At 43.6% G+C, this 144179-nt stretch overlaps 1 pseudogene; it reads left to right on the forward strand.

Moving 5' to 3' along the window:
- The first annotated feature begins 54214 nt into the window (after positions 1-54214).
- Positions 54215-54332, forward strand: LOC126142842 (5S ribosomal RNA; annotated as a pseudogene).
- Positions 54333-144179: the final 89847 nt, after the last annotated feature.

A 144179-nucleotide genomic window follows, 5' to 3' on the forward strand; every position in this document is an offset into this window, starting at 1 on the left:
CCTTGCTGCTGCAAACGTCGTCGAACTGTCCGTGCCGATGGTTGCTCTCTTGCAAACGTCCACATCTGTTGACTCAGGGATCGTGACGTGGCTGCACGATCCGTTACAGCCATGCGTATAAGATGCCTGTCATCTCGACTGCTAGTGATACGAGGCCGTTGGGATCCAGCACGGCGTTCCGTATTACGCTCCTGAACCCACCGATTCCATATTCTGCTAACAGTCATTGGATCTCGACCAACGTGAGCAGCAATGTCACGATACGATAAACCACAATCGTGGTAGGCTACAATCCGACCTTTATCAGAGTCGGAAACGTGAGGGTACGCATTTCTTCTCCTTACACGATGCATCACAACAACGTTTCACCAGGCAACGCCTTTCAACTGCTGTTTCAGTATGAGAAATCGGTTGGAAACTGTCAGCACGTTGTAGGTGTCGCCACCGGCGCCATAATTGTGTGAGTGCTCTGAAAAGCTAATCATTCGCATATCACAGCATCTTCTTCCTGTGGATTAAATTTCGCGTCTGTAGCACGTCATCTTTGTTGTGTAGTAATTTTAATGGCCAGTAGTGTAGAAACGTAGCTGTTTAGTTCTTTGGACATCTAGGGAATACCGCTGAAATTAATACCAGACATCAACAAATTTATCGATTGCATTAAAAATAAATATACTGATCAAGGAATTATTTGATAACAGAAACACATGGAATTACTTCATTTGTTTGTACTTGGAAACAAGGCTTAGAAAAATCTGAAACTGACTGCAACTGACAATTCATGAACAAAACTATATAAATTCTTTTCGTTAAAAGTCGTGGTTAATCTTTACAGATAACTTACTCGACTTGGTCCACACAGCTGTTTCAAGAAGTGTAATGGGGAAAAAATAGAAAAATGTCTGTTTTCTTGTGGCACTCAAATTCTAGCACTCTACGTGCTTCAAGTCCACATTTTAGAGGAACTAGTTTAAACTGACTGTCCACTTCAAAACTGTACATACATTTGTCACAGTTGTATACCACACATCAGACTCAGCAACATTAGATTTACTCCCATAACAAAGAGTGTAACACCAGTTACAGTAAACCGTTTTAGCGGAGACGGTGGTTTTCTTTGTGCTTCTGGCTGGGAAAAAGCCACTGCCTTACTGGGCACCATAAGCTTTTTTTTTTATAAAAGTACTTCTATCCGATAGCACTAAGTAAGTATTTAGCATAATATTGACCACTACTTGTGTTCTATAGCTGTGGAAGTTATTAGTTAAAAGTTATTTGACACCTAACGTTTCGGTACTGCTAATAAACGCAAAACGATTGGCAAAACGATTGTCAAATGCATGTTGATTTGCGTCTCATACTGAGGCGTGTATACAATAGGGAGACTAGTGAAGACTTGGACCTTCACTTCTTCCAATGAGCATTTGAAGCCGTATACACAAATAAAGTGTACAATACTACGAATGCTTTTAACGCTGCAGTTGTCATTGCCCTCGTAAACAGATTTTCTATATTTTCTACTTGCTTATTTTTTTTCTACGAATTTAAGTTTTGTAGAAGTGGTCACATTCGAATTAAGTACCTACTGATTACAAATGTACAGGTTTCACCACTACACAATCGTGGCATTTCTGAATGCCACTATTAGAGAAATAGGTGATGTGATGTACGAGGTAATACATTTGCTCTAAATCATAGGACTGTGGGAACAACGTGACCTGAATCAGACTACCAGTCTAAATCGTACTTTTAATCGAAAGTGCTGCCATTATTATTAAGCATGCTGTTTCGAGAGAAGATACACGTCGACGATATTCTAAAATATACTTACGAGTGATTTGTGTACGATACCTTCCAGCCCCCGTTGGTCTCTGTTAAGCCGTTGTAAATTATCATCTAAAGTATTTCCCTGAAAAATTATATCGCAGTCTGACCTCTGGAGGTTTAACCTGTGTGCGGTAAAACCCGCAGAGCGTTTACCGTACGGATGAATGTGACCGAAATAACAATAAATTTAACTCAGTTGCATTTTGTAAGTGTTTTGTTGAGAACAGCAATAATTCTGATATTGTAGTAAACCTTTCAGTGACATCGTGACTAAAATCCGTATCCTCATTTTTCAAGCATACAGTATGGAATGAATTTAACTTCCGCGCAAATGAAGAGCTCTCCACTTGTAACCTCCGCGTGACACAGTACTCGTTAAAGCCTGTACAATGGTAAGTGAGCGGGGTTCACCTTATGAGAAAGGATTTTCGTATAGTTATAGACCGTGTGTACCTGAATGGTGGCAAATCAGACTTACACCCAATCTGTAATAACAATGATCCGTCAAGTAAGTTCGAAATGCAATTACACGTCAGGATGGACCAAAATCAACCCAGAAGATGCTAACAATTTGATAATAATACGGTCGCCAGCCTAATTAGGCATTAACCGTGTTTCATCCCTGTACAAGTTGGTATATATTCATGCAAAACAACAAGTAGTAACACTGCATAATATAGTAGAATTTTAGAACCAGGAAATCTATTGAACTGATAGATTCACGTTCTGTACTGATATGGAAAAACCATGAATACATAACACTACACTATAATGTATACTACAAAACTTTATAGTGTCTATTAAAATCGGGCACAGGTTACCCTAGGAATAGCACTTTCGTGACACAAACAAAATGTCAGATTTGTTAAAGATAAAATATTGATAAATTTTGACTTTTATATTGACTTTAACTTTTGCTGGTCAGGCCAATTTAGAACACTTCAGAATTCAAATGAATAAAGGGGGGGGGGGCTGAAACTGTTATGATCACTGTATTAAAAAAGTAATTACTGAATTTATTATGCGATTTAGATTTCCAGTAGATAAGTTAACTACTCTTTTCATCTTATTTTCTGCTCATTTAAATACCTTTATATCTGTCTCGAAATAATTAAACTTGATTACTATATCAATATTAAAGTTATCTTTCAACTTCGTTAGACCTTCGTTATTCATTTACTGGTTCATTAACAAAACATTTCTTTAAACACCATTCTAACACAGCTTGTTCTGCAAATAATTATTATCAACACAAATGTTAATTTTCATTTCGGGAGACTCGGATTGCACAACATTTGCAAAGGACCCTGTCTATGTTAGTTGTGAGGATAATTAAATGATGGGGAAGTTCTGGTAAAATTTATGTTATTATTGCACAGTTCACTCTCTGATCCATACGAATACAGTACTAAAAGTTTCAACCTGCTAGTATCGATGCGGCGGTTGGCGGGCGGCGAGATGGCGAGGCACAGAGCACACATACAACCACAGCTATGGCTCTTGACGTATCGGCACTTTAATTCTTCTTAGCGTCGCAATACTTTTCCATTTTTAGTGACTATGGAATTTTGCCGTGCTGTGTGGGCGTTGGAACGGCATACCCGAGGCTCAGTGAAGCTACGTCTTCCAGGAGAGCCTCCTCGCTCCAGAAGGTGTTGCTCAGACCAGTGCCAAACTCCAACTACTACTGCTGAGCCCGTTGTGCCGTGCAGCGCCCGCGTACGTTTTCCCGCGCTCGCTTGCCATCCACCTTCTACCACTCCCTTACAGACAGGGTATTCACCCGAGGTTTAACATTCTACATATCCTAATACATTGCCTACGTATGGACCAGACGCACAGTTACAATTTTAAACATCTTACAACAGTTTCAACATTTGTTACATTTCAATTCTATTACAATATTGCTTGACATCTGACATAAACATTAATATTTACATTGAAACATATTTACAGTTTTCTTAACATAATAACATGAAACAAAAATGAAATGAAATCAGAACATCAATTACACAAGTTTATCGAAAAATCAGTAGAAAAAATATTATTTGTATGTACAATAGTACAGCGACGTTGTTGTTACACACTTTGCATGACTCTTCGTTTCCTGTTGTCTTTTCAATAAACCCTTACTTCCGTCAAGGCAGTACGTCAGAGTTGAGTGTATTTCATAGAGCTCTGGCGCTGTGTGAAGGCGGATGCTGTACCAGCGTCATTTCCTGAGCTCCTGGACAAAGCGTACCCACTATTCGTCGTCGAGTGAAGAGCTTGCCGGAGCAACTCACGTCAGCCGCCCACGTCGCTCTGGACGCCACAGCTACCAGGGAGGATGAAGAGAAGAATATGCTCCGCCGCGGCGATGAAGCCACTTGTCAGGACAAACACAAAAATTAAGAACATCCTTCGGCTAGGTGTGCGCATTCTTACTGTACGTCGTTGGCTCAACGAGGACAGATGATATGGGTGTAAGTCGGTGTTCAAATAACGCTGAAAGACCAACGTGAGGCTGCTAAACTAACCTTCGCTTGGGTGTAATGAAGGAAGCCACTGTAAAACTGCACCAATTTATATCTACGAACGGGAAAGTGCTTTCCACTGTCCAAATCAGCTATGTGGAACCTGACTCGACAGTAAATACGTCCTGCATAGGCAAAGGTGTGACCGGCCCCTGTCACAGCTTAAGACTTGATATCAGCAAATGGTTGCGACGTTTTGTGGAATCATGAGTGGCTGCGTTTATTGACAACACTACCAAATACTAGAGAACATAAAGCTTCCTTGAAGTTCGTCATAGATTTTAGTGAGTCAAAATAAACTTTGACCATTGACTTTTGCATTTGCCTTCGAAAGACACAATCCTTAATGTGATAGGACGAGTGTGGGCCATGGTGGAGAAAATTATTTGTATCAGAAAACCGATACCGACATCCAAGGCAGCACTGTCAGAGGCAGCTGATTCTGAACAGTAAGAGTTGTTACAGAGTAACCGATTCATCCTGTAACTTGTTGCCTCTTTTCCCGGCGGTTGAATGCATTTTTAGAAGAGGACGGAAGCTGGACGTGGTGCTGAATTTTGTTCTGTGATTAGAGAGAAAACGTCGTTTAAGGCACATGAATGATATCCTCACCCTGAAATACTTTCCTTCACCAGAGGCGTTACTATTGGCAAAAGGAAAACATCTCCCTTCCTGTTTGTCTTTTAATAAAATTATAATATAACCGAATCACAAATGTTAATGCAAAACTGGCTAAAGATCAAAAACGTTGTTTATTTTCGATATGCCTGCCATCATTGGCCGATGATGTGGTGCAGACGAGTAGCGAAACTGTGCTTGACCCGGTGAAGTGTCGGAACATCGATGCTGTCGATGACCTCCTGAACGGCCTGTTTCATCTCAGCAATGGTTTTGACGTTACTGCTGCACTCCTTGTCTTTAATACAGCCCCACAAAACGTAGTCGCATGTGTTGGGATACAGAGGATATCGTGGCCAATCGACGCGCATTCCAGTGGCATCTGGGTGCCCTAGAGCCAGAATACGGTGCCCAAAGTGTTCCTCCAGGACATCAAACATTCTCCTGTTTCGACGGCGTTTAGCTCCGTCTTTCATGAACCACATATTGTCCAAATCAGGGTCACTTTGGATAATGGAGATGAAATCATATTCCAAAACCATCACGTACCGTTCGGTAATCACCGTGCCATCAAGGAATAACGCACCGATTATTCCGGGACTGGACACTGCACATCACACAGTCAGCCACTGAGGGTGAAGAAATTTCTCGATCGCGAAATACGGATTTCAGTCCCCCAAATGCACCAGTTTTGCTTACTGACGGACCCATGTAAACGAAAGTGTGCTTCGACGCTAAACCAAACCACAGAGCACATACTAATTCTCATCATACCCCGCGGTAAATTGTGCAGTTTGAACGTCCGAACTCAAACCGTCCAGAAGTTCTGACGACTGTACTCCATTTAACTCAACAACTGTCACCCTGTATGTTCGGCGCAACAGAGCACTCCCACTTCCATCGTAAACACAGCCCTCCATCTGATCACCACTGTAAGAAAGTCACTTCCACATTGCCAATCCAGCACCGCACAATATCTACGTCCACCACAGGTTACACGCGCCCTCTGGTGGCCAGGTGTCTCCTCTCTTTTACCAGCAATGGACCAGAGACGAACACAGGGTATATACAATCGCTGTCACGCCAGCACAAAACGCAATTCAACTATGTGCACTGATGGGGATAAGAAATCAAATTACACACAACAGTCTGTAATGAGCCATTCGAGACCATAGGTTACTTATACTAAACTACTCAAAAATTGTTCCTGAAAATTTCGAAATATTGCTGACGAAGTTGGAGTTCAGGCTGAATAAAGGGCCAAGTTTTTTGTTATTGTGTTAAATGAATCTTATATTGCTGTGTAAGTACTGGGGAAAGGCTGGTTCCACCTAAAGTACCGTTATCCAAGATGGCGATGGATGACGTCATTCAATATGGCGGCGATGACGTCAAACAAGATGGCGGATTTTGGCAGGAAGTGTACATTTTGGCGGGAAAATGCCACGCACACTTCGCGCAGAAAAATGGCGGAAAGTTCAAATTCAGAACGGATAATGCGCCACACCCACTTACTTCTACTAAGCAAATAAAATGGCGGGAAAAGAGTACTTGTCTTTATTATTTAACCAATTTCAAGCAGTTGTGTTCTTCACTGGGGCTGGATTCCAACTGGTTTAGTACATATCCATGCCAGCAGAGGGCACCACCGTGACGTCAGATCATGACGCAAGAACTGTCATTCAAGATGGCTACACCCAGCGTATCCACCACGAACTCCAGAGCCCAACTGGCTTAGTTCATATCGGTGCCACCAGAGGGCACTCTCCTCACGTCAGATCATGTTGCAAGTACCGGTACTCAATGTGACAGCACCCACTGTGTTCACCGCGAGCTCCAGAGCACAACTTTCTTAGTTCATATCGTGGCCACCAGAGGGCGCTACCATGAAGTCGAATGATGACACAAGATCTTCTGCTATCTCACACGAGAGTTATAACAGGACATGCGGCGTTCAACAGCCCACGAGCAATCGCTCACATCACAACCTCGGCCATCATTCCATAGATGCGCTGGACATAGTTTTCTGTAACTATGCTAACTAAAGTAACACCCACGTCACTCACCTAACCTATCAATTACCTAAGTACTTAATTACATTTCCATTTTAATCATATTTAATAAGTCAATTAACGATTTCAATATTCAATGATCACGTGGGAAGTTCCACATCTTCCCACTGTCAGTGTGGTGTTCATCAATGATATAGCACACCCCACCCCTAGAATACTGCACTCCTATTGGCTACTACATTAGTCACGTGATTCGACTTCATAGAACCTAGGACTTGGAATCATTTTTCACCAATGCCCCACCCACCAGGACTTGGAATGAAATACACTCCTGGAAATTGAAATAAGAACACCGTGAATTCATTGTCCCAGGAAGGGGAAACTTTATTGACACATTCCTGGGGTCAGATACATCACATGATCACACTGACAGAACCACAGGCACATAGACACAGGCAACAGAGCATGCACAATGTCTGCACTAGTACAGTGTATATCCATCTTTCGCAGCAATGCAGGCTGCTATTCTCCCATGGAGACGATCGTAGAGATGCTGCATGTAGTCCTGTGGAACGGCTTGCCATGCCATTTCCACCTAGCGCCTCAGCTGGACCAGCGTTCGTGCTGGACGTGCAGACCGCGTGAGACGACGCTTCATCCAGTCCCAAACATGCTCAATGGGGGACAGATCCGGAGATCTTGCTGGCCAGGGTAGTTGACTTACACCTTCTAGAGCACGTTGGGTGGCACGGGATACATGCGGACGTGCATTGTCCTGTTGGAACACCAAGTTCCCTTGCCGGTCTAGGAATGGTAGAACGATGGGTTCGATGACGGTTTGGATGTACCGTGCACTATTCAGTGTCCCCTCGACGATCACCAGTGGTGTACGGCCAGTGTAGGAGATCGCTCCCCACACTATGATGCCGGGTGTTGGCCCTGTGTGCATCGGTCGTATGCAGTCCTGATTGTGGCGCTCACCTGCACGGCGCCAAACACGCATACGACCATCATTGGCACCAAGGCAGATGCGACTCTCATCGCTGAAGACGACACGTCTCCATTCGTCCCTCCATTCACGCCTGTCGCGACACCACTGGAGGCGGGCTGCACGATGTTGGGGCGTGAGCGGAAGACGGTCTAACGGTGTGCGGGACCGTAGCCCAGCTTCATGGAGACGGTTGCGAATAGTCCTCGCCGATACCCCAGGAGCAACAGTGTCCCTAATTTGCTGGGAAGTGGCGGTGCGGTCCCCTACGGCACTGCGTAGGATCCTACGGTCTTGGCGTGCATCCGTGCGTCGCTGCGGTCCGGTCCCAGGTCGACGGGCACGTGCACCTTCCGCCGACCACTGGCGACAACATCGATGTACTGTGGAGACCTCACGCCCCACGTGTTGAGCAATTCGGCGGTACGTCCACCCGGCCTCCCGCATGCCCACTATACGCCCTCGCTCAAAGTCCGTCAACTGCACATACGGTTCACGTCCACGCTGTCGCGGCATGCTACCAGTGTTAAAGACTGCGATGGAGCTGCGTATGCCACGGCAAACTGGCTGACACTGACGGCGGCGGTGCACAAATGCTGCGCAGCTAGCGCCATTCGACGGCCAACACCGCGGTTCCTGGTGTGTCCGCTGTGCCGTGCGTGTGATCATTGCTTGTACAGCCCTCTCGCAGTGTCCGGAGCAAGTATGGTGGGTCTGACACACCGGTGTCAATGTGTTCTTTTTTCCATTCCAGGAGTGTAGTTGAAGTCTCCACCACGATCCTCAACCCAGCACCACACCCACTTATCGACCCATGTTGGTAGACTAATGTGCACTAACGGACACTAACCTACACTAACCTGCAGTAGTATGCACTAACCTGAACTAACATGTTCTAATGTGCACAGCACATCACGTCATCCAAGATGGTGGGGCAAAATGACGGGAAAACAGATCTGAACACAAGTCTTTATTTTTCAGGCGGTGTCTCCACCGTGAGGCTTACTGTCCTATTGACATAGTATACATTACTGCCATCAGATCGTACTGTCATCCCTCCTATGACCCAATCCCATATGGTAGTCTGCAGGGGCGAGAATTATGCTAAAATTACTCAGGCTGCACCAGGCTGCTGCGGAGAGTAAGGAAAGCGGCCGCTGTATTCACTTCCGAAAATTTTATTTAGAGATCGAATATCTTTATCGCACAGATGCAAAACACTCTCCATCTTATGCTTGCGCTCACAATACACAGTCTGCAGGCACGCAAACAACTCCTAATTTACGCAAATAATTTAATTACAGGCATTCATACTCCTCCTAAATAATTGAACACAAGTATGTCTAGACACACTTAGTGCTAGTAAACTGTCCAAATACCTCATAGCACAGACTACACACCACCTTGCAAAGTAATTCAAGCAATGGCGGCAAGTACCCTCCGCCAACCTCCGCCCAGTGGAGCGCATAGACAAGCCCAACGCTGTGGCGCGGCCGTCAGCTGTCAAACCACGCATAGGCACCCGCCTGGGTCCCGCATGCTTCGACATCTCATTCATACATCATTTCTGAGGAATTCCTATCCAAATACGTGTTCACCCAGACACCTATGATGAAGCGATCGGGCGGGAGCAAAGACATGCTTACAGAGCGCAAACGGTAGTGTCTCGTTTGCGTGTATTTGCAGTCGACGGGGCCGTCAGCTGTCAAAGCACACACCAACGTCCATTTAGGGCCGCTCGAAGTGAGGCGGCCGTAGCTCGGTCCCGCATGCTCTGTCACAGTCCCCGAGACAGCGTTGTCGAACACCGGTGAAAGCTGCATGCCTCTATACCGTCACGGCTGTACTGACGTCATAGCATTCCAAAGCGCGTTCACGCCAGTCTCGTATTCGAGTCACCTCCAGGTGACACTTGTCTTCACACTGAAGACAGAATAGCACAGAGTGTGTTGACACACGCGTTCAGCCGCGGGTACCCGCTCCCAGCTTGACTGAAACCTCGCCATCTATAACATTCTCAATCTTATTCTTACATCGCATGGTTTTTTGAAAAAAAATAGTCAGCCAAGTCCAGCTCTACGTAATTTCATAGTGTCCCAGAAATAGCTAATGCTCGCTTTCCTGTTGTCTCAGCTTGTATGCGCGTAAATTCTTACCCTAACAGAACACGTTTACGAAAATATCGCCAAATCCAGTGATAGGCTTCCTGCTCTCATCATACGCAAATGTTCTCACCGCGCCTATATCACACCACATTCAGTTTAGCATTCTGATTCCCTCTTTTCGAATTTGCCACCGGTATCAAAGCACCATCCACCTTTTCTTTCTGGGGCTTTCTATGGGTAGTTTGCACAGATTGACAAATTGCAGAGACAGTTCCCTCAATCTATACGCCCCCCAACCCGTTTATCCTCTCTACAGACGCTACACCCAGCGGTAATAAACTATTTTACACTGATCACTATTTTACACCTACAGTTGAACCCGCAATGTTGCTACAGATCATAAAATACATGCTAGACTCATAAGGATACTCGAAGCCAGGAAGAAATTTACCAGTATAACTACAACTAAGTATTAAAATTGCTTCTACAGTCTGACACCGATAGGGAATCACCGTCAGCCTTTTCCGTCACTCTACAGACACGGCGTTCAGCGGTAATAGACTATTTTACAGTAATCACGATTTTGCACCGAAGACCAAACCTCGTAAAGTTATCTACAGATCATCAAATACGAGTACATACGAGACTCGCGAGGATATTGGACTGTAAAACTGATCCCCATCCCGGCAATATACCACCGAGTACCGTCTCGATCTAGTAAACATGCAATTCTTATCCCTCACCATACAAAATCATCCCTTTTACATCGGCGAACCGAAGTCACTCTCAGAACTAATGTGCAAAGACAGCCTCCTTTTCCCATCGATACATACGCCCTACTGTTTCTAATCAGTATCTGTCTGCTTGCTTGCCATTCTACACCAATCAACAGACTCGTCGATTACAAGAACACACTTATTTTCACGATTATATTATTTAATTATGGCCGTACTTCTCAATACTAAGCACACAGCAGTAGCCTCACGATCACTACGCAACATAATTCCCAAGATATAGACTCGAACCCATTTCTCTACAAAGCCGAAACTTTTACTATGTGGAGCGTCCTCTAATCCACTGACTTACTAGAAACAGACTAAACTGATATTTGCACTCCCGAATGCCGAAGTCGGTGGTGTAACAGATTACAGATGATCAATATTGTTTACAAGTCAACTAAGGTCTTTCCCATGTCTAGAAAACAGGCAAAATTGTGTCCAACACACAATAATCCATTTCCCTCAACTAAATAAAGGCGCAATATGTCGACCGAACAATTTACATGGGAGGAAATAACGCTTCACCGCAAACGCATCATCTCCTCAAAGTTACACTTGATCGCAAAAGCCGCACAACACATACTAAGAATTAATTCGCTATTCGGACGTCTAGAGGATGGTCAAGTTAGCTCTGATACATTCCTACACTCCAACAGGCCTCTGCATTCTGAAGACTGCTACCGTTAAAATGGAACGCGATTCAGTACCACCACAGACTTTGCATGCACTGACACATTCCATAAAACCCTCCAGATATATCTTCCACCATTATACTTACAATTAAGTGTTACGATCACCGCCTCAACTGAACGATATACGGCAATGAGCGAAGTATCGGAAATACACTCTGTTGACCGCTGTAACTCTGGAAATACCTGTACCTTCCTTACAACTAGACATACTCTTGCCCTTTTCTATCACAGTATTCCAGGTCAACTCCATACTCTCCCTACAACAGCACATAGACATTTATTTTACACAAACACATATAGTTTATAAACCTGATTCTCAAATACGAACATATCACACACCCAGCACTAATACTAAGTATAATATTAGCTCGTCAGTAACTGGATGCATACAATACGAGATAATACTGACTGAAAATCAACTATGGGTGTGCATGTCTCTAATGTAGTTCCTGCGATTCATACCACCGTGTCATAGACATAATCGAGCAGACGTTAAAGAAAAAATTCCGATCCCAACAACTACTGTATGTTACTCTCACAAGCGCTCTTGGTTCTACAGGTGCACCCAAGTATCCATGTTAAAACCTATAACCGCCTTACAAATCGAGGTACGACGTTACCTTTGAATGAGGTGGTGTTTTCTCGCAAATTCAGTGACGGTGATTGTAGAAATGTGTGTATTAACAGCCAACGATGCAATCTCGGGATAAACTCAATGAACTTTGAAAGTGTTTCGGATTTTGCAACGCATTATTTCTCAAGACCATTTCAGAGGTTCCGCGATATACCCTCTAAGTTATAGGCGATGACAAACACTAGTAGCAGATGATGTGCTGATTGAGGTCGTGATAAGAAAAATATATACTAACTTCTCACACCTCTAGTGTTACGCTATATGTTAGAAATTACATCCATTCAAACACATACTTGCCTAGGCTGACACCCACAAGTCAATCATATTTCACGCACTCTCGTATCTCTAAACGAGTCACCTTCCTCGAACCTGTCTGCTACAATATAATTACAACCTGGTTTTAATCACACCCTACTCGTCTTGCAGACGCACCCATTTCTAAAGCTTTCCACAGATGCTAGTTCCAATTCAATTTGGAGAAAGACATATGCAACACCTTCTGCAACCCGTGTAGAAACAGATCAAGCAGAGTTACTGCAACAGAACGGGATTTTGAGTACTCGTTGGAAATGCAATCAATGTGGTACATCCTCAAACTAGATACAAGTATTACAGATCGCCAGCATGCTATCTTTGTTATTCTATACCCACCCCAACACATAAAAGTTATGAACTATAAAAGCTGATCCCATTTACAAGTCACCTAGGCGGCGATGCAGGCGCAATGACGTATAGCTACGGTGGGCCTCCACTTCGAAGAAAGAGATTTCACATTACTTCCCCAGAATAGCGTAGCGTTCAGCCATCCAGGCAATCCTATCGGTTCACCAAGTCCGACACCTCAAACTGCAGCTGCCTATGTGGACACGATCATATTAAATATACAGACAGCACAGAGACCGCTTTAAAGTTTCATCACCTATACTGTAAGTAAATAATCGTATGAATTTCTCAGTCGGGTCCTGATTCAAATAATGTTTTCTAACATGCTTTTGTACATTGCCAAATATCTCGTTTTCTGATACGACTTCAAGGTTTGTGTCAGATTCTGAATTGACATTAACACGCTCTGATCGACGACCTCTCACAGAAAACTAGACATCACGCGGTGTAAATCATACTCTTATGGTGGATTGCATAACGCTGGCTGATTTTTAAATAAAACACACTTACAACACAAGGAAACTAGAAGAGTTTGACAGGGTTGCGTTGAGTTTCCAAACTACCGTCCAAAAGTGATTCATGACCTCTACATTTAAGCTCATATGTTACAGTGGCGGAATAGATGATGGCCCCGCATTCCATTTCGAGTTATTCCTAATTTTGCACTCATGTACGAGATCGCTGTTTAGCTGCTAGCAACCCCCAGATATTGTCATTCACTCACAAAACTTTTTCTCCAACTCAAACAAGCGATGACACTCAATGATTATGTGGTAACCATTGCACGGATGTGATGGAAAAGACATCGCCCATGTACCTTAATACTGAGCAACAGACTTGATAGCACGAAGAATTTTACACTAAGTTCAGCACTGGCCAATCCTGTGACAGCTTGTTTCCCCATTTCAGTATCATTGCTAAACCATGCCCTCTCCACGTTTCGGGTATCGTTGCGATCTTGGATAGATGACTGAGCAATACATGCATTAAGTCTTAATTATCGAACACATAAATCATCAAAGTATACAAGACAGTGCTCTACACATTTCTATCACGTCGAACATAGTGTTTGATTTATGGTCTATCTCTCTGTGTATGGGATTAACAGAGCATTCTCGCTGTCTTATCGTAAAAGATCATCTTCACACTGTCATTCACCAACCTACCCTGCAGCACAGTTAGCGTATTAATCTGCAACCGAACAGAACAAGACCTCTGCTCTTAATGGCTCGTGAATGAATTAAGCTTCCCGAGTCCTAACCCGTCCAAGTGCACGAGATTACTCGAGATGCGACCATGTCAAGGAACTTAGCACCACTTATCGATGTATAGTGACAGATTACAAAGTGCGGTCATATAATAGCAGACAGTTAAGAAGAAGAACAAAAGATTGATTTTTATACGTGATGGAGCCCCAAATGGATTGAGCACGCCGCATTTTTACGTAAATCAACCAAGCTATGAACTCTTAAGTATCAGAACGAGCGGTTACGCCATGATCGCATTCACAGATCTGACATAAAAATCAATAGAATTGCGAAAAAATCTAGCGAATAGGTATAAATTGATCGAATGTACACCAAAATATGGGGAAATTTAGGAAGTACTTGTGTATGTTCTGGTTCACGCTGAACAGTTTGTACATGGGATCAAGTATGCGCCAACAAGAGGAATGCGTGAAAACGTTGACATCGAAACGAAGGGGAATCATGGAGGTAGTCAATTTTTTTTTCCGTTGAGTCAGTATTATACTGTATGTCTATTGAGGTACGAGTGATACATGCGTGTTGACTACTGTATTTGGTGCTTTTGAGAAGAACAGAGAGCGATTCACCTCTAAACTTACTTTCGTCTGCATTATAGGATAACAGAGAGTGGAGGATTTGATCGATTGAGAAAAAACTGTAATGAGGTATGATTTAAAGGGTGTCTAATTCATTCTAGAGAAAGAGAAGTTAGTGTAGGTCAATTTTTTTCCAGTGTTCTATCCGGTTGCATGAGTCACGTGACATATCCTACATTCTACTCGTATACAGCCACGTGGTCCGTATGTGGTTTAATGCAGTGTCTACTTGCCATCGTTAATGGTAAAACTCTCAGTCATCAGAGGACTTCCATCTCATGTGTGATGAAACCTGAGACATTCCTCTAAACGAATTTTGATTTTATGCGATCCACCTGTATAATCATTGGTATAAAATCGAGATTTCAGGGTCATAACTAACTTAGCAGTACGATCTTGTGATGCACTGCAAACCCAGTGTACACATTCGTCTGACTAATGTGCTGTTTACAGAGTTAGTGACAGAATGACTTGTAATTTTCACATGTCGGATGCTGCTGCTATGGATTTATCTATTTCCTTGTCGGATGTATCCCCCGCTACTAAGTACTATTGTATATATAGGCCTGATACAGGCATCGTATAATTTCTAAACCATGATCGGATGTGAGCTGTAGACTATATATGTCTCCGCAAAGCTATATTGTGCTCGTGCCATGTAACGCAAATGTTTTATGATTCGATAAGATAGTTCAGCGTTGAGAAACCAGGAATAAGGATGTGTGTCTGATAGGTCGGAAACGTATGCGATCTGACATTATAGCCAGTTTTTAAGTGCAGAACGTTGTAGTCTTAGGGGTGCGGGTGTTTATGTTCTCTCTATTAGGATTACTTTCCAGGTGCGGATCCTAGACTCTGGAACAATACTTAAGAGTTCATAGCTTGGTTGATTTACGTAAAAATGAGGCGTGCTCAATCCATCTGGGGCTCCATCACGTATAAAAATCAATCTTTTGTTGTTCTTCTTAACTGTCTGCTATTATATGACCGCACTTTGTAATCTGTCACTATACATCGATAAGTGGTGCTAATTTCCTTGGCATGGTCGCATCTCGAGTAATCTCGTGCACTTGGACGGGTTAGGACTCGGGAAGCTTAATTCATTCACGAGCCATTAAGAGCAGAGGTCTTGTTCTGTTCGGTTGCAGATTAATACGCTAACTGTGCTGCAGGGTAGGTTGGTGAATGACAGTGTGAAGATGATCTTTTACGATAAGACAGCGAGAATGCTCTGTTAATCCCATACACAGAGAGATAGACCATAAATCAAACACTATGTTCGACGTGATAGAAATGTGTAGAGCACTGTCTTGTATACTTTGATGATTTATGTGTTCGATAATTAAGACTTAATGCATGTATTGCTCAGTCATCTATCCAAGATCGCAACGATACCCGAAACGTGGAGAGGGCATGGTTTAGCAATGATACTGAAATGGGGAAACAAGCTGTCACAGGATTGGCCAGTGCTGAACTTAGTGTAAAATTCTTCGTGCTATCTAGTCTGTTGCTCAGTATTAAGGTAAATGGGCGATGTCTTTTCCATCACATCCGTGCAGTGGTTACCACATAATGATTGAGTGTCAGGGCTTGTTTGAGTTGGGGCAGAAGTTCTGTGGATGTGTGACAACATCTGGGGGTTGCTAGCAGCTAAACAGCGATCGCGCACAAGAGTGCAAAATTAGGAATAACTCTAAATGGAATGCGGAGCAATCATCTATTCCGTCACTGTAACATATGAGCTTAAATCTAAAGGTCGTCAATCACCTTTGGACGGTAGTCTGGAAACTCTCCACAACGCTGCCGAACTCCTCTAGTTTCCTTATCTTGTAACTGTGTTTTATTCATCTGCCATAACAGTATGATTTACACCGTGTGGTGTCCAGTTTTCTGTAGAGGTCGTCGAACAGAGCGTCTTAATATCAGTTTAGAATCTGACACATACCTCGAAGTCGTGGCAGAAAATGGAATGTTTAGCATTGTACAAAATTGTGTTAGAAAACAGTATCTGTATCAGGACCTGATTGAGCACGTCATACGATAATTCGCTTACAGTATAGGTGATGAAACATTAAAGGGGTCTCTACGTTGTCTGTATATTTAATATGATCGTGTCCACATAGGCAGCTGCAGTTTGTGGTATCTGACTTGGTGAACCGTTAGGAATGCCTGGACGGCTGCTCGCTGTGTTATTCTGGGGAAGTATTGTAAAATCTCTTTCATCGCGCTGGAGGCCCACCTTAGCTATACATCATTGCGTCTGCATCGACGCCTAGGTGACTTGTGAGTAGGATGAGCTTTTATAGTTAAAATTTTCTATGTTGTGATGATATAGAATAACAAAGGTAGCATCTCGGGGATCTGTAGTAACTGTACCTAGTTTGGGGACGAACCACATTGTTTGCATTTCCACTGAAAGCTCAAACCACGGTCCTGTTGCAGAATCTCAGCTCGGTCTATTTCTACACGGGTTGCTGAAAATGTTGGATATGTCTTTCTCCGACTTAAATTGGAACTAGCACTTGTGGAAAGCTGTAGAAATTGGTGTGACTGCAAAGTGCGTACGGTGTGATTAAAACCAGATTGTAATTTTACTGTAGCAGACAGGTTCGAGGAAGGTGACTCGTTTACAGATGCGAGAGTGCGTGAAATATTATTGACTTATGGGTGCGAGCCTACGCAACTATGTGTTTGAATGGATGTAATTTCTAACATATAGCGTAACGCTAGAGATCCGTCATCGCCTCTAACTCAGCGATTTTATTGCGGGACATCTGACCTGGTCTCGAGACAGAATGCGTTGTGGGTGGGTGCGGTGAGATGGAGTCGCAAATAGCGCTGGCTCCTTATCCAAATCACTTCAAAGTTAATTGAGTTTATCCCGAGGTTGCATCGTTGGCTGTTAATACACACATTTCTACGAACACCGTCATGGTATTTGTCCAGAAAAGACCACCTCATTCAGAGGTAATGTCGTACCTCGATTTGCAAAGCGGTTATAGGTTTTAACATGGATTCTTGGGTGCACCTGTAGAACCAAGAGCGCTTGTGAGAGTAACATGCAGTAGTTGATGGGATCGGAATTTTTTCTTTATCATCTGTTCGATTACGTCTATTACACGATGGTATGAATCGCAGAAAGAACGTAAGGGACATGCACACCCATAGTTGATTTTCGATCAGTATTATTTGGTATCGAATGGATCCAGATACTGATTAGGTAATATTATACTAGTATTAGTATAGTATTAGTATATGTTCGCATATGGGAATCAGGTTAATAAGGTATGTGTGTTTGTGTAAAGGAAATGTCTATGTGCTGCTGTTGGGAGGGTTATGATTTGACTTGGACTACTGTTATAGAAAATGGAAGAGTATGTCTAGTCGTGAAGATGGTATAGGTATTTCCTGAGCTTCAGCTGTCAACATAGTGTATTTCCGATACTTATCTCATTGCCGAATATCGTTCAGTTGAGGCCGCGATAGTAACATTAAATTGTAAGTATAATGGTAGAAGATATATGTGGGGGGTTTTATGGAATGTGTCCGTGCATGCAAAGTCTGTGGTGGTATTGATTCGCGTTCCCATATTAACGGTAGCAGTCTTCAGAATGCAGAGACCTGTTGGAGTGTAAGAATGTATCAGCTGAGTTAACTTCACCATCTTCTAGACGACCGAATTGCGAACTAATACTTCCGAACTATTGGGCGGCTTTCGTGATCAAGTGTAACTTTGAGAAGATGGCCCATTTGTAGTGAAGCGTTATTCCGTCCCATGTAAATTGTTCGGTCGACATATTGCGCCTTTATTTAGTTGAGGGAAATGGATTGTTGTGTGTTGGACACAATTTTGCCTGTTCTCTAGACATGGGAAAGACCTTAGTTGACTTGTAAACAATATTCATCATCTGGAATCTGTTACATCGCCGACTTCGGTATTAGAGAGTACAAATATCAGTTTACTCTATTTGTTTCAAGTTACTCAGTGGTCTAGAGGGCACTCCACGTAGCTAAACTTTCGGCTTTGTAGAGAAATGATTTCGAGTCTATATCTTGGGAATTATGTTGCGTAGTGATCGTGAGGCTACTGCTGTGTGCTTGATATTGAGAAGTACGGCGATGATGAAATAATATTATCGTGAAAATAAGTGTGTTCCTGTAATCGAAGAGTCTGGAGATAGGTGTAGAAAGGCAAGCAAGCAGACAGGTCCGGACTAGAAATAGTAGGGTTTTGTATCTATGGGAAAAGGTGCCTGTCTTTGCACATCAGTTCTGAGAGTGACTTCGCTTCGATGATGTAAAAGGGATGATTTTGTAGGGTGAGGGATATGAATTGCATGTTTACTAGATCGAGACGGTACTCGGTGATATATTGCCGGGATGGAGATCGGTTTGACGGTCCAATATCCGTGCGAGTCTCGTATGTATTTGATGGTCTGTAGACAACTTTGCGAGGTTTAGTTGTAGGTGCAATATGGTGATCAGTGTAAAATAGTTTCTTACCGCTGAGTGTAGCGTCTGTAGAAAGAAAGAACAGGTTGGGGGCGTATAGGTTGAGGCAACTGTCTCTGCAATTTAGCAATGTGTACAAAATAACCATAGAAAGCCTCAGAAAGAAAAAGTGGATGATGTTTTGATACCGGCGGCGTTAGTAGTTCGACTGGTAAATTCGATAAGAGCGAATCAGAATGCTATATCGATTGTGGTGGGATATAGGAGCGGTGAGAACATTTATGTATGTTGAGAACAGGAAGGCTATCATGTTATGTCCGAGAGGAAGACTGGATGAGGCCATATTTTCGTAAACATGTTCTGTTAGGGTAGGAATTTTCGCGCCTATTAGCTGAGACAGCAAGAAAGCGGGCGTTAACTACACTCCTGGAAATTGAAATAAGAACACCGTGAATTCATTGTCCCAGGAAGGGGAAACTTTATTGACACATTCCTGGGGTCAGATACATCACATGATCACACTGACAGAACCACAGGCACATAGACACAGGCAACAGAGCATGCACAATGTCGGCACTAGTACAGTGTATATCCACCTTTCGCAGCAATGCAGGCTGCTATTCTCCCATGGAGACGATCGTAGAGATGCTGGATGTAGTCCTGTGGAACGGCTTGCCATGCCATTTCCACCTGGCACCTCAGTTGGACCAGCGTTCGTGCTGGACGTGCAGACCGCGTGAGACGACGCTTCATCCAGTCCCAAACATGCTCAATGGGGGACAGATCCGGAGATCTTGCTGGCCAGGGTAGTTGACTTACACCTTCTAGAGCACGTTGGGTGGCACGGGATACATGCGGACGTGCATTGTCCTGTTGGAACAGCAAGTTCCCTTGCCGGTCTAGGAATGGTAGAACGATGGGTTCGATGACGGTTTGGATGTACCGTGCACTATTCAGTGTCCCCTCGACGATCACCAGTGGTGTACGGCCAGTGTAGGAGATCGCTCCCCACACCATGATGACGGGTGTTGGCCCTGTGTGCCTCGGTCGTATGCAGTCCTGATTGTGGCGCTCACCTGCACGGCGCCAAACACGCATATGACCATCATTGGCACCAAGGCAGAAGCGACTCTCATCGCTGAAGACGACACGTCTCCATTCGTCCCTCCATTCGCGCCTGTCGCGACACCACTGGAGGCGGGCGGCACGATGTTGGGGCGTGAGCGGAAGACGGCCTAACGGTGTGCGGGACCGTAGCCCAGCTTCATGGAGACGGTTGCGAATGGTCCTCACCGATACCCCAGGAGCAACAGTGTGCCTAATTTGCTGGGAAGTGGCGGTGCGGTCCCCTACGGCACTGCGTAGGATCCTACGGTCTTGGCATGCATCCGTGCGTCGCTGCGGTCCGGTCCAAGGTCGACGGGCACGTGCACCTTCCGCCGACCACTGGCGACAACATCGATGTACTGTGGAGACCTCACGCCCCACGTGTTGAGCAATTCGGCGGTACGTCCACCCGGCCTCCCGCATGCCCACTATACGCCCTCGCTCAAAGTCCGTCAACTGCACATACGGTTCACGTCCACGCTGTCGCGGCATGCTACCAGTGTTAAAGACTGCGATGGAGCTCCGTATGCCACGGCAAACTGGCTGACACTGACGGCGGCGGTGCACAAATGCTGCGCAGCTAGCGCCATTTGACGGCCAACACCGCGGTTCCTGGTGTGTCCGCTGTGCCGTGCGTGTGATCATTGCTTGTACGGCCCTCTCGCAGTGTCCGGAGCAAGTATGGTGGGTCTGACACACCGGTGTCAATGTGTTCTTTTTTCCATTTCGAGGAGTGTATTCCTAAGGCACTGTAAAATTACGAAGAGCTGGATGTGATTGATATTTTTTTTTCAAAAAACCATGTGACGTACTAAAGAGATGGGAATATTTTGGATGGCGAAGTTTCAGTCAAGCTGTGGGCTGGTATGCGCGGCTGAACGCGTGAGTCAACACATTCTATGCTATTCTGCCTTCAACGGTAAAGACAAGTGGCGCCTGGAGATGCCTCGAATATGAGACTGGCCTGAACGCGCTTTGGAATGCTATGACGTTACTATAACTGTGATTGTATAGAGGCATGCAACTGTCACCAATGGTGTACGACGCCAGTTCGGGGTCTGTGACGGAGCGAGCAGGACGCAAGCTGCTCCTGCTTCACTTCTTGCGTCCCTAAATGGACGTCTGTGTGTGCTTTGACAGCTGACGGCCGCGTCGACTGCAAATGCATGCAAACGACATTCTAGCGTTTGCGCTCTATAAATATGTCTTCGCTCCCGCCCGACCGCTTCATCATAAGCGTCTAGGTGAACACGTATTTGGCTAGTAATTTCTCAGAAATGAAGTATGAATTAGATGTCGCCGCTTGTGGGACCCAGGCGGGTGCCTGTAAGTGGTTTGACAGCTGACGGCCGCGCCACGTCGTTATGCTTGTTTATGCGCTCTACTGGACAGGGGTTGGCGGAGGGTGCTTTCGGGCGTTGATTGAATTATTTAGCGAGGAGGTGTGTAGGCTGTGCTATGAGTTAGTTAGAGAGTTTACGAGTACTGAGCGTGTCTTGACATACCTGTGCTCAATTATTTAGGAGGAGTATGAATGTCTGTAATTAAATTATTTGTGTAATGTAGGAGTTGTTAGCTTGCCTGCGGACTATGTAATGTCAGCACAAGCATTAGATGGAGAGGGTTTTGCCTCAGTGTGATAAAGATATTCTATCACTAAATAAAATATACCAAAGTAAATAGAGTGGTCTCCTTCCTTTCTCTCCCCAGCAGCCTAGCGCAGCCTGAGTAATTTTAGCATAATTCTCCCCCCTGCAGACCACCATCTGGGATTAGGTTATAGCAGGGATGACTTTTCATCAGATCTGTTTCCCGTGATTTTGCCCCACCGTCTTGGATGACGTGATGTGCTATGCACATTAGTACATGTTAAAAAAAATGGTTCAAATGGCTCTGAGCACTATGGGACTTAACATCTGTGGTCATCAGTCCCCGAGAACTTAGAACTATTATACCTAACTAACCTAAGGACATCACATACATCCATGCCCGAGGCAGGATTCGAACCTGCGACCGTAGCAGTCGCGCGGCTCCGGACTGAGCGCCTAGAACCGCTAGACCACCGCGGCCGGCTTAGTACATGTTAGTTCAGGTTAGTGCGTCTTAGTGCAGGTTAGTATAGGTTAGTGTCCGTTAGTGCACATTAGCCCACCAACATGGGTCGATAAGTGGGCGTGGTGCTGAGTTGATGATCGTGGTGGAGACTTTAACTATTTGATTCCAAGTCCAGGTGTGGGGGGCATTGGTGAAAACTGATTCCAAGTCCTAGGTTCTATGAAGCCAAATCATGTGACTAATGCAACAGGCAATAGGAGTGCAGAATTCTAGGTGTGGGGTGTGGTAGGTCATGAATGAACACCGCGCTGATAGTGGGAAAATGTGGAACTTCTCATTTGATCATTGAATTTTGGAATTGTAAATTGACTTACTGAATATGATTAAAATGGAAATGTAATTAAGTACTTAGGTAATTGATAGGTTAGGTGAGTGATGTGGGTGTTACTTTAGTTGGCATATTTACACAAGAATATGTCCGGCACCTGTATGGACGTGGCGGCCGAGGTTGTGATGAAAGCGATCGCTCGTGTGCCGCTAACGCAGCGCGTGTCCGGTTATAACTCGTGCACGAGATATTGGAGGATCTTGTGTCATCATGTGACTTCACAGTAGCGCCCTATGGTGGCCGCGATATGAACTAAGAAAGTTGGGCTCTGGAATTCGTGGTGAACACAGTGGGTGTTGTCATCTTGAATACCGGCACTTGCGTCATGATCTGACGTCAGGAGAGCGCCCTCTGGTGACACCGATATGAAGTAAGCCATTTGGGCTTTGGAGCTCGTCCTGGATATACTGGGTGCAGCCACCTTGAATGACGGTATTTGCATCATGATCTGATGTCACGGTGGCGCCCTCTGCTGGCAGAGATATGAACTAAGTCAGTTTGAATCCAGACCCAGTGGAGAACACAACTGCTTGAAATTGGTTACATAATAAAGAAAAGTACTTTTTTCCGCCATTTTCTTTGCTTAGTAGAGATAAGTGGGGTGTGACGCATTATCCTGTTTGAATTTGAACTTCTCGCCATTTTTCGGAGCGAGGGGTGCGTGACACTTTCCCGCCAAAATACAAACTTCCCACCAAACTTCAGACTTCCCGCCGATATCCGCCATCTTGACTGACGTCATCGCTGCCATCTTGGGATGACGTCATCTTCGCCATTTTGGAAAACGGTACTTTGGGATGGAACCAGCCCAGCCGCAATACTTCTGAAAAAGAACGCTTTCATATTTATAAGTAGAATACTGAACTATTTGAATGACCTGCAACATTAATTTATTTTGTTAACCAGCTTCTCGCTTACTAAATCAGTGTTTCCCAACTGTCAAGTTGTGACACATTGGTGTGTTATAAATACATGTAAGGTGCGTCATGAGATTTTTAATGTGTTCTAAACTAAACTAACTCGTTTGTATAAAATTTAGCAGCTAACATTTGCTTGGAGTAATAAATTTGTAAAATTTGTATGTCATAATTGTTCCTTTATAAAAATATTGTATGTACTTTGTATGTTTCTTTATTTGAATCAAGGGAAAAATTCATATGCAGGGCTGTCGTGAAAGTTTGAAACAGTTTCATGTGGCCCAAAGGAAAATAGGTTGAGAAACGTGTCACTGGAGTGTCATCAATGATCGTTCATCAGAAATAAATACCGACAGCTTACTCTGAGGTGGCGGCCGCGACCGTTCTGTGCCCGTTTGTCGAGATCCATAACGTTGCTCCACTCGAGGTCCTTCTGCTGAGGCCACAAATGTTTCGGCATTTCATCCGTCGTCCCTCCCACAGCCGAGTGCTCGCAAGTTATGTACTACACGCCTCTGGTCCTCCATACACTCGACGTCACATCAAAGGCTGTTGCGGTTTACTGTCCAGCAAATGCTGTCAGCGCGACACGGATGTAAGGCTGCCGCACTCCAGCACAAAAGCTGCAGTCCGTCGTTGTGACCTCACTTTACGAAAAGATAGGTCTGCGAGCGCGTTTAATGAAATTTTAGTTGGAATGTCGTGAACGGTTCAAACCTCGCGCGTCACTTTGTTTCTCTTACAGAGTGTTGCGGGCGAGAGATAAAGAGGGAGAGAGACAGAGAGAGAGATGGAGGGAGGGAGACAGAGAGAGGCAGCAGAAGAGAGAGACAGAGCACACGCTCCATAAAGGGAGAGAAATGTGGTGTCGCAGACTCTGCTACATAGAAATTCTGCGCATTTAGTTTCTGCTGTGGGGAAACGAGAAAATGCCACTGTACGTATCGAGAGCACCCGCTCTGTTACCCTTGTTATAGAAAAGCCTTATCTGGAATAAGAGCAAGGAATTTCTGGATGTTAAATTTAATTCTGCTCGTATCTTCTGTACTCAAAAGTAGCAAATAGTTGCTGATATTTTTGCCATTGTCAAGTGAACACGAGGTTTCGATCTGAATAGTGCTGCAACAAGTTTTTGCTCTTTTGTTTGAAAATAGTAAGATAATCTTTCTTACAGTCGTTTTAAAAAAAATTAACAGTTACTAGTATGCTTTTCTTACTAAAGGTGGGCAAATTTATGGTAAAATTTTACTGCTGTTGGTATGACACAAGTTTATATAAAAAACGTAAATTCATTTTCATTACTGGCACGAACTTCAAACTACTAAATTGTGGTCCATAAAATTTGGTGATAGTAACGTTAGTTAGTTAATCAAACTTACGTAATAGTAATTTGGAGCTACTGAGATAATGCACTTCCCTGTACAGTGGGAGAAATGTACGCTGATGAACACAGACACAACTTTTCAGTACTCTAGCGCGTAAGCCTTGTAAGATACATTTGAGCCGGCCGCGCGCACAATCGCGGTTGGGAGCGAGGTGTTTTGTGGCTGTGTTCCTATTTGAGTTGGAAAAACGGGGTGAAAAGTTTTTGGCTTCCCCCAGACCAGAGGCCATTTGTATAGCCATTTGAACTTCTGTCTACTATACTTACGTTACAGTACATTAAACAAGACTTCATTGACGAACTATACCTGGCGCCCAGACAAATTGTGTACTGTTCCGATTTTAGGTGCAAAAGCAGGCACCTTCGTTCAGATTTTGCATGCAAAAACAGCCACACTTAAATAACTCCGCACTAAAGCGAGACGGGTAGTTCAGATTTCGTCCGCCGGCGCATGGGAGTTAGGTCTAAGATAGGTTCCACCTGTTTGAAAAAGTCTCCGGTCGTGTGGATTTTACGTGCAAAAACACCATTTTGTGACAGGTTTTTGCAGCGTGCCCCTTCAGTACTATAAACTGGTAAAAACTGATTCAAATTTTGCAAGAAGGCAGATAAATGGAAACAGTCAAAGCTAAATTTTTTACCGAATATTCTTCATCCGTTTTCGAGATACCTAGATGTATCACGTAAAACTCTTTCTTACGTGAACCAAATGCGCGGAAAGAGTTTAAAGTAAATTAAATAAAAAGAACAAGCATTCTTACGATAAAACTGAATACTCGATTTCAAAAATCTACCTTCATTAGGAATTTACTTTAAAAAAATAGGTCTTTCGTGAGCTGCTTTTTTTCCACATGCGTAACTTCTGTGTTTCAAACGAGTGCGAACCGGTTCAAATTTCTTAATAAGGTAGACAAAGACATGTAATTTATGGCCTAGAGGCGGCCCTCTTATTTTGTGAAAGATCTATCTGTTTTCACGATGTAGTGGTCTGAAGTTGAACATAAAATCCGGTTTAACGCCAGTCGCAGGTTCTGAGACGGTTTAAAGTGATATGGATGATATTAGACGGTAGCATTTTATGGTAATCAAACTGTCTACAATGCCGTTGGTTCTTAGGACAAGGAATCGTAATGTAGTAAATGAAACAGAGTCTGTGTCCGTATGGGTTAAAGGTGCACAGAATTTTGACAAGGTTCAAACGCATCGTGCGGTTATTCGTACGAAAAATCACGCATTTGCTCATGAAACAGTGTTTCGTAGGAAGATGCATTTTAGGGGCAGCATTTGAAAATAATTAAAAACCTGGTAATTACAGTTGATTACCATTTCATTATATACACGTTAAAGATTTTATTCCCTATTTATCGAAAAATCTTTGGACGTGCAGAACAATGCATGTACTAAACTACAAGTATGCCCAGCCCTGTACAAAATTATATACTGTTTGGCTGAGCATTTAAATCTTTACCGATCACCACGTTGAAAATTTAACTAAGCCGAAGATTGCTATGTAAATAGTTGTCACAAAAACTTCGCTTTGTTTTCAATCAACAGAAAATGTTTTTCTGCGTTCACTTCAAAAACTATTACGTTACCTCGTAGAATATTTATTTTCGGACAGAACAAGTATAATTTCGTCAGTTTCAATACAGGGTTGAAAAGTTGATAGTATATTTTTCTGCAAAAATTGTTTCGCAGTTCTTCCGCTTATTTCATCCAATCATACTTATACTTGACTAGGTTTGTTAGTTACATTTGGCACAAAATATGTCGAGATGTTACCACTGAAATGTCAACCAGGTTGCTATACAGAGTGTTACAAAAACGTACGGCCAAACTTTCAGGAAACATTCCTCACTCACAAAGAAAGAAAATATGTTATGTAGATATGTGTCCGGAAACGCTTACTTTCCATGTTAGAGCTCATTTTATTACTTCTTTTCAAATCTCATTAATCATGGTATGGAAACACACAGGAACAGAACGTACCAGCGTCACTTCAAACATTTTGTTACAGGAAATGTTCAAAATGTCCTCCGTTAGCGTGGATACATGCATCCACCCTCCGTCTCATGGAATCCCTGATGCGCTGATGCAACCCTGGAGAATGGCGTATTGTATCACAGCCGTCCACAATACGAGCACGAAGAGTCTCTACATTTGGTACCGGGATTGCGTAGACAAGAGTTTTCAAATACCCCCATAAATGAAAGTCAAGAGGGTTGAGGTCAGGAGAGCGTGGAGGCCATGGAATTGGTCCGCCTCTGCCAATCCATTGGTCACGGAATCTGTTTTGAGAACCGTACGAACACTTCGACTGAAATGTGCAGGAGCTCCATCGTGCATTAACCACATGTTGTGTCGTACTTGTAAAGGCACATGTTCTAGCAGCACAGGCAGAGTACCCAGTATGAAACATGATAACGTGCTCCATGAGCGTAGGTGACTGACGAAACTAAAATGAGCTCTAACATGGAAATTAAGCGTTTCCGGACACATGCCCACATAACATCTTTTCTTTATTTGTGTGTGAGGAATGTTTCCTGAAAGTTTGGCAGTACCTTTTTGTAACACCCTGTATAAGTCGAAAAGCTATTTTCCTTTCTTGGTATCCCTAACTCTGCCCGGGACATATTTGCCTTTTTTTCTGCTGTGATATGAGACTTCTGCATTCTGGTTCCAAATACTGTTCACTTCATTTGAGAAGAGGACAAATTGCGTCAGGAAGCAGTCTTAAGCTATCATATCGTTTAAACTTTATAGTTCCAATAATTACTCGTGTGTGAACTTGGGCCCTAAACACCTCTCATATAATTTTATTCCATAGATCGAACATCTGTAGAAGACAGAATTCTCAGTCTTCGTGTCAATTACCAATTATACATATCAACACTATCACATGAAAAGAACGTCGCGAGAAACAAACACACACACACACACACACACACACACACAAACACACACACACAAACGCACATCTAATTTAAGCTCTCACTCAGTCCACCAAACAAGAAAGTTAATAATAATAGTATTACAGTAGTACACAGACACATAGCTTAGTGAATCATGAGAAGAAGGCTATTAAAAAACACACTCCAAATTTGACCATAAAACCATCCTGCTGAAATAAATCTAGAAAACTTAATATCACGCCTCATGACTTTCATCATATATATTTCGAACACTTGCGCACTTGAAAGCAAGTAGTACTCCTCGGTTGGATAGAGACGAACACGTTACAAGGCGAAAATAAGATCGGCTCTAATCTACATAGGAAGCGCCTTAACTTAACCGGTAAAATCTCTTAACCGTTCGGCGCACTTTATAAGATAAACTGCCATTCAGAATAAAATGCATTGAACGGAGATCTATTTTTAGAGCTAAATTAAGTGGTTATTTGACATCTCCGTTTCTATATAGCCTGAAGACCTGAAGAATACCTAGAAACTGAACAGCAGAGAGGGCGTCCCTTTATTTGCTTCTTGCTTCTTTTGCTTGCTTCAGGTGCTTAGGAAAGGCGTGGTGCTACGAAGTGAGGCTGCCAGAGTACAAGTTAGTGAAGATTATCGAATGAATGTTGCAAAGGGGAAAAGGTGAAAACATATTTTTGGGAAAATGTGCGGACAATGAAGAATGATTATTTATGTTCTTGTCTTAATCAGCTTATGTTGAAGAAACCTTGGACTGGTGCTGAGGATTCATCTATCTGTGATTAAATTTGTTTCGGCTGAAATAAGATGTGTGTGTGTATGTGTGTGTGTGTGTGTGTGTGTGTGTGGGTGGGTGGGTGGGTGTGTTATGTTGTATGTATAAATATAAGGGTAATTTTGTACTTCGTAAAGAAATCTATACATTTCAAATAGTCCACATATGAACTAATGAATAAAGGAGGAAAAAACATGACACGTGTAAAAACTGAGTTAATATTGTTTTTTAGGCAAGTAGCTGTTTTACTAAATGTGTTTGATAGTATTTTGGACTCTAGCATGGTCATTATTACTACTATTACAATTATTATTATTATTATCATTATTATTGTTGGTGTTGTTGTTGTTGTTGTGGTCTTCAGTCCTAAGACTGGCTTGATGCATCTCTCCATGCTACTCTATCCTTTGCAAGCTTCTTCATCTCGCAGTACCTATTGCAACCTACATCCTTCTGAATCTGCTTAGTGTATTCATCTCTTGGTCTCCATCTACGATTTTTACCCTCCACGCTGCCCTCCAATACTAAATTGGTGATCCCTTGATGTCTCAGAACATATCCTATCAAACGATCCCTTCTCTAGTCAAGTTGTGCCACAAACTTCTCTTCTCCCAAATCCTATTCAATACCTCCTCATTAGTTATGTGATGTACCCATCTAATCTTCACCATTCTTCTGTAGCACCACATTTCGAAAACTTCTATTCTCATCTTGTCCAAACTATTTATTGTCCATGTTTCACTTCCATACGTGGCTACACTACAGACAAATACTTTCAGAAACGACCTCCTGGCACTTAAATCTATACTCGATGTTAACAAATTTCTCTTCTTCAGAAACGCTTTCCTTGCCGTTGCCAGTCCACATTTTATATCCTCCCTACTTCGACCATCATAAGTTATTTTGCTCCCCAAATAGCAAAACTCCTTTACTACTTTAAGTGTCTCATTTCCTAATCTAATTCCCTCAGCATCACCCGACCTAATTCGACTACATTCAATTATACTCGTTTTGCTTTTGTTGATGTTCATCTTATATCATCCTTTCAAGACATTATCCATTCCGTTCAACTGCTCTTCCAGGTACTTTGCTGACTCTGACAGAATTATTATTATTATTATTATTATTACAATGAACAATGCCAAGAAAAATAACAATGTCATGTCAGACGTAAGATAAAGCCTGGGGGCCTTTAACTCTACAATGTACAGGTAGAGGGAGGTTGTTGCATCCCAACTATGATGACAAAGTACAAGTTGGGCGACTGACAGCTCTGCTCGGGTGGGCTTCTCGGGCTCATGCTAAATGGCAGAACAGGAAATATGGTCAAATAAAGAGAATATATTCGAATTTATGGAATGTATGGGGTGCACCTGGTGTAGGAAGTTACCAGGTGTAGGCTAGTGTAGGAGGTCGAATGAACTAAATAATATGAGTAACTGGAGAGGGTAGCGATTCATGTCAAGTTATGTTGGTGGCGAGACACAGTGTGCAGAACCAGAGGCTTGGTTTCTCCTGAAATACTTCTGCTTGAGGTCTCGATCACAAGACAGACTGCGTTCTGCTCTGCAGATATCTCTAGAATCCACACATATGACCTACCGCGCCACACACGCTTTTGGCGAAACCGATGGCATGAATCAGCTAGCAAGCTTCAGCGGAGGGCTGAGGGCGTATTTTGTCAGCATCTTTAAAAGGACAGAACTGCCACGCTTCTGCAAGGCAAGCAACTTGTTTCATGTAGGCACATTCGAAATTACTCTGGAAGGAAAGAAACTGTAAAAACTTGACTGAGGACTCTGAAATAAAATTTTTGTAAACCAATCCTCTGAAATTCGTTCACCGGCTGCCACCTTGTACACTTATTCACCATTCCACAGGAGTTAGGTTTAATTTTGTTTGAAACATGGTGTCATCCAACACCAGGAAGGACTGTTTGCCCTAGTACGAACCTTAATGCTGTAGGACGAATTTGTTACTACATTTTCTTTCCATTTGTTGTAAGTTGGAGGGACTTCATGAGATCAGTAAATTCTAAATTAGTAAAAGTTCAATTTTTGAGCAAGGATTTAATATTATTAGTAAATCAGAATTGTAAAAGAATGATCACAATACAACAATGGAATGAATTTTGATAAACCACGAGATATCCTTTAATAGTTTATGGTTTACAGTGCTAAAAGTCATGTTGTAAATGAGCTGATATTGGCTGAACTTAATCACCACGGATCTTTTAAAGATTTGCAGGTACAAACGCCCCTAAAAATGAATAGTTGTTTGTGTTGCCTGGGAGATTTTAATCTCATTATTACATAGTGGAATTAATACCACAGAAAATGTATCATCGACAGGGCAAAATACTTAACCGTCTAAAATAAATTTATTTGGGTGACGAACATAGCAAAACCTACTTGATGCTAACTTAACACCAGAATTGGATAAGAAGTGGATTAAGTACATCTGGAAAAGAGTGATAACAAAAGTAATGTCTTGCTACATCATTCTTTTCTATTAGTTACGGGTAATAGTTGCACAAAACTTCACAGACTGTATCATTCTAAGACAGCTTCAACAAAATACAGAATTAATTTAGCGGGTCTAGTAGATACTGTACCAAAATAATTTACGTCTGTATGTTACGTCGTGTGAAAGTGCAGAAGTATGAAATCTTTCCTTGTACTACATAGCCTATCCCTGTTCAGAATAGCAGGCAAATTTCTAATAGATTGCTACAAGAAGGTAATTGATTTGCTTACAACGCCAGGAATGTACCATACACTCTATCATAATAGCGATGAGTTATAGCAACGCTAAAATAACAACTCATCAAACATAAGAAGATTGTTCCACTTAAAGGTGTAGTTCTGCTTTTAAGATTAAAAAGAGGTGCAGAATAACTCCCAAGGTATACACAACTAAAACTGGCAGGTTTACCTGTGAGGACGGTTCAATAAAATACAATTCTTAAAAGCATTCATTGAAATATTTAGCGTCTAAGTTGATTTTGTTAATATGTAGAACTTTAAAACACAGTATACTGACAAAATACTGGAGTTATTGATAAAATTAGGTGATGGCAAGGCCTCCACATCAAAACCAACGAATTTCGAATACTAAAATTCTACTTACTCGCTTAAGACACTTTAAATTACATCATAGAGCAACAGTCCCTCGAAGTACAGAATATAGAAATACTTAGAAACACACAGGACGAGAGACACAGTGAAGTAAATCTCAGAAAAGCAGAAAGGAAAGATATACCCAATCACGTAAAAACGCCTCAAATTATTTCATAAGGTAACAGGCTTATGCACTTCACTTAGTTAAAATAATACAAGTAGTTTTATATGTAGATTAATTAACCACAGGCAAATGGAGATTAACACAGCTGAAATTTGACCAAGTTGTGGTCTGAATGGTGATTTGTTTACAGAACAAGTAATGTAGATTTCCTAAGAAGATAACTTTCAACAATATTTTTCATACGTTACTGTGGAAGACTGGATATACAATAACACTGTCAAACTGCAAAACGAGGATCTAGTATGACCTCAAATATCTGTGTGGCGAATTCATTAAGTGTAAGGGCGAAGCAGATATCGTATCATTATGTCATGATACGCTAATTCTGTACTACTCTCAGTTTTTTGACAGGAAAAACTGATTGGTAAAATTAAAAATCACCATTAATCTAATAAGTTAAAATGCGAAAATACGCCAATAAAGTTGTTGCTGTTGTGGTTTCAGTCCAGAGACTGGTTTGATGCAGCTCTCCATGCTACTCTATCCTGTGCAAGCTTCTTCATCTCCGAGTACGTACTGCAACCTACATCCTTCTGAATCTGCTTAGTGTATTCATCTCTTGGTCTCCCTCTACGATTCTTACCTCCACGCTGCCCTCCAATACTAAATTGGTGATCCCTTGATGCCTCAGAATAAGCCCTACCCAATCAATCCCTTCTTCTAGTCAAGTTGTACCACAAATTTCTCTTCTCTCAAATTCTGTTCAATAATACCTCCTCATTAGTTATGTGATCTATCCATCTATTCTTGAGCATTCTTTTGCAGCACCAGATTTCGAAAGCTTCTATTCTCTTCTTGTCTAAACTGTTTATCGTCCATGTTTCACTTCCATACATGGATACACTCCATACAAATACTTTCAGAAACGACTTCCTGACACTTAAATCTATACTCGATGTTAACAAAATTCTCTTCTTCAGAAACGCTGTCCTTGCCATTGCCAGTCTACGTCTTACATCCTCTCTACTTCGACCATCATCAGTTATTTTGTTCCCCAAATGGCAAAACTGATTTACTACTTTAAGTGTCTCATTTCCTATTCTAATTCCCTCAGCATCACCCGACTTAATTCGACTACATTCCATTATCCTCGTTTTGATTTTGTTGATGTTCATCTTATATCCTCCTTTCAAGACACTGCCCATTCTGTTCAACTGCTCTTCCAGGTCCTTTGCTGTCTCTGACACAATTCCAATGTTATCGGCGAACCTCAATGTTTTTATTTCTTCTCCATGGATTTTAATTCCTACTCAGAATTTTTCTATTGTTTCCTTTACAGCTTGCTCAATATACAGATTGAATAACATCGGAGATAGGATACAACTCTGTCTCACTCCCTTCCCAACCACTGCTTCCTTTTCATGCCCCTCGACTCTTGTAAGTGCGATCTGGTTTCTGTACAAATTGTAAATAGCCTTTCGCTCGCTGTATTTTACTCCCATCATCTTCATAATTTGAAATAGAGTATTCCAGTCAACATTATCAAAAGCTTTCTCTAAGTCTTCACATGCTTCGTACATCTTACTCACTAGATAGTAGAGTTTTGTTAGGCCTGGCCCTTCCAAGGCTGTCACTAATTCGAATGGAATTTTGTCTAATCCCGGGGCCTTGTTTCGACTTAGGTCTTTCAGTGCTCTGTCAAGCTCTTCACGCAGAATCATATCTCCTATTTCATCTTCATCTACATTGTCTTCCATTTCTATCATATTGTCCTCAAGAACATAGCTCTTGTATAGACCCGCTACATACTCCATCCACCTTTCTGCTTTCCCTTCTTTGCTTAGCACTGGGTTTCCGTCTGAGCTCTTGATATTGATGCAAGTGGTTCTGTTTTCTCTCTTGTCCTCTAGCCGTCCCTGATTAGCCATTTCGCACTTCCTGTCGATCTCATTTTTGAGACATTTTTATTCCATTTTGTCTGCTTCATTTACTGCATTTCTGTACTTTCTCCTTTCAGCAATTAAATTCAATATCTCTTCTGTTACCCAAGTATTTCTATTATCCCTCGCCTTTTTACCTTCTTGATCCTCTGCTACCTTCACTATTTCATCTCTCAAAGCTACCCATTCCTCTTCTACTGAATTTCTTTCCCCATTCCTGTCAATCGTTCCCTAATGCTCTCCCTGAAGCTCTCTGCAACCCCCGTTTCTTTCTGTTCATCCAGGTCCCATTAATCAAATTCCCACCTTTTAGCAGTTTCTTCAGTTTTAATCTACAGTGGCCAGAGTCCACATCCGCCCCTGGAAATGTCTTACAATTTAGAACCTTGTTCCTGAGTCTCTGTCTTAGAATTATATAATCTATTTGAGACCTTCCAGTATATCAGGCTTCTTCACTGTATATAACCTTCTTTTACGATTCTTGAACCAAGTGTTATGCTATGATTAAGTTATGCCGTATGTAAAAGTCTACCATATGGCTTCCTCTTTCATTCGTTACTCCCATTCGATATTCACCCACTAAGTTTCCTTCTCTTCCTTTTCCTACTATCGAGTTCCAGCCACCCATGACTGTTGTATCTCCGTCCCCCATCACTATCTGAATAATTTCTTTTATCTCATCATACATATCATCAATCATTTCGTCATCTTCGGAGCTAGTTGGCATATAAACTTGTACTACTGTGGCAGGCGTGGGCTTCGTATCTATCTTGGCCACAATAATGCGTTCACTATGCTGACTGTAGTAACTTACCCGCATTCCTTTTTTCCTATTCGTTATTAAACCTACTCCTGCATTACCCCTATTTGATTTTGTATTTATAAACCTGTATTCGCCTGACCAGAAGTCTTGTTCCTCCTGCCAGCGAGCTTCACTAATTCCCACTATATCTAAGTTTAACCTATCCATTTCCCTTTATAAATTTTCTAACCTACCTGCCCGATTGAGGGATTTGACATTCCCCGCTCCGATACGTAGAACGCCAGTTTTCTTTCTCCTGATAACAACGTCCTCCTGAGCAATCCCCGCCGAGAGATCCGAATGGGGGACTATTTTACCATCGGAATATTTTACCCTTACAGTAAAGCTGCATGCCCTCGGGAAAAATTACGGCTGTAGTTTCCCCTTGCTTTCGGCCGTTCGCAGTACCAGCACAGCAAGGCCGTTTTGGTTATTGTTACAGGGCCAGATCAGTCAGTCATCCTGACTGTTGCCCCTGCAACTACTGAAATGGCTGCCGCCCTTCTCCAGGAGCCGCGCGTTGGTCTGGCCTCTCAACAGATACCTCTCGATTGTGGTTGCACCTATGGTACGGCTATCTATATCGCTGATGCACGCAAGCCTCCCCACCAACCGGAAGGTCCATGGTTCATGGGGGTGGGGGCAATAAAGTACAATATATAAAATTAATGGCAAGGAGAAACACGAGGAAAAACGTGACACAGCCCAGATGCTTGAGGTGTAGGAGCGGTGGAGTACGGCAAGGCACAGGTATGGATGGTGGACAAGGGGGGTGGGGTGGGGCCAAAGGAGGAGAGCGCGTTGTCGCTATGAAGGGTGCAGCTGTGGAGAGGAGTTGGAAAGGCATGCTGGTACTGAAATTATGGTTGGGGACTCGGAGCCGTAGGCACAAGGGATGATTAAAGGTGACAGGGGCAACACAACAAATGTGTGCTTGCTAAAGCGACCGCGAAGAAAACTTTTATTTATTTCTTCTTTCTTTTAATTTTTTAAACACAGCTAGTGACCTGTACATAGGGTAGCCATATCCAGCTGTGGCCGCGTCGGAACACTCTGAAATGGGGATCTAGAAATGGCATCAGTATTTCGTACATCATGATTTACGGAAGATTTCACCTTTATCTGCAAGTGTTCTCTCCCTTTTACGTATTTATAAAACTAGATTCAAGTCATTTTGTAGTTCAGCTGGCACTGTGAAATTTATTTCACACTCCCTGAAAGCAGCCGATGTTTTTCATCAGTCCACTGGGCCGACATCAGCGAAAATACTCGATTCACAGTGACGATGTGTGCATAATAAAAAAGCAAACTCGCATAATTTTAGCAGCTGGCATTTACGTTCAGGGGTTTAGGCTCGCTTAAGAATGTAAATCCACTTTTCTTCCATGGGGTTTTTAGACTTTTTATTCTTCCAAGTCATGCTTCATTTCTAAATAGCTCTTCCGATACAAACATTCCTCGAAACAATTGCCTTCTGAAATCTTCGAACAATTTTTAGTAAGGTATATCTAGCAGTGTTTTCAATCATCACCCAGTTTGGGGTCCCAGGTGGCGTCATCCAATCAAATACTTGATATTTATTTAAAGAAACAACACATATCTCTAGGCAGCCAAATGCTGTAGTGCAGAAAGCATTTGTCTTTTCCTCAAATTTCGAAATCAAATTAATTACTTCTTAGTTAGGGTTCTCATTCTTTAATTCGTTCAGATTCATCTTTGTTTGCATGGCAATAAAGTTAGCAGTCTTCCTTTCATTCAGATGTCTTCGAGTATCGGTTAATATCTTTCTTGTTTAAATTATAGGGTCTTTATTGTTCTTCTCTCTTTTCATTTTTTCTTTTCAAACAGAGCCAAGTTTGACTGTACAAACACGAAAGAAATTTCTCTGATCGGGCTACTGAAAGAAATGAGAAATTATTTTAGCTGGCCTCTCTTTGGCGCCGAAAAATTGTTTTAATGGAGTCCAAAGCTAAAAAATTGTCTCGAGCATTGGGCATTAATGACAGCTATGTTGTTTTTGAGTGAGATTGAAGAGTCTGATGATTGACATTATCGTATAAGCTGAGCTCTTTCAGCCGTGTATATTGCAAAATAATTAAATATTTTCTTGGCGATAATTTCAATTTCGACAGTTAAGAATCCAGCAGCACTTGGTATAGTTACATGAACGCGTGGTGTCTGTGCTTTTGGACGGAGACACCACGCGTTCATACACACATCAAAAAAAGTTTCTCATCACCTCGGTTCCGACAGTTCCGGGACCTGTACATAAAACTAGAATAGAGATCAACATCAACACCATTTCCGCCTTTTTCATTGCTCATGAAAACCACACAGTGCTTGTTGTACCACCATACAGCGAGACCTTCAGACGTGGTGGTCCAGATTGTTGTTCACACTGGTATCACTAATACCCAGGAGCACGTCCCTTGCATTGATGCGTGCCTGCATTCATCGTGGCATATAATCCACAAGTTCATCAAGGCACTGTTGGCCCATATCGTCCCACTCCTCAACGGAAATTCGGGGTAGATCCCTCAGAGTAGTTGGTGGGTCACGTCCACCATAAACAGCCCTTTTCAATCTACCCCAGGCATGGTCGATAGGGTTCATGTCTGGAGAACATGCTGCCCACTCTAGTCGAGCGGTGTCGTTGCCCTGAAGAACGTCATTCACAAGAAGAGCACGATGGAGACGCGAATTGTAGTCCATGAAGACCATTGCTTCGACAATACGCTGCCGGTAAGGTTGCACTGTCGGTCGGAAGGTGTCATTCACGTATTGTACCGTCGTTACGGTACTTTCCATGACCACCAGCGGCGTACGTCGACTCCACATAATGCCACACCATAACATCAGGGCACATCCATTTTGCTGGAATCAGTGGACAGTGTGTCGTAAGGCATTCAGCCTCACCGGTTTCCTCCAAACACGTCTCCGACGATCGTCTGGTTGAAGTCATATGCGACACTCGCCGGTGAAGAGAACGTGATGCCAATTCTGAGCTGTCCATTCAGCATGTTGTTGGGCCTATCTGTACCGCGCTGCATGCTGTCGTGGTTGCAAAGATGGACATCGTCATGGACGTCGGGAGAGAAGTTGCGTTTCATGCAGCCTATTGCGCACAGTATGAGTCGTAACACGACGTCCTGTGGCTGCACGAAAAGCGTTGCTGTCAGGGTTCGTCCGAGCCATAATCCGTAGCGGTCATCGACTGCAGTAGTAACCCTTGTGCGGCCTGAGCGAGGCATGGGATAGACAGTTCCTATCTCTCTGTATCTCCTCCATGTCCGAACAACATCGCTTTGGTTCACTCCGAGACGCCTGGACACTTCCCTTGTTGAGAGCCCTTCCTGATACAAAGTAACAATGCGGACGCGATCGAACCGCGGTATTGACCGTCTAGGTATGGTTGAACTACAGATCACTCGAGCCGTGTACCTCCTTCCTGGTGGGATGACTGGAACTGATCGGTTGTCGGACGCCCTCCATCTAATAGGTGCTGCTCATACATGGTTGTTTACATCTTTCGGCGGGTTTAGTGACATCTCTGAAGAACCAAAGGGATTGTGTCTGTGATACAACATCCACAGTCAACGTCTATCTTCAGGAGTTCTGTGGACCGGGAAGATGCAAAACTGTTTTTGATGTGCGTAGTACTGACTCACGACATTTTTACATCACAGGGCCGGCCGCTGGTGGCCGAGCGGTTCTAGGCGCTTCAGTCTGGAACCGCGCGACCGCTACGGCCGCAGGTTCGAATCCTGCCTCGGGCATGGATGTGTGTGATGTCCTTAGGTTAGTTAGGTTTAAGTAGTTCTAAGTTCTAGGGGACTGATAACCTCAGATGTTAAGTCCCATAGTGCTCAGAGCCATTTGAACCATTTTTTTTATTACATCACAGGCAATAGGAGTCCAAATATTAGCGTGTGATACAGAAACTGAGCTCTCATAATCTATTGATCTGAACGTTCCCATTCGTTCTCTGTGTGGTACATACGAGTAGCAACTCTTGCAGTACACTAATCGTGTCGTAACACATGGAATGCGTTGCTTGGCGGAGGAGCGCCTTACGCAGGCGAAATCCGCGTGGTTGTTGCTTGGGTGGTGGCGGCGGTCCGCTGCACATGGTTGCAGCGCCCCAGGAGTTGAAGCACAGTGTCGAACGTGGGTTGCACCTGCGAGTGGCGCAGGAGAGGGAAAGACAGCATGGCTAGCCGCACTTCACTCAGTGGGCGGGCGGCGGCAGTGGACGGCACAGGTGGGCGACGAAGGTGAACAACACGCAAATGGTGGGCAGTGCCTTTGGACAGCAACAGAAGCAGCAGACGCAGTGGGAGGCCGCACCGGTGATGGGTAGCATGCCCGTGTGGCTGGTGAGCCACAGGAGTGGCACGACCATATACCACGTTTCTTCACGTGCCGGTGCCGAGCTAAGGTTGCTGTCACAGTGCACCGACATCGGTGGATTCCGTCGACGACTGACATCTGCCGAAGACGGCAGAACTTTTCAAATCAGTACGCCACTATGACCGCTGTCACTCAGTAGTCGAGTCCATCGTCAAAACTTGTAGGCATTGGACGACAACCGGTGAAATTCAAATCAGTTTGTATTTTCGGTCATATCGACACACATTATCACACACGGAATAAGGACTACGAGAAAATGATAAGTTTAATCGAAGAAAGGGTGAGTTTGTGCCATCTTGAGGAAAAAAATATCGTGATCAGGATATAGTTTGGTATCTATGGACTGAAAGTACAATTCGAAACTACAAATAGGAAAAAATCAATAGCAAATTGTAGGTGTAAATTATAACCTAAAAAAAATCCTCCAAGTCAGAAGTATACTACAAGCCATTATTACTGTTTACTGGCTTTTTTTATGCCAGTAGGGTGGTGATACTGTTACATGAAGTGGTTTACAAGTTCGCAATTATATTGCACCTATTTGTTTCCACTTTCCACAGCTTTAAGTGTTCAGAGTGTCTAATTCCAAACTTTATGTTTGTCTTTAACACGTATGCTGGATGACAGTCCATGACGGTAAAGGTTTCGAGTACGTATAGCGGTGTGTTTCGAGTTCTGTTAAAAAACTTACAGGGTGTTTCAAAAATGACCGGTATATTTGAAACGGCAATAAAAACTAAACGAGCAGCGATAGAAACGGTGTATCTCTATCGCTGCTCGTTTAGTTTTTATTGCCGTTTCAAATATACCGGTCATTTTTGAAACACCCTGTATATACTCACACTAAAGTGTAACTAGAAGTGACACTTCGATGTTTTGACATCTGGCGATTACATTTTTCCATTATTTAGAGCTACACCACGTTCTTAAAAGTACAATTTCTGAGTTTTTGTGTGGCATTATGGATGCTATTCACGATGCCGCAAAGACTAATTTAAAATCGAATATCTGCATTCTTGCATCCCAAATACTACGAAATATCAAATTTTTGTTCTATACCGAATTTTGGAGTTATTCTTTCTGCAAGTGCACTAAAAGACACTGTAATACAGTTTACTTCCTTTATTAAAAGCTGCACTCAATCTGAAATAACGTCCGCAGCTCGTGGTCTAGTGGCTAGCGTTGCTGCCTCTGGATAATGGGGTCCCGGGTTCGATTCTCGGCCAGGTTGGGGATTTACTCTGCCCGGGTACTGGGTGTTTGCCTTATCCTCATTCGTGACAGTGGCTAGAATGGACTGTCTACAAAAGTTGGGCTGTGTAAAAACTGTGACTTTGTACGGGCACTGATGACCACGCAGTTGAGCGCCCCGTAAACCAGACATCAAAATCATCATCATCATTCGGAAATAACACTGATGGCATGAGCTTTGTGACTTCATTTTTCGAGTTCCTGGGTAAGCGTTGCTGCTCTAGAACATGATTAGCTGAATATACTGCCAGTATTGCATTAACTTTTACTGGTTTTAGAATGAAGTGACCAGCTGTGAAACCATATACCTACATTTTATTAATGAAATAACATTTGCTTACACACACACACACACACACACACACACACACATGCACCAAATTTATCCATGCATTATGTGTCAGAAACAGCATTCACTTTCACCTTTTAACGTAATCATTATGTGCTCATAACCTCATTTTCAAAACCTTTATACCCACACGTACTACTACTACAGTATAATAAACCATACTCGGAACACCGTCTTTTGTTGAGATCCTTAAGGCCGTGTGTCATTGAAACTAGGTAAATATTTTCTTAATACACACGTATAAACATTAAAACATCAACGATTCTAATCGGTGGTGGGAAAAGGGAAGTGATGTCACGAAGTTAAAGCGTTTTTAACTTCTGTGACGTGGTGTTTACCCTTTCATCTCAAATATTCGTAAGGATTGTCTACTAATTCCAGTAACTGAAGACAGAGTTTACAGTACTCGCCATTTTCCTTTCGAGGCAGGTACAGCTCATTTACATGCAGTCGGCATCTTTTTTGATAGAAATCGCCGGATTGCAGCACACTCTCCCAAGCAAAGAGGCGTCGTGGTATCCACTTCAACCTTTCAGTTTAAAATGTTACCTATTTTGTACATAGAATAGATTCCAACCGAATACGCTTTCGGGTAAACTGGCAGCTTACGTTTCCTAGAAAACTTCAGCAGAGGTATGAGTGCGTCTCTTCTTATCGGCTTTAACCGGACACAACTGCTTCAGTTGTTAAAGGCAAACAACTTGTGTCATGTAGCCACAGCCGAAGTTACTCTGGTACAAAAATTGTGAAAAATTGCTGACGCATTTTAAATACAGGTATTGTAAACCATTTCCCTAAATAAAATTCTTCAGGGTATCAGACCGCATCGTCATAATTTAAAATGCGCCAACGTTTCGGCCAGCGTTGCAGCTAGCCTTCATCAGGGCCTTACGTTAACTGCTAAATGAAACACACTTGGTTCCTTAAATAGCTGCACGAGAAAACCGTGTCGTTACTTGATTGGCTGTAAAAGGAGGAGGAGGAGGGGTGAAAAGTATGCTTTATTGGTGTTTCCTTTATTATCTGTCATTGGCTGAAATAGCTGTTTTCTATTGGTCTTTATATTAATCCACCCCATTGGAGGAGACGGACGAATAGCGAACAGGTGATGGCTGTGACGTCACACTGTTTCCATGCTGTCCAGAAGCCGGCTGCGGCGTGCCATTGCTTTGTGTGCTCGCGACCACTACTGCGGCTCTCCGCGTGTCTGCTTGGGCCGCCAGGGCTCTGCCGCCGCTCCGTAGCCCTGCTATTGCAGGCAGCCAAGACCTCGGAAGCTTGTACCCGTCCTCTCTATTCTTGTTGGCGGGTCTTTTGGCCATTTCTATCGCCTCTCTAATCTTTCTTTTGAAAGTGAGAGGCTGTTTCGCCAGGACGGGGGCTTCTTGAAAAAGTATAGGTTTCCCGCACTCGTCTCGGTGTTCCGCCACTGCTGACTTAGTGTGTTGTTTCAGGCGGATATATCTTTCATGTTCCGAGAGCCTTGAGCTAATCGGACGTCCCGTCTCACCTATGTAGACTAATCCACACGCACAACCAATTGGGATAAAGTCGACAGGTTAACCTTTCAGCAAGCATCAAGGACCAGCAATAGTATTACTAACCGCCAGATGAGAAAGTACGACAAACTACAACAAAAAGCCACGGACGAAACATTGACGCTGGACAGGCGACGGACAGTGGTCAACCTCTCCAGCCACACCTTGAGCGAAGCAACCACAGCAATTCTGGCCAAGGGATGAATTTCGCAGTCGCACCTAAGCGAGTTCCAAAAGAAGATATCATAGAATCCGTAGAGGCTTCGGTACGTCATCTGCCACAGGCCGAGGCGGAGAAGATCCGGCAGGAAACGGTCAGAGTTCTGAATAAAGCAAAGCCACCGAAGCAAAACATCAACGCTGAAGAATACCATGCCATCAAGGAACTCAGGGACAACCCCCACTTAGTAGTGGTACAGGCAGATAAGGGCAACGCCACTGTAGTCTTGGACACAACTGATTACAACAAACGAATGGAAGATATTCTCGCAGAACCTATCTACAAGAAACTTCAGGGAGATCCGACGGCCAAGGTAATCGAAACGACGCAGGCACTGCTCAAGCACTCTAGAATCAACTTCGACAAGGCCAGAAGATTCATCCCGCAAGTGACACAGGCACCAAGGATATATGGTGTACCGAAGGTACACAAAACCGACTTCCCCTTAAGGCCTATAGTAAACAGTATAAATTCGCCGACCTACTACCTAGCGAAAGAACTGGCACCTAGGCTCCGACACCTAGTGCATCAAACCGAGTCCTACGTTAAGGATTCCACTCACTTCGTGTCTCTCCTAAAGGAAATGCGTGTTACGGACCAAGATCTGATGGTTAGTTTCGACGTCAAATCCCTATTCACGAATGTCCCAGTGTCAGATACTGTGAACATCCTAGAAGAACGCGTGGCACCTGATATATGTGAGCTTGTGCGCCACTGTCTGACGACCACCTATTTCAAGTGGAGAGGTCAATTTTATGAACAAACTGACGGTGTAGCTATGGGCTCACCCCTATCGCCTATCGCAGCAGAAATCTTCATGGAGGCATTTGAGGAAACAGCCCTCCAGTCCGCACCATTACGTCCAAATTGTTGGCTTCGCTATGTCGATGATACTTTCGTCATCTGGCCCCACGGAGAAGAGGAGTTACAGAACTTCCACAAGCACCTTAACCAACAACATAGGAAAATTCAGTTTACAATGGAAACAGAGAAGAATGGGGTGCTGCCTTTTCTCGACGTGGAAGTTTATCGAAAACCTGATGGTAAACTTGGCCACAAAGTGTACAGGAAACCAACCAATACGGACAGGTACCTTCACGCCTCCTCCCACCATCACCCCACGCAGAAGAAGTCCGCCCTACACACGCTAACGAAGAGAGCGTACAGGATAAGCGACGAAGAACATCTGAAGACAGAACTTGAACGCCTCAGGTCCATCTTCGGAACTAATGGCTATGGGAAGCAGATGATAGACAGCTCCATGTCGACAAGGGAGAAGACCAATAGGGAAGAGGAGAAGGAGGCACAGAGTACTGCGGTGTTACCATATGTACAAGGGGTCACCGAACGTATTGGCAAAATTCTACGAAAAGCCGACATCAAACCAATTTTCCGAAGCAGAAACAAAATATCAGATATGCTCGGTTCTACCAAGGATGCAGTTGACAAACTACACACAGCTGGCGTGTATGAAATTGGTTATGCGTGTGGATTAGTCTACATAGGTGAGACGGGACGTCCGATTAGCACAAGGCTCTCGGAACATGAAAGATATATCCGCCTGAAACAACACACTAAGTCAGCAGTGGCGGAACACCGAGACGAGTGCGGGAAACCTATACTTTTTCAAGAAGCCCGCGTCCTGCCGAAACAGCCTCTCACTTTCAAAAGAAAGATTAGAGAGGCGATAGAAATAGCCAAAAGACCCGCCAACATGAATAGAGAGGACGGGTACAAGCTTCCGAGGTCTTGGCTGCCTGCAATAGCAGGGCTACGGAGCGGCGGCAGAGCCCTGGCGGCCCAAGCAGACACGCGGAGAGCCGCAGTAGTGGTCGCGAGCACACAAAGCAATGGCACGCCGCAGCCGGCTTCTGGACAGCATGGAAACAGTGTGACGTCACAGCCATCACCTGTTCGCTATTCGTCCGTCTCCTCCAATGGGGTGGATTAATATAAAGACCAATAGAAAACAGCTATTTCAGCCAATGACAGATAATAAAGGAAACACCAATAAAGCATACTTTTCACCCCTCCTCCTCCTCCTTTTACAGCCAATCAAGTAACGACACGGTTTTCTCGTGCAGCTATTTAAGGAACCAAGTGTGTGTCATTTAGCAGTTAACGTAAGGCCCTGATGAAGGCTAGCTGCAACGCTGGCCGAAACGTTGGCGCATTTTAAATTATGACGATGCGGTCTGATACCCTGAAGAATTTTGTTGAAGGTGACAACGGCCGCGGAAGCCTACGCTTACATTTCCCTAAAATTCCTTCTCTGACTGCAACCTTGTACAGGAATAAATAAATAAACCTGGAGTTCTGCAGCCACAGAGAAAATTCTCCCCGGTATTTGGTAAATAAGTGCTGTCGGTGTGTATTCGAAAAACGAAGCCAACTTGTCTTCGTTTTAATAGTGACCAGCTCGTGTGCAAAGTACACAGTTGCTCGGAGACCTATTAGCGCCAAGATAAGGACCAAAATATTGCCGACGTGGTTGACGTTCCTTACGTTGACGATATGTGTGAATCCCACCATTGAAAGTTCTTACGGAAAAAATCTTATGATTAAATTACTTTGACGTTCAGCTGACTGTGTAGCCGATTTTGATACTTCCTATCGATTACAATTAGCTATAACACAGTCTGCTTCACCGTCGATCAAATGACCTTTTTTTCCCCAAACGATCTGGCCTGGGTCAGAAGCTACGTCGCAATTTTTTTTCCATTGTAAGCCATTAAACAGTTTGACAGCACGCAAACTATATTTGGTTCGCTGTTTTCTAATAAACAAAATTATTGTCCACTCTGTTGCCTGTTGTGAACTAAATGGATTCCATTTTGGGAGGAATCTTCAGAAGCAAAGATTTATCAACACAGTGCAACTCAGAGATTCAACATTCATCAATTTCTAACCGTAAACTGATGTGTTTTCGCTCATGGACAGAAAAATTAAAACTTAGACACGGTAAAAAGAATGCTAGCTCGGCAGCTGGCCGCTTTATTGCCAAAACAGAATTTTAGCATCCGTAACTGCATTCAAGCGGACGAGGTTAACTGGTGAGCTGCTACAATGCCTGTTCACGCGCAGGAAGGAAAATGGTTTGCGACGAAATCTGTATTGGAGGTTTACGTTTCTACAGAAAACATCTGGCCCTCTTTAGAATTCTAAACTATATACCACGACAATTCTATAAGTCGTTATTTAAGTCACAGGAGAGTCACAACTTCGCTGTCTATCCCCTCACGTGACGATTTTCTTGTCATGTCCTGCCTATGCACCTGTCCCATCGCCTCGCAACTTCAGTTCATAAATCCAGCGCTAGGATACTCACACACACACACACACACACACACACACACACACACACACACACACAATCCGCGCACAATGGCAGTTAAGTTAGCGGCATTGCCTGCAAAAATTTCTGTGATGGAACTGTTTCTTCGTACCACACGTGTGTTCAGTGTGCGTCAAGTTAGTCCTCGGAACGCCGAGATGGTGTAAATGAGCATTAAACTAACTAAATGCTGTGTGTTAAAAATCGAGAGACGCGAGTAGTAAAATAGGAAGCTGAGATGAAGAAAAACGACAGTGGTATGAGGGAGAAGCTGCTAGAAAACAAAGGAGGAATATTTGTTACCACTTTCATCTGAACTATAGAACATTGGAAATGTCTAAGGAAGGGAGGAAAACACAATAACGGAGTTAGAAGAGTTTTGCTTATTCTCCTGAATTCTCTGAGGTATTCACCAGTCAGAAGGAAAGTACTGATAGGACAGAAAAGAGCAGTAAAAATGAAATGCGGTGTCCACCCGCTGTCGTCTTGTAGGTACCTCTTTACGGATGAGGCGTTTTAATTGTACTGCCACAATACGTATGAGGCGATGAGAACCATATACACTTAAAGCACACCTTCCTCGATTTTGAGTTCGTAACACATGTGGATGCTTCTGGCATCTATTGGTTTTATGGTGAACCATCTGTAGGTCCAATTTCTATAAAGAGTGAGGCACCAAACATTACCACTGGAAACACCTCCCAAACCACAACAAACACTGAGTAACCAATTCCACAGACCGAAAGTGAGGAGAGGGTCTGGTAGTATTGGTTACTACAAACCAATGAGAAAGGCACGGAAGTAAGATTTTCAACACATACTTATGTTTCTTGAAATGAGAACCTGTTATTATTTTTAGCACAACTGAATATAGAAAAAAAATACTTAATCAATGTCGTTTGTTACATTCAAAAATGTTAGGTACATCCGGAAAAATTTGTAACCTAAAGTTGATGCTTGAAACGTCAGACGTTCAGCCGCGTGTTGCAACAAACAAGATCTGTAGGAATATGTTTACGAAGACTACTATTTTTACGAGTTTGGATGTCACGGTGTCTGCGTGTAGCGCTTGCTGAATGAGTCCTTGTACTGAGAATACCAGTAGTACACTTTATTACCGGACGTCTGTGATAGTGTGCTGTACACAAGTAAGTACAGACGTACGCACAGTGGGAACGTGAAAAGGTCGCAAGTACAACAGTGTGTACAGTGTTGTAAGAACTGTGAAAATGGTTTATTCTCAGAAAAAGCAGAGATGATATCATCTATGGCGAGTGTAGACAAAAAGCAGCTGCAGCCTGCAGGTTGTATGCAGAAGGGTACCCGTACAGAGATCATCCAACACGCCGCACATTTGGAAACATCTACAAACAATTGTATGCGACAGATATGGTCGTAACACACAAACAGGTCCATAACAAACCCATCACAGGAGAAAAAGGTGCAGTTGGTGTGTTAGCTGCTATTGCCGTGAACTCACACATGAGTTCATGTGACATCGCTAGAGGCATTGCAGTGAGTCAAAGTAGTGTAATGCGTATACTTAATTGTCAATAATTTTACCCGTATCATGTGATACTGCATCAGCAATTTCATGGAGATTACTTTAATATTAGAGTGAATTTTTGTCAATGGACATTAACAGAGAATGCACTGCAGTTTTACCTGTTTGCCAATGAAGCTGGTTTCACAAACCACAGTGCAGTGAATTTACGAAACATGCATTACTGGACCCTGGACAATCCTCCTTGGCTTCGACAGGTAGATCGACAGCGACCGTGGAATGTAGATGTATGGTGTGTAGTAACTGGCGACCATCTCATTGGTCCTCACTTCATTGAAGGCACCCAAACAGCTGCAAAATACATCGAGTTTCTACAAAATGATTTGGCATCATTGCTAGAAAATGTCTTGCTGTGAACTCGTAGACGTATGTGGTACCAACATGATGGTGCTCCTGCACATTCTGCAATGAACAGTAGACTGACCCTTGACCGAATGTTCGATGGGAGTTTTATAGGATCTAGCAGATGCATAAATTGGCCAGCCCATTCTCCTCACCTTACAGCTTTAGACTTCTTTCTGTTTGGTACATTAAAGGAGAACGTCTACCATAATGTGCCTGAAACACCAGAGGATATGTAAAAATATACTGAGACAGCCTGTGGCAATGTTACACCAGATGTACTGTGTCATGTAAGACATTCATTACATGGTAGATAGCACATCTGTGCAGCAAATGATTGGCACCACTTTGAACATTTATCGGCCTGAAATTTCAGGACACACTCTTTTACATTCTGTAATAAAAAACTATAATTTTAACTACATTTTAGAGAGAACAAGATACTCTATCGCCTATTTTTCGCAAATCGAAAAATTATTAAAGGTTTTATTACAACCTGACACACCTTGAGCGTGACTCCAGAAAATTAACAGCCCGAGCAGACATTGATGGAGCCTGGTAGGGCACTTAAAGCATGAGGTATTTTTATGATGCTCAGCTCACAGAAACGGCATGTTGGGAGTTGAAGGCAATTGGCAGCGAGCCCATCCCTTAGTAAATCTTGCCAGACAGGCCCACAGCCATGCAAGGCAGACAGGGCAGCCCCCCCCCCCCCCCATCCAGATAAAGCTAAAGCAGAACAATGCCACGATACCTGCCACAGTGCCAGCAGAAGCCTGGGCAGGGCCGACGGTCTAAAGGAAGTTGCCTACCCAGTGGAGTCATAAACCAGACATTGTGTGCAGAGCCACGCATGATAAAAATTCATGTTTTCGTGTTTGGCGATAGTACAAGTAGGCCAGTGACCCACTTGCCTTGGCCGTCTCTGTTATATAAGAATACTTCGGAATCTGAGAAAAGTTTCCAGATAGAATCTTTATTACACCTCACAGCTAGGACTAACAAGATCCAAGGCACAGGCAATTTAGATAAATATCTTTGAGATTGTATTTGTTCGCTTGTTGCCATGGGAAGAGACATGAGTTCAGAGAGAATCATCTCTTCCCCCTCTAAGAAAACTTTAAAAAAGCCAGTAATTGGCAGTTTTTTTTCAGAGATGCAGGTTTCTTATTTCTTGCCCTGTTTCGACATGAGTTTGTGTGGGAGATATGTGTCTAGAGCCTTGTGATTGATTGAAGATAGGTTGAAGGTGGTGTCCTTCATGCACTTTGTGGGTAAACGGAATTTTTTTCTGGATAGGTGGGAAACACCAGGGTGCAGGACTTTGGTCTGGTAATAGACTTCTGGTCGAAGGTCTGGTATGTGTGGTTGGTAATTGGGACCTGTCCTGAGACTGACTTCACTTGCGAGTAGTTTGCACTGGGGAGCCTTTGGTGAACTTCTTATTGTACTGACAGTGTGTCTTCAAGCATCTCAGACTACTCGTTTGCCGTGGGCACACTTATTCGCGTTTGTTGACCAATCTTGACGTTTGGTATCCTTGTGTGCTCTGTCGTATAAGTGAGCCAAATTGGTCCTTGGTACGACCAGTGAATGGGTGTGTCACACACTGAAATCTACCGTGATTTCAGGGGTCTGGCAGAGAGTGAATACTGATCCATCTACCTGATCGCTAGACTGTTAGACTGTAAGATTTTCTCATTACTTTCGTGGCTGTGGTCGATTAACAGGTGCCGCCTCCACGTCTCACATCCTTTGCGGCACACATCTCGCCAGCTGCAAGTCACGCTGCAGCACGAAGTAAACAGGGTGACGTACTGCCGCTCTGACATTGCCAGGGCGTACAGATCTCAATCGCCATTTGCTCTCGGCTACACCTATGTAGAGAAACTTCAGTAGATCTGATCAAACAAAGTCTGCTCAGCCTCAGATAAATTCAGCTCGTGTTATCCACATTTTTGGAGCCAGAGCACTTGACTCACTGGTCACCTCGTTACATTGTCTTTGCCAACCAGGATCCATCCAGTGGAGTAATCAGTTAGTTGTTTTTGGAATTCTATATATAATTCGTTTAGTATAATCTATGTCTTGTCTGATAAGTTAAATGTTGTTAGTATACTAAATTTTACCAACATTCTCAATCCATTTAATAGTCCAAGCAAGTCACCTTTCACATTCTCATGTTAATGTACATTTTCTTCTAACAAATCAGTGTTAGACAGCATTCTTCAGAGAAAAAGACTAATAAAATTGTTAGCATGTGGACGTAGCGTGCTGTTTATGTCTCTTCTGTGCCTACGTTACATAACTTTGTATCTTTAATTAATTCGGTTCTCTCTGATTCACGTGACTGAACTGCTGTGAAGTTACTCAAGCGTCAACTTTATGTTACAAATTACACTGGATCTAATTATCATTTTACAATGGAACAAATGGAACTCATTAAGTATTTTTTTCTATTCTCACCTGTGCTAAAAATAATAACAGGTTTCAATTTAAAAACAAGTAAGTATGTGTTGAAAATCATACTTCCGTTCATTTCTCAATGGTTTATATTAGCCTATTACACCAGCCCCGATCCTCAAATTCGGTCTGCGAAATTGGTTACTCAGTGTTTGTTGTAGTTTGGGAGGTGTTTCCAGTGATAATGTTTGGTGATTCACCCTGTATACGAACATGCACAAACCGCCGTCTCACTTACTTCGCTGGTTTTCACTTCTATAGTGGCCCAAAACACAAAGAGGCATTCATACTTTGTGGCCGTGCTTACGATTCTAAGAGCCTCATATATTCGCTAATGAAACTCAGCATGAATAATCCATGATAGTGTGAGAAGAATTTATAACCATATCTAGAACACTAGAGGATGAAAGACCTTTACTACTCTTTATTGAAGCTCTGAGCGGGTCACAGAGGAGTTCATATGTAGCAACAAAAAGCTTTAATCACTGCGCTAAAAACATAAAATTCCTGACAGCAAAATAAATTTTTATCGAACTTAAAATCATTTCTCTTTGACAAATCCTCCTACTCTGTCGACGAATTTCTATTTAAAAATTAGTCGCCTGTTCCAAAAAATTATAAAAATTCATCGAATACTCACGTTAACATTACTCACGTATTATGAGACTGATTCACAAATTGCGGTTACAGTTTGACGTCCGCTGTGTACGCAATTAATGATACGAAAATTTCTGCTGGGCCGAGACACGATCCAGGATTTACCACCTATCGCGACTGGGCGGCATGACCAAATTTTTTAACCCTTCCTAGCTGGTTAGAACTCTGTGTCCAGCGATATTCGAAAAAGAGGCCTTTTCGATTCCCGGGAAAATACTCATTAAACTTTTTTATTTACTTTTTACTTTTCCTTCTTTTTATTCATTTTTGGGCCTCCATCCACCCTTACGGCCAATCCTTGCTCTTCATAAATTGTGACTTCATCGGCTAACTTCGTTCAGCTGCATTCAGGTTTCCTTGGTTGACTAAATTCTTCTTTAAGATAAAATGAAAGACTTCTGTATCCCCTTGAAACCAAAACCTTCTTTTTCTTCTTAAGGCTATGGTATTTTTAATTTGTGGTATTTTAGAAGAATTAATATTATGTTCCTGCTCCACTTGAAGTAAAGGAAAGAACGTGTACTTCTACACAAACTCGAAACTTTCGAATTTGTGGTTTTCCTAGTTGCTGCTGACTGTTTTGTCCCTTTCTTGGTACAAGCAGAGTTTATGTAGTTCATATAGCAATATATTAGGCTCGTGTATGTTTTCGTCTTTGAAGTCGGGAACGTTTTTAAATCAGTGTGTATTATCTTTTTGGGGTTAATTTCAGCCGTTGTCGTCGTTAATAGCATTACACTTAAGCGTAGGATACTCAAAGAGGCTACTGTTCGGTGCAGCGCTGCGTCAGTCGAGCCACAGTGTTCACAGTAAAGGTTCCCTCCGAGTCTCAATTGGTGTCGTCGTGATGCTGTTGGAAACAAATCCTTTAAGAACCTTTAAGAGGCTAAGAGCATCGTTCAACTTACAGTCGCATCCGGAAAATTAGACCACACAAGGTTCCAGTTAAGATGTTTGTATCTTATTTGGCAAAAAACCACGGAATAATGTAGATAGAGAGGTAAAAATTGACACACATCCTTGGACTGACATGGGGTTTTATTAGAACAAAAAAAAAAAAAAACAAAGTTGACAAACAGTCCGACAGATGGCGCTGGACAGCAAAACGTCAGTGACTGCGCATGACAATCGTGTATAAAAGAAGCTGTAATGAGAGAAAGAATCTGAAATTCAATAACGAAAAAAAAAAGTTTTAAGTTCCACGATTTCTTTTCGCCATGTTACTCTTTAAGTCTCCGATTTTATCGCCTGCTTTTTATTATTTATTCTCTTGATCTTTCTCACAAAATCTGTAGGCTGAAGAGCGGTATACTAAGCTGCTGCCAGCCCGCCCCCTTCGGGGGGAATTGAAATTCAATAAAGAAAAAAAAAAAAAAGAAAAAAGAGCAAGAATCAGATGCGCCAGCGGTAGCAGCATGTTGACGTTACCTGAAAAGGCGCTTTTAGTGAAGCTGTATTATCAGAATGGTGAATGTGCTAGTTCAGCATTACGATCCTATCGCTATAGGAAGGGGATTCGAACGGGTAAAGGTCCGTTGACAAATGCAGCCGTGGCGAGAATGATTTCGAAGTTCGAAGTCACGGGTTGTTTACACGATTGACCCCGTAGTGGCCGACCGAGCACAAGGCGTAATGCTGTGAGACAGTTCAGGAAGAAATGGAGACTGCAGCGGGTTCGTCTATACACGGGGAAGTCAGCGCCTGTGCAGTAGCACGTCGCACCGCCATTCCATACAATACTGTTTGGTTGGCACTTACACGTACCCCCCCCCCCCACCCCAATGCTATCCGTACAAAATCCATCGCCATCATGAAACCTGGCGATTTAGTGAATCGGAGTGCATTTGCGGTGTGGGCGTTTAAAAAAAATTGCGGAAGATGACGATTGGTTGAGTAACGTGTTGTGGACCGACGAAGCTCATTTCACGCTCCGAGGGTCTGTCAACGCCCACAACTGAAGAAATTGGGCTACCGAAAATCCTAGAACTGTCGTGGAAACTCCATTACACGACGAAAAAGTCACGGTATGGGTTGGATTTACCACATCTACCGTTATAGGGCCTTTTCTCTTCGAGGAAACGGGTGTTTCTGGTTTTGTAACTGCTACCGTGAAGGATGAGAGGTACGCCGATGCGTTACAGAATCTCATCATCCCCAGCCTGGCTGATAAACACCTGCTGGAACGTACGATGTTTATGCAGGATGGTGCTCCACCCCTTATTGCTAGACGCGTGAAACACCTCTTGCGCGCGTCGTTTGGTGATGATCGTGTGCTCAGCCGCCACTTTCGTCATGCTTGGCCTCCCATGTTCCCAGACCTCAGTCCGTGCGATTGTTGGCTTTGGGGTTACCTGAAGTCGCAAGTGTATCGTGATCGACCGACATCTCTAGGGATGCTGAAAGACAACATCCGACGCCAATGCCTCACCACAACTCCGGACATGCTTTACAGTGCTGTTCACAACATTATTCCTCGACTACAGCTATTGTTGAGGACTGATGTAGACATATTGAGCATTTCCTGTAAAGAACAACATCTTTGCTTTGTCTTACTTTGTTATGCTAATTATTGCTATTCTGATCAGATGAAGCGCCATCTGTCGGAAATTTTTTGTACTTTTGTATTTTTTTTTTGTTTCTAATAAAACCCCATGTCATTCCAAGCGTGTGTGTTAATTTTTACCTCTCTATCTACGTTATTCCGTGGTTTATTAAGTTTTCAAATTGATACTGACTTTTTGATCACCCGGTATATACAGTTCCCTTCAGTGAGTTTTCGTATTGAGGCTCTTTGCGTTTCGTAGTTTGTCTAGAATTCCTATTATAATTTTACGAGTGCGAATATTTATGGCGATGTTTGTCGTTGAGCTAACAGCCTTAGCGCAGTGGTAGCACGGCTTCCCGTGCAACCACCGAAGTTTAGTGCTGTCGGGCTTTGCTAGCGTTTGAAAGGGTCCCAGTCAGGGCTTGCTGAGTGCTGTTGGCAAGCGGGTTGCTCTCAGCCCTCGTGGGTCAAATAGCTTTGAGCACTATGGGACTTAACGCTATGGTCATCAGTCCCCTACAACTTAGAACTACTTAAACCTAACTAACCTAAGGACACCACACAACACCCAGTCATCACGAGGCAGAGAAAATCCCTGACCCCGCCGGGAATCGAACCCGGGAACCCGGGCGCGGGAAGCGAGTACGCTACCGCACGACCACGAGCTGCGGACTCAGTCCTTGTGAGGCCAACTGAGAAGCTACGGGCGGAGAGGTAGCGGCACCGGTTACGGAAATCGGCAAAGGCCAGGAGATCGGTTTGGAGACCACATGCCCCTCCTCATCTGCATCCGGTGTTAACTGATGTCTGGCCACACGGAGTACCATTACTTTCCTGATGAACTATTCTATACAATTCTTTATTTGAACTAGGCAACGGCCTTGCCGCAGTGGCTACACCGGTTCCCGTGAGATCACCGAAGTTAAGCGCTGTCGGACGTGGTCGGCAGTTGGATGGGTGACCATCCAGGCCGCCATGCGCTGTTGCAATTTTTTCGGGGTGCACTCAGCCTCGTGATGCCAATTGAGGAGCTACTCGACCGAATAGTAGCGGCTTCGGTCAAGAATACCATCTTACGACCGGAAGAGCTGTGAGCGGTGTGCCCACGCCCCTCCTATCCGCATCCTCCACTGAGGATGACACGGCGGTCGGATGGTCCCGGTAGGCCACTCGTGGCCTGCAGACGGAGTGCTTTATTTGAACTATATGTTTTCGCTCTACAGGTCTATCTGAGTAGTATACCTTATTTTCGAAAGTGCCTGCATATTCTCATACTGTATCCTTTCAACAATTTTTAAGTTTCTAGTGCTGTCCAGTGTTAGGGCGCCTCTTAGTTTCTCCATCACGGATTTAGAATTTTCTTCAACAGTTCGTTCGTGTTCTCTTCAATTCAACGCCGAGCACTTCTATTTCGGCCGGCCGCTGTGGCGGATCGGTTCTAGGCGCTTCAGTCCGCAACCACGCTGCTGCTACGGTCGCAGGTTCGAATCCCGCCTCGGTCATGGATGTGTGTGATGTCCTGCGGTTAGTTACGTTTACGTAGTTCTAAGTCTAGGGGACTGATGACCTCAGATGTTAAGTCCCTTAGTACCTAGAGCCATTTGAACCATTTTTTCTTCCATTTCATCGCATTTTGTGAGGGATGTGAGGCAGGATGTGTGGTTTCGTTCTACCATAGGCGACCAGGTTTAATAGTTGTTAATTGTTGTTCCTGCTGCTCCCTTATGGGGATCTATTCTTTGTAATATCTTCCTCATGTATTGATACTGATGATTACATTTGTTATATCGTCGGCGTAACCGTTAACAGTGAGACTTTGTGCACCCGATTGTGGTCCAGAGTATTGGTTGGGGATTGAGTGGATCATTGGTTCCACGCAAATCATAAATAATAACGCGAATGACGGGCATCCCTGCCCAACTGTGCGCTGAAATGAGATTTCCCCAGTAACATGACCATTTATTTGAGATTTAGAGACTATTGAATTTGAGTCTCGTAGTAACATATCTGTTGTGGCCTGTGGTCCACTTCGGGTAACAGTGCACGCCTCTCGGACCGTCCCAAACTTCCATATGTCATATATTGTCCGTATCTCCTATGCTCGCACTTTGTGATTCTCGCACAGCTAAAGACAAATTTTTAGTATCGTCATTTTAACCCGTGGAGGCATTATAACAATGATTTACACAATGTCTGTGTTTATACCGTGTGTGTACATAGCATTACAACAAGCATGCATGTCTGAAGGAACAGACTGTCATCATATATTCGTAGCATTCTACATCCAAAGGATTATTTTTCTTCTGTACTAAAAAAAAAAAAAAAGAAGGCAAGCTCCCACAACGATGAAATTCTAATCAACATATCTCTCACACGCATGTGGAAATATTGCAGCTTCAGTTTAGTAACGTTCAGTATAAATTAGTTCGAGTGTATCACTTTCCAGTTCCATCACTGTATAAAGATTGAATATTACATGCTGCTACAGAGTATGCACAATTACAATGACTGGTAGTCGAATTCAGTATCTTTCAATACTAGGACTTTGGTCTTATCTACTGAAGTATCCGCAGAATATTCTCGTCCATCTAAACCACTTACGTGCGATACCCTTTGTGGAGTGGTAGCCGAGTAAGTTTTCCAGACCATTAAGCTTGTTAACAGATAATTGACTACCTGAAGTTACTGAGAAGACAAGGCAACAGGAATACCACGAGAAAGGGAGGGGAGATGTTATTCAGTCGGTAAAATAATTTCCCGTGAAAGACGATTTTCCGCGTTCTTTTATACATTTGATTATAATCTCCAATCTTTGAAAAGAACGAATCTATAACCAATTTCTCACCATCATTATTACTTTCAAGAGCGAAATTTGTATGTGCGCTCGAAACATAAAATGTGGATTTTGCCACGCGGAGTGGCCGCGTGGTTAGAGGCACCATGTCATGAATTACGCGGCCCCTCCATCGGCCATGGGTGTGTGTGTTGTCCTTAGCGTAAGTTAGTTTAAGTAGTGGATAAGTCTAGGGATGGATGACCTCAGCAGTTTGGGCCCTTAGTAATTCACGACGCGCTACAGTGCACAGCATTCCTGCGGGAACTTGTTGGACATTTCTTCTCGACATATTTCGAACAAAGGGCATACCTGAACTAACAGTCTAACATGAGGAAATGTGTATGGAAAGTAGTGCCATTCTTAGTTCAGTTTATTGTACTTCACTCAATATTAGCATTTGTGTTACATTTGAATCCGCGCGATAACACAAAACTGGCTTCTTTTTATATAAAATTATTACAGAGATTAAGATCACTCCATAACTACTTCTGTGGCACCGGTAAATCAACAGTACTAGATCTTTAGAAACAGAAAAAAACAGTCTTAGTTACACTGATAGGTTTATTTAATCTTCGCATGCGACGCGTTTCGCATATTCTAGGCATCAGCAGATAATCTGGGGAAATTGCAAACTGCTATATGTATAGACCGCTATAGAGACAATAATAAATGAATAAATTAAAAATAACAGAATGATGACAAACATGATTGGACCATGGAGCACAGAACCACATTTGTTGGCTGAACTTAGTGAGGGGACCACACAGCGAGGTCATCGGTCCCAGGTGATTACGGAAGGATGAGAAAGGAAGTCGTTGGTGCCATTTCCAAGGAACCCTCCCGGCATTTGGCTGAAGCGATTTAGGGAAATTCGTCTGACCGACGTGCCGTTTACAGAGTTAGTGACAGAATAACTTGTAATTTTCACATGTCGGATGCTGCTGCTATGGATTTATCTATATCCTTGTCGGATGTATCCCCCGCTACTAACTAATATTTTATATATAGGCCTGATACAGGCATCGTATAATTTCTAAACCATGATCGGATGTGAACTGCAGACCACATATGTCTCCGCAAAGCTATATTGTGTTCGTGCCGTGTAACGCAAATGTTTTATGATTCGATAAGGTAGTTCAGCGTTGAGAAACCAGGAAGATGGAAGTGTGTCTGATAGGTCGGAAACGTATGCGATCTGACATTATAGCCAGTTTTAAGTGCAGAACGTTGTAGTCTTAGGTGTGCGTGTGTTTATGTTCTCTCTCTTAGGATTACTTTCCAGTTGCGGATCCTAGACTCTAGAACAATACTTAAGAGTTGATAGCTTGGTTTATTTACGTAAAAATGCGTCGTGCTCAATCCATCCGGGTGCTGCATCACGTATAAAAATCACTCTTTTGTTGTTCTTCTTAACTGTCTGCTATTATATGACCGCACTTTGTAATCTGTTACTATACATCGATAAGTGGTGCTAAGTTCCTTGACATGGTCGCATCTCGAGTAATCTCGTGCACTTGGACTGGTTAGGACTCGGGAAACTTAATTCATTCACGAGCCATGGAGTGTAGAGGTCTTGTTCTGTTCGGTTGCAGATTAATACGCTAACTATGCTGCAGGGCTGGTTGGTAAATGACAGTGTGAGGATGGTCTTTTACGATAAGACAGTGAGATTGCTCTGTGACTCCCATACAGAGAGAGATAGACCATAAATTAAACACAATGTTCGACGTGATAGAAATGTGTAGAGCACTTTCTTGTATACTTTGATGATTTATGTGTTCGACAATTAAGACTTAATGCAAGTATTGCTCTGTCATCTACCCAAGTTCACAACGATACCCGAAACGTGGAGAGGGCATGGTTTAACTATGATACTGAAATGGGGAAACAAGCTGTCAGAGGATTGGCCAGTGCTGCACTTAGTGTAAAATTCTTCGTGCTATCAAGTCTGTTGCTCAGTATTAAGGTAAATGGGCGATGTCTTTTCCATCACATCCGTGCAGTGGTTACCACATAATGATTGACAGTCAACGCTTGTTTGAGTTGGGGCAGAAGTTCTGTGGATGTGTGACAACATCTAGGGGCTGCTAGCAGCTAAACAGCAATCGCGCACAAGAGTGCAAAATTAGGAATAACTCGAAATGGAATGCGGAGCAATCATCTATTCCGTCACTGTAACATATGAGCTTAAATCTAAAGGTCGTCAATCACCTTTGGACGGTAGTCTGGAAACTCTCCACAACGCTGCCGAACTCCTCTAGTTTCATTATCTTGTAACTCTGTTTTATTTATCTGCCATAAGAGTATGATTTACACCGTGTATTGTCCAGTTTTCTGTAGAGGTCGTCGAACAGAGCGTCTTAATATCAGTTTAGAATCTGACACATACCTCGAAGTCGTGGCAGAAAAAGGAATGTTTAGCATTGTACAAAATTGTGTTAGAAAACAGTATTTGTATCAGGACCTGATTGAGCACGTCATACGATAATTCGCTTACAGTATAGGTGCTGAAACATTAAAGCGGTCCTTACGTTAACTGTATATTTAATATGATCGTGTCCACATAGGCAGCTGCAGTTTGTGGTATCTGACTTGGTGAACCGTTAGGAATGCCTGGACGGCTGCTCGCTGTGTTATTCTGCGGAAGTATTGTAAAATCTCTTTCATCGCGCTGGAGGCCCACCTTAGCTATACATCATTGCGTCTGCATCGACGCCTAGGTGACTTGTGAGTAGGATGAGCTTTTATAGTTAAAATTTTCTATATTGGGATGATATAGAATAACAAAGATAGCATCTCGGGGATCTGTAGTAACTGCACCTAGTTTGGGGACGAACCACATTGATTGCATTTCCACTGAAAACTCAAATCACGGTCCTGTTGCAGAATCTCAGCTCGGTCTGTTTCTACACGGGTTGCTGACAATGTTGGATATGTCTTTCTCCGACTGAAATTGGAACTAGCACTTGTGGAAAGCTGTAGAAATTGGTGTGACTGCAAAGTGCGTAGGGTGTGATTAAAACCAGACTGCAATTTTACTGTAGCAGACAGGTTCGAGGAAGGTCACTCGTTTACGGATACGACAGAGCGTGAAATATTATCGACTTGTGGGTGTGAGCCTACGCAACTATGTGTTTGAATGGATGTAATTTCTAACATATAGCGTAACGCTAGAGATCCGTCATCGGCTCTTTAACTCAGCGATTATATTGCGAGACATCTGACATGGTCTCGAGACAGAATGCGTTGTAGGTTGGTTCGGTGAGATGGAGTCGCAAATAGCGCTGGCTCCTTATCCAAATCACTTTCAAATTTCATTGAGTTTATCCCGAGGTTGCATCGTTGGCTGTTAATAAACACATATCTACGAACACTGTCATGGTATTTGTCCAGAAAATATCACCTCATTCAGAGGTAATGTCGTACCTCGATTTGCAAAGGGGTTATAGGTTTTAACATGGATTCTTGAGTGCATCTGTAGAACCTAGAGCGCTTGTGAGAGTAACATGCAGTAGTTGTTGGGATCGGGATTTTTTTCTTTAATATCTGCTCAATTACGTCTATTACACAATGGTATGAATCGCAGGAAGAACGTAAGGGACATGCACACCCATAGTTGATTTTCGATAAGTATTATTTGGTATCGTATGGATCCAGTTATTGTTGAGGTAATATTATACTTAGTATTAGTGCTGGGTACGTGATATGTTCGCATATGGGAATCAGGTTAATAAGGTATGAGTGTTTGTGTAAAGGAAATGTCTATATGCAGTTGTTGGGAGGATTATGATCTGACTTGGAGTACTGCTATAGAAAATGAAAGAGTATGTCTAGTCGTGAAGATGGTACAGGTATATCCTGAGCTTCAGCTGTCAACATAGTGTATTTCCGATACTTCTCTCATTGCCGAATATCGTTCTGTTGGGACCGCGATAGTAACGTTAAATTGTAAGTACACTCCTGGAAATGTAAAAAAGAACACATTGACACCAGTGTGTCAGACCCACCATACTTGCTCCGGACACTGCGAGAGGGCTGTACAAGCAACGATCACACGCACGACACAGCGGACACACCAGGAACCGCGGTGTTGGCCGTCGAATGGCGCTAGCTGCGCAGCATTTGTGCACCGCCGCCCTCAGTGTCAGCCAGTTTGCCGTGGCATACGGAGCTCCATCGCAGTCTTTAACACTGGTAGCATGCCGCGACAGCGTGGACGTGAACCGTATGTGCAGTTGACGGACTTTGAGCGAGGGCGTATAGTGGGCATGTGGGAGGCCGGGTGGACGTACCGCCGAATTGCTCAACACGTGGGGCGTGAGGTCTCCACAGTACATCGATGTTGTCGCCAGTGGTCGGCGGAAGGTGCACGTGCCCGTCGACCTGGGACCGGACCGCAGCGACGCACGGATGCACGCCAAGACCGTAGGATCCTACGCAGTGCCGTAGGGGACCGCACCGCCACTTCCCAGCAAATTAGGGACACTGTTGCTCCTGGGGTATCGGCGAGGACCATTCGCAACCGTCTCCATGAAGCTGGGCTACGGTCCCGCACACCGTTAGGCCGTCTTCCGCTCACGCCCCAACATCGTGCAGCCCGCCTCCAGTGGTGTCGCGACAGGCGTGAATGGAGGGACGAATGGAGACGTGTCGTCTTCAGCGATGAGAGTCGCTTCTGCCTTGGTGCCAATGATGGTCGTATGCGTGTTTGGCGCCGTGCAGGTGAGCGCCACAATCAGGACTGCATACGACCGAGGCACACAGGGCCAACACCCGGCATCATGGTGTGGGGAGCGATCTCCTACACTGGCCGTACACCACTGGTGATTGTCGAGGGGACACTGAATAGTGCACGGTACATCCAAACCGTCATCGAACCCATCGTTCTACCATTCCTAGACCGGCAAGGGAACTTGCTGTTCCAACAGGACAATGCACGTCCGCATGTATCCCGTGCCACCCAACGTGCTCTAGAAGGTGTAAGTCAACTACCCTGGCCAGCAAGATCTCCGGATCTGTCCCCCATTGAGCATGTTTGGGACTGGATGAAGCGTCGTCTCACGTGGTCTGCACGTCCAGCACGAACGCTGGTCCAACTGAGGCGCCAGGTGGAAATGGCATGGCAAGCCGTTCCACAGGACTACATCCAGCATCTCTACGATCGTCTCCACGGGAGAATAGCAGCCTGCATTGCTGCGAAAGGTGGATACACACTGTACTAGTGCCGACATTGTGCATGCTCTGTTGCCTGTGTCTATGTGCCTGTGGTTCTGTCAGTGTGATCATGTGATGTATCTGACCCCAGGAATGTGTCAATAAAGTTTCCCCTTCCTGGGACAATGAATTCACGTTGTTCTTATTTCTATTTCCAGGAGTGTATGTGTTTGAATGGATGTAATTTCTAACATATAGCGTAACGCTAGAGATCCGTCATCGGCTCTAACTCAGCGATTATATTGCGGGACATCTGACCTGGTCTCGAGACAGAAAGCGTTGTAGGTGGGTGCGGTGAGATGGAGTCGCAAATAGCGCTTGGCTCCTGAGCCAAATCACTTTCAAAGTTCGTTGAGTTTATCCCGAGGTTGCATCGTTGGCTGTTAATACACACATTTCTATGAACACCGTCACGGTATTTGCCAGAAAACACCACCTCATTCAAAGGTAACGTCGTACCTCCATTTGCAAAGCGGTTTTAGGTTTTAACATGGATTCATGGGTGCACCTGTAGAACCAAGAGCGCTTGTGAGAGTAACATACAGTAGTCGTTGGGATCGGGATTTTTTCTTTAACATCTGCTCGATTACGTCTATTATACGATGGTATGAATCGCAGGAAGAACGTAAGGGACATGCACACCCATAGTTGATTTTCGATCAGTATTATTTGGTATCGTATGGATCCAGTTATTGATGAGGTAATATTATACTTAGTATTAGTGCTGGGTACGTGATATGTTCGCATGTGGGAATCAGGTTAATAAGGTATGTGTGTTTGTGTAAAGGAAATGTCTATGTGCTGTTGTCGGGAGGGTTATATTTGACCTAGAGTACTGTTATAGAAAATGGAAGAGTATGTCTAGTCAGCCGGCCGGTGTGGCCGTGCGGTTCTAAGCGCGTCAGTTTGGAACCGCGTGACCGCTACGGTCGCAGGTTCGAATCCTGCTTCGGGCATGGATGTGTGTGATGTCCTTAGGTTAGTTAGGTTTAAGTAGTTCTAAGTTCTAGGGGACTGATGACCTCCGTAGTTAAGTCCCATAGTGCTCAGAGCCATTTGAACCATTTTTTATGTCTAGTCGTGAAGATGGTGCAGGTATTTCCTTAGCTTCTGCTGTCAACATAGTGTATTTCCGATACTTCGCTCATTGCCGAATATCGTTCAGTTGAGACCGCGATAGTAACATTAAATTGTAAGTATAATATTAGAAGATACATGTGGGGGGTTTTATGGAATGTGTCCGTGCATGCAAGGTCTGTGGTGGTATTGATTCGCGTTCCCATGTTAACGGTAGCAGTATTCAGAACGCAGAGACCTGTTGGAGTGTAGGAATGTATCAGCAGAGTTAACTTCGCCATCTTCTAGACGACCGAATTGCGAACTAATACTTGCGAACTATTGGGCGGCTTTCGTTATCAAGTGTAACTTTGAGAAGATGGCCCATTTGCAGTGAAGCGTTATTCCCTCCCATGTAAATTGTTCGGTCGACATATTGCGCCTTTATTTAGTTGAGGCAAATGGATTGTTGTGTGTTGGACACATTTTTGCCTGTTCTCTAGACATGGGAACGACCTTAGTTGACTTGTAAACGATATTGATCGTCTGGAATCTGTTACATCACCGACTTCGGTATTAGAGAGTACAAATATCAGTTTACTCTATTTGTTTCAAGTTACTCAGTGGTCTAGAGGACGCTCCACGTAGCTAAAGTTTCGGCTTTGTAGACAAATGATTTCGTGTCTATATCTTGGGAATTATGTTGCGTAGTGATCTGGAGGCTACTGCTGTGTGCTTCATATTGAGAAGTACGGCGATGATGAAATAATATTATCGTGAAAATAAGTGTGTTCTTGTAATCGACGAGTCTGGAGATAGGTGTAGAAAGGCAAGCAAGCAGACAGGTCCGGACTAGAAATAGTAGGGTTTTGTATCTATGGGAAAAGGCACCTGTCTTTGCACATCAGTTCTGAGAGTGCCTTCGCTTCGGTGATGTAAAAGGGATGATTTTGTATGGTGAGGGATATGAATTGCATGTGTACTAGATCGAGACGGTACTCGGTGATATACTTCCGGGATAGAGATCGGTTTGACGGTCCAATATCCTTGCGAGTCTCGTATGTATTTGATGATCTGTAGACAACTTTGCGAGGTTTAGTTGTAGGTGCAATATGGTGATCAGTGTAAAATAGTTTATTTTCGCTGAATGCCGTGTCTGTAAAATGACGGAAAAGGCTGACGATGCTTCCCTATCGGTGTCAGACTGTAGCAGCAATTGTAACATTTAATTGTAACATTTAATTGTAGTTATACTGGTAAATATCTTCCTGCATTCGAATATCCAAGGGAGTCTAGTATGAATTTTATGACCATTAGACAACTTTGCGGGTTTAACCGTAGGTGCAAAACGGTGATCAGTGTAAAATAGTTTATTACCGCTGAGTGTAGCGTCTGTAGAAAGAAAGAACATGTTGGGGGCGTTTAGGTTGAGGGAACGGTCTCTGCAATTTAGCATAGTGTACAAAATATCCATAAAAAGTCTCAGAAAGAAATAGTGGATGGTTCTTTGATACCGGCGGCGTTAGTAAGTCGACTGGTAAATTCGATAAGAGCGAATCAGAATGCTATATTGATTGTGGTCGGATATAGGAGCGGTGAGAACATTTATGTATGTTGAGAACAGGAAGGCTATCATGTTATGTTCGAGAGGAAGACTGGATTCGGCGATACTTTCGTAAACATGTTCTGTTAGGGTAGGAATTTTCGCGCCTACTAGCTGAGACAACAAGAAAGCGGGCGTTAACTATTTCTAAGGCACTGTAAGATTACGAAGAGCTGGACTTGGATGATATTTTTTTTTCCAAAACCATGTGACGTACGAAAAAGATTGAGAATATTTTGGATGCCGAGGTTTCAGTCAAGCTGTGGTCTGGTATGCGCGGCTGAACGCGTGTGTCAACACATTCTATGCTATTCTGCCTTCAATGGTAAAGACAAGTGGCGCCTGGAGATGCTTCGAATATGAGACTGGCGTGAACGCGCTTTGGAATGCTATGACGTCACTATAACTGTGATTGTATAGAGGCATGCAACTGTCACCAATGGTGGACGACGCCAGTTCGTGTCCGCCGCTCGTGGTCTCGCGGTAGCGTTCTCGCTTCCCGAGCACGGGGTCCCGGGTTCGATTCCCGGCGGGGTCAGGGATTTTCACCTGCCTCGAGATGACTGGGTGTTTGTGTTGTCCTCATCATTTCATCATCATCCAGGAAAGTGGCGAAATTGGACTGAGCAAAAGATTGGGCAATTGTACGGGCGCTGATAACCACGCAGTTGAGCGCCCCACAAACCAAACACGACGCCAGTTCGGGGTCTGTGACGGAGCGAGCAGGACGCAAGCTGCTCCTGCTTCACTTCGTGCGTCCCGAAATGGACGTCTGTGTGTGCTTTGACAGCTGACGGCGGCGTCGACTGCAAAGGCATGCAAACGACATTCTAGCGTTTGCGCTCTATAAATATGTCTTCGCTCCCACCCGATCGATTCATCATAAGCGTCTAGGTGAACACGTATTTGGATAGTAATTTCTCAGAAATGAAGTATGAATTAGATGTCGCCGCTTGTGGGACCCAGGCGGGTGCCTGTAAGTGGTTTGATAGCTGACGGCCGCGCCACGTCGTTATGCTTGTCTATGCGCTCTACTGGACAGGGGTTGGCGGAGGGTGCTTTCGGGCGTTGATTGAATTATTTTGCGAGGAGGTGTGTAGGCTGTGCTGTGAGTTAGTTAGAGAGTTTACGAGTACTGAGCGTGTCAAAACATACCTGTGCTCAATTATTTACGAAGAGTATGAATGTCTGTAATTAAATTATTTGGGTATGTAGGAGTTGATAGCTTGCCTGCAGACTATGTAATGTCAGCACAAGCATTAGATGGAGAGGGTTTTGCCTCAGTGTGATAAAGATATTCTATCCTAAATAAAATGTACCAAAGTAAATAGCGTGGTCTCCTTCCTTTCTCTCCCCAGCAGCCTGACGCAGCCAAAGTAATTTTAGCATAATTCTCGCCCCTACACACTACCATATGGGATTGTGTCATAGGAGGGATGACAGTACGATCTGATGGCAGTAATGTGTACTACGTCAATAGGACAGTAGACCTCATGGTGGAGACAGCGCCTGAAAAATAAAGACTTGTGTTCAGATCTGTTTTCCCGTCATTTTGCCCCACCATCTTGGATGACGTGATGTGCTGTGCACATTAGTACATGTTAGTTCAGGTTAGTGCATATTAGTGCAGGTTAGTATAGGTTAGTGTCCGTTAGTGCACGTTAGCCCACCAACGTGGGTTTGCTAAGTGGGTGTGGTGCTGAGTTGATGATCGTGGTGGAGACTTTAACTATTTGATTCCAAGTCCAGGTGTGGGGGACATTGGTGAAAACTGATTCCATGTCCTAGGTTCTATGAAGTCAAATCATGTGACTAATGCAACAGGCAATAGGAGTGCAGAATTCTAGGTGTGGGGTGTGCTAGGTCATGAATGAACACCGCACTGATAGTGGGAAAATGTGGAACTTCTCATTTGATCATTGAATTTTGGAATTGTAAATCGATTTATTGAATATCATTAAAATGGAAATGTAATTAAGTAATTAGGTAATTGATAGGTTAGGTGAGTGATGTGGGTGTTACTTTAGTTGGCATATTTACACAAGAATATGTCCGGCACCTGTATGGACGTTGCGGCCGAGGTTGTGATGAAAGCGATTGCTCGTGTGCCGCTAAAGCAGCGCGTGTCCGGTCATAACGGGTGCACGAGATATTGGAGGATCTTGTGTCATCATGTGACTTCACAGTAGCGCCCTACGGTGGCCGCGATATGAACTAAGAAAGTTGGGCTCTGGAACTCGTGGTGAACACAGTGGGTGCTGTCAATTTCAATACCGGCACTTGCGTCATGATCTGACGTGAGGAGAGCGCCCTCTGGTTGACACCGGTATGAACTAAGCCATTTGGGCTTTGGAGCTCGTCGTGGATATACTGGGTGCCGCCACCTGGAATGACGGTACTTGCATCATGATCTGATGTCACGGTGGCGCCCTCTGCTGGCAGAGATATGAACTAAGTCGGTTTGAATCCAGACCCAGTGGAGAACACAACTGCTTGAAATTGGTTACATAGTAAAGAAAAGTACTTTTTCCGCCATTTACTTTGCTTAGTAGAGATAAGTGGGGTGTGACGCATTATCCTGTTTGAATTTGAACTTCTCGCCATTTTTCGGGGCGAGGGGTGCGTGGCACTTTCCCGCCAAAATACTAACTTCCCACCAAACTTCAGACTTCCCGCCGATATCCGCCATCTTGACTGACGTCATCGCTGCCATCTTGGGATGACGTCATCGTCGCCATTTTGGAAAACGGTACTTTGGGATGGAACCAGACCAGCCGCAATACTTCGGAAAAAGAACGCTCTCATATTTATAAGTAGAATACTGAACTATTTGAATGATCTGCTACATTAATTTATTTTGTTAACCAGCTTCTGGCTTACTAAAACAGTGTTTCCAAACTGTCAAGTTGTGACACATTGGCGTGTTATAAATACATGTAAGGTGCGTCATGAGATTTTTAATGTGTTATAAACTAAACTAACTCGTTTGTATAAAATTTAGCAGCTAACATTTGCTTGGAGTAATAAATTTGTAAAATTTGGGTGTCATAATTCTTCCTTTATAAAAATATTGTATGTACTTTCTATGTTTCTTTATTTGTATCAAGGGAAAAATTCATATGCGGGGCTGTCGTGAAAGTTTGAAACAGTTTCATGTGGCCCAAAGGAAAATAGGTTGAGAAACGTGTTACTAGAGTGTCATCAATGATCGTGCATCAGAAATAAATACCGACAGCTTACTCTGAGGTGCCGGCCGCGACCGTTCTGTGCCCGTTTGTCGAGCTCCATAACGTTGCTCCACTCGAGGTCCTTCTGCTAAGGCCACAAATGTTTCTGCATTTCATCCGTCGTCCCTCCCACAGCCGAGTGCTCGCAAGTTATGTACTACACGCCTCTGGTCCTCCATACACTCGACGTCACATCAAAGGCTGTTGCGGTTTACTGTCCAGCAAATGCTGACAGCGCGACACGGATGTAAGGCTGCCGCACTACAGCACAAAAGCTGAAGTCCGTCGTTGTGACCTCACTTTACGAAAAGATAGGTCTGCGAGCGCGTTTAATGAAATTTTAGTTGGAATGTCGTGAACGGTTCAAACCTCGCGCGTCACTTTGTTTCTCTTACAGAGTGTTGCGGGCGAGAGAGAGAGAGAGATAGAGAGACAGAGAGAGGTGGAGGGAGGGAGACAGAGAGAGGCAGCAGAAGAGAGAGACAGAGCACACGCTCCATAAAGGGAGAGAAATGTGGTGTCGCAGACTCTGCTACATAGAAATTCTGCGCATTTAGTTTCTGCTGTGGGGAAACGAGAAAATGCCACTGTACGTATCGAGAGAGTCCGCTCTGTTACCCTTGTTATAGAAAAGCCTTATCTCGGATAACAGCAAGGAATTTCTGGATATTAAATTTAATTCTGCTCATATCTTCTGTACTCGAAAGTAGCAAATAGTTGCTGATATTTTTGCCATTTTCAAGTGAACACGAGGTTTCTATCTGAATAGTGCTGCAACAAGTTTTTGCTCTTTTGTTTGAAAATAGTAAGACAATCTTTCTTACAGTCGTTTTTTAAAAAAAATTAGCAGTTACTAGTATGTTTCTCTTACTAAAGGTGGGCAAATTTATGGTAAAATTTTACTGCTGTTGGTACCACACAAGTTTATATAAAAAACGTAAAGCAATTTTCATTACTGGCAGGAACTTCAAATTTACTACTAAATTGTGGTCAATAAGTTTTGGTGATAGTAACATAAGTTAGTTAATCAAACTTTCGAAATACACTCCTGGAAATTGAAATAAGAACACCGTGAATTCATTGTCCCAGGAAGGGGAAACTTTATTGACACATTCCTGGGGTCAGATACATCACATGATCACACTGACAGAACCACAGGCACAGAGACACAGGCAACAGAGCATGCACAATGTCGGCACTAGTACAGTGTATATCCACCTTTCGCAGCAATGCAGGCTGCTATTCTCCCATGGAGACGATCGTAGAGATGCTGGATGTAGTCCTGTGGAACGGCTTGCCATGCCATTTCCACCTGGCGCCTCAGTTGGACCAGCGTTCGTGCTGGACGTGCAGACCGCGTGAGACGACGCTTCATCAAGTCCCAAACATGCTCAATGGGGGACAGATCCGGAGATCTTGCTGGCCAGGGTAGTTGACTTACACCTTCAAGAGCACGTTGGGTGGCACGGGGTACATGCGGACGTGCATTGTCCTGTTGGAACAGCAAGTTCCCTTGCCGGTCTAGGAATGGTAGAACGATGGGTTCGATGACGGTTTGGATGTACCGTGCACTATTCAGTGTCCCCTCGACGATCACCAGTGGTGTACGGCCAGTGTAGGAGATCGCTCCCCACACCATGATGCCGGGTGTTGGCCCTGTGTGCCTCGGTCGTATGCAGTCCTGATTGTGGCGCTCACCTGCACGGCGCCAAACACGCATACGACCATGATTGGCACCAAGGCAGAAGCGACTCTCATCGCTGAAGACGACACGTCTCCATTCGTCCCTCCATTCACGCCTGTCGCGACACCACTGGAGGCGGGCTGCACGATGTTGGGGCGTGAGCGGAAGACGGCCTAACGGTGTGCGGGACCGTAGCCCAGCTTCATGGAGACTGTTGCGAATGGTCCTCGCCGATACCCCAGGAGCAACAGTGTCCCTAATTTGCAGGGAAGTGGCGGTGCGGTCCCCTACGGCACTGCGTAGGATCCTACGGTCTTGGCGTGCATCCGTGCGTCGCTGCGGTCCGGTCCCAGGTCGACGGGCACGTGCACCTTCCGCCGACCACTGGCGACAACATCGATGTACTGTGGAGACCTCACGCCCCACGTGTTGAGCAATTCGGCGGTACGTCCACCCGGCCTCCCGCGTGCCCACTATACGCCCTCGCTCAAAGTCCGTCAACTGCACATACGGTTCACGTCCACGCTGTCGCGGCATGCTACCAGTGTTAAAGACTGCGATGGAGCTCCGTATGCCACGGCAAACTGGCTGACACTGACGGCGGCGGTGCACAAATGCTGCGCAGCTAGCGCCATTCGACGGCCAACCCCGCGGTTCCTGGTGTGTCCGCTGTGCCGTGCGTGTGATCATTGCTTGTACAGCCCTCTCGCAGTGTCCGGAGCAAGTATGGTGGGTCTGACACACCGGTGTCAATGTGTTCTTTTTTCCATTTCCAGGAGTGTAGTAATATGGAGCTACTGAGACAATGCACTTTCCTGTACAATGGGAGAAATGTTTGGTTATGAACAATGACATAACTTTTCAGTACTCTAGCGCGTAATAGTTGTTACATATATTTGAGGAGGCCGTCCGCACAATCTCGTTTGGGGGCAGGGTGGCTTGTTGCTGTGTTCCTATTTGAGCTGTCAATACGGGGTGGAAAGTTTTTGGTTTCGCCCAGACCAGAGGTCTTTTGTATAGCCATTCTAACTTCTGTCTACTATACTTGTGTTACAGTACATTACACAAGGTTTCATGACGAACCAGACCTCGCGCCCAGACAAATTGTGCGAATCGATTGATTCATTTTGCCAAAGATTTTAGTTGGGTTGAAATTAATGCTCAACTAAAGGCACCATTTCTTTGTGCACCGTTCCGATTTTACGTGCAAAAGCAGGCACCTTCGTTCAGATTTTGCATGCAAAAACAGCCACACTTAAATAACTCCGGACTAAAGCGAGACGGGTAGTTCAGATTTCGTCTGCCGGTGCATGGGACTTAGGTCTAACATAAGTTCCACCCGTTTGAAAAAGTCTCAGGTCGTGTGGATTTTACGTGCAAAAACACGATTTTCTGACAGGTTTTTGCAGCTTGCCCCTTCAATACTATAAACTTGTAAAAACTGATTCAAATTTTGCAAGAAGGCAGATACATGGAAACAGTCGAAGCTAAATTTTTTACCGAATAATCTTCATCCGTTTTCGAGATACCTAAATGTAGCACGTAAAACTCTTTCTTACGTGAACCAAATGCGCGGAAAGAGTTTAAAGTACATTAAATAAAAAGAACAAGCATTCTTACGATAAGACTGAATACTCGATTTCAAAAATCTACCTTCATTAGGAATTTACTTTAAAAAAATAGGTCTCTCGTGAGCTGCTTTATTTCCACATGCGTAACTTCTGTGTTTCAAACGAGTGCGAACCGGTTCAAATTTCTTAATAAGGTAGACAAAGACATGTAATTTATGGCCTAGTGGCGGCCCTCTTATTTTGTGAATGATCTATCTGTTATCACGATGTATTGGTCTGAAGTTGAACATAAAATCCGGTTTAACGCCAGTCGCAGGTTCGGAGACGGTTTAAAGTGATATGGATGATATTAGACGGTAGCATTTTATGGTAATCAAACTGTCTACAATGCCGTTGGTTCTTAGGACAAGGAATCGTAATGAAGTAAATGAAACAGAGTCTGTGTCCGTATGGGTTAAAGGTGCACAGAATTTTGACAAGGTTGCAGTTGTTGGTGATGTAACACATAACTATAGAAACGCATCGTGCGGGTATTCGTACGAAAAATCACGCATTTGCTCATGAAACAGTTTTTCGTAGGAAGATGCATTTTAGGGGCAGCATTTGAATATAATTAAAAAACTGGTAATTACAGTTGATTACCATTTCATTATATACACGTTAAAGATTTTATTCCCTATTTATCGGAAAATCTTTGGACGTGCAGAACAATGCATGTACTAAACTACAATTATGCCCAGCCCAGTACAAAATGATACACTGTTTGGCTGAGCATTTAAATCTTTACCGATCACCACGTTGAAAATTTAACTAAGACGAAGATTGCTATGTAAATAGTTGTCACAAAAACTTCGCTTTCTTTTCAATCAACAGAAAATGTTTTTCTGCGTTTACTTCAAAAACTATTACGTTACCTCGTAGAATATTTATTTTCGGACAGAACAAGTATAATTTCGTCAGTTTCAATACAGGGTTGAAAAGTTGATAGTATACTTTTCTGCAAAAATTGTTTCGCAGTTCTTCCACTTATTTCATCCAATCATACTCATACTTGACTAGGTTTGTTAGTTACATTTGGCACAAAATATGTTGAGATGTTACCACTGAAATGTCATCCAAGTTGCTATACAGAGTGTTACAAAAAGGTACGGCAAACTTTCAGGAAACATTCCTCACACACAAAGAAAGAAAATATGTTATGTAGATATGTCTCAGGAAACGCTCACTTTCCATGTTAGAGCTCATTTTATTACTTCTCTTCAAATCTGATTAATCACGGAATGGAAACACACAGCAACAGAACGTACCAGCGTGACTTCAAACACTTCGTTACAGGAAATGTTCAAAATGTCCTCCGTTAGCGTGGATACATGCATCCACCCTCCGTCTCATGGAATCTCTGATGCGCTGATGCAGCCCTGGAGAATGGCGTATTGTATCACAGCCGTCCACAATAGGAGCACGACGAGTCTACATTTGGTACCGGAGTTGCGTAGACAAGAGCTTTCAAATGCCCCCATAAATGAAAGTCAAGAGAGTTGAGGTCAGGAAATTGTGGAGGCCATGGAATTGGTCCGCCTCTACCTATCCATCGGTCACCGAATCTGTTGTTGAGAAGCGTACGAAAACTTCGACTGAAATGTGCAGGAGCTCCATCGTGCATGAACTACATGTTGTGTCGTACTTGTAAAGGCACATGTTCTAGCAGCACAGGCAGAGTATCCAGTATGAAATCATGATAATGTTCTCCATGAGCGTAGGTGACTGACGAAACTAAAATGAGCTCTAACATGGAAATTAAGCGTTTCCGGACACGTGTCCACATAACATCTTTTCTTTATTTGTGTGTGAGGAATGTTTCCTGAAAGTTTGGCAGTACCATTTTTTAACACCCTGTATAAGTCGAAAATTTATTTTCCTTTCTTGGTATCCCTAACTCTGCCCGGGACATATTTGCCTTTTTTCTGCTGTGATATGAGGCTTTTGCATTCTGGTTCTAAATACTGTTCACTTCATTGAGAAGAGGACAAATTGCGTCAGGAAGCAGTCTTAAGCTATCGTATCGTTTAAACTTTATAGTTCCAATTATTACTCGTCTGTGATCTTAGGCCCTGAACATCTCACATATAATTTTATTCCATAAATCGAACATCTGTAGAAGAAAATTATTACAGAGATTAAGATCACTCGACCATGTAAGTACTGCTGTGGTACCGGTAAATCCACAGTACTAGATGTGTATAAACAGAAAAAAACTGTCTTGGTTACACTAAAATGTTTATTTAATCTTCGCATGCGAAGCGATTCGCCTATTCTAGGCATCAGGCAATAATCTGGGGAAATTACAAACTGGTATAAGTATAAACCGCTATAAAGACAATAATAAATGAATAAATTAACAATAACAGAAGGAAGACAAACATGATAGGACCATGGAGCACAGAGCCAAATGTGTTGGTTGATTTTAGTGAGGGGACCACAAAATGGTTCAAATGGCTCTGAGCACTATGGGACTTAAGATCTGAGGTCATCAGTCCCCTAGAACTTAGAACTACTTAAACCTAACTAACCTAACGACACCACACACATCCATGCCCGAGGCAGGATTCGAACCTGCGACCGTAGCGGTCGCGCGGTTCCGGACTGTAACGCCTAGAACCAGTCGGCCACTCCGGCCGTCTGAGGGGACCACACAGCGAGGTAATCGGTCCCAGGGGATTATGGAAGGATGGGGAAGGAAGTCGTTCGTGCCCTTTCCAAGGAACTCTCCCGGCATTTGACTGAAGCGATTTAGGGAAATCAAAGGAAACCTAAATCAGAATGGCCAGACGCGGGTTTGAACCATTGTCCTCCAGAATGCGAGTCCGGTGTGCTAACCGCTGCGTCACCTGGCTCGGTCGTCACATTTCCGTTTTCGGTGGTGGTGGGGGTTATAAATTTCAACTCATACAATATTGCACCATGACTGAGCTTACTGACAGAAACTCTTGGTAATCGTGAGCAAGGTGTCGAATGTAGTTAAAAGTCTCATAGAACCGGGAGGTAACAGCCAGACAGCCACAGTCAATGCTTCATGGCATCACTGATAAAATTCTTCCAACTGCTAACCGAGGATTCAAATGAACAGGGAGAAACAGGCAGACAGCCTCTGTCAATACTCCTTTACATCCGCTAGAAGCAACACGAAAGAAAGTAATGGCAGCAGGGAAAAGAAAACTGCAAGGCGTGCAAGGGGTACCTGACTTAGGCAAACAGGCAAATTCAGTGAGCAGAAAAAAAATCTCACGAGTGCATAATACACCCATATAATAAATGCGCACTAATAAGAGTAAAGAAACAGCAAAAAAATACCAAACAACGCAGCCATAAGCAACACTAAACGGAATAACTGATTGTAACAATGATAGCTTACCTATTAAGACGCCACCGTATGAACACAAACATGTCTTTTTTACAACACTGTGAGAATGTGCTGTCATGGCGGCGACTAGACCACCAAGCAAGTGTCGAGACCCTGTGGAATCTTTTTTGAGAAAAGGCTCACAAGGTGACGAGCTAAACCTTAACTTGCTCATTTCTGAGGCTTAAATAAATTATTCAGTAAGTAATGTAGGCGGGAAGCATCATTTAAAGCTATGCATCATTATATCCAAAAATGTTTGATGTTTCGAACAGACATGTTCGTTTGGTAGATTCGAAGATTTGAAAAAGTATGCTTAGAAATTTCAAACTCTTCCAATAAACACTGTTTCTGGTCTTTGTTGGCCACGCGAAGGATTTTAAGGTTTCCTGAATCTGGAGAACGATGGCCAGAAGATTTGTGGTGCTGGAGAAAAGGGGAAAATTTTTGCACCTGACCTTTTTTTTTTTTTTTTTTTGTCAGTTGAAGATCGTCAAGCCTAACAGCGCAAGATCTCCCTGTTTGACCGATGTTCTCTGTGGAATATTGTGTACACCTAGTTTTCCAGCCACCTGACTTAGAATGTTACGGGGGAGCGTGTGTTGCATGGGAGAGCCCTTCGGAAAAACAACCTGACCATTGGTATATCGAAGTAGTTTAGCCAAGTTGCCTGAAAAAGACCAAAGAAGTGGGATAGCGACACATATGCTTTCGCACATCGCGGATGTAAGTGAAGAATTAATAGTGGAGACTACAGCGTTTTCGTACATTATATAAACGGTTCACCATTGCAGGGCTGTAAATCTTTTAATGTGAAAAAAGCGAAGATTGTCTAATTCTTTACTGATATCGCTGGCAGACAGAGGGAATTCACACATCCGTATTGTAGCAGCTCTAAAATGGCAGAGTTTATAGCTCCTCGGATTACTGGAAGAGGGTGCACAATTAAAACACTAGAAGAAGGCTTTCTGAAAATATAGAAGGTAATTTCACCGTCACTCAGCCGTAGAGAAAGGTGCCGATAATTAAAGATTCCATCTTTGTCCATTGTTTCATGGCTGAAGATTAACTTACTGATTAAACTCCTCATTTCGTGGCTCAATCTCTCCGCGTGTGCCTTTGATAATAATCAGAATAATATCCCCATATCTTCTGTACAGGATTACTTTCTCACTAATGGGGAATTTTTGTTTAAAATATACAGGTTCAAAGAGATTGACAAAAGCATCGGCCTAAAAACCAGAGTGGCAACAGCTATAGTCTCCACTAATAATTCTTCGCCTACGTCTGTGGTGTGGGAAATCACATGTTTTACTATCCCATTTCTAGGATCTTTTTCGTACAGCCTGGCTAAGCTACTTCGGTATACCAATGTCCATCTGGTTTTCTCTAAGGGCTCTCCCATGCAATACACGATCCCAATAACGAGCAGCCTATCAGGAATTTATTCTCTATGTCAGGTGTCTACAAAATTAGGTGTACAGGAAGTTCCACAGAGAAATCGGTCAAACATAGAGATCTTTCGCTGTTAGGTTTAATGAGCAACTACTGACAAAGAAAGGTAAGACGAAAAAATTTTCCCCTTTCGTCAGCGCCTCAAATCTTTTGGCCATCGGCCTCCAGATTTAGAAAATATTAAAATCGTTCACGTGGCCAACAAAGGCAAGCAACTGAATTTGTTGGAGGAGTTTGCAATTTCTAAGTATATCTTCCTCAAATCTTCGAATCTACTAAACGAACAAGTTTGTTCGAATTATCAAATATTATTTGATATAGTGATGCATTTCTTTAAACAAACCTGGCCGCTGCTTATGGCTTCATATTTTATTAAAGTTTTTTAAACGGTTTTTCTGTTATTAGAGTCCCATTCGTTTTCCAAAGCTGTATAAGCCTAGCTATTGAATGTGTGTATTTTTCACTCGTGAACTTTCTGCTCAGTGAATTAGCCTATTTGCCTAGCTTAGGTGCCCTTTGACACTTCAGTAGCTTTTTTCCCTGTCATTACGCTTTTTCGTGTTGCTTCTAGGTGATATAAAGATGTATGTTTTTGGATAGCGTCCACCTTTAGCAAAGCACAATTTTGTTTTTTGACCCAAACGTGTTTCACTGCAGTTGCAGCAGCTTCAGAGGGCTTATATTTTTCATCTCTTAAAGATAAAGATTGTTTTTTGCTATTTGTATACATGTAGCTATGAGTTTTTAAATGGTAATTATATTTGAAAAAGCACCTGAATTACGAAAGTCATACCTTTATTTTTATTACTATTTACCTTATCATTATTTTTATTATTTTTTATTTGCCTTATTATTATATACCTTATTTATTTATGTGTTTTTTTAAATATCTGTAATTACGATTTAAAAACTTTTAGCTAAATGTATACAACACTCTTTAACAGATGAAAAATAAAAGCACACTGAAGATGCTGGAACTACAGTGAAATATGTTTGGGTTAAAAAACAAAATAGTGTTTAGCTAAAGGCTGACCTTATCCACAAATATACGTATTGTTAAAGCAAACACGGAAGAAAAGAGCTTCAACCCTAAGATGATATAAAGAAGCATTGACAGTGGCTACCTGGTAGTTACCTCCATGTCCTTTGGGACTTCTACTTACGTTCGACGCCACGATCACGATTGGCAAGAGTTTTTATCGGTAAGCTCAGTCATACTGCAATATTATATGAGTTGAAATTGATACCCTTCACCACCCCCCGAAACAATAATGCGTCTCTGTGCTCCATATTCCCATCATGTTCGTCTGCCTTCCGTTACTTTTAATTAATTATTTTTTATAGGAATTTATACTTACACCAGTTTGTAATTTCCCCGAATTGTCTGACGATGCCTAGAATAGTCGTAACGCATCACATGCGAAGATTAAATAAACCTACCCTGTGCAAACAAGGCTGTATTTTTCCTTCTGTATCTAAATGTTTACAGAGAATTCTAAAGTAGTAAATAATCAATAACGCGAAAAGACTGAGCGTAGGTAGAGATCACTTATTTGCAGCATTAGTGTGTCGTGGAGTTTTAATTCATGTGAAGTGTTAGTAATGTACTGCTTGCTGGTCCACGCGTTGTGCGTGAATGTTTTGGATTAAATATTTATGTTACTTGCTGTCACTTGGCTCTCAAGCAGGAAATGTAGGCACATTGACCTCAAATGTGTTTTGTCCCATATCTTCACGGGATAGGCACTCGATAGCCGGAGACAACTGCACTCGCTGATATTGGTGTTAGCCTTGGAGGTGAAAACAAGGGGACGTCACAAACCTGAAGACGATGTCTGCCATCTTTGTTGTCACAAACTATTACCTCAGAGTTTATATTATGTGCAGAACGGTAATAGCAGAATACACTGAATTCACAGGTGGAGGCAGGCAAAATTGCAGAACAGAAAAATCACTACAGTTCCTCTGTTGGGAAGTGTTTCGTCATATACTTAAGCTACAGGTTTCCCAGAAGAATGCAAATGAATATTGAATCAATAAAATGTTAGCTGCCTGCGGTAACATCTTTCATTCGCTGAAATATCGGAAGCGGAAAAATTTTCTGGTAATCCATAAAGATTGTTTTATTAATTACAGATTATCTGGGCTTCAAACGTGATTAACATATTAACACTCGTGTGCTCTTTTCTTGTGTAGTTCATTTTACACTACTGGCCATTAAAATTGCTACACCACGATGATGACGTGCTACAGACGCGAAATTTAACCGACAGGAAGAAGATACTGTGATTTGCTAATGATTATCTTTTCAGAGCATTCACACAATGTTGGCGCCGGTGGCAACACCTACAACATGCTGACATGAAAAAAGATTCCAACCGATTTCTCATATACAAACAGCATATGACCGGCGTTGCCTGGTGAGACGTTGTTATGATGCCTCTTGTAAGGAGGAGAAATGCGTACCATCACGTTTCCGACTTTGGGAAAGGACGGATTGTAGCCTATCGCGATTGCTGCTTATCGCATAGCAACATTGCTGCTTGTGTTGGTCGAGATCCAATGCCTGTTAGCAGAATATGGAATCGGTGGGTTCAGGAAGGTAATACGGAACGCAGTGCTGAATCCCAACGGCCTCGTATCACTAGCAGTCGAGAGGACAGGCATTTTATCCGCATGGCTGTAACGGATCGTGCAGCAACGTCTCGATCCCTGACACAGCATATGGAGACGTTTACAAGACAACAATCATCTGCACGAACAGTTCGACGACGTTTGCAGCAACTTGGACTATCAGCTCGGAGACCATGGCTGTGGTTACCCTTGACTCTGCATCACAGACAGGAGCGCGTGTGACGATGTACTCAACGACGAACCTGGGTGCACGAATGGCAAAACGTCATTTTTTCGGATGGATACAGGTTCTGTTTACAGCATCATGATGGTCGCATCCGTGTTTGGTGACATCGCGGTGAACGCACATTGAAAGCGTGTATTCGTCATAGCCATACTGTCGTATCACCCGCCGTCACACGTCTCGGACACCTCTTTTTCGCATTGACGGCACTTTGAACAGTGGATGGTACATTTCTGATGTGTTATGACCCGTGGCTCTACCCTTCATTCGATCCCTGGGAAACCGTACATTTCAGCAGGATAATGCACGACCGCATGCTGCAAGTCCTGTACGGGCCTTTCTGGATACAGAAATTGTTCGACTGCTGCCCCGGCCAGCACATTCTGCAGATCTCTCACCAATTGAAAACGTCTGGTCAATGGTGGTCGAGCACCTGGCCCGTAACAATAGGCCGGTCACTACTCTTGATGAACTGTGGTATCGTATTGAAGCTTCATGGGCAGCTTCACCTCCACACGCCATCCAAGCTCTGTTTGACTCAATGCCCAGGCGTATCAAGGCCGTTATTACGGCCAGAGGTGGTTGTTCTGGGTACTGATTTCTCAGGATCTATGCACACAAATTGCGTGGAAATGTAATCACATGTCATTTCTAGTATAATATATTTGTCCAATGAATACCCATTTATCATCTGTATTTCTTCTTGGTGTAGCAATTTTAATGGCCAGTAGTGTAATTCATTATGTGTTGTTTCTCCATATTCACAAAAAAATGGCTCAAATGGCTCTGAGCACTATGGGACTTAACTGCTGTGGTCATCAGTCCCCTAGAACTTAGAACTACTTCAACCTAACTAACCTAAGGAGATCACACACATCCATGTCCATATTCACATTTTGTATCTGAGATCCACCTTTCTCATTGTTTACCTGTAAATCAAGTTTAGATCAGTCGGCTCCAAATATGCCACGTAATGAGAAATTGTCACTTCTGGGGACCTCTAATCTTATGTTGTAGTCGGTTGACACTGTTCGTAATAAACAGAGTTTGCAGGATTTTTCTCGAATATAACAGTTGCAACTTTCGAATATTAAGTTCTTGTGATAAAAATAACTGTTTGCTATCATGAATAGTACGACGTGATTTGCGGCCTCTAAATGTCTATATACTTTATGTACTTTGGAAACGGTTTCTCCTTTAAGTTTGTTTGGTCAAGTGTTACTTTTTCCTCTGGTCACCACAAGCGCTTGCCCTGTAGTAGTCAACACCTTTTTAAGAATAATAAAACTTCTGTTGCGTTCGCCATGCAATGTCAAAAACGGTAGTTGACTTACCGGAACACCATGTACGAGGTGCATTCAAGTTCTAAGGCCTCCGATTTTTTTTCTAATTAACTATTCACCCGAAATCGATGAAACTGGCGTTACTTCTCGACGTAAACGCCCTGCAGACGTACACATTTTTCACAACGCTGACGCCATCATTCCATGGCAGCGGCGAAGGCTTCTTTAGGAGTCTGTTTTGACCACCGGAAAATCGCTCAGGCAATAGCAGCACGGCTGGTGAATGTGCGGCCACGGAGAGTATCTTTCATTGTTGGAAAAAGCCAAAAGTCACTAGGAGCCAGGTCAGGTGAGTAGGGAGCATGAGGAATCACTTCAAAGTTGTTATCACGAAGAAACTGTTGCGTAACGTTAGCTCGAGTGCGGGTGCGTTGTCCTGGTGAAACAGCACACGCGCAGCCCTTCCCGGACGTTTTTGTTGCAGTGCAGGAAGAAATCTGTTCTTCAAAACATTTTCGTAGGATTCACCTGTTACCGTAGTGCCCTTTGGAACGCAATGGGTAAGGATTACTCCCTCGCTGTCCCAGAGCATGTACACCATCATATTTTCAGCACTGGCGGTTACCCGAAATTTTTTTGGTGGCGGTGAATCTGTGTGCTTCCCTAGGGCTGACTAGCGATTTGTTTCTGGATTGAAAAATGGCATCCACGTCTCATCCATTGTCACATACGACGAAAAGAAAGTCCCATTCATGCTGTCGTTACTCGTCAACATTGCTTGGCAACATGCCACACGAGCAGCCATGTGGTCGTCCGTCAGCATTTGTGTCACCCACCTGGATGACACTTTTCGCATTTTCATGTCGTCATGCAGGATTGTGTGCACAGAACGCACAGAAATGCCAACTCTGGAGGCAGTCTGTTCAACAGTCATTCGGCGATCCCCCCAAACAATTCTCTCCACTTTCTCGATCATGTCGTCAGACCGGCTTGTGCGAGCCAGAGGTTGTTTCGGTTTGTTGTCACACGATGTTCTGCCTTCATTAAACTGTCGCACCCACGAACGCACTTTCGACACATCCATAACTCCATCACCACATGTCTCCATCAACTGTCGATGAATTTCAATTGGTTTTACACCACGCAAATTCAGAAAACTAATGATTGGACCCTGTTCAAGTAAGGAAAACGTCGCCATTTTAAGTATTTAAAACAGTTCTCATTCTCGCCGCTGGCGGTAAAATTCCATCTGCCGTACAGTGCTGCCATATCTGGGACGTATTGACAATGAATGCGGTCTCATTTTAAAACAATCTATCTCTTTCCAGTCCAGAGAAAAAATATCGGAGGCCTTAGAACTTGAATGCACCTCGTATTTGTTCATCTCTACCAATAGGCGCCTTATAGAGAAAAGAAAAACCCTCACATGCAGCTTCATCTGGACTTTCCTTTCACATCACAGGTTTTATACTGGTAAGTCGATTCATGTGAATTTCGTGTATTGTAGGAAGCCTTTTGATCGAGTAACTTCATTAACCTGTTCGTTTAAGAAAAGTAGCATTCTGAAAATACCTCAACAACTTACAGGCGTCACCTGTAGTTTGCAGTAGTAGGGCAAACCTGGCATCACCCTACCCTGCACTGATGCCAAATTTATTTAAGATGGCCGATCCAAGATGGAGGCCATAGATGTGGCAATGTCGCACTAACATCACGGTGGGAAATTCTAATTTTGACAGGAAAATAGGTCAATTGGGCTACCTCCACTAACCTAAGTCCAACACTCTTTCACTCCTCCCACCAACCTCTCCCCCATCTCCTCTCCCACTGGAAACTGGTGGAGAAAGGATTCACTCTGTGCTGGGCTGCTGGATAGGGCTGAAATAAGTCTTCATTTTGTATGCATTGTGCTCTATGTTCATTTAAACGAGTTGAGTTGTCATTGATTGAGCACTAGACAATAGCTCCATCCAGTGTGTTAACCTGTGAAGTCCAAAGTCCAACTGACCTAGTTCACAGCAACGTTACTAGAGAGCACTGTTTGCCCTCCCATCCTCCCCCTCCTGTGATGTAATCCAAGATGGCGGCCCTGATAAACTGGGACGATCCCACGACCATAGTTTAATATAGCGTGTACAAAGCAATTTTTAAACAATTTGTTTCATATTATTGTTCATTTATTTCAGAAATTGTAATATACATTGAAGTTGATGCTGGTGTTTTAAACAGTTTAATGACGTTAAACAACTGCAGCGCTTTTTCACTCCAATCATATAAGGAACCATATATTTACACTGTCGCAAATCGCTTCAATATATCTGGGAAACATTCTGACATCTCGCCACCTGCACAAGCTGCCTGGAGTTGGAGTGTTTCGGAGGGACATGGAACTGCGAGTGTCCGAGCCGCGCACAAGAAAAATCAACACGCCAGGTTCGCAGCGCCAGCACTTGGTAGCCATAGGGTGGCAATGTTCTAAGCACTTAATGTCATTTTGGGAATGTCAACAGCCTCCAACCTCACACAAATGGCATGGATATCTCTTGTCCTTGAGTGTGAACTGCCTCAGGAGTTATTACATCTGGCGTTCAAGCAATGTCCAGAACATTGTAACATACATGTCTTCAAGATGTCACAGAAACTAAATGTACTACTACACAAAGAAAGAGAGAGAGAGAGAGAGAGAGAGAGAGAGAGAGAGACAGAGCTTTGCAGATGATGCAAGAATAAATAAACAATTTGTGAAATACTTACACGTTTTATTGTGAGAAATACCACCACCACACTTGCACACTATCTCTAATAACATCGCAGCACACTCGTGGAAACTCCCAGCCTTCCTCCCTTAGACACTTCACACGCTTTTGTGGTGAAATGGAAATGAGCGTTTGGCGTCATTGGCCGGGAGGCCCCTCGCGGGGCAGGTCCAGCCGCCTTGGCGCAGGTCTTATTACATTCGGCGCCACATTGGGCGACCTGCACGCCGGATGGGGATGAAATGATGATGAACACAACACAACACCCAGTCCCTGAGCGGAGAAAATCTCCGACCCAGCCGGGAATCGAACCCGGGCCCGGAGGACGGCAATCCGTCACGCTGACCACTCAGCTACTGGGGCGGACGCTTTTGTGGTAAATGCCACATTTTTCTCTTATCCCTGAGGATGTGGTCTCTAAATACACTTTCAAAAAAAGATCGCTGCACACTAACTTCCTTCAATTTTGCAATATATCTGGCCACATTTGAACACATACCCCTAACAAAATGGTGTGTGGGGGGGGGGGGGGGGTTCTGGCACAAACTTGTGAAACATATTAGCCTTCATTCCTGAGAAACTTCGTCGGCTTTTGTGGAAAATGGATCCCAAAACCGATATCAGCTACAATATACGATTTTACATGAGAAAACGATGATACTATGAAATAAATATCTCCGGACATCTAAACAGAACGCTAACCACAATTCGTGTTGTAGCTGCTTGTTTGAAGGCACTGTCAGTGAGGGAAAAAATTCTGAGTGCTATAGCTGCTATGGTGTTCATCACTTTTCTGAAAGGTTGATTGGGCTTAGTTCATATTTTGTGCTGAAGTCAGCGATGTTAAGATTCTTGTATTTTATTTTCCTCACTTCGCGAAGAAGACCGGTGTCTAAGCACAGACGTGAAAATCAGAAGAACTACATCTTAAAAGTTCATAACATACACTACTGGCCATTAAAATTGCTACACCAAGAAGAAATGCAGATGATAAACGGTTATTCATTGGACTAATATATTATACTAGACCTGACATGTGATTACATTTTACGCAATTTGGGTGCATAGATTCTGAGAAATCAGTACCCAGAACAACCCCCTCTGTCCGTAATAACGGCCTTGATACGCCTGGGCATTGAGTCAAACAGAGCACGGATGGCGTGTACAGGTTCAGATGCCGATGCAGCTTCAACAGGATAGCTCACTTCATCAGGAGTAGTGACTGCAGTATTGTGACGAGCCAGTTGCTCCGCCACCATTGACCAGACGTTTTCAATTGGTGAGATATTTGGAGAATATGCTGGACAGTGCAGCAGTCGATCATTTTCTGTATCCAGAAAGGCCCATACAGGACCTGCAAAGTGTGGTCGTGCATTATCCTGCTGAAATGTAGGGTTTCGCAGGGATTGAATGAGGGGTAGAGCAACGGGTCGTAACACATCGGAAATGTAACGTCCACTGTTCAAAGTGACGTCAATGCAAACACGAGGTGACCGAGACGTGTAACCAGTGGCACCCCATACCATTACGCCGGGTGATCCGCCAGTATGGCGATGACGAATACACGCTTCCAATGTGCGTTCACCGCGATGTCGCCAAACACGGATGCGACATTCATGATGCTGTAAACAGCACCTGGATTCATCCGAGAAAATGACGTTTTGCCATTCGTGCACCCAGGTTCGTCGTTGAGTATACCATCGCAGGCGCTCCTGTATGTGATGCAGCTTCAGGGGTAACCACAGCCATGGTCTCCGAGCTGATAGTCCACGCTGCTGCAAATGTCGTCGAACTGTTCGTGCAGATGGTTGTTGTCTTGCAAACGTCTCCATCTGCTGAGTCAGGGGTCGAGACGTGGCTGCACGATCCGTTACAGCCATGCGCGTAAGATGGCTGTCATCTCGACTGCTAGTGATACGAGGCCGTAGGCCGTTGGGATCCAGCACGGCGTTCCGTATTACCCTCCTGAAGCCACCGATTCCATATTCTGCTAACAGTCATTAGATGTCGACCAACGCTAGCAGCAATGTCGCGATTCGATAAAGCGTAATCGCGATAGGCTACAATCCGACCTTTATCAAAGTCGGAAACGTGATGGTACGCATTTCTCCTCCTTACAAGAGGCATCACAACAACGTTTCACCAGGCAACGCCGGTCAATTACTTTTTGTGTATGAGAAATCGTTTGGAAACTTTCCTCATGTCAGCACGTTGTAGGTGTCGTCACCGGCGCCAGCCTTATGTGAATGCTCTGAAAAGCTAATCATTCGCATATCACAGCATCTTCTTCCTTTCGGTTAAATTTCGCGTCTGTAGCACGTCATATTCGTGGTGTATCAGTTTTAATGTCCAGTACTGTTTTTTCTAATCCCACAACAGATTGTGAAAAAAAAAAAAAACGCGAAGAGTATTCGAAGCACGGTCCTACAGACGACAAAAACTAATAAAATTTTCGGTGAATTATTCATGTCCTACAACTACTGCTCTGGAGATGTTCTAAAGCCACAATGGCAGGTGGGCGACAGCATCCATCCTGTCTGAAACAAAGTAGGCTCGTCTGCTTGGACATGTCCCGGAACCCGTCGAACGAAGAAGCCCTCATGTGACTCTCATACATCACAGAACTTTAAATAGATACATTGCGCCTGTCTTGTTTGAACCAGTGTGTAGAGGCTCCTGGTCCCTGGACAAGGGATTTCTTGTGACTCTCTAACGTCATAGAACTTCCTGTGAAAGGAGAATTCTAAATGGTTCTCATTGAATGTATCTGCCAAACCGCTGCTGCCAGTGTGGGAGTGCTGTCCACCACTTTCCACAGATGGATAAATTACTAGAATATCAGCGGCAAACAATTTCGTACAGATCAAGAAACATACAGTAGTCACATTGCAGTGACATTTAAACCCCGCAAGACAGGTCTACATATCAAGAAATACGGGAAATCTCAGACCAGGATGAATGACCATAAACGATTGTACCACCTTACAATATCGCTGGAGTAAAACACAGTTCGTGTCCTGCACCATACGAACTCATCACTTCCGCATTGAGCATTTAGGTATCGACCACTAAACACTCATACATACACTGTGATGGCATACATGTTCAAAAAATCATAAGAACAGTTACTATATATAATCGCAGTAACAGCCGTCGGTCAGTTACCAACCACGGACAACGGTCATGAGTCAACGCCTCAACCATTCCCCTCCCTCCCCCTCACGCTGTCTTGATGTGCAATCACAAGTTACTACACAGACAGCGGCCTCTCTCTGAATGGGCTACAACGGGCTGAGTTGATTCCCCTGGCTCAAAAGCGTCCGCCAATGGAACTGTTTCGAATTTGGCGTGTCTACTACTGTGATTCCTGCAATGATCTGCTAACATCTCCAAAGTACGGGGTGAAACAGTGGACATATCTTCGCATGGTCTGTCAGAATATCATACCGTTTACGCGACGGTACTCGATATCAAACACATAGCAGTTGGCTACCGACTGCTTACACAGCATAATTCTGAAGATACGGAGTGGAAATTATATCTGTAGAGCCCCAAATTTCACCACACCATTATGTGGGATATGCGACAAATCAGTGAGTATCCAGAAGCTTATTTCGATTGTGAAGATCTTTCTTTAAGTGACAACTCGAAAGTAGAGGAAACCTTAGTTCCACTCGTATTTATTAATGAATACCGATGCCAGTGATATAACAGATTCTAACGCTTCCTTGTACTTTATAAAGGCAACTAAGTTGTTAATACTTACAACTGTGCCGGCCGGTCTGGCCGAGCGGTTCTAGGCGCTTCAGTCTGGAACCGTGCGACCGCTACGGTTGCAGGTTCGAATCCTGCCTCGGGCATGTGTGTGTGTGTGTGTGATATCCTTAGGTTAGTTAGGTGCAGTCCCATAGTGCTCAGAGCCATTGGAACCGTTTGAACTTATAACTGTATGTGCTTCTCATATCTAGATAACCAGCAAATGCCTCTTCCACTTGTGTTTCCCCAGCTAGATCCACACAACACACACCACAGTCTATGTTCTCTCACCCAAACAAAGACAGGGAATGCGCAGAATGGCAGCACAAGCAGTCAACTAGTCAATTTAAATGGGCGGAGGGGGGGGGGGGGGGAGAGAGAAGGGGGTTAATAATTGTTAAGTGCAAGCACTCACCCAAATTGGATCTTCTCAAATTTCCAATTTCCATGGAGAATACTCCGAACACATGCGACCACGAAGGCAGCCCAATAGATACTGAATATTAGTTCGCTAATCACCCTCCAAGAGGGTGAAACATTTAGGTCAGATGTATGTTGTATCTCAGGCTGTCCAGTTTGGGTGGCTCAGCATCAAGAGGTTTGTTGGTTGGTTTGTGGGATTAAAGGGACCAGCATTAAGAGGTTCCAGCCATGAGTTACCTCCACCATGCGCCCTGCAGGCCAGGCAGAATCGTCCGAGGAAACCAGCCACATATTAGCAGTGTAATTAGAATTAAATATTACGATCATAGCGCCAATACGGTGACATTCGTCAATGAGTGAAGTATTGGAAATACCTCCCCCCCCCCCCCACCCCCGGACGACTGTGGCTCTGGATATTTCCAAATCTGTATCATTGTTATGACTGCACATAATTTTCCACGTAAAAAAAAACTTTCATAATCCCCTCCTCCCGTACCACTATCAATGTGCTGAAATCACAATTCTCCACATCAAATCCATAGTCTCCTTATGACAGGACAAAGTCATTCTTTTACATATGCCAGAACACTGACCACAGTGCTTTACATACCGACACATATATTATAAGCCTGCTGATCGCAGTGAATGTACACACATCCTCTAGTAAGGATAATATTTCTGTGGGACTGCAATGCACAACTACAGAATGGATGGTGAGTTTGAGCCTGTGCAGGACTGATTAAGTGATTTAGAACTTAGCAAAAGTACTTACAATGTTATTATCTGTAGTTTCAGCCAGACACAACCTTCGGTGTCAATTAAAAGTACGTTAAAAACAGTTGCTGTATAGTTTTTTAACAACATTCTACTGTATTTTTATTGCAGTAACAGTTGTGACCAAAGAAGTTGGGATGAGGGGTACACTTAGCATGGAAGGTCAAGGCCCCTATAATATCACTCCTTAAAAACAACAACCACCAAATAAATAAATTAACAACTTATTCAAAGACAGTAGTTATAAAACAGCTAAGAGACAGTCACACGTGCCCATCTTTAAGACAATACCATAGTATCACAAATAGCTTGCTTCTTAAGCAAGGAAGCAAATTACAATTACAAAAACTGACTTAAAGAAGTGAGCCACATAGATTTCAATACTTAAAAGAACAATGAATTACAATCAGTAGGTGATTTAAAGCAATGTGGCACAGATAATTTTTGTTAAAGAGCAATAATTTGCAATATGAAAGCGATGTAAGAAACGCACACCAGTTCGTTAAGAACCCAAATAACACAAGCAGCAGAACAAGTTGCAAATTAGCTCAGTTCATTCCCGAGCAAATAAAAAAATTACTTTATAGATGTCCATGTAACACGTTAAATGTTTACAAAACGGGGAGTGACGCCAGGCTGCCCTGGGCAAAAGGTGACTTAACATGCCGGAAATAGCAGACCAGCTATCCAAAACAACACCTAAACGCTGGGGTCCAACTGGGAGTCACTTCCCATTCGACGTCACGTCATAACAGTGATGCACGCAAGCTGACTGCTGTCATTGATGCATACCTGGAAAAGGGAGATATTTGCCTCTAAACTAAATTGCATCTGCATACAGGGATGGCAGAAAATGGGTGGTGTGATGGGTTGAGATGGAGTTGAAAATAGGTATGATTTAATGGTAGACTGATGATGCATTCTAGAGAGAGAAATATGTTGTTACAGGGCATTTTTCCCATTGTTCTCTTGGGGTTTATGAGACATGTGGTATAACCTGCATTCGACTCATATACAACAGCATGCTCTGTGTGCGACTTAGAGCACTATATACCTGTGATCGTTAACAGCAAACCTCTCCATACCATAGTCATCAGAGGACATCCAACTCATGTTTGATGATACAAGTCCATCGATGGGAAACCTTGTTTTGGCACCATACTCTAGATGAACGAAGATCTACATGACTTACTCCATTTCTCTGCCTCATCTTGGTGCATCAGATCGAGTCTTCAGTTTCGTAACTGCGGTGATTGTAAGTTAGTGGCAGGTGTTTAAGAGGTACTGCAATTCCTTTACACACATCTGCTTAATAGATGTCCTATTTGAAGAGTTGGTGGTACATGGCGCATAATTTCACATGTCAAACACCTCTGCTATGTGTTTGTCTGTTTTCTTGTGAGATGCATTCTTCAATGCTGTCGATCAATTTATAGGTCTCGTGCGAACACAGTATAATTTCTGATTTGTGATCGGATATAAAAAGTGGGTGCTACACACTTCTCAAAGCTATATTGTGCGTGTATGACAAGGATTCTACGCGTTTATTTCTTTGATGTAGAGAGAGGTAGTTTTATCTTCTTAAAGTTTGTCACTGTAATAAGTGGGAAAGAAAACTTGCTGGGTGAACTTACGTCAGACATTGGACCTTTACATCCTGCATTAGGGTGCATGTGGTTATGGTCTTCAATCATTTCTCTCTTACGAATACCTTCTTGTTACTGACCCCAGACACTGGAACAATACTTCAGGAATTATAGAGCAGCTAATTTATATAAAATGCTTCAATCTCCGTCTGCCTGCCGCTCCATCATGCATAAAACCACCCATTTCCTTCTTAACCATGTGTTATATCACCACAATACCCTCATGTTTACTATACACCTATAAGGGGTGCTAACCTCCTCGACGTACCGTATCTGGAGAGATCTTGTGCACTTGAATGAGTGCTATGAATAAGATTTGTGCAGAACAGTCTTCGCTTAACAACAGCCACAGATTCAGCTAGCTTTGTACCTTGACGAGACGTGGATGTAGCGCATATAGTAGCGTCCTACTTCTTCAGCTGCAAAATTAAATCAGTGACTGTGTCGTAGGGTGGGTTCTTCAAAACGATCCGACGAGATCTTTCAGTCTCCAACTTCGTCCCAAAAATGTGAAAACACTCTGCGACTCTCATCCGCATAGGGAAAGATGGGCATACGTAATGGTAAATTACGCACTATGATCGAAATGGTACAAATATGTAGATTGGTTTAAGAAAAAAAATGGTTCAAATGGCTCTGAGCACTATGGGACTTAACTGCTACAGTCATCAGTCCTCTAGAACTTAGAACTACTAAACTCTAACTAATCTAAGGACAGCACACAACACCCAGCCATCACGAGGTAGAGAAAATCCCTGACCCCGCCGGGAATCGAACCCGGGAACCCGGGCGTGGGAAGCGAGAACGCTACCGCATGACCACGGGATGCGGGCGATTGGTTTAAGACACTGTCAGGTATACTTTGATGTATACTGTATATGTTCGAGAATTAACAATGAATGGGCGTACTGTATGGTCAACTGTCTACATTTTCAAACTACTATGAAGTTCACGCAATGTTGTGGAGTGATGGTTTAGCGATGATGCAGAAATTTGTAAGCATGCTGCCATATCATTTGTCGGCATTGAAATATCGAAAAAAGTAGTGAAATTGCTCAAACTGATCACACTATCACCTGTCATATTTATGGCAGTATATTGACTGGTGCACTGTTGATTACCACATAATTATTGATGAACATTACTTGTTTGAGATGGAGAGAGAGTCTCGGTGGAGAATACCTTCTGGGTATGGCTAGCACCGAAACAGTGATCGCATATGTGACCACAATATGAGAAATCAATCAAAATGGACTGCCAACACATCTGCTACCCCCTCACTGTGAAAGATGAGTTTAAATGTGGAGGTCATTAATCACCTTCAGACAGCTGTTTAGAAGGTTTCATCAATATTACAAAACTCTTCCATTTTCTGTTTTTTGTGATGTCTTCCGCATTTTTGTCAATAAGAAACTCTGCCTCTGTCTTTTATTTCTATTATCCTGTATGTCGTGGGAACAGCAGCATAATTTACACCATGCTATGTCTAGTTTTAGTCAGAGCCAATAGACCAAGACGTGTTAATGTCAGTGTAGAACCTGACGCAAACTTCGAAGTCGTGGTGGAAAAACAAAATTTATGTCAGTTTACAAATATGCAGTCATACACTGTGTGGACGCGTAACGCCAGGAAAAACAATGTATCGAACAACAACACAGGGACCCACACTTTCAGCTGTGGGATATGGCGCTCCTACTGTACAGGCAATGAAGCCTTACACTGGTCTGTGCAAGCAACTTCGATCACAGGCGACCTGCACTTACGGTTCAGTAAATGCATATTTAATAGGATCGCCACATACAAGCAATATCTACAAGCAGGCAGTATTTGTTTCCCAACCTATGGTGTGAGAGGGATGCAGCAAAATCTTATCGAGTTCATTATCGGATGATGTTATTGGAGTTTTTATAGTTTGTACATTTTCTCTGTCTGATTGTACAAAGTGACAATGACAGATGGAATGTTTGTGTAACACACGTGAATGTACTCTGAGGGATGCAGACCTCCTTCAGATTGGACACGCATCCACACGCAGTAGCAAAGGCTGCGTCCAGCTTCCAGTTCTTGTAAGTGCTTGTCCTGTCTTTTTCCTACCTCGTGTTGCAGGAGACATCTTCCTGTGCAGCTGGCCTCATGCATCGTACATCGTTGATCAAGCTATTACAACATGTTCTCATTTCCACTGAGCGCTCAAAACACAGTCCTGTTGAATTAACTTGGCTCAGCCTGAGGTATTCGAGGATGCCTCCTGGTCTTTTGTGGAATGTGCCTGAAGGAATGCCTCATCTTTCCAATTTGCATAGTTTGACTGCATGAGGAGAAACCACAGCAGGTGGAGCAGACTCGCACTGTGATGAGTCTAAGTGGCATACACGTTGATGACACAAGCATAAGAGTACTGACAAGGGAACCTCCCCATCGCACCCCCCTCAGATTTAGTTATAAGTTGGCACAGTGGATAGGCCTTGAAAAACTGAACACAGATCAATCGAGAAAACAGGAAGAAGTTGTGTGGAACAATGAAAAAAATTAGTAAAATATACAAACTGAGTAGTCCATGCGAAGATAGGCAACATAAAGGACAATGGGTGTCACGGAGCGCCGTGGTCCCGTGGTTAGCGAGAGCAGCTACCAAACGAGAGGTCCTAGGTTCAAGTCTTCCCTCGAGTGAAAAGTTTAATTTTTTATTTTCAACTTACGTGACAAACTCTTATATTTTCATCACTTTTTTGGAAGTGATTGTCACATCCACAAGAAAACCTAATTCGGGCAAGGTAGAAGAATCTTTTTACCCATTCGCTAAGTGTACAAGTTAGGTGGGTCGACAACATATTCCTGTCATGTGACGCACATGCCGTCACCAGTGTCGTATAGAATATATCAGATGTTTTCCTGTGGAGGAATCGGTTGAACTATGACCTTGCGATCAAATGTTTTCGGTTCCCATTGGAGAGGCGCGTCCTTTCGTCTACTAATCGCACGGTCTTGCGGTGCGGTCGCAAAACACACACTAAACTTCTTACAGTGAAGAGAGACGTCAATGAACGAACGGACAGATCATAACTTTGCGAAAATAAAGAAAGTAAAATTTTCAGTCGAGGAAAGACTCGAACCAAGGACCTCTCGTTCCGCAGCTACTCACGCTAACCACGGGACCACGGCGCTCCTTATGCTACAATTTCGTTGATGTGGTATACGTTGTGCATGGACTACTCAGTTTGTATATTTTACTAATTTTTTTCATTGTTCCACACAACTTTTTCCTGTTTTCTCGATTGATCTGTGTCCAGTTTTTCAACGCCTATCCACTGAGCCAACTTATAACTAAATCTGAGAGGGGTGCGATCGGGAGGTTCCCTTGTGAGAAAGGGTCTCAACTTCACAACAACCCCTAGAAATGTGCCCATTTCAGGTTTCATCAGTGTAGTAGAGCAAGTTGCAGACACAATACCACCTAATGTGGCAGAGGACAAACTCCTAGAGCCTTGCAGGGCTGTAACCAACGCCAGGCCTCCAAAATCGAAGACCACAACTGAGGAGAGGCTTGCACTCAAGAAGCTCCAGGAAGACAACAGTATTGTAATACCACCAACAGCAAAGGAAATTCTACAGTCATTCAGCAGTGGGTGGATTATGACGAGAAAGTATGCCAACTTCTGAAGGACCCAGCATATAGAACTTTTGTGCGTGACCCCAGTGACAAGGTGGACAGGAAGACCAGGGCTGTGCTGAAGGAAACAGCGATAAGATCGTCATACAACTATGAGCAAGTGCACCAGTGCCACCTGGACTACGAGGTCTGCCTAAAAGATACAAGAAAGACGTGCCCCTACATCAATTGTCAGTAATATTGGGGCATCTACGTATGCAACAGACAAGTACCTGAAAAAACTGCTGTATCTGTATATAGAGAAATGTGTTCACCACATCTGAAACTTAGAAGATTTCCTGCAACATCACGAACAACTAAGCATCACAGATTCAAATTTCATGGCCAGTTTTGATGTGCTATCGCTGTTCATTAGAAAGACCTACTACAACTGATTGTGGAGAAATTGTGACAGTGCTCTGTTGGACCTGTTCAGGCATACACTGACAAACACGTATTTTCTGAACAGGGGCCAATACTACAAGCAAACTGAACATGTAGCTAAGTGCAGCCCATTATCTCTTGTGGTTGCAAACATGTTTGTGGAGAGATTTGAGGAGTGAGCATTAGGGACAGCCAGCTACAAACCCACTTGCTTCTTCAGGTATGTGGATGACACCTTTATGATCTGGCCTCATGGGAAGGACAGACTCAATGAGTTTCTTGAACGTCTTCACGCATGCCACAAAAATTATCAAGTTCATCATTGAACTGCAGAAGAATGGCCAGTTGTCATTTCAGAATGTACTAGTCAAAAGGAAAGCAGATCGATCCGTTGGCCACAGTGTGTATTGAAAACCCACACACACACTGATTTATATCTGCAGGCCAGTCCCTATCACCACCCTGTGCAGAAGAATGGGGTACTTACGACATTGGTCCACAGAGCAAATGCCCTGTCCGCCCAAGAAAGTCTACTGACTGAAATAGATCACCACAGGTTCCAGAAGCAGAGTAAGATGAAGTAAAGAAGGTGGCGTATCTGTCCTATGCTGGATGTATTTCTGTCTGAATCAGTAGGATCCTCTGTAAACGTGTGTTTTCTGCCCGTCCAGCAAGATAGGGGGACTGGTGGTTACAGAAACCAGGGATTGCCAACGTGTCGGGGCCTCCCTAGGCCAGACGACAAGAACAGGGGATATTGGCTGCAAAGAACACCAGAGGTACACCCGCGTAAGGCAGGTGACGAAATCAGTCATTGCTGAGCACTGTCTAGAACTAGATCATACCATGAATTACGAGCAAGTCTCTAGCACAGACACCCAGATTTTGGGGGAGTGTTACAACGGAATCAGTTTAGATGAAAGTGACTGACAGTCTCATGAACCGCGACATGGGGTACCAGTTAAGTATAGCCAGGAATCCTGTTCTGGAATTCTTAGAGGAGCAATGGGAACGGCTGCAGCGCTCCACGAATAGAAGAACGGAAGGCATGGATGTGTAAAACGAACACTAGACTGAGTATCAGGCGCAGAGAACCGAAGATGGAACGTCCAGGAGCAGATCCAATGGGCGCTGACTGTACACGCAGGACCGCAGTGGGTGGAAAACGACGGGTGGGGACCGCAGAGGGGACAGTCACAACCTCAGCGGACTTAAAACGGAACGCGACCGCAGAGGGAATGTCTGCAACCGCCAGAGGAGGGGGAAGGCGACAGATATACAGGGTTATTACAAATGATTGAAGCGATTTCACAGCTCTACAATAACTTTATTATTTGAGATATTTTCACAATGCTTTGCACACACATACAAAAACTCGAAAAGTTTTTTTAGGCATTCATAAATGTTCGATATGTGCCCCTTTAGTGATTCGGCAGACATCAAGCCGATAAACAAGTTCCTCCCACACTCGGCGCAGCATGTCCCCATCAATGAGTTCGAAAGCATCGTTGATGCGAGCTCGCAGTTCTGGCACGTTTCTTGGTAGAGGAGGTTTAAACACTGAATCTTTCACATAACCCCACAGAAAGAAATCGCATGGGGTTAAGTCGGGAGAGCGTGGAGACCATGACATGAATTGCTGATCGTGATCTCCACCACGACCGATCCATCGGTTTTCCTACCTCCTGTTTAAGAAATGCCGAACATCATGATGGAAGTGCGGTGGAGCACCATCCTGTTGAAAGATGAAGTCGGCGCTGTCGGTCTCCAGTTCTGGCATGAGCCAATTTTCCAGCATGTCCAGATACACGTGTCCTGTAACGTTTTTTTCGCAGAAGAAAAAGGGGCCATAAACTTTGAACCGTGAGATTGCACAAAACACGTTAACTTTTGGTGAATTGCGAATTTGCTGCACGAATGCGTGAGGATTCTCAACCGCCCAGATTCGCACATTGTATCTGTTCACTTCACCATTAAGAAAAAATGTTGCTTCATCACTGAAAACAAGTTTCGCACTGAACGCATCCTCTTCCATGAGCTGTTGCAACCGCTCCGAAAATTCAAAGCGTTTGACTTTGTTATCGGGTGTCAGGGCTTGTAGCAATTCTAAACGGTAAGGCTTCTGCCTTAGCATTTTCCGTAAGATTTTCCAAACCGTTGGCTGTGGTACGTTTAGCTCCCTGCATGCTTTATTCGTCGACTTCCGCGGGCTACGCGTGAAACTTGCCAGCACGGGTTCAACTGTTTCTTCGCTCACTGCAGGCCGACCCTGAGTTTTTCTACGTATCTGTAGTGTGTCGTGACCATATGTCAATGAATGGAGCTACAGTGAACTTATGAAATCGCTTCAATCATTTGTAATAGCCCTGTAAATACTGGACCAGATACACTCGACGAGCAGTCTCTGGCCGCACGTGTTGACGGTTACGAGCAACGTTACCGAAATATCGTGCAATTACGACACTGATATCCGGCAGAGCACCCACCAGCACAAGATGTCATTATATCACTGGGAAAAAAATGTTCAAATGTGTGTGAAATCTTATGGGACTTAACTGCTAAGGTCATCAGTCCCTAGGCTTACACACTACTTAACCTAAATTATCCTAAGGACAAACACACACATCCATGCCCGAGGGAGGACTCGTACCTCCGCCGGGACCAGCCGCATAGTCCATGACTGCAGCGCCTAGACCGCTCGGCTAATCCTCCGCGGCATATCAGTGGGAAAGCCTGAGGAGTTAGGGGAAAAAGACCTTTTCTGATTCTCTGGAGTTAGGTAACCCATACAATTATAGGTATTAAAACTTCAGTTGGGATATCGAGAACTACCTCGTAAATTATAAGATATTCTGGCAAAATCATGTGAAAATACATGTTGTTGTTGTTGTGGTCTTCAGTCCTGACACTGGTTTGATGCAGCTCTCCATGCTACTCTATCCTGTGCAAGCTTCTTCATCTCCCAGAACCTACTGCAACCTACATCCTTCTGAATCTACTTAGTATATTCATCTCTTGGTCTCCCCCTACGATTCTTACCCTCCACGCTGCCCTCCAATACTAAATTTGTAAGTAGGCTGTTTATGTTTGCTTATTGGCAACGTTACGTAGCGCTCTGTATGAAAATCACTGGCTGTGCTGTGTGCAGTCTGTGGGTAGTTTGCATTGTTGTCTGCCATTGTAGTGTTGGGCAGCTGGATGTGAACAGCGCGTAGCGTTGCGCAGTTGGAGGCGAGCCGCCAGCAGTGGTGTATGTGGGGAGAGAAATGGCGGAGTTTTGTAATTTGTAAAAATGGATGTCATGAACTGCTGTATATATTATGGCTTTTGATGACTATTAACGTAAATACATTGTTTGTTCTCTATTAAAATCTTTCATTTGCTAACTATGCCTACTAGTAGTTAGTGCCTTCCGTAGTTTGAATCTTTCATTTAGCTGGCAGTAGTGGCGCTCGCTGTATTGCAGTAGTTCGAGTAATGAAGATTTTTGTGAGGTAAGTGATTTGTGAAAGGTATAGTTTAATGTTAGTCAGGGCCATTCTTTTGTAGGGATTTTTGAAAGTCAGATTGCGTTGCGCTAAAAATATTGTATGTCAGTTTAAGCACAGTCTTGTATAATTGTTCTAAGGGGACGTTCTCTAGTGGGACTACAGTGGGTCTGTTCTGTGATGACCTACCTACCAATCTTCTTCAAAACGTCGAATGACTCTGCTGTGGGTTTGCTCTGTTGTGGCCTATTACCTGTCAGCATGTCAAGAGTCAACCATGTCTTTCCATTGGAAGGACAACACTACTTCTTCAAGACTGCATGGAAATCCACTACAGCCGTGTGCATTGTCTTTTACTGCTCAGACTTTGAGAAAAGAAACGGCAGTTTTACGGTGATAGATGATCAGGACTGTCTTTATGGACTGTGAGATAATTTTAGCTTTTGACCAACATTGTATCAATACGTGTATGCATTTGATTTCTTTGTTATTGTAATTGTGAAAAAAATTTTTCAAATCATTATTGGTCACTGCCCAAAACAATTTGTAAAATTTTTTGTGGGGAGCGTGGGGGATATGTAAGTAGGCTGTTTATGTTTGCTTATTGGCAACGTTACGTAGCGCTCTGTATGAAAATCACTGGCTGTGCTGTGTGCAGGCTGTGGGTAGTTTGCATTGTTGTCTGCCGTTGTAGTGTTGGGCAGCTGGATGTGAACAGCGCGTAGCGTTGCGCAGTTGGAGGCGAGCCGCCAGCAGTGGTGGATGTGGGGAGAGAAATGGCGGAGTTTTGTAATTTGTAAAAATGGATGTCATGAACTGCTGTATATATTATGGCTTTTGATGACTATTAACGTAAATACATTGTTTGTTCTCTATTAAATTCTTTCATTTGCTAACTATGCCTACTAGTAGTTAGTGCCTTCCGTAGTTTGAATCTTTTATTTAGCTGGCAGTAGTGGCGCTCGCTGTATTGCAGTAGTTCGAGTAATGAAGATTTTTGTGAGGTAAGTGATTTGTGAACGGTATAGTTTAATGTTAGTCAGGGCCATTCTTTTGTAGGGTTTTTGAAAGTCAGATTGCGTTGCGCTAAAAAGATTGTATGTCAGTTTAAGCACAGTCTTGTATAATTGTTCTAAGGGGACGTTTCAAATTGGTGATCCCTTGATGCCTCAGAACCAGTCCTACCAACCGATCCCTTCTTCAGGTCAAGTTGTGCCACAAACTTCTCTTCTCCCCAATCCTATTCAACACTTCCTCATTTGTTATGTGATCTACTCACCTAATCTTCAGCATTCTTCTGTAGCACCACATTTCGAAAGCTTCTATTCTCTTCTTGTCCAAACTATTTACTGCCCATGTTTCACTTCCATACATGGCTACACTCCATACAAATACTTTCAGAAATGACTTCTTGACACTTAAATCTATACTCGATGTTAACAAAATTCTCTTCTTCAGAAACGCTTTCCTTGCCATTGCCAGTCTACATTTTATATCGTCTCTACTTCGACCATCATCAGTTATTTTTCTCCCCAAATAGCAAAACTCCTTTACTACTTTAAGTGTCTCATTTCCTAATCTAATACCCTCAACATCACCCGACTTAATTTGACTACATTCCATTATCCTCGTTTTGTTTTTTTGATGTTCATCTTATATCATCCCTTCAAGACACCATCCATTCCGTTAAACTGCTCTTCCAAGTCCTTTGCTGTCTCTGACAGAATTACAATGTCATCGGCGAACCTCAAAGTTTTAATTTCTTCTCCATGGATTTTAATACCTGCTCGGAATTTTTCTTTTGTTTCCTTTACTGCTTGCTCAATATACAGATTGAATAACATCGGGAAGAGGCTACAACCCTGTCTCCCTCCCTTCCCTTTCATGCCCCTCGACTCTTATAACTGCCATCTGGTTTCTGTACAAATTGTAAATAGCCTTTCGCTCCCTGTATTTTACCCCTGCCACCTTTAGAATTTGAAAGAGAGTATTCCAGTCAGCATTGTCAAAAGCTTTCTCTAAGTCTACAAATGCTAGAAACGTAGGTTTGCCTTTCCTTAATCATTCTTCTAAGATAAGTCGTAAGGTCAGTATTGCCTCACGTGTTCCAGTATTTCTACGGAATCCAAACTGATCTTCCCTGAGGTCGGCTTCTACTAATTTTTCCATTAGTCTGTAAAGAAATCGTGTTAGTGTTTTGCAGCTGTGGCTTATTAAACTGATTGTTCAGTAATTTTCACATCTGTCAACACCTGCTTTCTTTGGGATTGGAATTATTATATTCTTCAAGAATTCTGAGGGTATTTCGCCTGTTTCATACATCTTGCTCACCAGATGGTAGAGTTTTGTCTGCACTGGCTCTCCCAAGGCCGTCCAATGGAATGTTGTCTACTCCCGGGCCTTGTTTCGACTCAGGTCTTTCAGCGCTCTGTCAGACTCTTCACGCAGTATCGTATCTCCCATTTCATCTTCATCTACATCCTCTTCCATTTCCATAATATTGTCCTCAAGTACATCGCCCTTGTATAGACCCTTGTATACTCCTTCCTCCTTTCTGCTTTCCCTTCTTTGCTTAGAACTGGGTTTCCATCTGAGCTCTTGATGTTCATACAAGTGGTTCTCTTATCTCCAAAGGTCTCTTTAATTTTCCTGTAGGCAGTTTCTATCTTACCCCTTACATTTGTCCTCCAGCCATCCCAGCTTAGCCATTTTGCACTTCCTGTCGATCTCATTTTCGAGACGTTTGTATTCCTTTTTGCCTGCTTCATTTACTGAATTTTTGAAATACATATGTAGTTGTAATCCCAGTGTTTGGAGATAGCCGGGACTCGTCACAGGAACCACGGCAGCAAGCGCGTCAGATCGGAAACAGTGCCATCAGTGGTCGCCTTTGAGCCGGGGAATGAGCCCTTCTTCTTTCAACCTGTTCGGAGAGTGGCCGCTCTCCTGACAGCCCATGAGGCCACCGTTCGAGGGGAGCAGCTGACTTGTCACCGTTGGCCGCAGTGGACAACCAATCAACATCGCAGGAAATATCTACTGCTGCCACTATATACAGAGCACGTGCTTGGTTTTTTTGGGCTCCGTCTGTCTTCGTGGTATCTGTATGTATGTCTTGTGGTCGATAGCTATACGCAGGATGTAGAGATGATGATTTTGTATGGTGCAGGATACGAACTGTGTTTCGCTACATCGATGTGGTCATACAGCCTGTTTTGATATCGTTTCCACGCCGAAAAATTCAAGCTTTTCTCGACAGTAGCAAAGCTCTTTAATTGATGAAGTGTCTTTGGCAGTAGTTTCCATATTTCTTGAGCTATAGATCACTTTGGCAGGATTAAAGTGTTATTGCAGTTGACTGCTGTATGTTTTTCGATGTGTACAAAATGGTTTGTCGATGAAATTCTAGTAATTCGTCCCTCTGCAGATAGTGCTGGACAGTGCTCCCACATCGGTGACAACTGTTTGGCATGTATACTGAGTGACAGCGAATCAGAATGCTCCATTCACAGAAAGTTCTATGACGTTAGAAAGTCGCTAGATATCCCTTGTCCAGGGAGTAGGAGCCTCTACACACTGGTTCAAACAACACAGGCGCGAGGTATGTGCGTAAAGTTCTGTGACGTGTGAGAGCCACATGATGTCATCTTTGTTCGGGTATTAAAGGCGCAATTCCAAGAAAATTGGCCTACTCTGTTTCGGACAGGAAGGTTCTGTCCCCTACCTGACATTGTGGCTTTAGAACATCTCCAGACCAGCAGTTGCAGCACATCAAAAATTCACAGGAAGTTCCAACAGTTTTTCTCGCCTGTTGGACAGTGCTTCGAATTCTGTTTGTGGTTTTCTTTCACGATCTGTTGTGTGATTCGAAATTTGTCCTGAACTTTTAGATCTGTAATTGTTCTCACTTTCGCGTCTGTGTTTAGACGCCAGTGTGCTTCGAGAAGAGAGGAAAATAAAATGTAAGAGCCTTAACACCACTGACTCCAGCAGCAAATACGAACTAAGCCACTCAGCGTTTCTGAAAAGTGATGAACACCACAGCAGCAATAGGATTCAGAAAATTTCTCTCTCTGGCACTGCCTTCAAATGCAGCTAAAACTCCAAAACTGGGAGCGTCCTGTTTGGAGTTACAGAGATGTTTATTTCGACCTCCAAATACCGTCGTTTTGGCGTGTAAAATCGGGTATAGTATCAGATATCGGTTTCAGGCTCCATTTGCCACAAAAGCGTTCGAGGTGTCTCAGGGAGGAAGACTGAGAGGTTTAAGAAGTGTGTCCCAGAACCCACCGTCATATTTTCAGAGTCTGTGTTCAGGTGTGGCTGGATACGTCTCAAAACTGAAGCAAATTACTGTGCAGTGACCTTTTTCGAAAGTGTATTTAACGACATATTCTATTGGATTTCGTAACTTCTGAATCAGCACGTCCTCAGGGACAATAGAAGAATGTGATATTTCCCAGAAAAGTGCTCTAAGTGTCTCACGGAGGTTTCACGAGTGTGCCTCGCTAATTTTTTAGAGTCCGTGTTCAAGTGTGGTGGTGGTATTCCTCAGAACAAAATGTGTAATTAAATCGTAAATTGTTCAAATATTCTTGCATCATCTGTAAAGCTTTCTCTCTATTTCTCTTTCTTTCCCTCTCACTCTGTCTCTCTCTCTCTCTCTCTCTCTTCTCTCTCTCTCTCTCTCTCTCTCTCACTCTCTCTCTCTCTCTCTCTCTATCTATCTCTTTGTGCAGTTCCTGTGATATGTTCAAGATATGTCTGTGACAATATTCTGCACAACAGTTAGACACATAGGTTTAATAACTCTTGAGGCAGTTCGTGTTCAATGAGAAAGGGCATCCGTGTGCTATGCGTTAGGTTTCAGGCTGTGGGTATTTCGAGCACGGCAGGAAGTGCTTCTCATGTGTCCGCCCTTCAGATGCAACAAGCCAGCGTTGTGAGCCCGGCACATGGGTTCTTCCTGTGGCTGGCATGGGAACCGGCGATTGCAAGTCCCTGCGGTGCACCCTGACTCTAGGCAGCCTGTGTGGGTGGCGAGACAAGAGTAAGTTTTCCAGATACGTTTCAGTGATGTGTGGCAGTATATCCATGTAGTTTCTCATGTGATCAGGATGAAAAAGCGTTGCAGTTGTTTAACATTGTCTGTGTGGGTGGCGAGACAAGAGTAAGTTTTCCAGATACGTTTCAGCGATGTGTGGTAGTATATCCATGTAGTTTCTCATGTGATCAGGATGAAAAATCGTAGCAGTTGTTTGACATTGTCTGTATTGTTAAAACACTAACATCAGTTTCGAGGAGTGTTGTGGTTTCTGAAGTAAATAAACAATATTCTAAAACAAATTGTTTAGATAATACTTTGTGCTCGTTATATTAACCTACCGTTGTGAGATCCTCTCAGCCCTGCAGATAGACACTGAGTGAGTTTCACGTCATTTTTCCCTTGGACCGCCGTCTTGGATTACGTCATTGGAGGGGGAGGGGAGGAGGCCAACAATTCTCTCTGGACGGCCAGTGTGACCGAGCGGTTCTAGGCGCTTCAGTCTGGAACCGCGCGACTGCTACGGTCGCAGGTTCGAATCCTGCCTCGGGCATGGATGTGTGTGATGTCGTTAGGTTAGTTAGGTTTAAGTAGTTCTAAGTTCTAGGGGACTGATGACCTCAGATGTTAAGTCCCATAGTGCTCAGAGCCATTTGAACCATTTTGAACCAATTCTCTCTGGTAGTAATGTTGTGAACTTGGTTAGTTAGACTCCGGACCTCAAGGTGAACACACTTCATGGAGCTGCTGTCTAGTGCTCGCTCAATGACAAATTGTTTAAATAAACATATACTGCAATGCATTATGACCTATGTCAGTTTTGTCCAGCAGCCCACCACAGACTGAGTCCTTCGTCCAGATGGTGGTGGAACGGGGTCGGGGGGGAGTTAGATTAGTGGAGGTAGCTCAATTGGCCTTGTTTCCTGCCAGAATTTGGACTTCCCACCATGACGTCAGTGTGACTCTGCCGCATCTATGGCTGCCATCTTGGATCCGCCATATTGAATAAATTTGGTAACAATTCCGCATGGGGTTACGCCAGCTTTTCCCTACTGCCTATGACTTATGACATGTCATCTTCTTCAAGATTCAGTCTTTGACGTTTCTGAAGCTTTCATTTCACATAAAAAAATGTTTACGCACAATACCTGTAACAGTAACTCATCGCTGTTTCTCTCAACTTACTGAGAAATCTCCTGTTCAGACCATTCATGGTGAGCAATGTGCCGCAATTGTATATTGGTACTTGCTACATTACTGAACAATGTGTGAGTGTATAGCAACTATTGCTGGAAAGCCAGCAACGTGGAGCTATGCCATTAGAAGGTGAAACGGAGAAGGAGAGGAAAAAACCTCTAAGTAGAATTAGGATCTTGGTCTATCCTCCTCAGCACCCAGTGAATCTTGGCTGGTTTTCAAGTACATAATAACTTAAGCACAAATTTTCGAGCACTTTCACCTTTTTATGAAAAAAAATCCTTGTCGCATTACAGTACCTTTATTCCTCTATAAAATGGCATGATAAACTAAACTTTAAAATTTAAGGACCTTGAACATTATCCCTGTGTACCCTTCGTAAGTTACTTATTATGCACACTTACGTTCATGACGATCGTATTTAACAAGTACATTGCACCAGACGTGATCTCCTGCGTCATGGATGAATGAATCATTAAAAGCGGTAGTTGCATGGAACCCTGTTTGTTATTAGTGGCTTATCACAAAGCTTGGTTTAGGCTTACGTACTTTGAGAACCTCAAAATCAAATTAAGAAGTAAAATCAAGCATGTTATTCCTAAGAAAACTAACAATGAGAAGTCCTTGCAAGAAATATTTTGGGAAGGGAAGAAAATAGGCTGCTGCCGAAAAGATACAATAATTTACTGTGAAAACAAACTGTGGATCTACATGATATTAATTAGATGTTTATTAAAATATATGTGAAACACCTGTCTCAGAATCAAGTATGTGTTAAAGATATTGGGCTATAATTAGTAGAAAAATTAGTTACATATTTGTTGAACAAAAATGTACATTTTACAGGATCCAGGCTATTGAGATCATCCCTTCCTACACAGTGCGGTCTTTTGCGCCAGCTAATATAGGAGGTTCAAATTTAAATGCTCATTAATACCACCAGAACTGCCTCCATCTGACATCTATTGAATCGCAAATAGCTGGAACATGCTTTCTGAAGTGAATTTATCGTTTTTTGCTACTGTTGATCACACACTGAATGACATTTCATAGGTAAGCTCTCGAAGTGAGAAGACGTTAAACCACAATGACATTGACATAGTGGCAGTCTAATAAAACAAAAATTCAGTTTTGCATGCAGCTGTACCTCTCCGTAGTTCCAGTCCTTCGTTATTTTAAGAATCTTCCAATTTGTTGACATCCACAAGTCGTCATGTCTTGCTTACTTCTTCCATCATTCCATACTTTTATGGGCTAACAATGAAAACGTAGATAATTTTTTTGCGAACATGAAAATTAAACATGTGTTGCTTACGATTTTAAGTTAAAAATATAACGAGTAAGAATCAGTATCAGCTAGAAAAAAGCATTATTTCCGGAATTCTAGCATCATCAAGAATCGACGCAAAAGAGGATTTTAATGGGTTACGAAAGTATCCATTTCACATCACATATTGCTATTATCGGTTATTTGAAGTGTACAAACAAAAAGAAAATTACATTCATGGGGGATAATGCTTCGTGTTGCTGGATGTAATACACATTAAAGACTAGAAAAATGTTTGAAAATGTCTACCTGAAAAAAGCTATTAGCCTAAGCACTGTAATACTAGAGCTATTCGAAAACTAAGTTCCGATCGGTAACGAAATGGGAACTATTGTGAAAATCCGATGAAGCTTTGCACGCGTGTTTTTGGCAGTGTCTCTAGTATGCCAATCGACCGCGTCAGGTCACTCTATTCGGTTCTGAGGGCATAGTGAGCACATAAGGATGCCAAGAAAATTGCGTCTCTCGCCAAGTATGAGGGTCTGGTGAGAGATTTCGCCCCATGTGCAGCCCACATAACACAACCGTCATGTGATTCTATCTCCATGACAATTCTTTGCCGCACTCTGAAGGGGCAATTAAGATGCTCCTGCAGCGTTATGATGGGACTGTTCGATCACCGACAACACAGCCCATAACTGGCTGTGCCTGTGTTTGATCTCTGCTCATATGAACCCTTGGCTTTGAAGACAAAATTCTGGCACAGCCAACGAGCTGTAGACCAGCATAGATTATTGGAGGCAAGCACAGGCGGCGGCCTTCTACGCCGAGAGTATTGGGAAGTTGTCACAACGCTGCGACAAGTGTCCAAGTCGGAGCGGTGACTGCAGAGAAGTAGCTAATGACTGCAGATAAAACATTTTTGAATTTCACGGTGGTTTCGATTTCGCAACCGATCGGAACTTGCTTTCCTAATAGCCCTCATACTTACTACAACTGTTGCGTCCACACGCCAGAAATTACGAACAAAAAGTGATCGTAAACTCCGTGACGCTGGCTTCAAAACAACGTGCAGCTTAAGTCTGTTTCGCCATATCACCTTGTTTTTATGTCGATTGTGTTAAGAGTATTTCTTAGTCGACATAGTAATCGAAATAAACTGATACAGGAAACCTGATGCAGCACACATAATTATATTTGAAAGATAATTCAGTGCACACAATTCGACTTATAGAGCAGAAAATTGCTTGTTTTATAATGATATTACCAATCTTCCAATTTATATACGCTATGTGATCAAAAGTATGGCGACACCTGTCTGGAAATGACTTACAAGTTCGTGGTGCCCTCCATTGGTAATGCTGGAATTCAACGGTGTTGGCCCACCCTAAGCCTTGATGACAGCTGTGCTGGTATTGCGAACGGCTCAAAGCAAGAGGGAACTGTAGCTGTAATTTTTCCCGAGGGCATGCAGCTTTACGGTATGGTTAAATAACGATGGCGTCATCTTGAGTAAAATATTCAGGAGGTAAAATAGTCCCCTATTCGGATCTCCGGGTGGGGACTACTCAGGAGGAAGTCGTTATCAGGAGAAAGAAAACTGGCGTTTTACGGATCGGAGCGTGGAATGTCAGATCCCTTAATCGGGCAGGTAGGTTAGATAATTTAGAAAGGGTAATGAGTAAGTTAAGGTTAGATATATTGGGAATTACTGAAGTTCACTGGCAGGAGGAACAAGACTTCTGGTCAGGTGATTATAGGGTTATAAATACAAAATCAAATAGGTTTAATGCAAAGTGGGCTAAATAATGAATAAAAATTAGTACTGCGGGTAAACTACAACAAACAGCATAGCGGACGCATTATTGTGGCCAAGATAAACACGAAGCCCACGCCTACCACAGTAGCACAAGTTTACATGCCAACTACCTCCGCACATGACGAAGAGATTGATGAAATGTATGATGAGATAAAAGAAATTATTCAGATATTGAAGGGAGACGAATATTTAATAGTCATGGATGACTGCGATTCGACAGTAGGAAAAGAAAGAGAATGAAACGTAGTAAGTGAATATGGAATGGAGGTAAGAAATGCAAGAGGAAGCCTCCTGGTAGAATTTTGCACAGAGCGTAGCTTAATCATCGCTAACACTTGGTTCAAGAATTATGAAAGATTGCTGTATATGTGGAGGAGGCCTGGAGATACTGGAATGTTTCAGATAGATTATATAGTGTAAGACGGAGATTCAGGCACCAGGTTTTAAATTGTAAGACATTTCCAGGGGCAGATGTGGACTCTGACCTCTATCTATTGGTTATGACCTGTAGATTCAAACTGAAGAAACTGCAAAATGGTGGGAATTTAAGGAGATGGGACCTGGATAAACTGACTAAACCAGAGGTTGTACAGAGTTTCAGGGAGAGCATAAGGGAACAATTGACAGGAATGGGGGAAAGAAACATAGTAGAAAAAGGATGGGTAGCTTTGAGGGATGAAATAGCGAAGGCAGAAGAGGATCAAATAGGTAAAAAGACGAGGACTAGTAGAAACTTTTGGGTAACAGAAGAAATATTGAATTTAATTGATGAAACGAGTAAATATAAAAATGCAGTAAATGAACCAGCCAGAAAGGAATACAAATATCTCAAACATGAGATCGACAGGAAGTGCAAAATTTCTAAACAGGCATGGCTATGGGACAAATGTAAGGATATAGAAGCTTATCTCACTAGGGGTAAGATAGATTACAGGAAATTCAAAGAGACCATTTTAGAAATGAGAACCTCTTGTATGAATATAAAGAGCTCAGATGGAAACCCAGTTCTAAACAAAGAAGGGAAAGCAGAAAGGTGGAAGGGGTACATAGAGGGTCTATAGAAGGGCGGTGTACTTGAGGACAATATTATGGAAATGGAAAAGGATGTAGATGAAGATGAAATGGGAGATATGATACTGCGTGAAGAGTTTGACAGAGCACTCAAAGACCTAAGTCGAAACAAAGGCCCGGGAGTAGACACCATTCAATTAGAGCCAGCCCTGACAAAGCTCTGGTATCTGGTGAGCAAGATGTATCAGACAGGCGAAATACCCTAATACTTCAAAAAGAATATAATAATTCCAATCCCAAAGAATGCACATGTTGACAGATGTGAAAATTGCCGAACTATCAGTATAATAACCCACGGCTGCAAAATACTAACGCGAATTCTTGACAGACGAATGGAAGAACTGGTAGAAGATGACCTCGGGGAAGATCAGTTAGGATTCCGGAGAAATGTTGGAACACATGAGGCAATACTGAACCTACGACTTGCCTTAGAAGATAGATTATGGAAAGGCAAACCTACGTTTCTAGCATTTGTAAACTTAGAGAGAGCTTTTGACAATGTTGACTGGAATACTCTCATTCAAATTCAGAAGGTGGCAGGGGTACAATACAAGGAGCGAAAGGTTATTTACAATTTTTACTGTAACCAGATGGCAGTTATAAGAGTCGAGAGGCATGGAAGGGAAGCAGTGGTTGGGAGGGGAGTGAGACAGTGTTGTAGCCTATCCCCAATGTTATTCAATCTGTATATTGAGCAAGCAGTAAAGGAAACAAATGGAAAATTCGGAGTAGGTATTAAAATTCATGGAGAAGAAATAAGAACTTTAAGGTTCGCCGATGATATTGTATTCTATCAGAGACAGGAAAGGACATGGAAGAGGAGTTGAACTTAATGGACAGTGTCTTCAAATCTGATATAGGATGAACACCAAGAAAAGCAAAACGAGGATAATGCAATGTAGTCGAATTAAGTCGGGTGATGCTGAGGGAATTACATTAGGAAATGAGACACTTAAAGTAGTAGATGAGTTTTGCTATTTGCGGAGCAATATAACTGATGATGATCGAAGTAGAGAGGATATAAAATATAGACTGGCAATGACAAGGAAAGCGTTTATGAAGAAGAGAAATTTGTTAACATCGATTATAGATTCAAATATCATCAAACCGTATCTGAAAGTACTTGTATGGAGTGTAGCCATTTATGGAAGTGAAACTTGGACGATAATTAGAAGAACATGAAGAGACTAGAAATTTTCGAAATGCGATGCTACAGAAGAATGTTGAAGATTAGATGGGTAGACCACATAACTAATGAGGAAGTATTGAATAGGATTGGGGAGAAGAGAAGTTTGTGGCACAACTTGACTAGAAGAAGCGATCGGTTCGTATCACATGCTCTGAGGCAACAAGGGATCACCAATTTAGTATTGGAGGGCAGCGTGGAGGGTAAAAATCGTAGTGGGACACCAAGGGATGAATACAATAAGCAGATTCAGAAGGATGTAGGTTGCAGTAGGTACTTGGTGATGAAGAAGCTTGCACAATGATGGAGTAGCGTGGAGAGCTGCATCAAACCAGTCTCAGGACTGAAGACCACAACAACTACTACAGGATTCAGGTAAAGACTCTGTGCAAGCCAGTCTATTACAGGGACGATATCGTCGTGTAACCACTCCCCCACAGGCTGTGCATTATGAACAGGTGCTCGATCTTGTTGAAAGATGGAATCACCATTCCCGAATTGCTCTTCAGTAGTGGGCAGGAAAAAGGTGCTTAGAACATCGATGTATCCCTATGCTGTGATAGTGCCACGCAAAACAACAAGGGGTAAAAGCACTCCCGCCGTGAAAAACGCGACCACATCATAATACAACCGCCTCAGAATTTTACTGTTCGCACTACACACACTGGCAGGCGACGTTCACCGCGCATTCGCGATACCCACACCCTGCCGTCGGATCGCCACATTGTGTACCGTCATTCGTCACTTCACACAACGTTTTTCCATTGTTCAATCGTCCAATGTTTACGCTCCATACGCCAAGCGAGGCGTCTTTTGGCATTTACCGGCGTGATGTGTGGATTATGAGCAGTTGCTCGACCGTGAAATCCAAGTTATCTCACCTCCCGCCTAGTTGTCACAATACTTGCAGTGGATCCTGATGCAGTTTGGAATTCCTGTGTCATGGTCTACATGGATGTTTGCCTATTCAACATTATGACCCTCTTTAACTGTCGGCGGTCTCTGTCAGTCAACAGACGTGGTCGGCCTGTACGGTTTTGTGCTGTACGTGTCCCTTCACGTTTCCGCTTCACTACCGCACCGGAAACAGTGGACCTAGGGATGTTTAGGATTGTGGAAATCTCGCATACAGATGTATGACGCATGTCACACCCAGTCACCCACCCACGTTCGAAGTCCGTGAGATCCTCTGAGTGCCTCAGTCTGTCCTCTCACGATGTCTAATGACTACTGAGGTCGCTGAAATGGATTACCTGGCAGTAGGTGGCAGCACAGTGCACCTGTATGGAAAACGTATGTTTTTTGGTGTGTCCGAATACTTTTGATCACATACTATATGTAATTAGGCGCAGTCCTTAGAAATAAGGCAACGAACTTTAATTTTGCATCCAAGTCACGTAAGATACGATTGACCAGAAGAATTAGTTAAGGAAATGCTCCATAGTGGCCCCTATAAGGAGATTGCATTGTTGCCACTCTGAGAGTATCTCATGCTCCTCCCCAAATACCGCAAGTGGCGTGCCAACGGGCTGTGGCATGCAGGAGGAACGAGGAACTGTTCTCTAGTCAAATGTATACCCTTATGCTGTGCGGAAGTTGCTTGCATGAAAGCGTCACGTAATGTTATGACGATGGTGCTTTACAAGTGCAAGAAATAAGCCCTCGGTCACTATATTCAGACTTAATTAACCTGGTTTCGACACTATTAGGAGTGCCTTCATCAGAATTAAAAACAATTAAAGTGCCCTATAACATAGTCACAGGGTTATAGGGTAAGACCTTTTTATATAAAGAGTGTAAGTACTGAATAACAGTAAAAGACAGAGGCAGTACTTACATGTCACATATAAAATAATTAACACGCCAAAAGGGCTTTAGTCACAAAATATTTAAGATGGAATAAGTGAAGGCGAGCCACTATGGGCTGCTCATACATGTACGGCCACGGAATGCAACGGACTCATTCTTGCAATTGTAACCTAGAAACGGTCTCTGAACGTGCAGCCATGTTTAAAACTTTGCGATGGTGGTTTAGTTTAACAGCATTTAATTCGAGACGAAACCAGAAAAAGTTGCTCATCGCTGCATTAAAAAACTAATTGCTTTCAGTTCTATGTCAGTCGTACTCAATTTTGTTTCATCTGCGTCTTTCACTTCAAGTACGGCAGAAACCCTAGAACTGAAATCGTAATTTGTGGAAAAGTTCAGTAAAGCCTAGCAAAAGTTTGTTAATTAATGGATTCCGCACAAGTGTTGTATCGTATTATTCTAGTTCTTCAGAAGGGAATTGGATCACCTTGATATTAAGCGGAGTTGCAGGCAAGGCAGTAGGTGCCTTTCCTGCATAAAATATTCTGCGGAACGTAATGAGTAATGAGTGTTATAGCAGATAATGAAGTATAAGAAATGCTATTTCCGTCTATGGTCACAAATACAGGAAATGTGTTCGCAGCTGCGAATACGGGAAACTTCCAACTGTAGAATGGTATGACGACATCGAAAGCTTGTGCCAGACGGGAACTAGAACATAGATTTCCCACTGGTCACGACGGCCGCCTTAAACATTTCGGCTATCGGTGCATGCTTCACTGCCAGAACCAAACTTCTATATGCTGTCACCATGTCATAAGCCGCGCGGGGCTGGCCACACGGTCTGAGGCGCCTTGCCATGTTTGCGCGGCTCCATCCGTCGGGGGTTCGATTCCTCCCTGGGGCATGAGTGTGTGTGTTGTTATTAGCGTAAGTAAAACGTATATTAAGTAGTGTGTAAGCCTAGGGACCGATGATCTCAGCAGTTTGGTCACACAGGAAGTTAGTAAAAATTTCCAAAGAATACCATGTCATTAATCTGTACTCGTACGCTCACTGTAATTCCCAAAGAGGGATGATATTTAATTGGAAGTTGCTAGACAGGTACCGGAGGATAAGTACAATATTACATTACCTATGTTTATAGGAAATGCGATGACATGTTCCTTCGCACATACACTCATGCAATGCAATGTCGTAAGGTCACAAAGTATTTTGGTCCCGATACCAACGTTTTCAGTCAGCAATGACCATTTAATACAATTACGCCAAAATGTCATGGTCAAAACATAGGCACAAAAATCAGCTTGTGATCGCCGCACGTGTTTAAAACATGGTGTAAACTAGGCCTCAAAGTCAACAGCATTACCCTTACGCACGGTGCAGGCTAACAATGCGACTCCGACCATATGGCTGAAGTTGTTCAACAGGAGTACGTATTCGTCGGCGGGGCATGACTGAACCGTAGAATAAATGTTGACAAACATTGTTCCTCTCGAAACTCAGCGTTATTTCCGTCTGTAAACTCAAAACACAGGACTCACAGCAGGCCTGCTGAGTGCGTCTCATCGGTGAAGACTCTGACAAGTGAATCGCTCACACAACTCCTCAGTATGCACGTATATGGGTCAGTCAAATGGAAACCGAACATTCGCCACAAGGCAAGCATGGAATGCTTCCATTCAAAAGTAATCACAACACGCATTAGAATATATATCCCACTGGGAGACAAGACGATCAAACACGATTCTCGAGTTGCAATCCTGAACACTTTATGAAATGCACAAGTTCACAATGTCGTATCTTGAGCCAGCCACGGTGGCCGAGCTGTTCTAGGCGCTACAGTCTGGAACCGCGCGGCCGCTACGGTCGTCGGTTCAAATCCGGCCTCGGGCATGGGTGTGCGTGATGTCCTTAGGTTAGTTAGGTTTAAGTAGTTCTAAGTTCTAGGGGACTGATGACCACAGAAGTTAAGTCCCATAGGGCTCAGAGCCATTTGGGCCATTCCGTATCTTGAAAACAACAACTGAAAGATCGTTCGTGATCCATAGAAATAACGAAGACAAAATTTACTGGGTTGAGAAGGGATTCGAGCAAAGTGTCATCCAGTATGAGGCACCTCACAAAAAGGAGTATCGTAGGCAAGACGAAGGTGCGAAGCAAAGCGGAGCATCCTGGCTTGTCTCGGCGATTGCACTGCACTGTACTCGAACTGGAAACCCATCTGGAAGTGGCCTACTAGCGTGTTCCTTTTTAATTATTATTTCATACTGTCTTGATCCGCATTGGAGGCAGCGGAGTGGGAGCTCTCAGTGGTACAATCAACCAGTTCTTCAGCCAACTGACAAGAAATTTCATGTGAAATGAAAGAATAATAAATAGAAAGATGAGATACTCATAACAACTTTAAAACTTTTTGAAGGTGAAATTAAAATGGACGTTCTTATACAGGGTGAACATTAATACAATCGACAATCAGCAGGGATGGATTCCTGACTGGAGCTGGAGAAAACAGGTCTTACGAACTTACGAGTATTGGAACTTTAATAGTGGCAACTATTTATTTACAGCTCGAACAAAATAGATACGTGTTTCAGAGTTTTACTGACCTTCAAAGTAGTCACCAACATTGCGTGTAACCCATTCCCAGCGATATGAAAGTCGTAAGATACTCCTCGCAGTGCCAGTTGTGTTGACAGTTCGAGCGACGAGGTCTATTGCCCGACGACTTCGTAGCGGTTCTGAAGCGAATGCCACGAATTGTTTCCTTCAGTTTAGAAATCGAACTGAACTCACGAGGGCTTAAGTCAGTGGAGTGCAGTAGGTGGTATAGCACTTAGCAGCCCCATCACTCAAACAAATCAGTAACAGCTTGCATTGTATTTGCTTGAGCATTGTCCTGCAAACTGATGGTAAGGTACTGCAGAAAGTGTCACCACTTCTGTCTCTAAGCTGGTCATAGATTGTGTTCCAAAAATGAACAGCATAGAGACAGAAGTGATGACACTTTCTGCAGGACCTGACCATCATTTTGCAGGACAGTGCTCAAGTACGTACAGTGCAAGCTGTTACTTATTTCCAGAATGAGATTTTCACTCTGCAGCGGAGTGTGCGCTGATATGAAACTTCCTGGCAGATTAAAAGGAAGTTTCATATCAGCGCACACTCCGCTGCAGAGTGAAAATCTAATTCTTAAAACATCCCCGAGGCTGTGGCTAACCCATGTCTCCGCAATATCCTTTCTTTCAGGAGTGCTAGTTCTGCAAGATTCGCAGGAGAGCTTCTGCAAAGTTTGGAAGGTAGGAGACGAGGTGAAACGTCCCATTTTGAAAAATTATATTCGTGACTGTGCTTAAACTGACACACACTATTTTTAGCGCAACGCAATCTGACTTTCAAAAATCCCTACAAAAGAATGGCCCTGACTAACATTAACCTATACCTTTCACAAATCACGTACCTCACAAAAATCGTCGTTACTCGAACTACTGCAATACAACGAGCGCCACTACTGCCAGCTAAATAAAAGATTCTAACTACTGAAGGCGCTAGCTACTGATAGGCATAGTTAGCAAATGAAAGATTTTGATACAGAACAAACAATGTATTTACCTTAATAGTGTTCAAAAGCCATAATATATATAGCAGTTCATGACATCCAGTCTTACAAATGTACTGTCTCTGATGGACACACTTCCAGATCATCCGCTCTCAAAAATCCGCCATCTCACTTCCCCACATCCACCACTGCGGGCGGCTCACCTCCAACTGAACAACGCTACGCGCTGTTAATATCCTGCTGCCCAACACTACAATGGCAGACAACAATGCAAACTAGCCACAGACTGCACACAGCACAGCCAGTGATTTTCATACCGAGCGCTGCGTGGCGTTACCAATATAAAAACCTAAACAGCCTACTTACAGAGGTACTGGGAGAAGTAAAGCTGTGAGGACGGTGCGTGAGACGTGCTTGGGTAGCTCAGTTGATAGAGCATTGCCTGCGAAAGGCAATGGTCCCGAGGTCGAGTTTCGGTCCGGCACACAGTTTTAATCTGCCAGGAAGTTTCCTGTTACTGATTTGTTTGAGCAATGGGGCTGCTAAGTGTTGTACCACCTACTCCACTGACTTAAGCCCTCGTGATTTCAACTCGATTTATAAACTGAAGGAAACACTTCACGGCATTCGCTTCAGAACTGCTACAAATTCGTCGGGCCACAGACCTCGCCGCTCGAACTGTCAACACAATTGGCACAGCAAAGAGTATCCTACGACTTCCACATCGCTGGCAATGGGTTCGACGCACTACTTTGAAGGTCAGTAAAACTCTGAAACACATATCTATTTTGTACGAACTGTAAATAAATAATTGCCACTATTAAAGTTCCAACCCTCGTATATACAGTATTGTATTGTTACCACAGTATGTTTCTTACGTGTTGCAGGATATGTGACTTTCGCAGCGTGTATAACCAGCTGCATAGGTCTTCGGTAGAAGCGACTTATGAGAAAAATCCGTAATTGTGGCGGTCTGGCGCGAAAACCATCGACAAAACCCTTCCACTGCTGATAATCCATGCACGTGTTGCTCGTGGCGATAGTCCCGGCCGTCATGCAGGATAAACATAATCGTAGTCAGGGTTACACCACATTCACCGGCCGCTTGCCTGGAGCTTGTACTTGGGTTATTCTCAATGTCCAGTAGAAGCGGGTCCTCCAGCTCTGGAGTACGCACAGTGCACCTCCTATCTGCGCGTTCGTGTGCCTAAAAGGGCCATGATCACACAAACACCCAAAGAGGGCTTGAAAAGATATGTGCTGTGGCAGGTGTCTTTGAGGGTACTTTTTTGTGTAGACGTGCTACCTCTCGACCGTTTCCATCTGCTTGGCCGTACGCAATCGCATGTGGTCAGAAGATCTGTCATTCGTCAGCGCCGTCTACTGTGGCCAAGATGCATTACCGGATACATGTTGATAGGACATTTTTCCCTCCATTTCCCGTCAGGAATCCATGCAGTTTTTCAGTTTTATTAATGTTAATCTTGTGTATATAAGAGACATTACACTCCTTCTCTTATAGTGAAAATCAGTTGCAAATAAAATCTAAAAGTAAGAAACACAATGAGATAACCTTTAAACACAATTTAAAATACCATGACACAGTATACTTATGCTGAAAAGAAGCACTTCACCGGAACTAAAGTTGGAAGGACCTGTTACGGAGTAGTTGGTCGGTTGTTGAAGGGGAAAGGTAGGTCCTTGAGGAGGCTACGAATGGAGGAGACGTATGAATGGAAGAGTGATACGGATGTATCGTTGGGGTAGGAATGGCTGTTAGGATACGAGAGGGTTTATTAGAGAAGCCATATATATGATTAGGTTCAAATGGCTCTGAGCACTATGGGACTCAACTTCTGAGGTCATTAGTCCCCTAGAACTTAGAACTAGTTAAACCTAACTAACCTAAGTACATCACAAACATCCATGCCCGAGGCAGGATTCGAACCTGCGACCGTAGCGGTCTTGCGGTTCCAGACTGCAGCGCCTTTAACCGCACGGCCACTTCGGCCGGCTATATGATTAGGAAAAGGGGCATTGCAAAGAAGGTAGAAGGGAGAGAAAGATGAATCGGAAAATGCGGGGATTGGAGGAAATGAAGTGGAATTAGTGGGGTGGGTATAAAGTTGGCAGGAGGGCTATCGAAGCATTTTAGATGTGGTGCTACAGACGAATGTTGAAAGGTGGAATTGTAAGGTAAGGAATGAGATTGTTCTGCGCATAATTGGAGAGGAAAGGAATCTTTGGGAAACACTGACAAGGAGGGACAGGGTATAGGACATTTGTTAAGACAGCAGGGAATGACTTCCATGGTACCAGCAGCCAAGAACTGTAGAGGAAGACAGAGATTGGAATACATTCAGCAAATAATTCAAGGCGTAGAGTGCAAGTGTTACTCTGAGGGGGAGAGTTTGGCACAGAAGAGGAATTCATGCAGGCCGCATTAAACCAGTCAGAAGAGTGATGACAAGAACAAAAACAAAAACAAAAGAAAATGAGGTGGGGTCAATGTCGCGACGGAGTTCATGATCGAGACGATTCAGATTCCTTTTTGATCGCACCTGCTGGGAGCTGCGCCTTGCCTCATGTATCCTGCGGGCTGAAGTACGTTTTCATCCACGTAAAGTACGTAAGGTGCCGACCGTTGTGGCCGAGCGGTTCTAGACGCTTCAGTCTGGAACCGCGCGACCGCCACGGTCGCAGCTTCGAATCCTGCCTCGCGCATGAATATGTGTGATGTTCTTATGTTAGTTAGGTTTAAGTAGTTCTACGTTCTAGGGGACTGATGGCCTCAGATGTTAATTCCCATAGTGCTCAGAGCCATTTGAACCATTTGTGCGTACGGTGTTTGTTCTTCGCTAGCAGCAGTGCCACTTTCCTGGAGCGAGTGCTGCCCAGCAGCGCAGCTGGTGCCCCATGGTGGAGCCTCGAACAAACTGCGTATAAACATACTGCTTGTATGTGGCACGGTGTTGTGACGTCAGAGGCCCGTCCTACAGGAATACACAATCACCGGGGGTGACACAGTTGTGGGGACGGGTAGGCTACTCCGCACGGCAGAGACGTCACACTGGCAGCGGACATATGCTGGCTACTGCCGATATGCAAAATACACTCCTGGAAATTGAAATACACTCCTGGAAATGGAAAAAAGAACACATTGACACCGGTGTGTCAGACCCACCATACTTGCTCCGGACATTGCGAGAGGGCTGTACAAGCAATGATCTCACGCACGGCACAGCGGACACACGAGGAACCGCGGTGTTGGCCGTCGAATGGCGAGAGCTGCGCAGCATTTGTGCACCGCCGCCGTCAGTGTCAGCCAGTTTGCCGTGGCATACGGAGCTCCATCGCAGTCTTTAACACTGGTAGCATGCCGCGACAGCGTGGACGTGAACCGTATGTGCAGTTGACGGACTTTCAGCGAGGGCGTATAGTGGGCATGCGGGAGGCTGGGTGGACGTACCGCCGAATTGCTCAACACGAGGGGCGTGAGGTCTCCACAGTACATCGATGTTGTCGCCAGTGGTCGGCGGAAGGTGCACGTGCCCGTCGACCTGGGACCGGACCGCAGCGACGCACGGATGCACGCCAAGACCGTAGGATCCTACGCAGTGCCGTAGGGGACCGCACCGCCACTTCCCAGCAAATTAGGGACACTGTTGCTCCTGGGGTATCGGCGAGGACCATTCGCAACCGTCTCCATGAAGCTGGGCTACGGTCCCGCACACCGTTAGGCCGTCTTCCGCTCACGCCCCAACATCGTGCAGCCCGCCTCCAGTGGTGTCGCGACAGGCGTGAATGGAGGGACGAATGGAGACGTGTCGTCATCAGCGATGAGAGTCGCTTCTGCCTCGGTGCCAATGATGGTCGTATGCGTGTTTGGCGCCGTGCAGGTGAGCGCCACAATCAGGACTGCATACGACCGAGGCACACAGGGCCAACACCCGGCATCATGGTGTGGGGAGCGATCTCCTACACTGGCCGTACACCACTGGTGATCGTCGAGGGGACACTGAATAGTGCACGGTACATCCAAACCGTCATCGAACGCATCGTTCTACCATTCCTAGACCGGCAAGGGAACTTGCTGTTCCAACAGGACAATGTACGTCCGCATGTATCCCGTGCCACCCAACGTGCTCTAGAAGGTGTAAGTCAACTACCCTGGCCAGCAAGATCTCCGGATCTGTCCCCCGTTGAGCATGTTTGGGACTGGATGAAGCGTCGTCTCACGCGGTCTGCACGTCCAGCACGAACGCTGGTCCAACTGAGGCGCCAGGTGGAAATGGCATGGCAAGCCGTTCCACAGGACTACATCCAGCATCTCTACGATCGTCTCCATGGGAGAATAGCAGCCTGTATTGCTGAGAAAGGTGGACATACACTGTACTAGTGCCGACATTGTGCATGCACTGTTGCCTGTGTGTATGTGCTTGTGGTACTGTCAGTGTGATCATGTGATGTATCTGACCCCAGGAATGTGTCAATAAAGTTTCCCCTTCCTGGGACAATGAATTCACGGTGTTCTTATTTCAATTTCCAGGAGTGTACTTTGGCTGAATGTTGTAAAGAAAATATCGAAGAGTAAGAACACCGTGGTCCTCAGTTGGACCAGCGTTCGTGCTGGACGTGCAGACCGCGTGAGACGACGCTTCATCCAGTCCCAAACATGCTCAATGGGGGACAGATCCGGAGATTTGCTGGCCAGGGTAATTGACTTACACCTTCTAGAGCACGTTGGGTGGCATGGGATACATGCGGACGTGCATTGTCCTGTTGGAACAGCAAGTTCCCTTGCCGGTCTAGGAATGGTAGAACGATGGGTTCGATGACGCTTTTGATGTACCGTGCACTATTCAGTGTCCCCTCGACGATCACCAGTGGTGTACGGCCAGTGTAGGAGATCGCTCCCCACACCATGATGCCGGGTGTTGGCCCTGTGTGCCTCGGTCGTATGCAGTCCTGATTGTGGCGCTCACCTGCACGGCGCCAAACACGCATACGACCATCATTGGCACCAAGGCAGAAGCGACTCTCATGGCTGAAGACGATACGTCTCCATTCGTCCCTCCATTCACGCCTGTCGCGACACCACTGGAGGCGGGCTACACGATGTTGGGGCGTGAGCGGAAGACGGCCTAACGGTGTGCGGGACCGTAGCCCAGCTTCATGGAGACGGTTGCGAATGGTCCTCGCCGATACCCCAGGAGCAACAGTGTCCCTAATTTGCTGGGAAGTGGCGGTGCGGTCCCCTACGGCACTGCGTAGGATCCTACGGTCTTGGCGTGCATCCGTGCGTCGCTGCGGTCCGGTCCCAGGTCGACGGGCACGTGCACCTTCCGCCGACCACTGGCGACAACATCGATGTACTGTGGAGACCTCACGCCCCCCGTGTTGAGCAATTCGGCGGTACGTCCACCCAGCCTCCCGCATGCCCACTATACGCCCTCGCTCAAAGTCCGTCAACTGCACATACGGTTCACGTCCACGCTGTCGCGGCATGCTACCAGTGTTAAAGACTGCGATGGAGCTCCGTATGCCACGGCAAACTGGCTGACACTGACGGCGGCAGTGCACAAATGCTGCGCAGCTAGCGCCATTCGACGGCCAACACCGCGGTTCCTGGTGTGTCCGTTGTGCCGTGCGTGAGATCATTGCTCGTACAGCCCTCTCGCAGTGTCCGGAGCAAGTATGGTGGGTCTGACACACCGGTGTCAATGTGTTCTTTTTTCCATTTCCAGGAGTGTATGTTGTATTTTTTCCGCCAGTGTAATCAACGAATCTTTGCATTTCCTCTCTCTCTCTCTCTGTCTCTCTCTCTTTCTCTCTCTCTCTCTCTCTCTCTCTCTCACACACACACACACACACAAAACCGCATCACGTCTACATTATTGGCAAGCAGAACTGAACAAACTCAACAGACTGAGCCACCTCACTGGCTTTAGCCCAGGAGAGGGAGTTATCGATTCGATAGGTTCATATAAACAGACATTCAGTCTGAAACGCGTTGGGAATCGATGGACGGAATCACCGTTCATATTCAATGGGTGTGATGTAAGTGATTTACCTTAACTGTGAAAAAACTGAAACCAATTTCTTACCAACAATTAAATGCTTGCTATACAGATGAGGTGCGCCGTCATTTGTAAATAAATAAATAATGGATCTTCCTGAAGATGGTCACTCGCAGCATGGACCGAAACGTCGGTAGTTTTATATATATTGACTAGGCCATCACAAACCCATAAAAACTTTATTGAATGTCACAATGTCCGCGGAAGCCTACGTTCATATTCCTGTGGCAGGTCTATATCACAGCATATGTCGAAAACAAATGATTACTTTCTTCAGATTCCCAGTGAATGTACGAGGAGAGTTGAAAACGTAAGTCACACACGTGCTTCCACGCTAGAACCATTGAGCAACAAGAACGGCGCCTTGTTAGAGGTGAGTATGTGTGTGCATACATGCATGTAGGTTTCCAACAAAAGCAGTTATGCTGCGATGCGGATGGTGGGATTATCACCAACTGGAGGTGAAATGGCGTGGCAAGTGACAAAGTAATCCAAAGTTGTGATAGGCGAAACAGTACGATTCCTGTACACAAAACATCTAAACTTGCAACGTAAACTTCCAGTTCAGGTGGTGGTAACTAAGTAGGAAGATTACTATCGCTTTGTCATGTCCTACCGCTCCTGCAAGCTATCCCCTGTAGTAACTGGTTTCTTGAATTCGTATGATCGACGAAATTACTGGCCCCTGCGAGCTATTGCCGGGTATTAATAATTTGTAGCGGAAGGTTTTAACCAACCGGTAAAAATTTGAGCGCAACGGATAACGCAATATTTTTGAACCACTACAGAAGGAACCTCTACAGGGCTTAATAGACAGTATATACCTTTCATTTGCTTTCATGACCCAGGATTCGACTGAGGTACTGACTTCCACATATTCTTTATGATGGAGGGAGCAAATAATCAATCTAAGGGTATAGATTAAATGATATTTATCCAGTACCGATGGCATTTCAACAACTAGCCACATTGCTCTTGCAATATACATTATCACAACTGGTCTCTCTAGTTAACATAGTTCAGTTTCGCAACGTAATTATGGAACGAGACAAGAGAGCTAAGACTTGGCTTCAATGTAATTTTATACAAACACAAAGTTATACCTAAACCACGCTTATTACATTCAATGGCTATAGGTGACACAGAACAAGTTCAGCAAAGACACCGCAAACAAAACTAGGTCAAGGTGGAAGAGTATTTTGCAAGCCTTTCTCAAATCAATGCGTATTTAAATCCAATACTTTTCCTAGTGGCACGAGATTATACCATGTATTTTACTTAACGCCCCACATCGCCAACAAATCAAATAGCTATGCGGAGCACAAGAAACATTATCCCTTCAACGCTATTCAACCCACGTGGCCAAGTTTCGGTAGCCAACAGAAATGCGGAAAAAATACGGATGAACAAGATTATTCCTTCCCTATTTTACGGTCGGTCACTATCGTATGATTATTTTTCATGTAAAATACGTTTTCAGACCGAAGCTACAATATATCAATGTGGCGGTTGGTCCAACCGACCACGCGGCTCGAAAGCAAGTTCACAAAGAAAATATATGGAAAATAGATAAATATCTCCCAAAATATTATTGTAAATGAAAGAGCAGATTAAAATTCGTGGAATGAGTGAATTTCCGTTAAGCACAGAACAATAATGTGACCGTGAGCTTAAGGTCCATGGTGCGTGGCCTGACCAAGGCGCAAACGCAAGTTCTACTGAAAGTCGATTAGTTATGAAAATAAATTCCCTTGCGGAATTTAATGGTAATCTCCCACCTGATTTCAACATCTAGACTTCATTACCGATCAGACTTGAAACAATCTAATACCTTTGTTAATATTAGCAAAACGAGAGCTACGTCTGCAGGTCTGTCCAGCGCCGCGACCCAGGAACAAGTGTTCCACCGGACACCTCGCCTAACCGTTTTCCGTTCAAAAGGTGGTGTAGGGGATTGTTCACCAACCTAACAGAGCCAATACTCGAGCCTTCGCGACCTCCCTGACCTGACGTGCCCACCATCTCTGCTAAACTTCTTCACGTTTAGGGGGTTTGTACTATGCTACCTCAAAAAGACTCTACACATGCAATGCTACGACCCCTGACCAGAGCTTTCTGCTACATCACATACTATGTCATTCATACAGTCCAAGGTCGCATACGGGAAAGGATACAAGGAAACGTGGCACACATGGAATTAAATGAATGAATAATTAAATAAACCCCACTTGGTCCATCCTCTTCTGTTTGTCATACATGGAATTCGCTTTTGCAGAATCAAAACGTTCTGCCTGTAGTTCTCCTATACCGGAATTTATTGGAAAAAATATGGAACGGGACAACAAGTTCCACTTCATCACTCTCGGGTATCTACGAAGAAAATGGACTCAGAGGTGTCTTTCCGATGGAACGATAGTTCAGGACATTTATCAGTTGGTTCCACGAGTAGGAGACCCTAATCCCCATTCTACACCAATCCGTTATTAATTTTTTTTATGCTTGGCAAGGTTCAAGTTACATCATTTGAAATAGTTAACTTGCCAAGACCATTGACACAGTGGCCATTGCCACAAATATTCGTAACATTACAAAAATTCTGTAAATGAAATCACCCTAATTAATCACATTTAGATCTAAAACAGGTTGGTACTCATTATGTAAACGCATTCATAATATTGCAAATAATTCTATAAATGAAATCATCTTAAGCAATTAATCACATTTATATCCAATACAGGTTGGCACTCACTAAAAAATCCTAAGACATAATAATCAAATACTGGTAATAAGTGTGACTGTTAGTGTATCTCAACAAAAACAGAATGAGTTCTATCCAAAGCATTGAAAAAGTAGTGAGTATTCAGCACAATCAGTAACATAAAATACTCAGCCTACAATGCTTTCAAAATATTTTTTGCAGTGTCCATTACCTATTCATCAATTGTGCAAAACATCGAAAAAGTAAACATTCAGTGTAATTATTAATGCTAAACACCAAGCCTTCAATGGCTCCATAAACATTTACTGTTATGAATATTCCCTAGTCACCAATCAGAAAGTTTGATAAAGAAAATACATGTTTGAAACAGATGCTACTTGACATTATTTACTCATAATTAGACTCTCAATATTTAATCTTTGATTAACCCCCAATCTCAAATTAAACTAATACAAAATTATACAGCAGCACATTAGTTAGGTCACAAATTTCATCAAAAAGCAACTTTGTATTTTGACACATTAAATTTTATCTGATTTGTTCTTCACCAACTAACAATCAAATTATGTATGTGTCATGAAACCAATGTAATGATCTATCTTTATCTTGTTAATTCACAGAGTGAGAGTCTTTTTAAACGTTATTATCAGATAACACTTGACTACGTTACATCCACTATTTTCAGGCTTAGGGCCTCTTGTCAATCCACAAATGTAGTTCTGGTCAGACAGGAGTGAGTGAAACACTGTCGACCTACTTTCTGATTGAGTTATTGAGTTATTAGAAAACATTTTGTCTTGAGCCTGCAAACGTTTGTTGATCTCACTGCTCCATTTTCAGGATAATGAATGACAGAAAACAACATACTAACGACCATGCTCCTAAGATTAGAGATAACTTCAGTATACTAAAGCAAAAAAACATTCCCTCTATCGTCTCTGCTCAAAATTGTTACCCAGTAAACAAGGCACTGTCCTGTTGCACGTTTCAGCAAATAAAGGAAATAAATAAAATGACTAACATAAGCAAACAGCACTTCATATCCTCCACATATTTAACTAAGTCATTACTAAGAAAACACATGATATTATTGTGAGAATATCTTGACGAAAATCCCCATGCTCATTTTCAAAGAACCAGCTGCCACGCTAGTTCGGTTATTGTTTGGAATGCCCTACGTTTGAGCAGTCACACAGCACTATGAAGTCACACACACACACCATCTAGGGCAATCGTCGGGGAGGGCTTTCTTCCAAAGGAACTTGAATGTAGCCTATTGCACTCTGCCGAATGTCTAACTCGTGCTGCCTCCTTAAATTTATTGTTCAGTAGCCGATTACTCTTTTTGCAAAATTATGGTGGCAAACTATTTGTCCATTTTTAGTCAATGTCATAAACAAGTTCCCCTTTTCTTACCACTATTAGCACTAGTGGTATGAATTGGACTAACGATACATCAGTTCCAGCAATCTAAATAAAACTGTATGTCTAACAACTACATTGCACTTACGTGTCTCTAAGTCGTTGACCTATTTTACTGTTCTCTGTCTACTTCTGAATTCTTTAAACAGGAATGTGCCATGGCTCACGGTCTTAAGTTTCTGTGATGAACAGGTTCTTTTTTTTTTTTTTTTTTCTGGGACACAGCCGTCTGTGCCTACCCTTCACCGTCATGGAATACCAAAACGTAAGCTCATCATGAATACACACACAGTTTACTCATTTATCGGTTTATTTAATTGTCCCGTCCCTCCAAATTCAAAGTCCGCTGTCTTTGCCTTGAAAGTTCTGCAGTGTGTTCTCCCTATGCTCAGTGTTTATGCATCCAACAAGGGATAATAATGAGGCTAGCAGCCCTCAGTAGTTTGTCCTTTATCCCTTGACTTTTGCAAAAGCGACAGTGTTCACAGTCACCTACTAACAGGTTCAGTAGCGCTAATAGCCACTGCCAACGTCCCCGCCTTCTGTGTTCTGGTGGAGCGACAATGCGATCTCCGTCCGACAAGATGTCTCGTAGCGATAACAAGAGGGGTCTCCTTTGTAGTGGAAAGAGTTTAGCCGCTGTGACCGGCCGTGACCTTGCCGCAGGTAGCCGTAGCTTAGGGCCGTACGTCAGCGCGCGCAGCCTCAGCCGATGTCGTCTTTCAGCCGCCCCCACTGTCGCTTGGAGGAGCGTGGGCGGGTAGCGCCAGACACCATTCATAAGTCCCAGCCTCCCCTCACGTCCACGGGCTCAGCTGTTTGACAGGGATGGGTGGTCCCGTGTCCTTGCCGTACGGTTGCCCTTTGCTTCTTGCCGTTAACTTGCAACACTGAAATAAAACAGTTGTTACTCCCTTAAACTTTGGTGGTCCACAATTGTTCTTAAGGGTCCTCAATTACTCTCGTTTGTACCAAGTACGATTTTCACTTGACCCTCTGTGCATCGAAATTTAATTGCACTACTGGCCATTAAAATTGCTACACCACGAAGATGACGTGCTACAGACGCGAAATTTAACAGTCAGGAAGAAGATGCTATGATATGCAAATGATTAGCTTTTCAGAGCATTCACACAAGGCTGACACCTACTACGTGCTGGCACCTACTACGTGCTGGCATGGGGAAAGTTTCCAACCGATTTCTCATACACAAACAGCAGTTGACCGGCGTTGCCTGGTGAAACGCTGTTGTGATACCTCGTGTAAGGAGCAGAAATGCGTACCATCACGTTTCCGACTTTGATAAAGGTCGGATTGTAGCCTATCGCGATTGCGGTTTATCGTATCACGACATTGCTGCTCGCGGTGGTCTAGATGCAATTACTGTTAGCAGAATATGGAATCGGTGGGTTCAGGAGGGTAATACGAACGCCGTGCTGGATCCCAACACCCTCGTATCACTAACAGTCGAGATGACAGGCATCTTTTCCGCAGGGCTGTAACGCATCGTGCAGCCATGTCTCGATCCCTGAGTCAGCAGATGAGGACGTTTGCAAGACAACAACCATCTGCATGAGCAGTTCGACGACGTTCACAGCAGCATGGACTATCAGCTCGCAGACCATGGCTGCAGTTACCCTTGACGCTGCATCACAGAGAGAAGCGCCTGCGATAGTCTACTCAACGATGAACCTGGGTGCACGAATGGCAAAACGTCATTTTTTTCGGATGAATCCAGGTTCTGTTTAGAGCATCATGATGGTCGCATCCGTGCTTGGCGACATCGTGGTGAACGTACATTGGAAGCGTGTATTCGTCATCGCCATACTGGCGTATCACCCGACGTAATGGTATGAGGTGCCATTGGTTACACGTCTCGGTCACCTCTTGTTCGCATTGACTGCACTTTGAACAGTGGGCAATACATTTCAGATGTGTTACGACCCGTGGCTCTACCCTGCATTCGATCCCTGCGAAACGCTACATTCCAGCAGGATAATGCACGACCGCATGTTGAAAGTCCTATACGGGTCCTTCTGGATAGAGGAAATGTTCGACTGCTGCCCTGGCCAGCACATTCTCCAGATCTCTCACCAATTGAAAAGTCTGGTCAATGGTGGCCGAGCAACTGGCTCGTCACAATACTCCAGTCACTACTCTTGATGAACTGTGGTATCGTCTTGAAGGTGCATGGGCAGCTGTACCTGTACACGCCATCCAAGCTCTGTTTGTCTCAATGCCCAGGCGTATCAAGGCCGTTGTTACGGCCAGAGGTGGTTGTTCTGGATACTGATTTCTCAGTATCTATGCACCCAAATTTCGTGAAAATGTAATCACATGTCAGTTATAGTATAATATATTTGTCCAATGAATACCCGTTTATCATCTGTATTTCTTCTTGGTGTAGCAATTTTAATGGCCAGTAGCGTATCTATGAATTTGCAAGAGATATACAATTAATGGCGAATAGTTTTTAACAAAAATAGAACAATCCCAAATCGCTATATATTACATGTTCGCTTACAAACACAGACCTCTAAAATGTCCATTCTCATCTGTGAGGCACTTTACACTTAACGCAATAAGGTCTCTTGGTTTCTGAATAACAACTGAATAAAGAAAATACCTCACTGGAAGCCTTTCTGCAATAACTAGCCTATTTCTTATTTTAAAAGGTATTCGATTGCCCATAAATGAGCAAATCATGGAATAAATTAGGACAAGTATCTTGGGTTGTGAGAATCGGTATCCAATTCACTACACCACCACCACTACCTACATCTCCATGTCCTACTATTCTGCATGCTTGCTTTCTCAGATTCTCTGTTTAAGTTACATAATTATTATCCAAAACATTTACTAATCAAAATATGGTAGTAATATCCCTCTTTCTTCTAATCTACTTCCAAAACAGGTCAAATGTCTCATTACTGTTCCTATACTACACACAACTATCAAAACTGGTGACGTATCTGCTGATTCATGAGGGCATGACCAGGATAAAACACCATCAAATGACAAGTAGACAATTACACAGTACCACTTGGATCAGCCTCTTAAATTAACCAAATCGGACATTTCGCTCTTCGTTCTCTCTAGTTTAGTTCGTTAAGGAAACCTCTGTGGCGTTGCTGACTTAAAAGCTCATAGACAAATTATACTTCCACTTATATTACTACTCTAATTTTTGTTATTCTCGATTCATCTTCGTCTATGGTCATCAGCATCTCGTCCTCTTTAGTGCCTTTTATTCCCTGCGAACAGAAAAATCAGGCACACATACATCTAGTTTAAAACTAAGGGTCCACTTTAGATCTTCTTATTCTACAAGTATCATCTTTCATTAAACAAATGTCATTCATGACTATAACCAGTACTCCCTTCTGTTACCATCATGGACTTCCTCTTTAGTTAGTTCTGCCTTCATTCTTCTGGATGGTTTACCTTCAGGATCCTTAACTTGCCTCCGTCTGATTTTCCTCGCTATGGTCTGTCATGGACTCTTTATAGAGTTCACCTCTCCATCGAGGTCTCCCAAAATCATCAGTGCCTAAGACAGTAACACTTCGCAGCGCACACCATTATGATACAAATACAACAACTCGCAAAATTCGGTGCCTCTAGCAGCCGACAAGTGGTCCCGTCGCTTCTTCGGCGCGAGCCATTACTACACATAAGCGCATCTACGGCGCTTTTCCCAATCATTGTACATTCCGAAAGGTTTACCTTTCCTAGCGTAATTTCCTCTTGTTTCCCTTGCAAGTGATCATCGCTCCTCAAGAGCAAATCACTACCATAAGCTACGAATCTCTTCCTTCGACACTCGTTATTACAATTTATACCTAACAGATGACCAGGTAAAGACAGTAAAGAGTAGCAAATACCCTTACACGTTATGTTGTAGAGTACTATTTTTATACAAAGCTAATCAATTCCCCTGTTTACAAAAGATGACATTTCTGCCCCTATTTTTTACTCGATCCATTCCTTGACATTTGGTATGTGGTGAAAACACCTAGGCTTACGATCGTTTCCATTTCAGTCGCGTTCTGATGAGAGACACGCCTCACTCGAAAGGGTCCACAATGCACATTAAAAAATTTGGTGCAAATGTACTGGTATCTTTTGGACAGTCTATGAGTTTCAACAAGAACTTTGTCTCCTATTTCAAAGGTTAATTGTCATTTTCGTCTCCTACTTAGCGCTTCCCTATTGAAATTACGTAAGGGCACAGCCGAATCTGAAAAAACGACTTGGTACCCCCGTGAATCCCACGTTGTTTTTCCCCTATATCTGTCGATCCTAAATGCCGCGTTTTCTCGCGTATTACCTCTTCTACTGTTTTCTCGTTATCGCGAACTACTTCCTCTGTATCTAGCATCCACAGGCACTTCGACGAAATCATACTCGCCAATCACGCGTATTTGATTGAGTTTACTTGTGTTGTTTCCTCTGGTAACACGTCCCTGATGTCTTCGTGTTCCAAGCACATTCCATTGATATCTTAAGCTTCATCACACTGCGTCGCCGCTGCTAGTCATGCGTCCCTACTTTCATTAATATTGCTACCTCGGGCATTATCGTTGTGGTTCCACTGACCTCCCCTTAGTAGTGTGCAACACATTACCATTACCAGGCCGGGGCCGATTTTCTCTAAAGCGTCTCCAACCTCTATCATTGCGCTGTAGGCTACAAGGTCCAGGCCCACGCCTGTCATTACTACGACCATATTTCTTATTGCGACCAAACTGAGGCCTCCAATCCTGGTTGCGCCTCTGCCCGTTATTACCGTCATGGTTACCTTCGAACCTAACAACAATTTTCTGCTCAATTACATTTCTTTCAGTGCCTAATACTTGCAGCGGGTTCTCAAAACCACTAGCGTCATATATACACTACTGGCCATTAAAATTGCTACATCAAGAAGAAATGCAGATGATAAACGGGTATTCATTGGACAAATACATTATACTAGAACTGATATGTGATTACATTTTCACGAAATTGGGTGAATAGATCCTGAGAAATCAGTACCCAGAACAACAACCTCTGGCCGTAATAACGGCCTTGATACGCCTGGGCATTGAGTCAAACAGAGCTTGGATGGCGTGTACACGTACAGCTGACCATGCAGCTTCAACACGACACCACAGTTCATCAAGAGTAGTGACTGGCGTATTGTGACGAGCCAGTTGCTCGGCCACCATTGACCAGACGTTTACAATTGGTGAGAGATCTGGAGAATGTGCTGGCCAGGGCAGCAGTCGAACATTTTCCGTATCCAAAAGGGCCCGTACAGAACCTGCAACGTGCGGTCGTGCATTATCCTGCTGAAATGTAGGGTTTCGCAGGGATAGAATGAAGGGTAGAGCCACGGGTCGTAACACATCTGAAATGTATTGTCCACTGTTCAAAGTGCCGTCAATTCGAACAAGAGGTGACCGAGACGTGTAACCAATGGCATCCCATTCCATCACGCCGGGTGATACGCCAGTATGGCGATGACGAATGCACGCTTCCAAAGTGCGTTCACCGCGATGTCGCCGAACATGGATGCTGTAAACAGAACGGGGATTCATCCGAAAAAATGACGTTTGGCCATTAGTGCACACAGGTTCGTCGTTGAGTACACCATGGCAGGCGCTCCTGTCTGTGATGCAGCGTCAAGGGTAACCGCAGCCATGGTATGCGAGCTGATAGTCCATGCTGCTGTGAACGTCGTCGAACTGCTCTTGCAGATGGTTGTTGTCTTGCAAATGTCCCCATCTGTTGACTCGGGGATCGAAACGTGGCTGCACGATCCGTTACAGCCATGCGGATAAGATGCCTGTCAACACAACTGCTAGTGATACGAGGGCGTTGGGATCCAGCACGGCAATCCGTATTACCCTCCTGAACGCACCGATTACATATTATGGTAACAGTCATTGGTTCTGGACCACCGCGAGCAGCAATGTCGCGATACGATAAACCGCAATCACGATAGGCTACAATCCGACCTTTATCAAAGTCGAAAACGTGATGGTATTAATTTCCCATCCTTACACGAGACATCACAACAACGTTTCACCAGGCAACGCTGGTCAACTGCTATTTGTGTATGAGAAATCGGTTGGAAACTTTCCTCATGTCAGCACATTGTAGGTGTCGCTACCGGCGCCAACTTTGGGTGAATGCTCTGAAAAGCTGATCATTTGTACATCACAGCATCTTCTTCCTGTAGGTTAAATGTCGCGTCTGTAGCACGTCATCTTCGTTGTGTAGCAATATTAATGGTTAGTAGTGTACCTCTTCCCGCAATTGTAATATTTTTGCGCAATTTATTCGGAAGCTTAGTCACACAAATTCTGTTAATTTTCTTGGGATCATATGGTGCATCGAGGAACTGATTACTTTGTAAAATTCCAGTGGGTGCTTGTATGTACTTTCAGCATAGTTTTCTCGTATCAAGATGCCTAACTTTACCCGTTCCTGCATGCTCGGCGACCAGAACTCGTTGAGGAAAGCCGTTTTAAAACCCTCGTTCGTTCGACAGTCCTGAAGCATTATTTGCATTTGGGTTGTGAGTTCACCTCTAAGGTGACTGCAAGCAAATTTTATTCTGAGCACATCTCCCCATGAGCGAGGTAATGAGTGCTCAAACTGGTTTAACCACATCGAGGGCGCTATGTCGTGATTTGGGTCTCGGAAAAGAGAGTTACATTGTACAGAGACAAAGTGTCTCCTGCAATCTTCCTCGTCACTATCGTAATTCGTACCGCTGTTCACAGTGCGTACAGGTGGCGCCGAATTTCCTCTCAGATTACAGAGACTCTCAGATTACGGTATTCCTCGTATTCTCCACGCCTGCCCTTACCGCTAGTGCTTTCCGAAAAAAATGTTCAAGTGTGTGTGAAATCTTATGGGACTTAACTAATAAGGACATCAGTCCCTAAGCTTACACACTACTTAACCTAAATTATCCTAACGACAAACACACATACCCATGCCCGAGGGAGGAGTCGAACCTTCGCCGGACCAGCCGCACAGTCCATGGCTGCAGCGCCCCATACCGCTCGGCTAATCCCACGCTCCTCTGACCGTGTTACTAATAGTGACCTTGCCCTCTGCCGCAGCTTGTTGTGCAAGTCAGCTTTCAGGTCCCGACTGCGTTTGCTTATGTCGGCTTGCACACTTTTAAACAGCAGCAGTGACTGCACTTCTTCGGATTCCGCAACTGCAGCTGGCTGTGTCCTGTCCGAGTCTGCCTCATTCGTTAGCATGATCTTTTCTACCGCACTCGTTAGGGCGCCCACCTCATTGATTACTTTCTCAATCTCGTCTGCTTGCGCCGTAATCTGCTCACCTTCAGCAGCCATTGTTCGCTCACACGAGAAACAGCTTCTCCTTGCTCCTTGCAGAAGTCTACTAGGACATCCCTTATTTGCGACTCCGAAGGAATGACGATTTCTCGCGAGGACAGTTCGTTTTCTAATACTATTACACTGTTTTCAAGCCTCACTGACTTCGGTTTGCACATACTGTATCTTCTTTAACATGGAGTCCGCTAGTGCTTGATTTCCAGAAGCTGCTGTTTAGATTCTAGTTTCTAAGACTTCTAGGCGTTCCTAGTGGTGCCCTAGATTGCATTCTTGTTCGTCAACTCTTGTATTTATTGAGCCTATTTGCTCGTCCAATTTCCTTGTCAGGTCATCCCGCAACTCGTTATTTGAGTCGTCCAAATCTTCCCTTAATACGTTCTCTGAAACGTTCAATTTATCACTTAATGCCTTCTCTGAATCATTCAATTTATCACTTAATGCTTTGTTTGAATTGTTCAAACTATCAGATGCCCTCTTCTGCTCAGCAGCTTGCTGCTTCATGAACTGAAGAATGCTTGCTACAAGCAGACTCTCCGTCCTCATGCTTCCCGCGCTCGCCAAGACAGTTGGAAGCGGCTCTTCCCTAGCTTCGTTTCTCTCCTCCTCGTCAATGCTGGCGGTCTCCAAGGTCGTCCCTACGAGGCCTGCCTCGGGTTCCGTTAGGGTTGCGCCGGGCCAACCTGTTTCTTCGCCACCAGGGATCAGCTGACCTTGCCGGTTCACTCCCACGCTTTGGGACTCTGCCGCAACCGGCAATGCCGACGCGCTCTCCATACCGGCGTTTCCAACACTAAGCACGTCCATATCCATTATACTTTTAGCGCACGCCCTGGTAATAATCTGACTCATTACCTGTCTGTACTGTTATAACCACTGTTTCCTACCCCTTACGCAGTATGCAAGAACAAAACACCAATGAAATGAAATGTCGTGTGGCTAAGGCCCCCCGTCGGGTAGACCGTTCGCCTGGTGCAGGTCTTTCAATTTGACGCCACTTCGGCGACCTGCGCGTCGATGGAGATGAAATGATGATGATTAGGACAACACAACACCCAGTCACTGAGAGGAGAAAATCTCCGACCCAGCCGGGAATCGAACCCGGGACCTTAGGATTGACATTCCGTCACGCTGACCACTCAGCTACCGGGGCCGGACAAAACACCAATGAAAAATAGTAATAACCCAAGTTCAAGTTCCACAAAAAATCCCTTCAATTTTATAATAGAACACAACACACATAAAACAACAGAATGCAACAGAAATGATGAGAACGCTGTATTCAACTGCAGAACTGTGCTAAGCTTTACAAGGGAAAATAATCATTAGTAGCCTAAAATTTTGATATAATTAGTACTTCCTAATTACTGATCAGAAGAACCTGCGACTCTAAAGCCAGGACAGGTACTCCTCATGCAACGTAACCTTCCACTACTGGTGGTGATATAACTCTACCTAAGTAGGAAACCCACAATTTACTCTGTAGGAATCATCATGGATTCTGGAAACAGCGATCGTGTGAGACCCTACTCGCTTTATTTGTTCATGAGACCCAGAAAATATTACATACAGGCTCCCAGGTAGATGCCATTTTCCTTGACTTCCGAAAGGCGTTCGACACAGTTCCGCACTGTCGCCTGATAAACAAAGTAAGAGCCTACGGAATAACAGACCAGCTATGTGGCTGGATTGAAAAGTTTTTAGCAAACAGAACACAGCATGTTGTTCATAGTGGAGAGACTGGAACAGGAAAGGGAGGCAATGACAGTGGCACGTAAAGTGCCCTCCAACACACACCGTTGGGTGGCTTGCAGAGTATAAATGTAGATGTAGATGTAGAACATGTTCTGAGTCACTTATAGCCATTGAATATAATGAGCATGGGTTTAGGTATAATTGTGTGTCTGTATAAAATTACACTGAAGGCAGGTCTGCGCTCTCCTGTCCCTTCCATAACTACGTGGCGAAACTGAACCATGTTAACTATGGAGACCAGTTGTGATCATGTATATTCCAAAAGAAACACGTCTAGTTGTTGAAATGCCATCCGTACTGAATAAATATCATTTAATCTATACCCTCGAGTGATTACTTGCTCCCTCCATCATAAAGAATAGGTGAAAGTGAGTACCTCAGTCGAATCCTGGGTCATGAAAGCAAATGAAAGTTATATACTGCTTATTAAGCCCTGTATAGGTGCCTTCTGTAGTGGTTCAAAAATATTGAGTTATCAGTTGCGTTCAAATTTTTATCGGTTTGTTAAGACCTTCCGCTATAAATTATTAATACCCGATAATAACTCGTAGGGGCCAGTAATTTCGTGGACCACACGAATTTAAGAAACCATTTACAATAGACTGTAGCTTGAAGGAGTGGTAGGACATGACAAATTCTACAACAGATCGACGTCAGAGATATAGGTGTGTAGTTTTGCGCATCTTCTCGACGACCCTTGTTGAAGACTGGGACTACCTGTGCTCTTTTCCAATCATTTGGAACCTTCCGTTCCTGTAGAGACTTGCGGTATACGGCTGTTAGAACGGGGGCAAATTCTTTCGCGTACTCTGTGTACAATCGAATTGGTATCACGACAGGTCCAGTGGACTTTCCTCTGTTGAGTGATTTCAGTTGCTTTTCTATTCCTGGGACACTTATTTCGATGTCAGCCATTTTTTCGTTTGTGCGAGGATTTAGAGAAGGAACTGCAGTGCGGTCTTCCTCTGTGAAACAGCTTTGCAAGAAGGTGTTTAGTATTTCAGCTTTACTCGTGTCATCCTATGTTTCAATGCCATCACCATTCCGGAGTGTCTGGGTATGCTGTTTCCAGCCACTTACTGATTTAACGTAAGACCAGAACTTCCTAGGATTTTCTGTCAAGTCGGTAAATAGAGTTTTACTTTCGAATTCACTGAACGCTTCACGCATAGCCCTCCTTACGCTAACTTTGACATCGTTTAGCTTCTGTTTGTCTGAGAGGTTTTGGCTGCGTTTAAACTTGCAGTGAAGCTCTCTTTGCTTTCGCAGTAGTTTCCTAACTTTGTTGTTGAATCACGGTTGGTTTTTCCCGTCTCTCACAGTTTTAATTGACATGTACCTGTCTAAAACGTATTTTACGTTTGCCTTAAACACTCAACATTGTTAGTGTCGGAACAGAAATGTTCGTTTTGATCTGTTAGGTAGTCTGAAATCTGCCTTCTATTACTCTTGCTAAACCGATACATCTTCCTCCTTTTTTTTATATTCCTATTTACTTCAACAGTTAGGGATGCTGCAACGTCCTTATGATCACTGATTCCCTGTTCTGCGCATACAGAGTCGAAAAGTTCGGGTCTGTTTGTTATCAGTAGGTCCAAGATGTTATCTCCACGCGTCGGTTCTCTGTTCAATTGCTCGAGGTAATTTTCGGATAGTGCACTTAGTATAATGTCACTCGATGCTCTGTCCCTACCACCCGTCCTAAACATCTGAGGGTCCCAGTCTGTATCTGGTAAATTGAAATCTCCACCTCAAGACCATAACATGCTGAGGAAATTTATGTGAAATGTATTCCAGATTTTCTCTGAGTTGTTCTGCCACTAATGCTGCTAAGTCGGGAGGTCGGTAAAAGGAGGCAATCATCAACCTAGCCCGGTTGTTGAGTGTAACCTCCACCCTTAGTAATTCACAGGAACTATCCACTTCTACCTCACTACAGGATAAACTACTACTGACAGCGAGAAACACGCCACCACCGGTTGCATGCAATCTATCCTTTCTAAACACCGTCTGTGGCTTTGTAAAAATTTCGGCAGAATTTATCTCTGGCTTCAGCCAGCTTTCCGTACCTATAACGATTTCAGCTTCGGTGCTTTCTATCAGCGCTTGAAGTTCCGGTTCTTTAGCAATGCAGCTTCGACAGTTTACATTTACAATACCGATTGCTGCTTGGTCCCCTCACGTACTGACTTTGCCTCGCACCCTTTGAGGCTGTTGCCCTTTCTGTACTTGCCCGAGGCCATCTAACTTAAAAAACCGCCCAGTCCACGCCACACAACCCCTGCTACCCGTGTCGCCGCCCGCTGTGTGTAGAGGACTCCTGACCTATCCAGCGGAACCCGAAACCCCACCACCCTATGGCGCAAGTCGAGGAATCTGCAGCCCACACGGTCGCAGAACCGTCTCAGCCTGTGATTCAGACCTTCCACTCGGCTCTGTACCAAAAGGTCCGCAGTCAGTCCTGTCGACGATGCTGCAGATGGTGAGCTCTGCTTTCATCCCGCTAGCGAGACTGGCAGTCTTCACCAAATCAGACAGCCGCCGGAAGCCAGAGAGGATTGCCTCCGATCCATAGCGACACACATCATTGGTGCCGACATGAGCGACCACCTGCAGATGGGTGGATCCTGTACCCTTCATGGCATCCGGAAGGACCCTTTCCATATCTTCAGCAAAGACGGTGCAAACAAAACTAGGTCAGGGTGGAAGAGTATTTCGCAAGTTTTTCTCAAATCAATGGGCATTAAAATCCAATAGTTTTCGTACTGGCACGAGTTTACACCATGTATTTTACTTAACGCACAACATCGTCAACAAATCAGACGATGCTGCAGATGGTGAGCTCTGCTTTCATCCCGCTAGCGAGACTGGCAGTCTTCACCAAATCAGACAGCCGCCGGAAGCCAGAGAAGATTCCCTCCGATCCATAGCGACACACATCATTGGTGCCGACATGAGCGACCACCTGCAGATGGGTGCACCCTGTACCCTTCATGGCATCCGGAAGTACCCTTACCATATCTTCAGCAAAGACGGTGCAAACAAAACTAGGTCAGGGTGGAAGAGTATTTCGCAAGTCTTTCTCAAATCAATGGGCATTAAAATCCAATAGTTTTCGTACTGGCACGAGTTTAAACCATGTATTTTACTTAACGCACAACATCGTCAACAAATCAGATAGTTATGCGGACCACAAGAAACATCATCACTTCAATGGCCAAGTTTCGGTAGCCAACAGAAATCCATAAAAAATACGGACAAACAAGATTATTCCTTCCCTACTTTACACTCGACCACTATAGTATGATTATTCATCGTGTACAAGCCATTTTCAGACCGAAACCACAATTTACCAATGTGGCGGTTGCTCCAACCGACCGCGTGCCGCTCACAAAGAGAACATATGGAAAATAAATAAAAATCCCCCAAAATATTATTGTAAATGAAACAGCAATTTGAAATTCATTGAATGAGTGAATTTTCGTTAAGCACGGAGCAATAATGTGACCATGAGCTCAAGGCCCACGGTGTGTGGCCTGAACAAGGCACAAACGCAAGTTCTACTGAAATTCGAATAAATTATGAAAATAAATTCTCTTATGGGATATAGTGGTAACACCCCCCTTGATTCCAACATCAGGACTTCATTACCGATTAGATTTCAAACAATCCAATATCTTTGTGAACATTAGCAAAACGAGAGCAGCGTCTGCTTGTCTGATGAGCGTCGCGACCCGGGAACAAGTGCTCCACCGGACACCCCGCCTAACCGTTCTTCGTTCAAAAGGTGGTGGAGGGGATGGTTCGCCAACCTAACAGAGCCAATACTCGTGCCTTCGTGACCTCTTTGACCTGACTTGCCCACCATCTTCGCTAAACTTGTTCACGTTTAGGGGGTTGGTACTATACTACCACAGAAAACCTCTACACATGCAATACTACGACCTCTGACCAGAGTTTTCTGCTACATCACATTCGTACAGTCCAAGGTCGCATACGGGAAAGGATGCAAGGAAACGTGGTACACGTGAAAAATGGTTCAAATGGCTCTAAGCACTATGTGACTTAACATCTGAGGTCATCAGTCCCTTAGACTTAGAACTATTTAAACCTAACCAACCTCAGGACATCACACACATCCATGCCCGTGGCAGGATTCGAACCTGCGACCGTAGCGGCAGCGTGGTTCAGGATTGAAGCACCCAGAACCGCTTGGCCTCAGCGGCCAGCGGCACAAATGAAATAAAATGAATAAATAAATAAATAAACACCACTTGGTCCATTCTCCTCTGTTTGTGATATACGGAATTCACTTCTGCAGAGCCAAAACACTCTGCCTATAGTTCTCGTATTCCTGAATTTATTGGAAAAAATATGAAATGGGACAACAAGTACCGTTTCAAACTGAGGATAATTTATCGAAAGTAGCACACGGGTGTGTGATGCTGATGGGAAAGGAAACCCATCAATAATCACCCCATCGAGGAGCACATTCACAACAATCTTAAATTTTCCGAGGATGGGCAACTTCACAGAATGGTTCCCGAACGGTTCAGTGACCAAGGAGCAGATTTCTATCTTCGAGGAAATTAACGACCGATAGGACGTTCGCTGCGTTCCTCGGATATAGCGTACACTAACAAACACCTGTTGAGCCTATAAAACTTCAATAACACATCGCTACATTTCACAAAAGGACCAGTGAACAACCTAAAATTAGCAGATGGTTCGTCTCCTGAAGGAGCAATTGTCCACCGTTGCATTTACGTCCTTACGTGCACGTATTAGTTCCATGAAGGGGCCACTGGGTTTATATACACACATTAACACTTCTCAATACACTTGATTTAATGATAATAGTTCGACCAATATGATGACATCAATATGATAATATCCCAAGTACAAACTGAATGCTCAAAAGACAACCGGCTACTGGTATTTCGTTCCTAACGTCAAAACCGACTTCCAAAATGCCTTACTCAGCTCACATACAAGAGCAGCACACTGCCACCTAAACGACCTTACCCGATCTGCGTCCACCGACAAAAGACGACGAAAACCTCTCTGCATGCTCTGAGCTCCGTGAGTCATGTGACCAGTACCCTAGTCAAAACTCCATCTTCAGCAAACCACATTTGGTAGCAAACTGTAATTTATATTTATCATTTAGATCCTATTTATTAAAATTATTTGTCACAAAATTAAAAATATTCTTCAATTAATAAATTTTACAACATTCACCTTTTTGTTTTTAGACCGTTACATCGCCGGAATCCTCATACACTATTCCAGAGTCTTACTGTATTTACCGTTTTCATCTTGACACTGCGTTACTCAATTTTTTTAATAACTATCTCTAACTTCACTTATAATGCAATCAAATCTGTTATCGATTAAAGTAGAACTGTTTGATTGTGGATTACTTGTCTTGTCACATTTTTATCACTTTTCTCTCTCGTCGCAAAATTCTTGGTTTACTTTCCCACAATACACATGTTCCAGCAGGCGCTGTCACAGCTATGATAGATATTATCATGCAACACTGTCGGAATCCACATACACTATTCCATAGTCTTACTGTATTTACCGTTTTCATCTTGACACTGCGTTACTCAATTTTTTTAATAACTATCTCTAACTTCACTTATAATGCAATCAAATCTGTTATAGATTAAAGTAGAACTGTTTGATTGTGGATTACTTGTCTTGTCACATTTTTATCACTTTTCTCTCTCGTCGCAAAATTCTTGGTTTACTTTCCCACAATACACATGTTCCAGCAGGCGCTGTCACAGCTATGATAGATATTATCATGCAACACTGTCGGAATCCACATACACTATTCCATAGTCTTACTGTATTTACCGTTTTCATCTTGACACTGCGTTACTCAATTTTTTTAATAACTATCTCTAACTTCACTTATAATGCAATCAAATCTGTTATCGATTAAAGTAGAACTGTTTGATTGTGGATTACTTGTCTTGTCACATTTTTTATCACTTTTCTCTCTCGTCGCAAAATTCTTGGTTTACTTTCCCACAATACACATGTTCCAGCAGGCGCTGTCACAGCTATGATAGATATTATCATGCAACACTGTCGGAATCCACATACACTATTCCATAGTCTTACTGTATTTACCGTTTTCATCTTGACACTGCGTTACTCAATTTTTGTAATAACTATCTCTAACTTCACTTATAATGCAATCAAATCTGTTATCGATTAAAGTAGAACTGTTTGATTGTGGATTACTTGTCTTGTCACATTTTTTATCACTTTTCTCTCTCGTCGCAAAATTCTTGGTTTACTTTCCCACAATACACATGTTCCAGCAGGCGCTGTCACAGCTATGATAGATATTATCATGCAACACTGTCGGAATCCACATACACTATTCCATAGTCTTACTGTATTTACCGTTTTCATCTTGACACTGCGTTACTCAATTTTTGTAATAACTATCTCTAACTTCACTTATAATGCAATCAAATCTGTTATCGATTAAAGTAGAACTGTTTGATTGTGGATTACTTGTCTTGTCACATTTTTTATCACTTTTCTCTCTCGTCGCAAAATTCTTGGTTTACTTTCCCACAATACACATGTTCCAGCAGGCGCTGTCACAGCTATGATAGATATTATCATGCAACACTGTCGGAATCCACATACACTATTCCATAGTCTTACTGTATTTACCGTTTTCATCTTGACACTGCGTTACTCAATTTTTTTAATAACTATCTCTAACTTCACTTATAATGCAATCAAATCTGTTATCGATTAAAGTAGAACTGTTTGATTGTGGATTAAATAAATATGAAATAAATATTCCTGAATTCCAATCAAGGACAACTACCCAAATGAGAAACATAGAGTTAGATATCACTTAATAAAGGCAAGGCCTCCGGTCCAGATTGTATACCAGTCAGGTTCCTTTCAGAGTATGCTGAAACAATAGCTCCGTATTTAGCAGTTATATACAACCGCTGGCTCACAGAAACTTCCGTACCTAAACAATGGAAAGTTGCCTAAGTCACACCAATACCCAAAAAGGGAAATAGGAATAATCTTCTGAATTACACGCCCTTATCACTAACGTCGTTTTCGTGTTTGACCATTAAGAATTACTTCGAAGAAAATATTTATTGACACATGGCACAGATTCAGAAAATATCTTTCTTGTGAAACACAACTAGCTTTCTATACTCGTGAAGTAATGAGTGATATCGACAGGGGATGTCAAATTGATTCCATATTTTTATATTTCCAGAAGGCTTTCGACACAGTTCCTCACAAGTGTCTTCCAACTAAACTGCGTGGCTATGGAAAATCGCTTCAGTTGTGCGACTGGATTCGTGATTACCTGTCAGAAGGGACACAGTTCGTAGTAATAGACGGAAAGTCATCGAGTGAAACAGAATTAACATCCGGCGTTCCCCAAAGAAGTGTTATTGGCCCTCTACTGTTCCTGAGCTACATTAACGACATAGGAGACATTCTGATTAGCCCTATTAGATTATTTTTTTGCAGATGATGCTGTCATTTACCGTCTTGTAAAGTCATCAGATCACCAAAACGAATTGCAAAATGATTTAGATAAGAAATCCATGGTGCGAAAATTAGCAATTGACCATGCATAAAGAGAAGTGTGAAGTTATTGACATGAGTACCAAAAGAAATCCGCTAAATATCGATTACGAAATAGGTCACCCAAATCTTAAGGCTGTAAACTCAACTAAATACTTAGGGATTACAATTTCAAATAACCTCAATAGGAACGAGCACATAGATAATATTGTGGTTAGAGCGAACCAAAGACTGCGATTCATTGGCAGAACAGTTAGAAGGTGGAACAGGTCTACTAAAGAGACTGCTTACACCACGCTTGTCTGCCCTATACTGGAGTATTGCTGTGTGTTGTGGGATCCGCATCAGGTGGGACTGACGGATGGCATCGAAAAAGGTCAAAGAAGGGCGGCTCGTCTTGTATTATCGCGAAATAGGGGAGATAGTGCTACAGAAATTATGCTTGACCTGGAGTGGCAATCATTAATACGAAGGCGTTTGTCGTTGCGACGGGATCTTCTCATGAAATTTCGATCACCAATTTTCTCTTCCGATTGCGAAAACATTCTGTTAGCACCCACTTACATAGGGAGAAATGATCATAACGATACAATAAGAGAAATCAGGGCTCCCACAGAAATATTTAAGTGCTCGGTTTTCATACGTGCCGTTCGAGAGTAGAACGGTAGAGAGACAGCTTGAAGGTGGTTCATTGCATCGTCTTCCAGGCACTTTATTGCGATCAATAGAGTATTCTCGTAGACGTAGATGTAGACGTTCCAACAATTGTTTACAGACTTGGAGACTATGGTGAAAAATTCTATCATGTATCAGTGTCGCACTGAAGTACACTGCAGCATTTAATAAAAGTTACACGGCTTACCATCATAAAATGTAGCTTACCTTTTGCTGTTCCCTCGCATACATTAAATAGAATAACTTAAGTCCGATGCATTGCGATATGTATCGATATTATCTAATAGCTGCTATCTGAATACCGTTGTTATTTGGACATAATGTAGATGATCCTTATATATTGCCATTTCATCGTCATATTGAATCACACGCATCATAATTAATTTCGCCAAACCAGTATAACTGGTCTAAACAACATCATTCGGATAGGAAGAGACTACTGAGATTGCCTTGAGTATGTACATAGATTTATTATGGTACTTTGTTAACAAGTGTGAATATCCACAAGTTACTCTTTGCTTTACCTCAGATCATCTTAAATACATCTTCTGGAAGTTCCGAGAGGAACACAATTCTCACCGTCGGAGAAAACTTACCTGACTACGAAAAGGATTAAACAATTTAATAACGGTGCAAAATTATATTTTCAATTTAACGAAACGTGATTTTGTTACTATCACTGTCTCATTTTAACAGAAAAAAAATTGTTCGTTGTTGTGTTGTTACGATAAAATCTTGAAGTCGTTATGACTTCACTAACTACTATTATGTGGAACATTTCAAGCTTGTATTAATTTAACATGTAGTGTGGTACCAACTTACCAATACCCTCGTTATAGAAGGCAGCCGCCAGTGCTTTCCGCCAGTTCTCTACGCTGGCCTACAGCTCGTTGTCTGTGGCAAAATGTTGTCTTCATAGCCAGCGGTTCATGTGAGCAGAGATGAAACTCAAAGGGAGACAGTTTCCAATTGAAAACGATGCAAGAGTATCTTCACTGCCCCTGCAGAATTCAGCTGTCTTGAAGAAGAAAGTGCACGACTGTTATGTAATGTTGGTTGCATAGCTTCAGGCGAAATTTCTCACCAGGCCCTCGTACTTGCCAGGAGACACTATTGCTTTTGGTATCTTTATGTGCTGGCTATGTGCTCAGAACTAAAAATAACGACGTAACGCGTACTAGAGACATTTCCCAACATACCTGTGAATAACTTCCTCGGAATTTCACTGTGGTTTCCATTTCGAGACCTATCGTTCCTTACTTTCCAATTTACCCTCATACAATAGACATGTTTCACAGCACCTTCTAAAAACCTGTAAATGCCATTTACTTCGTTGCAAATTCAATTTATTGAGCATCTAATACATAAATTACCTGGATTTTTCGTCGGTGCTTGGCGAAGAATGATTAATAATATTAAAAAAGGGAAATAGAAACACTTTCTAATATCCTGCAAAATTATAATCATATTGTCACAGAAAGGCGCACCGCGGGCTCTCCTCCTTAGTTGCAACTTCCACAGCTGCTCTCCAGACTCCTGCAGTCATTATAGGTAGCAATTTGTACAATTTACACATAATTTACAACTTTCAAGCCAACTTGGCACCTTGAAATGATAAGGCATCGTACGTTGCCTGCTAATGCTCTGAAATTTTCTATTTAATGCATAATGTAGTTATTTTAACGCTGATTCAGAAATTGATAAGCCCTATATATTCAATTCTGTGCGCACTGCGCTATCGATAACAACTTCTGTAAAAATTATCGAACTTAAAACATCACTTTACATGCATTTTTATTGCGTTTCGTCTGACGCTAACAAAACTTTATTGTCTGCGACCCTTGACTACTTGGCCACAAAATTAGGATATTTAGAGTTAACACAAAAATATACGAAAAGAAAAGAATGAATAATGTAAGAAAAATAATGTTTTGACAGTATACTGTGATGCTGACTGTTAATACACTCCTGGAAATGGAAAAAAGAACACATTGACAACGGTGTGTCAGACCCACCATACTTGCTCCGGACACTGCGAGAGGGCTGTACAAGCAATGATCACACGCACGGCACAGCGGACACACCAGGAACCGCGGTGTTGGTCGTCGAATGGCGCTAGCTGCGCAGCATTTGTGCACCGCCGCCGTCAGTGTCAGCCAGTTTGCCGTGGCATACGGAGCTCCATCGCAGCCTTTAACACTGGTAGCATGCCGCGACAGCGTGGACGTGAACCGTATGTGCAGTTGACGGACTTTGAGCGAGGGCGTATAGTGGGCATGCGGGAGGCCGGGTGGACGTACCGCCGAATTGCTCAACACGTGGGGCGTGAGGTCTCCACAGCACATCGATGTTGTCGCCAGTGGTCGGCGGAAGGTGCACGTGCCCGTCGACCTGGGACCGGACCGCAGCGACGCACGGATGCACGCCAAGACCGTAGGATCCTACGCAGTGCCGTAGGGGACCGCACCGCCACTTCCCAGCAAATTAGGGACACTGTTGCTCCTGGGGTATCGGCGAGGACCATTCGCAACCGTCTCCATGAAGCTGGGCTACGGTCCCGCACACCGTTAGGCCGTCTTCCGCTCACGCCCCAACATCGTGCAGCCCGCCTCCAGTGGTGTCGCGACAGGCGTGAATGGAGGGACGAATGGAGACGTGTCGTCTTCAGCGATGAGAGTCGCTTCTGCCTTGGTGCCAATGATGGCCATATGCGTGTTTGGCGCCGTGCAGGTGAGCACCACAATCAGGACTGCATACGACCGAGGCACACAGGGCCAACACCCGGCATCATGGTGTGGGGAGCGATCTCCTACACTGGCCGTACACCACTGGTGATCGTCGAGGGGACACTGAATAGTGCACGGTACATCCAAACCGTCATCGAACCCATCGTTCTACCATTCCTAGACCGGCAAGGGAACTTGCTGTTCCAACAGGACAATGCACGTCCGCATGTATCCCGTGCCACCCAACGTGCTCTAGAAGGTGTAAGTCAACTACCCTGGCCAGCAAGATCTCCGGATCTGTCCCCCATTGAGCATGTTTGGGACTGGATGAAGCGTCGTCGCACGCGGTCTGCACGTCCAGCACGAACGCTGGTCCAACTGAGGCGCCAGGTGGAAATGGCTTGGCAAGCCGTTCCACAGGACTACATCCAGCATCTCTACGATCGTCTCCATGGGAGAATAGCAGCCTGCATTGCTGCGAAAGGTGGATATAC

Source organism: Schistocerca cancellata, unplaced genomic scaffold, assembly GCF_023864275.1.
Source record: "Schistocerca cancellata isolate TAMUIC-IGC-003103 unplaced genomic scaffold, iqSchCanc2.1 HiC_scaffold_754, whole genome shotgun sequence".
NCBI classification, from domain to species: Eukaryota; Metazoa; Arthropoda; class Insecta; order Orthoptera; family Acrididae; genus Schistocerca; species Schistocerca cancellata.